The sequence below is a fragment of the Ranitomeya variabilis genome, chromosome 4, assembly GCF_051348905.1.
Source record: "Ranitomeya variabilis isolate aRanVar5 chromosome 4, aRanVar5.hap1, whole genome shotgun sequence".
Lineage (NCBI taxonomy): Eukaryota > Metazoa > Chordata > Amphibia > Anura > Dendrobatidae > Ranitomeya > Ranitomeya variabilis.
In genome coordinates, this window is record NC_135235.1 from 231,736,592 (window position 1) to 231,880,770 (window position 144,179).

Consider the following 144,179-nt stretch of genomic DNA (forward strand, 5'->3'; position numbering starts at 1 on the left):
GTAGGAATCAACCAACACCGTTTACTAGGACATTGGCTTGAGAAGCTGGGGCACAATGTTAATTATGCAGCTGCACCCGGTACCTACAGAAAGTGCATTGACAGAAGCACCCCCTGGCCCATAGAAGACCAATTTTATTAAATGCATGAAAGTTAGAGCCCTGGTTGCAGTCCTCCATTACGTCCACTGCTAAAGATAGATAGTGACTTCTGACCTCACTAGTCCATGTCATAACACGAGACCCCCCCCCCCCATAAAAAAATAAAAACCAAACCTTGAGCTTTACCCTCCCAACCACCACATTAGACAGTTTATGGATGCCTAGCATGTTCTAACCAACATGCGATGTGGTTACTACTCACCTTGGGACACACAGACCCAACACAGTTTACTCCATTCCAGTAGTAACCATCGCCACAGTTGCAGCCTTCTAGACAGTGGTTGGTGCATTTTCCATTTTGACACTGAATACAGGTTTTGGTACAGAGCTCATATGTTGCTGGTGAAGGACATTTAAATGCTAAAGGAAATTAAAAAAAGATAAGTTCAACTTACAACCATATTTCTCCCCCATATAAATCAGTAGCTATCCATGCTAGAAGGACCAAGTTAGTCTTCTTGCCAAGAGATACAGAATACTAGTCAAAAGCATCCATGACCCTTAAGTCCTCTTATTATGTATTCCCAACATAAACCCAATGGCGAGAAAAACCTGAATGTTGGGAAACCAAGAGCTCAATTGGGGCCATTACATTAGCAATATAAAGTTTGATACTTACGACAGAAGCTCTCGTTTCTCCAGGGCTTGATCACCACACGGTGTAGCTGACACAACATAACATACTCGCCAAGATCATGACAGGCAGCAGTGTCACCATTTCCACCCCTTTGAAGTTCTTGGCACATGTGAAACTGGCACAAATCATAGAAGCGGTCAGGGTTCAGGATTCTATGGCATTTACCAAATGGACCATTCTTCTCCAGGAGCAAACTACAGTAGCTGGTGAAGTCATCTTTAGCAATGGCCCATGGCTCCTTGGTTACTCCAATAAGGCATTGGTTATCTGAATAGTTTCTTGATACATCACTTGTGAACTTAACACTGGTCTCATGGGAATCCTTCTCAGCACATTGACCACATATATAATTTTGGTAACCAGATGGGATGTAAATATGGACAAGTCCCTTGTGGCTGTACTTTATAACAAGGCCATTGAGTGCAGTCAAGATTAACTCATGGCCTTCATGACTTATCTGGAGTCTGCCAGGAATGAGACATGTGGAGGGACCAACTGGCATGTTGTTCACCTAAAAACAAAATGGTAACACAAGGTTTGAGCGGTTGTCTGACGATATGCCCGATTCATTGATCTACAAGAAAGTCATCTGACCTTTCCCCATTGAAGGTTCTCCAAATCTTAGAAGATCAGATGGCAATTGGCCAATACCCAATTTATTGGATGTTATGATAGATATGCTTCACTTACCCACACACCGTTTTCCCAGTTCCATGGCAAGACGATGTTTAGTCCATACACCTCAATATGAAGACTGTCTGTTCTTTGGTCCCCCATAATCTCATAGTGGACCGACACAGAAAAGTAGTCCAATTCAGCATCATGGCAAACTTTGGCCACAGACAAGCTACATTTTATGGGAGTGTCAACATCCCCACCAAGCGAAGTCTTGCCTCCAGAAGATTGGAACAAACAGGTGCTTTTACCCAGAGACTGACAGGTTGTTGGGACCATGTTATGAAGACATCTCATCTCTGTTGTAGTCTGGGGCATTGATGGAGCTGATGTACTTGGTTTGTCAACTGGAGGCATCTCAGGTTCTGAATATTGAATACAGATGAGGTTAGAGAGGCAAGCCAAACATTAGCCACAACTCCATCCCATGTAGAGTGAACTTACCGCATATTGTCTCACTCTCCCACTGGTGAACAGTCACGCCAGCCCCCTGGCAAGCCTTGTTGTAATACTCTATACTTTCACAGACCGAGTCAAGATCTCCATTCGCAGTAGACATGCAGTTATTGTAGAAGCCTTGAGGATCGATGACAACATGACACCCTCTGAAAGGTCCCTCAACTTCTGGTATAAGCTCGCAGTACTTTTTAGCATCAAACTCCAATATGTCAGAGGGGGTATTGGAGGTCTCATCACATGCAGAATTGTCAGCATACGAGTGCCAAGAGGACACAAATTTGTCAATGGGCAGGTTGTCATGATCATCATCAGCCAGGGAGTTAGCATTGCCACAAAGACCACGAACCAATCCTGTGTAAGATAGGGGGATTGTTAGGGAAACTGAAGAGGGGTTGAAGGTTAAAGTGAGACCAAAGTCAGTTTCTAACACTATGTTGGTGCCGTTTTCATAACCAAAGATCTGGTTGTTCAAGTCAATGGGAAGGCTTGTCAGGTTACTGTTGACCTGGAGAGAAGAATATAGAAGTCAGTCATAAGTAGTGTCAGGTTATGGGATAGCAGAAACACCACTACTAATAGGCTACTTGGCAGTTCCATTGTATGAGTATTCTCTGGTGGCACAGAACCAAGCAGTCTAGTGGTTTGGGTTTTTTGGTGGAGCAAATATTAGAAAAGGTTCTCCTCAATTTGGAGTGGATCTATGCTCATAATGATCACACATAATGGCAGACTATAGGATGTGCCCTTACCTGAATTCCTTCACTGTGCAGATTTAACACTATTGTGTACCCATACACTTTCAAGATGACCTCTTGTACACTTGCCAGTTCACTCACTTTCCTTCTCAAATGAACTTCAAAGTTGACCCTCTCGGTGCCCATTACAATGGCCATCACATACAGACAGTTTTTGTTTACAGGATAAGTCAAGCCATCGAAGGTGTGATAGGATTGTCCTGACATGGAGCAGGTTGATGATCTAGAATAGCAAGCCAAGACACCCATGATGTTGGCACACTGCTCTTCTGAGGTGCAGTTGTGATCTTTACATTCGATCCCATGCGCCAAACAGGCACACTGCTTTTGACACTGGTCATCATAGAAAATGTCACCACGTTTCCAATACCAGCCATCTGAATAACATCCACAGTCCTCATGAAGAACACATCTGTCCCCATTGAGCATGTAGCCTGGATCACATTGGCAGCCTTCTTGACATTGGAGTGCGCACGTTAAAGGAAGGCCAATCTCACAAGTACTTTGACAGTTGGAAACGCAATGTTGGGACCTTGTATAAGTGGAGTTTTGTGGACATTCATAACCTGGAAATGCAAGAACAGGAAGGAACAGTCAAGACAACATGTGAGGCTGCAAATAAGGCTTGGAGATGGAAGACAACTAAGACTGCAGTCTAACATGATTGGAGGTTGCTGGGAGAGGGACCTCTAGACTAATATTTATAGCTTCTTTCTAAAAGGATAAACTAAAATTAAAGCTCTATATTCCATTTAATACCAGGGTCAACACATCTGTTAAGGTAACTAAATTATGGGGCAGTACAGCATCTGAGCCTTAAACATGGGTCTACACTGAACCTATACACCACTCATGGTCAAGAGGTAGTGGAGGAATCATGTCCCTTGGAACAGTCATAGGGGCCAAACACCCATTGATTGGAAACCATGATGACTGAACATGGCTCCTTATCTACCAAGGATCACCTGAGGCCCACTTAAAATTTAGAAAGCCAGGTTGCTCCTTACCACAGTCCATTGAATATGCCCATGGGTCAACTTCAGCACTGGCTTCCCAACACGCAGCTGCATAGGCATAAAAAGCCGAACAATGAGTGAGACCAGAGCACAAATCATTAATGCATGCCTCAAAATAAGCTTGAGGGTCAACTTTTTGATTGCAGAGTCTGAAGGTTCCTAGAGGATCTGTCATTAATCCACAGGTAGTTGTTGCGTTGAGATAAAGTTCACTGGAACAGTTAGCACAGATGCCTTGACAAGTCTGCTCGCAAGAAGCCTTGTTTGACATAGAGTTAACCTCAGAAGCACAAATTCCACACAGTGACCCCATGTAAGAGTGCGGAACCATGATCAGAAGACGTTTCATCCAGTCAAAGGAAACTGCCAAGCCAAAATCAGTCTGTAGGATGAAGACATCAAGGTTACGCCTGTAGATCTGGAGACTGGTTCCAATTATGTATGGAGTATGAACCAGAGTGCCATCCACCTAGAAGAAGAATTCATGTTTTAGTTTGTTTACAACTACTTCATAAAGTTAGTGATTGAGAAGTGAGACTTACATTTACTTTCCCCTTGTAGTTTGGACTGAATGTTATAATTTTTCCATATACTGTGACTCTAACATCTTCGATGGTTGCTCCAATGGGTTTTTGGACAATGTGGACCTCAAAGGCAGTCAGATTAGTGTCATTTGAACATACACCGACCATTGTTGAGTCACAAAAGCCTTTGAAGTTGTAGGCTTGACCATCAAATGCTATGTAGTGAGAGTCACTGTACAAGGTGCACGTCATGGAGTGCCATGGTTCGCAGGACCACAAGCCACCATTCTGTTCACATTTGTAGCCTGCATTGCAGCCTTCTGTTAGGTAGCATGTCATGTTGCTGCCGAGACAGTGACATTTCCTGCTGCAGTTATTGCCAAAACTTTCTTCTTTTGGATAGTAGCTACCTTGCCAATAGCAGCCACATTCCTCTTTTGGTACACAGCTCCCACCACTGAGCTCATAGCCCTCATCACATAGACAAGCATCATAACACAAGCTGGTATCACAATCGAAGACTTGTGTTTCTGAACAAGAGGCTTGGCAGCTTGAAGGACAACTTTCATAGTGACTATTGATGGGACACTGTAGATCTGCAAGAGTAGGAAGAATTAGTGTCAAAAGCATGTTTGAAAAGACTAAAGTCTACTCATATCTGCAGTAACTTACCACAATTGCTAATATTTCTCCATCCGGTGAGGTGGAACCCATTAATACCACAAGCCAGAGCATACAACTCAATGGATGCACAAGGAGAGCCCCCAGTGCAGACTTCACCTTGGCAGCTCACAATAAATGGTTTTGGATCCAAGGACAAGTGACAAGACTGGAAGATCTCAGACTCCAACATTTGACAATTTGAGCCAGCTGCCATTGTATCGTCACATCCTTGCAGATGCACCTCAGTCAAGGGCTCACAGATCAGTTGTGTGGGAAGTCTGGATCCAGCTGAGGTCAACATTTCCTTGGAGCTTTGAGTGATACAACCTCCAGATACACTTGTATAGTAGCGTCGTGCAATTTGAAGGTGGAGGAAGCCATTGTCGCCAATTATAACACGTAGACCGAAGGAGACATTTACAGTAGTGGCCAAGAGTCCAAAACGTCCAATGGTCAGGTTCCCATTATAGAGGCTTATTGGGGTATACAGCTTTTCATCATTAACCTGCAGAGATATAAGTTATGTGCAAGTCAATGACATATATACAAGATCCTACAAAAGGACTAAGTGTGCAAGGCAGCCATGTTTAGAGAGATCGCTAGATTCATTCAATGGCTACCTCTGGACAAGATTAAAAAGAGTTAAACTAGGTGTTGGTGCAGCAAGTTGTCTGGCTTGCATTTCCAGATCTGCTTTGTAACATCCAAGGCACGACACTGGCATGCCAACTACATCTACCCAAGGTGCCTCCCAGATGGAGAATGTGATGTAGACAAGTCTGACTACACATGAGCCTTTATGAAAGTCTAGAGCTGAATCATGAAGGTCACCACAAGTAGAAGAGGGGAGATTGACCTGAACCAAATCAGCTCATTGGCACATGTAGAAATATGGAGTTACCCAATACCAGTTCCCATTAGGAAGTCGACCCCTTTCACTAAATCTTCATTTAAACTCACATAGACAACTCCAGGTTGTTTAGCGGAAATCTTCAAGAGTTGGCCAAACACCCTTATTAGTACCATCAGGTCAGAACCAGGTTGTCTTTCCATGCTAAATGGCAGTAGACTCAAGTCATCTCCTTCGGAATAAATTAGCATTTGCGGACAGAACCCAGATCCAGTCATGTGGGTGCCAAAGAAGGTCAACAGCTGCATACTGCCCCAGGCCATGCACGTTGGAGGCTCCAGTGAAAGGCAAGCGGCCGTGTCTCCGGGAGCATTGCAGATGTCATTTTTGCACTCGAACCCACAGAGAAGGTATTCTGAAAAGTATACATGTTACAAAAGACAGGCATGAGATCACAAAACTACTGGTTGTGGTGAAATTTATAGCAACGATACATGCGATCTGTAACAACATTTCCCATACTGTTGAAAGGCCACCAACTGGTATAGGACTTAAGGCCCCGTCTCACATAGCGAGATCGCTAGCGAGATCGCTGCTGAGTCACAAGTTGTGACGCAACAGCGACCTCCATAGCGATCTCGCTATGTGTGACACGTACCAGCGATCAGGCCCCTGCTGCGAGATCGCTGGTCGTGTCGGAATGGCCTGGACCTTTTTTTGGTCGTTGAGGCCCCGCTGACATTGCTGAATCGGTGTGTGTGACACCGATCCAGCGATGTCTTCACTGGTAACCAGGGTAAACATCGGGTTACTAAGCGCAGGGCCGCGCTTAGTAACCCGATGTTTACCCTGGTTACCAGCGTAAATGTAAAAAAACAAACACTACATACTCGCCTTCTGATGTCCGTCAGGTCCCTTGCCGTCTGCTTCCTGCTCTCACTGACTGCCGGCCGTACAGTGAGAAGTGAGAGCACAGCAGTGACGTCACCGCTGCGCTCTGCTCTGACTGAGATCCGGCCGTACAGTGAGAGCAGAGCGCAGCGGTGACGTCACTGCTGCGCTCTGCTCTGACTGAGATCCGGCCGTACAGTGAGAGCAGGAAGCAGACGGCCAGGGACCTGACGGACATCAGAATGTGAGTATGTAGTGTTTGTTTTTTTTGGTAACCAGGGTAAACATCGGGTTACTAAGCGCGGCCCTGCGCTTAGTAACCCGATGTTTACCCTGGTTACCCGGGTGCTGCAGGGGGACTTCGGCATCGTTGAAGACAGTTTCAACGATGCCGAAGTCGTTCCCCTGATCGTTGGTCGCTGGAGAGCGGTCTGTGTGACAGCTCCCCAGCGACCACACAGCGACTTACCAACGATCACGGCCAGGTCGTATCGCTGGTCGTGATCGTTGGTAAATCGCTTAGTGAGACGGGGCCTTTACACATGCCATTGCCCTACAACAGAGTGGCTTGGACTGAACCATAGGGTGAGCAGCTGAATCCTACAGTGAGCTGTGTTAGCACAGTAATGAAGCATCTCATTTACAAGCCAACCAGTCTATTTAGAAGCACTGGAACATTTGTACAAGGATCAGATAAAGTTGCATGTAGATAATTAGTTGACCCCTAGACTCAGTCATCGGAAAGCCTTTGGCCCAACAAGCTGAAACTGTCTAGAGAGCTTCTTGTCTTCTTGGAAAGGTTGCATAATTGATGCAGATCCACCATGACATTGACCTCAGGATGTCTACATGAAAGATGAACCACTGGAGATACCAGCTAACATCCCTTTAATCTCAGTGTAACTGCTTGAATTTGGAACCCATATATTAAAAGCCACGTTTGCGAATACAAAAGTTGCCTTGGACAAAGTCATCTTCCAATGATGCTTCAATTGTTAAGTCATGGATAGATGGCCTTGGTCAAGGCCACACTTTCTAGGATGGGTGTTTAAGTCTCAACATGACAAAGGATGATTGGTTCATGGTTTGGAAGATCTCGTTAGTCATGTTGCAAGACGGATGAAAGGCTTGACACCTTGTCCGATATGGGGCACTGGTGTTATATTTTTTATGGAGAGAGTTTGCATACTGAAGTCCACCATGGACAAGTGTGGTGGTCTGGTATGTGAAGTACCCTTCGAATACGAGCCACCAACATTTTGCAGGTGGCCCTGTAGATGAGAAAGCAGAAGGCCAAGTATGGACTAATGCCTGCATTTGTGTTAAGAGTTGGTCAGAGTAGTCAAATAAGGTGCCAAATATGATGGCAGTCAAACTCAACATTTAAGAGACAAATTAAACTTCAGAGTCAGAAGTGTAACTGCAATCCTGAATAAGATGTTCTAGAACTGGGCCATATTGTCTCCTTACCTTTGTTTAAGCAGATTCCAGGCAATACATATGAACCGAGCTTTCCTGTACCGATTGTGACCAAGCCAAAGTCATGTCCAGCATCCAATATGAAGTGATAGCCCTCACCACTTAGAGGAAGATTTGCATATACAAGTCGAGTTGCATTAATATCTTCCCACTGTAATCCAAGGATAGGTTTATGGTCCAGCTCCAGGCCTTCCTGAGCATTGACATGGACAACCAGAAGAACGTCGTTGTTGTAGTCCTTCAGGGAAATTATTGCATATGCGACACAAGCCTTCTCCAATGGAGGAAGCTTAAGAAGAACACCAGACTTATTGGTTTTGCCAAAGTTAACAAAAACCATGATTTTCTCTTGACTTTGGATGACTAGGGGGATAGTTGGGTCAATATCAAAGCTTTGCATCATCCCAGGTGACACTGTCAGTTCTGTAGTGTCATTTCCTTGAAGGAGATTTACCAATGCATTTCTAGCCGACATGATTGTTAGTTTGCCAATACTTTGTGTTGACAGAGGCGGTAGCACAAATGTCGCACCCCAATCATTCGTTGGAGGAATCTGGATATATGCATGATTGCACAATCCAGGGAGTCCAACACAAGCAAGTCCAGCAAACACAGCCACAGGCTCTTGTGACACAAGAAGACTACCAGTCAAGCTTTCATTAGTCTGGAGCTGTACAGATTCCCAAGGGGCTAGAGTAAGATTTAGCTTCTCACCAGGCAAGTAAGTGGCATCATCAAGTTGGACCCAACCCTTCAACAGGACAGAGACAAGGTTTGCTTTTGGTCCATTTACTATTGCCACCTGACTATGGTCAACTTCTAAAGTGGCTTCAGGGGTCATTATGTAGTATTCATTTCCCAAGTCAGATATTGGAGATACTGCTGCTACACCAGTAGAATAAGGCATCATATTGATGGCAACCACAGAAATGGGCTTGTTGGATATGACACGGATGGTCATATTTGATCTGGCAGAACCAAGAAGCTCAGTTTCTCTTGGTAGTTCAAAAGGTGTAGGAATCCCAGTGGTTAGAGAAGCAACCGTACTGTAAGATCTTCTGGGCAGCCGGATGTTTGCTTTTGTGTCAGGGAAGAAAGATGTGAGCAGAAGCTCCAGACGTGGTTTACCACCACCAACATTCTGCATAATAACCAAAGCAAAATCTGTGCCTGGGCTCGGAAATGTGGCAATGCCTGAAATGAGAGGAAAGAAAAATAATGAGGAGCTTACAGAGCAAGTGAGAGCTTAAAAGGCAATAAAAAAAAAAAAAATCCACCTTAATAATTTGAAGGTCCCTAAACCAGAGTCTAGGCTACAGGTCTTGCTTACTTCCAGTGACTACGTTGACCGTCATCTTTATTTGCAGTTTACATAAAGACAGGTTCCACTTCTAACCGAGCACTAGGTCTATTTCAAACCTTGTAGACATTTATTTCCTAATCTCGGACCCAATGCAGTTGAGCCCATCAACATGACCATTTAAAGAGCCTCCATGATGGGTCATGGTAGGAACACTTACCTCCAAGGCACAGGAAGACCCAGGCACATAGTAACAGCTTGAGATCCATTACTGAAAAGCGATAATACAAGTAGTTAGGACTCATCAATGCAAATACTTGAAATCTCAGCCAGACATTTTTATTACCACAACATCTGTACAAAGAATCATGCCGTTAAAAAAAAAAAAAAAATAGTTAGATGTAACATTGATGTTTAAGGGACAATGGGCAATGTTTAGTGATGGCTTGATACCATTCCCAGAACATCTAGGATGCTCCAAGCCATGAAAGGACTTGGGACAGACAAAGATGCCCCAGTAGACCTTGGTGGATGGTGAGGAGCATGAGGGGGTTACTGCCTTTAAGAGGTTATAGTTGTCCATTTTATTGGTACACACATGCTACAGACAGCAAATATGGAGGATGCATGTCCACACCAAGTGGAGAATCCTATTCCAACCACCCATAAACTAATTGCAAGGCCTCCTTCAGCTATACAAATGTATGGAGAAAAAAAAAAAAAAAAAAAAAAAATTTGGATCAGTCACTTATTTCTCTAGACCCTCCAGAGCAAATCAGAGGTAAATGCCACCAAGCATCCAAGTGTCATGAAGGAGGCCAAGAAGTGCTCCCAAAAGGTGACTGCAGGCAGATAACATTACACAATAGCCTGCAGCTTCTGCCATGTTGTGACTATGATGTTCTGGTCAGGGCCACCCACATTATGTAGCACAATCATTTTTTGGGGGGCCACATGTCAGGACTTCTAGTTAAAGAAAATGCAGAGTATTAAGTATCCATTGAATAAAGAGCCAAATATATGGAGCAAGTGAAGCCACCCAAGTCAGAACTTTCCAACTATACATCCCACAGATTTGCAGTTCTCGAGACTCACCCAGTTAGCTCACATAGAAAATCTCAGAGCCACATCCACAAAAGACCATCAGCACATGGAGGCTGAAGGCAGTAGAACTTCTAAAGCCAAAGTATCTCCATGAACAATGCAGGTACCAAGGAGAGACAAGGTCCATGTTGGGCACAAGTCCATAAACCATTCAGAGATATCTAAATAAGCAGAAACTGCAATGTAACCAATCCAACCGCTTACCTTAGCTGGGGCCACAGACCAACACGTCCACAGCCTTCACCAAGCATAGACCCTACTGAGCATGGGCAGCTGATAAAGCTCCTCCAATAAACTGGTAATTGGTTGCTAATTGATAGGTTAACCCTGACAATACCACAGCTGCTAGGTTCCACGAGGAAATGCATTGCAAGTGAGCTTGAACCCACACTGAGTTTTTAAGTCTTTATTCTGCAGAGTTTTCGGAGCAGAAACCACAGAGAACCTTTTACATTTTTGAAGTGTTTTTCAAGAGTTATGGAAAAGTTTACTTTCCCACTTAAAAGACTTTTCCTATCCGCTTCCTTTAAATCAAACACTTTGCTTTTCAGACTTTCAGTCCGTTGAGCGTTTTTTTTTCACTTAAAATTTTGAAAAAGACATCTAAAAAAAAAAAAGCATGGGTCAGATCTTTTAGGCTATGTGCACATGTTGCGGATTTGCAGCGGATTTACCACGGTTTTTGTGCAGTTTTTGTGCGGATTCCACCTGCGGTTTTACATCTGAGGATTCCTATTGAGGAGCAGGTGTAAACCGCTGAGTATTCTGCGCAAATAATTGACATGCTGCAGAAAAAACAACGCTACGTTTCCGATCAAAATATAAAATGTACCCCAAAATGGTATCAATAAAAACGTTAACTCGGCATTAAAAAAAAAAAAAAAACTAAGAAAAATTACTCAGTCCCAGAAACTGGCTACACAAACCAATGTTTTTTTTAAAGTTCAGATTTTTTTCCCCTCTAGAATATATATACCGTATATTTAAAAAAAAAACAAAAAACTACACACATTTAATCCTACAGACCTGGAAAATTATGTTGTTAGGGCTTTTTCTTTTTTTTTTTACCATGAAAGCCCAAATAATGGTGAGATTGTGTTTTTTTTCACAATTCCACTTGGATTTTTTCTTCTCATTTTTCAAAGTGTATGATAAAATGAAAAAAAAAAAGAAGACATCTTGTCTTTCGGGAAAAGGATGAAGATCCACTACTTGTCTTAACTTCGAAAACTGCATCTAAAAAAATTACTGGACACCTCCCCACCCCACGCTGGCCTTTTCCTCTGAGGTTGGTTCTTGTGCATCCAAGATGACCACCAGAGTGGCATGGGGGGTGCAGAGGTAGGGCTGAGCCCCCGATCCATGCCTTTCCTGTGCTGTGAGGTGTATGGACACCATCAGTAAGGGGCCATTACATATTTCCAGACCCATGGGCACGATTGTATCCTGTACCCGGTGTCGAGGGATCACCTGGGTGAATGTCTGCTAGGTGGCAGAGATCAATGCATATTTTTAGTTTTTGGTTATACAGAAATCATAAGGTGAAGGAAATATAAAGAACAAGAGAAAAACCACCCTTCGTCACTTCTTCTTTAGAAAGATTCTTCAGAAAAGGATTTCTTTGTGATAATAATACACCTCGAACTTCTATGAGCTAAGACAAGCCGTATGCAAATCTGACGGGTCCGGTGTCTATGCCCCAGTAGGAAATAGCCCTTTGTGTTATATCGTGAATCACTTTAGAAGGAAAGTTTTGTTCAGGAAACGCAGTGTGTGACCATAATTATATAATTTGGCACAATTCCCAGCAGAAGTACAGTCTCCGGTGAAGAACACCAGCTCCACCAGGAAGTCTACACTTGAATTGGACCAGGAGGTCAACATGGAAGGGCATTGCCTAATGCACAGGCCCAGGTGGTCACTATCTTCCACATGTTAGTACCTAATGAATAGTCCCAAGATGTCACTATCTTCACCATGGTGTTCCCCAATCTACAGGCCAAGGGGGTCACTAACTTTACAACGGTATTCCCTAATCTGCAGTTCCAATAAGTCACCAGCTTCACCAGGGTGTTATTTAATGTACAGACCCAGGGGGTTACTATCTTTACCAGGTGATTCCATAAATGACAGGCCCAAGAGGTCACTATCATTACCAGGGTGTTCCCTAATATACAGGCCAAGGGGGTCACTAACTCTACAAGGGTATTCCCTAATATGCAGTTCCAATAAGTCTCCAGCTTCAACAGGGTGTTATTTAATGTACAGACCCAGGGGTCCCTATCTTCACCAAGTTATTCCATAAATGACAGGCCCAAGAGGTCACTATCGTCACCAGGGTGTTCCCTAGCATGCAGGCCCAGGGAAATTGATGCAATCAGGATCTTGTCTGCAATCATTTACCCAATTCCTCCCAACATTTGCTTCCCTTTTTTGAAAAGTCATGCCCCTGATCTGCCCAAGAATGCCCACAGGAACACCTACTTTCAGGCAAATTTATTTGAGGGGCACAAACGTTGGAATCATATTGGACACATCATCAGTGGATTTGGTTTCCAGCATCATCTCTGTGCTGATGACACCCAGATATACTCATCGTCTCATGACATAACCCCCATATTACTAAAACATACCAGTGATTGTCTTTCCGCTGTCTCTAACATTATGATCTGCATCTAAAACGGAATCTATAATTTCCATGTGTGGTTCTACCATTACTCCCCTGTAACATGTCCGCTGTCACGGGGTTATATTTAACCCATCTCCAGATTCCAACCTTTTCTTACCTTTAACTCTGCAAAAACTCTTACTGTTGACATTGAAGGACTAAAGATCTTCAGGAGAATCTGGTTTAGCGTTGCCTTCTTCAATCTCACAATTCTCATACCCTTTTTCTCGGCGGGGCGTATACAGTTGAAACCAGAAGTTTCCATCCACTATATAAAAACATACATCTACAGGTTTTTCTCAATATCTGACATGAAATCAGAATAAACCTTTCCCGTTTTAGGTCAATTAGGATTATCATAATTATTAATATTTGCCAAATGATGGGATAATTAGCGAGAGAGAATGTTTTAAGGCATTTTTATTACCTACAGCAAAGTCAAAAGTTTGCCCTTACACGGAATGACTTGGGTGAGATGTTTCGGATAATAATAATAATCTTTATTTTTATATAGCGCTAACATATTCCGCAGCCCTTTACAGTTTTGCACATATTATCATCGCTGTCCCTGATGGGGGGCTCACAATCTAAATTCCCTATCAGTATGTCTTTTTGGAATGTGGGAGGAAACCGGAGAACCCAGAGGAAACCCACGCAAACACGGAGAGAACATACATACTCTTTGCAGATGTTGTCCAGGGTGGGGCTTGAACCCAGGACTCCAGCGCTGCAAGGCTGCAGTGCTATCCACTGAGCCACTTTACTGTGTGTGGATCCTTCCTCAAGCTTCTCACAATAGTTGGTGGGAATCTGGGTCCATTCCTCCTGACAAAACTGGTGTAACTGGTCCAGGTTTGTAGGTTGCCTTGCTCGCACCTGCCTTTTCGGCTTTGCCCATACATTTTCAATAGGATTGAGATCAGAGCTTTGTGATGGCCGCTCCCAAACATGGACTTTGTTATTCTAAAGCCACTTTGTTACCATTTTGGCAGCATGCTTTGGGTCATTGACCATTTGGAAGACCCATTTCCACCCAAACTTTAACTTCCCGGCTGATGTCTTGAGATGTTGCTTCAGTATTGCCACATAATCTTCTTTTCTCATGATGCCATCTATTTTGTGAAGTGCACCAGTCCCTCCTGCAGCAAAACAACCCCACAAAATCATGATGCCACCACCGTGTTTCACAGTTGGGATGGTGTTCTTAGGCTTCCAAGCTTCTCCCTTTTTCCTCCAAACATAACGATGGTCATTATGCCCAAAAAGTTCAATTTTAGTTTAATCAGATGACAGGACGTGTTTCCAAAAATTAAGTTCTTTGATCCTGTGTGTATTTGTAAACATTAATCTGGCTTTTTATGTTTCTTTTGGAGTAATGGCTTCTTCCTGGCAGAGTGGCCTTTCGGCCTATGTTGATACAGTACTCATTTCACTGTGGATATTGACACAATCTTACCAGCTTCCACCATCATCTTCACAAGGTCTTTTGCTTTTGTCCTTGGGTTGATCTGCACACGTTGGACCAAACCACGTTCATCTCTGGAACACAGAACCCGTCTCCTTCCTGAGCGGTATGATGGATGGACATTCCCACCTTGTTTGTACTTGTATACAATTGTTTGTCCAGATGAATGAGGCACCTTCATGAATCTGGAAATTGTACCCAAGGATGAGCCAGACTTGTGCAAGTTCACAATTCTCTTCCTGATATATTGGCTGATTCTTGAGACTTTCCCATAATGCTACACAAAGAAGCGGTGTGTTTCAGGTGTGCATTAAAATACATCCACAGGTCTGTCTCTAATATGTTGCCAAAAAAATATCAGAAGCTTCCAAACACATGACATCATCATATGGGCAGTCCAGAACTGTTTAAAGGTGTGACGATTCGTAGATAAAAACGAAAAAGTGAACCCTCTGGACCGCGATGACGAACCCCTCACGAGCGAGCTGACCAGATGGACCGCCCCCTATACAGGGAGAGTTAGGGGCAGGCCCATGAGAGACTATCGCCACAGAAGCTGGAGGATCAGGATGGAAAAAAGGAGAAGATACCAGACTGGCGATGGTGGTGGGAACATGGGATAGGTGGGAACTGCAGAGACACAGAACTGGCGGGTTTGACGGAGACAAAAGCCTGCCGGGAATACTTGCAGCCACACAGTGACCGACGGAAACAAGGCAGAGACACAGGAGCAGGCAAGATAGGAAACAGGAACTGATGGCAACATGGCAGGGACACAGGAAACAGGCAAGGCACTGTAAAGAAAAGAAGAGACCCAAGGTCAGAGGGCAAAGAATATACAGGGACTACGGGCGGCCAAAAGCACTTGATAGCACAAATGAACATCAGGCACAGAGGAGCGGCAGGAAGTGGTTTACATACCAGCGTGGAGACCACTTCCGGGTTACAGCCCTCCAGGATGATGGAGAGGACGGGAAGGAGCACCAGCAGGGGAATTAGAGGTGCGCACGCGCAGAGCTGAACACAGCGCATGCGCGCACCCGATGAGCAGCAGAAACCGGGAGCGAGCACTGGAGTGAAGACGCTGCAGCAGAGGAGCCGCGCCAGGACGCCGAGGACAGGTAAGTATGACATGGCGCGGGGAGCGGCATGACAAAAGGCATAAGTGATCTTAGTGAATATAAACTTTGACTTTGCAGTAAGTAATACAAATTCCTTAAACATTCTCTCTCTCTCTCATTATTCTAGCATTTGGCAAATATTAATAATTATGGTAATCCTAATTGGCCTAAAACGGGAAAGGTTTATTTTGATTTCACGTCAGATACTGAGAAAAAACATGCAGATGTGTCTTTTTATATCGTGTATGGAAACTTCTGGTTTCAACTGTATGAGAGATTCACCTTTATAATTTTTCAAAACACCTTGTATTACATGTCCTAAGTTGCTCTCCTACCATGGTGTCCATTGAGTGAAGCACAGACTGGATTGAGGGTATGTGCACACGTCAGGATTTCTTGCAGAAATTGTCCTGACAAAAACCGGACATTTCTGCCAGAAATCCGCATGCGTTTTTTCATGCGTTTTTGATGCGTTTTTTGTGCGTTTTTTGGACGTTTTTTTCCAAATGCATAGAATTGCGGGAGAAACGCGGAAAATCCTCAAAATTAACCCCTCTGTGACCTTTGACGTACTATCCCGTCGAGGTGACCTGGGCCTATCTGACCCTCGACGGGATAGTACGTCATAGCCGATCGGCCGCGCTCACGGGGGGAGCGCGGCCGATCGCGGCCAGGTGTCAGCTGACTATCGCAGCTGACATCCGGCACTATGTGCCAGGAGCGGTCACGGACCGCCCCCGGCACATTAACCCCCGGCACACCGCGATCAAACATGATCGCGATGTGCCGGCGATGCAGGGAAGCATCGCGCAGGGAGAGGGCTCCCTGCGGGCTTCCCTGAGCCCCCCGCAGCAACGCGATGTGATCGCGTTGCTGCGAGGGTCTTACCTCCCTCCCTGCCTGCTCCAGACCCGGATCCAAGATGGCCGCGGATCCGGGTCCTGCAGGGAGGGAGGTGGCTTCACAGAAGCCTGCTCAGAGCAGGCACTGTGAAGCAGCCTGCACTTCTCTCAGATCGGTGATCTGTCAGAGTGCTATGCAAACTGGCAGATCACCGATCTGTATTGCCCCCCCTGGGGCAAAGTAAAAAAGTTAAAAAAAATTTTTCCAAATGTGTAAAAAAAAAATAAAAAAAAATATTCCAAAATAATGAAAAAAAAAAAATATATTATTCCCATAAATACATTTCTTTACCTAAATAAAAAAAAAAAAAATAATAAAAGTACACATATTTAGTATCGCCGCATCCGTAACGACCCGACCTATAAAACTGGCCCACTAGTTAACCCCTTCAGTAAACACCGTAAGAAAAAAAAAAAAAAACGAGGCAAAAAACAACGCTTTATTATCATACCGCCGAACAAAAAGTGGAATAACACGCGATCAAAAAGACAGATATAAATAACCATGGTACCGCTGAAAGCGTCATCTTGTCCCGCAAATAACGAGCCACCATACAGCATCATCAGCAGAAAAATAAAAAAGTTATAGTCCTGAGAATAAAGCGATGCAAAAATAATTATTTTTTCCATAAAATAGTTTTTATCGTATAAAAGCGCCAAAACATAAAAAAATAATATAAATGAGATATCGCTGTAATCGTACTGACCCGAAGAATAAAACTGCTTTATCAATTTTACCAAACGCGGAACGGTATAAACGCCTCCCCCAAAAGAAATTCATGAATAGCTGGTTTTTGGTCATTCTGCCTCACAAAAATCGGAATAAAAAGCGATCAAAAAATGTGACGTGCCCAAAAATGTTACCAATAAAAACGTCAACTCGTCCAGCAAAAAACAAGACCTCACATGACTCTGTGGACCAAAATATGGAAAATTTATAGCTCTCAAAATGTGGTAACGCAAAAAATATTTTTTGCAATAAAAAGCGTCTTTCAGTGTGTGACGGCTGCCAATCATAAAAATCCGCTAAAAAACCCGCTATAAAAGTAAATCAAACCCCCCTTCATCACCCCCTTAGTTAGGGAAAAATAAAAAAAAAGTATTTATTTCCATTTTCCCATTAGGGCTAGGGTTAGGGCTAAGGTTGGGGCTAGGGTTAAGGCTACAGTTAGGGTTGGGGCTAAAGTTAGGGTTAGGGTTGGGGCTAAAGTTACGGTTAGGGTTTAGATTACATTTACGGTTGGGAATAGGGTTGGGATTAGGGTTAGGGGTGTGTCAGGGTTAGAGGTGTGGTTAGGGTTACTGTTGGGATTAGGGTTAGGGGTGTGTTTGGATTAGGGTTTCAGTTATAATTGGGGGGTTTCCACTGTTTCGGCACATCAGGGGCTCTCCAAACGCGACATGGCGTCCGATCTCAATTCCAGCCAATTCTGCGTTGAAAAAGTAAAACAGTGCTCCTTCCCTTCCGAGCTCTCCCGTGTGCCCAAACAGGGGTTTACCCCAACATATGGGGTATCAGCGTACTCAGGACAAATAGGACAACAACCTTTGGGGTCCAATTTCTCCTATTACCCCTAGGAAAATACAAAACTGGGGGCTAAAAAATAATTTTTGTGGGAAAAAAAAGGATTTTTTATTTTCACGGCTCTGCGTTATAAACTGTAGTGAAACACTTGGGGGTTCAAAGTTCTTACAACACATCTAGATAAGTTCCTTGGGGGGGTCTAGTTTCCAAAATGGGGTCACTTGTGCGGGGCTTCTACTGTTTAGGTACATTAGGGGCTCTGCAAACGCAATGTGACGCCTGCAGACCATTCCATCTAAGTCTGCATTCCAAATGGCGCTCCTTCCCTTCCGAGCCCTCCCATGCATCCAAACGGTGGTTCCCCCCACATATGGGGTATCAGCGCACTCAGGACAAATTGGACAACAACTTTTGGGGTCCAATTTCTCCTGTTACCCTCGGGAAAATACAAAACTGGGGGCTGAAAAATAATTTTTGTGGGAAAAATTTTTGTTTTATTTTTACGGCTCTGCATTATAAACTTCTGTGAAGCCCTTGGTGGGTCAAAGCGCTCACCACACATCTAGATAAGTTCCTTAGGGGGTCTACTTTCCAACATGGTGTCACTTGTGGGGGGTTTCTACTGTTTAAGTACATTAGGGGCTCTGCAAACGCAATGTGACGCCTGCAGACCATTCCATCTAAGTCTGCATTCCAAATGGCGCTCCTTCACTTCTGAGCCCTTCCATGCGTCCAAACGGTGGTTTCCCCCCACATATGGGGAATCAGCGCACTCAGGACAAATTGGACAACAACTTTTGGGGTCCAATTTCTCCTGTTACCCTCGGGAAAATACAAAACTGGGGGCTGAAAAATAATTTTTGTGGGAAAAAATTTTTGTTTTATTTTTACGGCTCTGCATTATAAACTTCTGTGAAGCCCTTGGTGGGTCAAAGCGCTCACCACACATCTAGATAAGCTCCTTAGGGGGTCTACTTTCCAACATGGTGTCACTTGTGGGGGGTTTCTACTGTTTAGGTACATTAGGGGCTCTGCAAACGCAATGTGACGCCTGCAGACCATTCCATCTAAGTCTGCATTCCAAATGGCGCTCCTTCCTTTCCGAGCCCTCCCATGCGCCCAAACAGTGGTTCTCCCCACATATGGTATATCATCGCACTCAGGACAACTTGGACAACAGATTTTGGGGTCCAATTTCTCCTGCTACCCTCGGGAAAATACAAAACTGGGGGCTAAAAAAATAATTTTTGTGGGAAAAAATTTTTGTTTTATTTTTACGGCTCTGCATTATTAACTTCTGTGAAGCCCTTGGTGGGTCAAAGCGCTCAAAACACATCTAGATAAGTTCCTTAGGGGGTCTACTTTCCAAAATGGTGTCACTTGTGGGGGGTTTCAATGTTTAGGCACATCAGGGGCTCCCCAAACGCAACATGGCGTCCCATCTCAATTCCAGTCAATTTTGCATTGAAAAGTCAAACGGTGCTACTTCCCTTCCGAGCTCTCCCATGCGCCCAAACAGTGGTTTATCGCCACATATGGGGTATCAGCGTACTCAGGACAAATTGTACAACAACTTTTGGGGTCCAATTTCTTCTCTTACCCTTGGGAAAATAAAAAATTGGGGGCGAAAAATAATTTTTGTGAAAAATATGATTTTTTATTTTTACGGTTCTGCATTATAAACTTCTGTGAAGTACTTGGTGGGTCAAAGTGCTCACCACACCTCTAGATAAGTTCCTTAGGGGGTCTACTTTCCAAAATGGTATCACTTGTGGGGGGTTTCAATGTTTAGGCACATCAGGGGCTCCCCAAACGCAACATGGCGTCCCATCTCAATTCCAGTCAATTTTGCATTGAAAAGTCAAATGGCGCTCCTTCGCTTCCGAGCTCTGTCATGCGCCCAAACAGTGGTTTACCCCCACATATCGGGTATCGGCGTACTCAGGACAAATTGTACAACAACTTTTGGGGTCCATTTTCTCCTGTTACCCTTGGTAAAATAAAACAAATTGGAGCTGAAGTAAATTTTTTGTGAAAAAAAGTTAAATGTTCATTTTTATTTAAACATTCCAAAAATTCCTGTGAAGCACCAGAAGGGTTAATAAACTTCTTGAATATGGTTTTGAGCACCTTGAGGGGTGCAGTTTTTAGAATGGTGTCACACATGGGTATTTTCTATCATATAGACCCCTCAAAATGACTTCAAATGAGATGTGGTCCCTAAAAAAAAATGGTGTTGTAAAAATGAGAAATTGCTGGTCAACTTTTAACCCTTATAACTCCCTAACAAAAAAAAAATTTTGGTTCCAAAATTGTGCTGATGTAAAGTAGACATGTGGGAAATGTTACTTATTAAGTATTTTGCATGACATATCTCTGTGATTTAAGGGCATAAAAATTCAAAGTTGGAAAATTGCAAAATTTTCAAAATTTTCGCCAAATTTCCATTTTTTCTGCAAATAAACGCAGGTAATATCAAAGAAATTTTACCACTATCATGAAGTACAATATGTCACGAGAAAACAGTGTCAGAATCGCCAAGATCCGTTGAAGCGTTCCAGAGTTATAACCTCATAAAGGGACAGTGGTCAGAATTATAAAAATTGGCCCGGTCATTAACGTGCAAACCACCCTTGGGGGTGAAGGGGTTAAAGAACATGCTGCTTTTTTTTACCGCGATGCGTTTTTTTACGGAAAAAAAACGCACCATGTGCACAAAACATGGAGAATGCATTCTAAATGATAGGATGCATAATGTATGCATTTTTAATAAGTTTTTATAGCATTTTTATCATGAAAAAAACACGAAAAAACCTGAACGTGTGCACATACCCTGAGGGTCCCTTTGGCTCTTTTTGATTTTGCAAAAAGATTTGTTTTCACTGATACAAAGTGTCGCATCACTACTTTTAGCAGGTTTCACTCATTCCAAACAATTATTAGTTTGGGGTGTGGTACAAAGAAACTTGACACTTCTTCACCTCGGTCATCACCTCAACATCTTAGATGACACTTGACTTTGTAAAATTGGTATGATTTTCTCAATTGTGGAAAATAGTCCCCCATTTAGTCACTTCATGTACTTCTGTACCCATTTACTTAAAAGGTTAAAAAGAAGGAATTGAGGAAGAACTGATGAGACTTGATGCGTCGCCTGAGTCATACTTGAGTTCTCTTCTTTTCTTCTGGTCTTTGAATTACTTTCCCTTCAGATAAATTTCTCAAAACAACTTTGCGGAATAATAGCTTCCTCGTCTACGTCATGGGCAGACCGGTGCTACTTGTTTTTCTGAATGTGAATGTTCCCACCACTAGTACTATTCTCAAGAATAGGTTGACACATCTTCACGTTATGAACCAGAGTGTAATTCATGTCAAGTCACCTTGAGTACATAAGCTGTCACCCAACCACCGATGATCCCCATAGAATCCATTCTCTGCTACAATCAATAACCGGAGGGCATCGTTCTTTATTTCCTGGAGGACTGTAGGTTATAATTCTACAAACATTGTACAATTTGGAATATTTGCTGAATTCCATACAAAGATTCAAAATTAAAAACAATATTCAAATCCAAAATTTGATAAAATTCAAAAAGAAAATTTACAAAATTAAAGTAGTTGAATTATTAGATTTTTTTTAGTTAAAGAAGTTGTCCAGGAAAAAAGAAAAGTTTCCAAAGGGCATGAACCAATAAAAAAATGAAGCCTGATCTTCAAATTGTTTTTTTTCTAAAAGGTTGAAGCAATTCAGAGAAAAATCTACAAGGCTTTGGCTTCCAAAGATGTAAAAAAAATTAAAAATTAAAAAAAAATCTGATTTCGAAAATTAAAAAAATTAAAAATGGAAAAGAAAAATTTGAAGTACTGTAGTTAAGTTCTTTGATTTTTAAAGGAGTTGTTCGGACAAAAAAAAGAAAACTTTCCAACTATGTTTTCTCTGATTCAGAAGAAAATATAGAAGTCTTTGGTTTTCGAAAATTAAGAAAAAATGAGAAATGTAAAACTGAAAAAAAAATTCTGATTTCCAAAATTGAAAAAAAAAAAAAAAAAAAAATGGAAATTTTAAAAAAATTGAAGCACCGTAGTTAAGTTCTTAGATTTTTCTTATTTTAAAGAGTTTATCTTAGGTAAGTCCAAAGGTCAAGGCTTCGCTCATGGAATCCTAAAACCTCTTAGAAACCTGAAATTTCAGTAATTTTAGAAAATTGTTTTGTAGAGTTGAGAAAAAAGATTCTCAGGTCTAGTGGCCACGTCTATAGTCCATGACCATTGGATAAGAACCCTACAAATTGCCTACTACCCCTTAGGCATCCCCACCTCCTCCTCCGATTAGTTGGCTGCTGTGATGTCACTATGTCGCAGGGCGATACACTTAGAATGTTGTGGGGTTTATAACTAAGCAGAGGCACCAGAGATGTCTGCAGGGCAGTGGTTCGTCAGCCACTGACTATCGGTAAATCTTATTACTCAACTCTCATAGTTACTTATCGGCAAGTGTTATGGCCGAGGGCATAAAAACAAGGGAGGACGGGTTTGTTTAGGTTGATTGAAGTAAGGTTTACTGGACAGATGTCTCAGAAACTGATGATCATCTGGCCTAAAAGTGGTCCTCACGGAGGTCATCCATTGACAGGGGTAATACACTGCAGGTCCAAGTCCCATAGAGGCAGTTAAGAGGTAGTAAAAATAATTATAAGTTTAACGAAAAGAAAAAAAAATACAAAAGACTCTTTTTCTACAGAAAAAAAAGCTTTATTGTGTAATACTGTAAAAACAAAAAAAAAAATCACATATCTGATCTGTTACATTATCTGTAACAACCCAAACTAATAATCTATATAGTGATAATTAAAGCTAAGCCAAAATTGCTGTTATTGCTTGTCTAGTCCTTGTTCCATAAAAGAAAAGATGCCAGAAACATCTGTCACTTGTTGGAAAAATATAAATTTTATGGGTCAAACAGCAAATTTTTTTTTTATAAATTTGTCCTCATAATCATATAGACCCCGAAACTAAAGTTAATGTCTTGGAACTACCCAACCCTATAGCACAGAAGAGCATGGGTCACTATAAGTGTATAATCACCCGTGACTTATAGCCACTATAAAAGCCCAAGTAGGAGATGCAGCTGAACATGGTTGACTATAAGTGTACAATCCCTCATGACTTTTAGCCACTATAAAAGCCCAAGCAGGAAATGCAGTTGAACATTATTGACTATATAAACATACCAGAACTGATAGTGCGTGATAATCATATTCATAAGGAATACTCTAAACAAGCTATATGATATACATAAGAACAAAAACAAGAGCTTAACATTCCCAATTATAATTAGATCATAGTAGATAAATAATAACTATTGCCAAAAAAGTATTATATAAAAGTATATATCTTTATTAGTGATTTAGTACAAAAAAGACAAACAAGTATACATAGTAAAAGCTAAAAATTACTGGATCGGTCTAGTGACCGATGACGCAAACTAACGCAGCAGGCAATCCATAAAATGAAAGCACTCAAAGTAAACAACAAAATACCCCAATCAAAATATTGAGTTAAATAACCACACAAGTGTGTATATAACAAAGAGTGGCCTCATAAATACCATATATATATGGGTAAGATATATGCAGCCTGTCCAAAAACATAGTCCTCAGTAAACAGATACTGTGGCATGAACACCACACTTCCTAAGAGTCAAAAGTAATGTACCTAAAGTGCATGTAAGTCAAGGACAGGTGTTTCTTACCATTGGGATGCCAAGAGCCGCTGCACAGATACCCCAACGCGCGTTTTGCTGCTGCTTCTTTGGGGGGCATATATATGGTATTTATGAGGCCACTCTTTGTTATATACACACTTGTGTGGTTATTTAACTCAATATTTTGATTGGGGTATATTGTTTACTTTGAGTGCTCTCATTTTATGGATTGCCTGCCCCTGTCAGTTTGCATCATCGCTCACTAGACCGATCCAGTAATTTTTAGCTTTTACTATGTGGACTTGTTTGCCTTTTCTGTACTGAATCACTAATAAAGATATATACTTTTATATAATAATACATTTTTGGCAATAATTATTATTTATCTACTATGATCTAGTTATAAATGGGAATGTTAAGCGCTTGTTTTTGTTCTTATGTATATCATATGGTTGACTATATGTATACACTCATGTCTTATAGCCACTATAAAAGCCCAAGCTGGAGATGCAGTTGAACATGGTTGACTATAAGTATACAATCACTCATAACTTATAGCCACTATAAAAGCCTAAGCAGGAGATGATGCTGAACATGGTTGACTATAAGTGTACAATCACTCATGATTTATAGCCACTATAAAAGCATAAGCAGGAAATGCAGCTGAACATGGTTGACTATAAGTGTACAATCACTAATAACTTATAGCCAGTATAAAAGCCCAAGCAGGAAATGCAGCTAAACATAAGTTGACTATAAGTATACAAGCACTCATGACTTATAGCCACTATAAAAGCCCAAGCAGAAAATGCAGCTGAACATGGTTGACTATAAGTATACAATCACTCATGTCTTATAGCCACTATAAAAGCCCAAGCAGGAAATGCTGCTGCCAGAGATATAAACATGTCTGGTAAAAGAAAGAAAAGATTGGCAATGGAAGGGGGAATGCAAAAGGAAACACCCGCTGCAGCCACCTTCTTTATCCCACCAAGGAGTTTCGATGGGGTTCAAGTCAGCCAACTTTGCTCATCACTCTAAAGTCATACAAGACTTTTTTTAAAACTGAACACAGATGACCACGGCACTACTGTATAATGGTGCACAATTAGGATCTAATCCCCTTCACTAATATGTAAGAAAACTTGGCACTCAGAGTAGATGAAATTAAATAAATGATTGTTGCAATCCAACAATGAAAGTTCACAAACATTTCGGTCTAGTGATGCTCTGAGCGTCTGTTTAAACCAGAGTGACAAGGGCCATGGTGGCTTCCAATGACCCGAGAGTAGCATACTGCACCACAGTATCCTGTAGCCTAGCTGACACCCCCTGAAAGAAATGGCTCCTAAGAGCAGGGTCGTTCCACTGTGTCCACTGTGCCTCCTAAACTCCGAGCAGTACTCCTCAGTCGGCCGTCCCCCCTGCTTGATCTTACAGAGTCTAGACTCAGCCAAGGAGACGCCATCAGATTCCCCATACACCAGCGCCAATGCCATGAAAAACTCGTCCACCGACCGTAAAGATGGTGAACCGGTCGGCAGGGAGAAGGGAGACTATTATCCCCACACCCTGTTCCTCACTCCCTGAAGAACGAGGGTGAAGCCTAAAATATAATTTACAGGCTTCTTTGAAGACCATAAACTTATCTCTCCGTCCAGAGAGATACTTTAAGTTCCAGTTGAGCCAAGACATGAGCCGAGACCAAGAACCCCAACACCTGCTGAAGATGCAGCACCACCTGAGTTCGTAATTCGGACAACCTCATCCTTGAGGGACATTTTCTTTTTAGCCTACAACTTTTTCTGCTTCATATCACACCTGCAGGGCTCAAGAACTTGAGGCATAGGCTACAACATCACGACAAGTTTTTAATCTGAATCATGATTTGGCTATATAGTTGAAGGTTGAACTTCAAAAATGTCTACAAAGTAATGTCCTTCATACAACATTATACATTGCAGCTGGATTTCCTTGAAAATAACTTAAAGAAAAAAGTGGAGTATTGGTGTTAAAGGGGATTTGTTCAAAACAAGCACAGGTGCTCAGTGCGCTGTTTGTTATGATCCCAATGGCAGGGGACCTCAAAGATTACAGCAAAGTCTGCAAAACATAAATACCAGCTCATAGGGAAGTGGTAACTAGGCTGACCATATACCTGATCCTAGCGCAAACACTAACAGCAGCCGGGGAACGTGCCTACGTTGATTCCTATCAGGGAAAATAAGACCTCTCTTGCCTCCAGAGAAAAGACCCCAAAGTAATACAAGCCCCCAACAAATAATAACGGTGAGGTAAGAAGAAAAGACAAACGTAAGAATGATCTAGATTTAGCAAAGAGAGGCCCACTGACTAATAGCAGAATATAGTAAAAAGACTTATATAGTCAGCAAAAAACCCTGCAAAATATCCACGCTGAATATCCAAGAACCCCCAAACCGACTGACGGTGTGGGGGGAGAATATCAGCCCCCCTAGAGCTTCCAGCGATAACAGGAATCACATTTTGTACAAGCTGGACAAAAAAATATGAAAAATGCAAATGATCAAGAGTACGAAAGCAGGACTTAGCTTATCTTGCAAAGAACCAGGACCTGAAGACAGGAGCAAACAGAAGTGAACTGATTACAACGATGCCAGGCACTGGACTGAGAATCCAGGAAGTTTAAATAGCAACACCCCAGGCCTAACGAAGCAGGTGAGCACCAACCTGGTAAAAGACAATCCAAGTGCCAAATCACTAGTGACCACAAGAGGGAGCCAAAAAGTATAGTCCACAACAGCTGTTATCATGGGCAAAGAGTTCAGCGCGCCGAGCTCCTACTTATTGCCCATCTGTTTCAACCCTCCTCTAACCCCTGTAAATCCAGAGCTGTCAATCACAGAAAAGGGGGCAGAAATAGATGAAAAATATGAAGGTGGGACAGTGCACCGAATGGCTTGCCCATGACAAGGATAGACCGAGCACCTGTGCTTATAAGAAAGTCTTTACTGAGAGCTGGAAGAGCCGGGAAAAATATGTAGACAATCCTTTTATCAAGCTGAGACTGAAGTTTATTTGGAGATTTCACAGCAGAACAGCACATGGAAAGTCAGTGAGACAAAGCATGCAGGCACAATTATTTTTCACGGCTCTTCAAGCTCTCGGTAAAGACTTTCTTACAGTGCTTGGTTTGAACAGTCATTTAGAGAAAAGACTCTCTTTCAATGGCAGCTAGATTGAATATTGTAAAAATGTCTTCCATTACTTCCATCATACTTAAGACTTGTTTTTAGACACTTTTTATATTACTTTTATTTTTACGTGTCCAACTTAGGAGCGTGACCTCGTTGGAAATGGTCGGGTAGTGTAACGTGTCGAACAGTGCAGCAAAAAATGTGCCAAAATCGTGCCACACATTGCTGCCGTAAAGTCAATGAGCTAATAAATGATGTAAATTTAGACGGATTTATCAAACAGAATGAACTGCAAAAATTCAACATGATTCTGAGTTACTCGTCCGTGCTCCACACTCACTGACATGGAGCTGTCACAGATATTGCATCTGGAGAGATGTGGTGCTGATTCTGGGTGGAAGCCGCCATGTTTCGCTAGTCCTTGACAACCCGTCTGTTACTGTTTTGCGTAAAGTCAGTACAATAATAAAATGGAAAAAAAAGCCGTTCTTTCATTTTTTTTCTCTGTAGTAATGATTGATCTGTTTCCGTATTCAGAGACATTCACCTGAAGAAAAGCCTGGATTACAGAGGAATGCCGCTCGTCAACATTAGAACGATTTTCTAATATTTCCTAAGAATAGCCTCCAGGGAGAGAACACTACGAATAGCTATGGGGTGAGGAGAGACATGGTGCAAATATCAGGGGAGATCAATGAGAAGGAAAGAGGGGCAGAGTATGTGTCTGATAGTATCTAATAGTATGTGTCTGATAGTATCTAATAGTATGTGTCTGATAGTATCTAATAGTATGTGTCTGATAGTATCTAATAGTAAGTGTCTGATAGTATCTAATAGTATGTGTGTGATAGTATCTAATAGTAAGTGTCTGATAGTATCTAATAGTATGTGTGTGATAGTATCTAATAGTATGTGTGTGATAGTATCTAATAGTATGTGTCTGATAGTATCTAATAGTAAGTGTCTGATAGTATCTAATAGTATGTGTCTGATAGTATCTAATAGTATGTGTGTGATAGTATCTAATAGTATGTGTGTCTGATAGTATCTAATAGTGTGTGTCTGATAGTATCTAATAGTATGTGTCTGATAGTATCTAATAGTATGTGTCTGATAGTATCTAATAGTATGTGTCTGATAGTATCTAATAGTAAGTGTCTGATAGTATCTAATAGTATGTGTGTGATAGTATCTAATAGTAAGTGTCTGATAGTATCTAATAGTATGTGTGTGATAGTATCTAATAGTATGTGTGTGATAGTATCTAATAGTATGTGTCTGATAGTATCTAATAGTATGTGTGTGATAGTATCTAATAGTATGTGTCTGATAGTATCTAATAGTATGTGTGTGATAGTATCTAATAGTATGTGTCTGATAGTATCTAATAGTATGTGTCTGATAGTATCTAATAATATGTGTCTGATAGTATCTAATAGTATGTGTCTGATAGTATCTAATAGTATGTGTATGATAGTATCTAATAGTATGTGTCTGATAGTATCTAATAGTATGTGTCTGATAGTATCTAATAGTGTGTGTGTGCAGGGCCGCCATCAGGGCATTACAGGCATTACTGCAGTATGGGGCCCGGTGATGAGGAGCAAAAAGGGGGGCCCGAGCATGCTGGCAGCCCGGTCCACGCTCCGCTCGGGCCCCCCTGACATTTTATTCAGGCTGCCAGTGGGGCCCGTGAGCTGGAGGGGCCCGGGGTCAGAGCTTACATAAACCGGAGCGGTGTGTGGAGGATGCATAAGGAGGAGTGTCATTATCACAGACTGACTGGGAGAGGCAGCCAGTGCTGAGCCACAGGAGGGCGGGACTTTCCACCATGATCCAATCCCTGCTGAGCGCGGGCTCAGAGTCAGTTCACTGTTCCACCAGGCAGTTGCAGTCAGGGAGCAGCAGGAGCATCGCAGCCGTCATCGGGTGATAGTCTGAGCCTGACTGCCTGTGCTGGGGAAGTGTATGGACGGTGTCTTGACAGGCTCCAGTCCACACATGCAGCAGAGGCGTCCTCTGACACGATCAGCCTTAGGCTACTTTCACACTAGCGTCGTGCACTACATGTCGCAATGCGACGTGCCGACGCAACGACGCTAGCGTTGAAAGCGCCGCACAACGGGGGCAGCGGATGCTGTTTTTCAACGCATCCGCTGCCCCATTGTGAGGTGCGGGGAGGAGGGGGCGGAGTTCCGGCCGAGCATGCGCGGTCAGAAAAGACGGTCACGACGCACCAAAAAACATTACATGCAACGTTTTTTGGTGGCGACGGACCGACGCAACACGACGCAACCGTCGCACGACGGTTGCGACGTGTGGCAATGCGTCGCACTGCGTCGCTAATGCAAGTAAATGGAGAAAAAACGCATCCTGCAAGCACTTTTATTATTATTATTATTATTTATTTATATAGCACCATTGATTCCATGGTGCTGTACATGAGAAGGGGTTACATACAAGTTACAGATATGACTTACAGTAAGCAAACTAACAATGACAGACTGATACAGAGGGGCGAGGACCCTGCCCTTGCGGGCTTACATTCTGCAGGATTATGGGGAAGGAGCAGTGGCGTAACTACAAAGTTATGGGCCCTGGTGCGAACTTCCAAATGATGGCCAGCCCGGCCCTGCTCAGACCTGCCGGCCCGGGGCCCCTGACCTGCGGGGCCCGGTCGCAATGGCGACCGCTGCGACCGCGGTAGTTACGCCCCTGGGAAGGAGACAGTAGGTTGGGGGTAAGGGACAGTAGGTTTGCATTATGCGTTTTTTCTGCAAAACGACGCATAGCGACGTGCAGTGCACGACGCTAGTGTGAAAGTAGCCTATCGTCACAGCAGCTGGCCCACTGAGGAGGCTGCCATACTCTGACCCGTCTGTATCAGCTATACTGTAGATCCTGATAAGAGCACAGCGCGGTCTGTGCTGGTCACCCCTCCCCCCTCACCTCCTGCAGAGAAGCATAATAAGGCTGCTGAGCTAAATCGGCCTCCTCACAGGACACAGCAGCCCCCTTCTCAAGCTTCCCACATTTGACATTTACACCTCCAAACTGCTCTGATAAACTTCAGTCTTCTGAATTGAGCTCCTGTGTCCTGTCAGGGGGCAGATGGGGCACAGCAGCCTCATCCTTCTCTGCAGGGGGTCAGCAGGACACTGCTCATCAAGACTTATAGCTGACGAATAGGCTCACCTTCCATGTCATGGAAAAATAAACACCCACTATGTACTGTATATATACACATACATAGACACACACGTGCACTCTAAAGGTACCTTCACACTGAACAACTTAACGATAACAATAGCGATCCGTGACGTTGCAGCGTCCTGGATAGCGACATCGTTGTGTTTGACACGCAGCAGCGATCTGGATCCCACTGTGATATCGTTGGTCGGAGCTAGAAGTCCAGAACTTTATTTGGTCGTCAGATCAGCGTGTATCGTTGTGTTTGACAGCAAAAGCAACGATGCCAGCAATGTTTTACAATGGTAAACAGGGTAAATATCGGGTTACTAAGCGCAGGGCCGCACTTAGTAACCCGATATTTACCCTGGTTACCATTGTAAAAGTTAAAAAAAAACACTACATACTCACCTTCTGATGTGTGTCACGTCCCCCGGCGTCCGCGCTGCTGCTCAGAGCTTCCTGCACTGAGTGTGTCAGTGCCGGCCGTAAAGCAAAGCACAGCGGTGACGTCACCGCTCTGCTTTAGGGCCGGCGCTTACACAGTGCAGGGAAGCGGACGCCGGGGGACGCGACAGACACCGGAATGTAAGTATGTAGTGTTTGTTTTTTTTTTACAATTACACTAGTAACCAGGGTAAACATCGGGTTACTAAGCGCGGCCCTGCGCTTAGTAACCCGATGTTTACCCTGGTTACCCGTGGACTTCGGCATCGTTGGTCGCTGGAGAGCTGTCTGTGTGACAGCTCTCTAGCGACCACACAACGACGAAACAGCGACGCTGCAGCGATCGGCATCGTTGTCTATATCGCTGCAGCGTCGCTTAATGTGACGGTACCTTAAGGCTGCCGGGATCACACTTGGGAGAAACTCGCACGAGTCTCGCATCTCAATACCCGGCACTGCCGCCGGCACTCGGAGCGTTGAGCTGCGTAGAAATACATGCAGCTGCACACTCCGGTCCTGAGTGCCGGCGGCAGTGCCGGGTATTGAGATGCGAGACTCGTGCGAGTTTCTCCCAAGTGTGATCCCGGATTTATATATATATATATATATATATATATATATATATATATATATATATATGTACAGTATATGTAGAAATATGCAAAACTTCCACAGTATTACAGAAAAAAAGTAAATGAGGTCGGACTCCAGCCTGAGAGGCTAGTGGGTGAAGATATGCAGAGGGAATAAAGGCTCTTAGCGCTCGCTCACACGAGAGTATAACACGGCCGAGTGCTATGTGATGTTTATCGGATAACGCTCGGCATAGTGTTATACTATAGGGCAGCGCAGACCTGTGATTTTTTTCTACAGACCAAATTGGTCTGTGGAAAAATAATCTGCAGTTTGTGAAACTTCAGGCTGCACTCAGCTGTCATCTTAGTGCAGTCCAACATCCACGGCCTCAGACAATGGAGAAATTAAGTTCACTTTCTTCTCAATGTGCACCAATTATCTCATGTAAGAGAATCAGATGACACTCGGATGAGAGTTTGAGCCAAGTGTCAGTAGCATGATTGAGCCGATTCTCTCACATGAGAGAATCATCACTCATGTGACCCCAGCCTTTTATATACAGTACCTTAATTATTCCAAATATTCCTGAAGACTTTATAATATAAGTATCCTTCTTCCCAAACCCACTGAACTAAGCAGGGCCGCCATCAGGGCATAACTGCCCTTACTGGATGGGGCCCGATGAGCAGAGGGGGCCCTCAGCGGGCCCCAGCTGCAGGATTCTGCCGGCTCAGTAACTGCCTGTGCATCCTCAGACGCACAGGCAGTTAAAATTTGTTTCCATGCGGCAGATTACTCCCAAACGGCAACAGTTAAGTCACCAGCGAATCTGCCGGCAGCTGACATCACTGTCATACGCCGGAACGAAGATCCATGCCTCAGATGCATTATTTTTTTTGTAAAGCCACGGTATGGGGCATATAATAATAATAATAATAATAATTATATTTCTATAGCGCCAACATATTCCGCAGCACTTTACATTTTAGAGGGGACTTGTACAGACATTGTAAAGACATTGCAGCATAACAGTAACCACATAGTTTAACAGATACTAAGAGGAATGAGGGCCCTGCTCACAAGCTTACAATCTATTATTCACTATGGGGCTGCATTATGCCCCTATGGGGGTCAATTATACTACTATGGGGCTGCATTATACCACTATGGGGCTGCATTATATACCACTATGGGGCTGCATTATATACCACTATGGGGCTGCATTGTACTACTATGGGGCTGAATTACATGACTATATATGATTATAGGATGCATTATACTATTATGGATGACTATGGGGGCAATATGGAGAGACATGAGGCAAAATTGGTGGACACGGGGGGTCCAGAATGGGAGGACACATGGGGTCCAGAATGTGGGATTTTATTACTGTAGGGGGTAATTAAAGGATGTTATTTATTAGGATACTGTCTTCAGTGTGGGTGAGGAGAGGTCCTGTTACTGTGCAGGGCAACACCGTCGCTTATTTCTTCATCTGGCGTAGTATAGAGGTTGGCTACAAAATTGGGGAATGTGCACTAGATAACCGTGTTATTTTCTGCAGAGAGAAGTCCTGGCTGGAAGAAGTGATGGCAGTCTGCACTGGATGAAGAAGAAAAGCGAAGATGAAGGACTTCAACTACAGACATCACCGATGAGTCAGTGTGTTACCTGTACACTTAAACTGTATACAGAGCTCATGTGTTTAATGTCACCGGTGATCACTGTATTACCTGTACACTAACACTATATACAGAGCTCCTGTGTATAATGTCACTAGTGATCACTGTATTACATGTACACTGTTGTGAATCCGCTTTTTGGGCTCCCCTGGTGGTTGCTGGTGGTACTGGTGACTTGTGTGTGCTTTGCTGTCTCAGGTCACCTGTTCCCATCAGTGTTTGGGAGTTTCCTATTTAGCCTTGCTCTCCAGTCATTTCCTTGCCGGTCATCATTGTAACCAGAGCCTTCGGTTGCATGTTCCTGCTACTAGTCTGCTGATCAGCTAAGTGGACTTGTCCTTTTGTTTTGTATCTTTTGTCCAGTTTGCAGTTTTGTTATTTTCTGTAGCTGGAAGCTCTTGCGGGCTGAAATTGCCACTCCTGTGTCATGAGTTGACACAGGAGTCTTAAAGTAATTTCAGGATGGTTTTTTGAAAGGGTTTTCAGTTGACCGTGAAGTCCTCTTTTGTATCCTTCTGCTATCTAGTAAGTGGACCTCATTTTGCTAAATCTACTTTCATACTGTGTATGTCTTTTCCTCTTACCTCACCGTCATTACATGTGGGGGGCTGCTATCATCTTTTGGGGTATTTCCCTAGAGGTAAGCCAGGTCTGTTCCTTCCTCTACCAGGTGTAGTTAGTCCTCCGGCTGGCGCGTGACATCTAGGAAGTCGTAGGTATGCTCCCTGGCCACTATTAGTTGTGTGGTAGATTTAGCTCACGGTCAGCTCGAGATTCCATCACCCAGAGCTCGTCCGTTATTTTTGTGTTCTGATGTTTCCCTGCCATTGGGAATCATGACAGTACACTTACACTATATACAGAGCTCCTGTGTATAATGTCACTGGTGATCCCAGTATTACCTGTGCACTGATACTATACACTATATGCTATATACAGAGCTTCTGTGTTTAATGTCACTGGTGATCTCTGTATTACCTGTACACTGACACTGTATGCTGTATATAGAGCTCCTGTGTATAATGTCACTGGTGATCACTGTATTACCTGTACAAGGACATTGTATACTAAGTACAGATCTCCTCTGTATAATTGCATTAGTATTGTTTGCTTTTTTATTAATGATCAGTATTGTAGTATTCGGTCACTATGTGGTGGTAATATGTGATCTGTTCATGGTGTGGCGGTATTTGTTCCTTGTATTTGCTATTATTCGGTCACTGTGGTGGTAATATGTGGTCTGGTCATGGTGTGGCATTATTTGTTCCATGTATGTTGGCATTGTTCGGTCACTATGTGGTGGGAAAATGTGGTCTGGTCATGGCGTGGTGGTATTTGTTCCTTGTATGTGGTATTATTGGTCACCATGTAGTGGTAATATGTGATTCGGTCATGGTGCAGTGGTATTTGTCCCTTGTATGTGGCATTATTGGTCATTTTAAAAATTGAAAAATAAATAAAAATATACCTAAAATTGTATTGGATATTTAAAATAAAAAAAAAAAGTTTAACAAGTTACAGTGGAGTAGAGCCGGCCAAAAGAGTCTACCTTGTCATGGTGGCGGATTAAAATATCTTTTGGCCAAAACAAAAGCTGCTGGCTATATATGTGACCTGGTGATGGGAACTGTTAATGTGTGATTGGTGAGGACGTGGTGCAGAAGTGGAGTTTTTCCAAGAGAGGGTGGTGGGACTGTGGAAGGTTCGAGGGGTAGAGGTGGGGCTAGGGTGGAGCCAGGGTGGAGTTTCCAGGGGCCCCAAAAAGTTTGCCAGTATGGGGCCCCGAAATTCCTAGTGGCTGCCCTGTGTGTGTGATAGAATCTAATAGTGTGTGTCTGATAGTATCTAATAGTATGTGTCTGATAGTATCTAATAGTATGTGTCTGATAGTATCTAATAGTATGTGTGTGATAGTATCTAATAGTGTGTGATAGTATCTAATAGTGTGTGTCTGATAGTATCTAATAGTGTGTGTCTGATAGTATCTAATAGTATGGGTCTGATAGTATCTAATAGTATGTGTGTCTGATAGTATCTAATAGTGTGTGATAGTATCTAATAGTGTGTGTCTGATAGTATCTAAGGGTATGTGCACACGTCCGGATTTCTTGCAGAAATTTCCTGAAGAAAACCGGAAATTTTCTGCAAGAAATCCGCATTTTTTTTTTTGCATTTTTTTTCCATTTTTTTTCACGGTTTTTTTTAGCATTCTGCAAGCGTAATTAGCTTGCAGAATGCTAAAGTTTTCCAAGCGATCTGTAGCATCGCTTGGAAAACTGACTGACAGGTTGGTCACACTTGTCAAACATACTGTTTGACAAGTGTGACCAACTTTTTACTATAGAAGCAGCTTATGCAGCACCTATAGTAAAAGATAGAATGTTTAAAAATAATAAAAAAAATAAAAAAAATGCTTATACTCACCTGCAGACCTCACCGGCGTCCGTTCCGTATAGATGGTGTGTGCGCGCAGGACCTTCCATGACGTCGCCGTCACGTGAGCGGTCACATGACCGGTCTCGACCAATCACAGGACCGTGACGTCATCGCAGGTCCGTCACCGCACACCAGCTACAGGAACCGAAGCGGCAGCATGCACCTGAGAGGCGGGAAGACATCGAAGGTGAGTATATCACTATTTTTTATTTTAATTCTTTTTTTTTTACCACTTATATGGTGCCCAGTCCGTGGAGGAGAGTCTCCTCTCCTCCACCCTGGGTACCAACCGCACATAATCTGCTTACTTCCCGCATGGTGTGCACAGCCCCGTGCGGGAAGTAAGCAGATCAATGCACTCCTAGGTGTGCGGAATCCCCGCAATTCCGCATTTTTAATGAACATGTTGCTTTTTTTTCCGCGATGCGATTTTTTTGCGGAAAAAATCGCAACATTTGCACAAAAAATGCGGAATACACTGTAAATAATAGGAGGCATATGTTAGCGTTTTTTTCGCGTTTTTATCATGTTTTTATAGCGAAAAAACGCGAAAAATCCTGAACGTGTGCACATGGCCAAATAGTATGTGTGTCTGATAGTATCTAATAGTGTCTGATAGTATCTAATAGTATGTGTCTGATAGAATCTAATAGTATGTGTCTGATAGTATCTAATAGTATGGGTGTCTGATAGTATCTAATAGTATGTGTGTGATAGTATCTAATAGTGTGTGTCTGATAGTATCTAATAGTATGGGTGTCTGATAGTATCTAATAGTATGTGTCTGATAGTATCTAATAGTATGTGTGTGATAGTATCTAATAGTATGTGTCTGATAGTATCTAATAGTATGTGTGTCTGATAGTATCTAATAGTATGTGTGTGATAGTATCTAATAGTATGTGTCTGATAGTATCTAATAGTATGTGTATGATAGTATCTAATAGTATGTGTCTGATAGTATCTAATAGTATGTGTGTGATAGTATCTAATAGTATGTGTCTGATAGTATCTAATAGTATGTGTATGATAGTATCTAATAGTATGTGTGTGATAGTATCTAATAGTATGTGTCTGATAGTATCTAATAGTATGTGTATGATAGTATCTAATAGTATGTGTCTGATAGTATCTAATAGTATGTGTGTCTGATAGTATCTAATAGTATGTGTGTCTGATAGTATCTAATAGTATGTGTCTGATAGTATCTAATAGTATGTGTATGATAGTATCTAATAGTATGTGTGTCTGATAGTATCTAATAGTATGTGTGTGATAGTATCTAATAGTATGTGTCTGATAGTATCTAATAGTATGTGTGTCTGATAGTATCTAATAGTATGTGTGTGATAGTATCTAATAGTATGTGTGTCTGATAGTATCTAATAGTATGTGTGTGATAGTATCTAATAGTATGTGTCTGATAGTATCTAATAGTATGTGTGTCTGATAGTATCTAATAGTATGTGTGTGATAGTATCTAATAGTATGTGTCTGATAGTATCTAATAGTATGTGTGTCTGATAGTATCTAATAGTATGTGTGTGATAGTATCTAATAGTATGTGTCTGATAGTATCTAATAGTATGTGTGTGATAGTATCTAATAGTATGTGTGTGATAGTATCTAATAGTATGTGTGTCTGATAGTATCTAATAGTATGTGTATGATAGTATCTAATAGTGTGTGTATGATAGTATCTAATAGTATGTGTCTGATAGTATCTAATAGTATGTGTATGATAGTATCTAATAGTATGTGTGTGATAGTATCTAATAGTATGTGTGTCTGATAGTATCTAATAGTATGTGTGTGATAGTATCTAATAGTATGTGTATGATAGTATCTAATAGTGTGTGTATGATAGTATCTAATAGTATGTGTGTGATAGTATCTAATAGTATGTGTGTGATAGTATCTAATAGTATGTGTCTGATAGTATCTAATAGTATGTGTCTGATAGTATCTAATAGTAAGTGTCTGATAGTATCTAATAGTATGTGTCTGATAGTATCTAATAGTATGTGTATGATAGTATCTAATAGTATGTGTCTGATAGTATCTAATAGTAAGTGTCTGATAGTATCTAATAGTATGTGTGTGATAGTATCTAATAGTATGTGTGTGATAGTATCTAATAGTATGTGTCTGATAGTATCTAATAGTATGTGTGTCTGATAGTATCTAATAGTGTGTGTGTGATAGTATCTAATAGTATGTGTATGATAGTATCTAATAGTATGTGTGTGATAGTATCTAATAGTGTGTGTATGATAGTATCTAATAGTATGTGTGTGATAGTATCTAATAGTAAGTGTGTGATAGTATCTAATAGTATGTGTGTGATAGTATCTAATAGTATGTGTATGATAGTATGTTTCTGAGCTATTGCTAATAAATTCATGATAATCACCATCCGCAGATTATTCCTTGGTCATATCAGCAGCAATAACATATAATAGCATAACACAATGTAACAAAATGTAATAACGTGACAATAAACAATATGACATACAAACTGCAGGGCTATAAATGATGTGATAAATATAATACAGGGCATAACTCAGGATCAGTAATGTAATGTGTGTACACAGTGACTGCACCAGCAGAATAGTGAATGCAGCTCTGGGGTATAATACAGGCGGTAACTCAGGATCAGTAATGTAATGTATGTACACAGTGACTGCACCAGCAGAATAGTGAGTGCAGCTCTGGTGTATAATACAGGATGTAACTCAGGATCAGTAATGTAATGTATGTACACAGTGACTGCACCAGCAGAATAGTGAGTACAGCTCTGGAGTATAATACAGGATGTAACTCAGGATCAGTAATGTATGTACACAGTGACTACACCAGCAGAATAGTGAGTGCAGCTCTGGGATATAATACAGGAGGTAACTCAGGATCAGTAATGTAATGTATGTACACAGTGACTGCACCAGCAGAATAGTGAGTACAGCTCTGGAGTATAATACAGGATGTAACTCAGGATCAGTAATGTATGTACACAGTGACTGCACCAGCAAAATAGTGAGTGCAGCTCTGGGATATAATACAGGAGGTAACTCAGGATCAGTAATGTAATGTATGTACACAGTGATTGCACCAGCAGAATAGTGAGTGCAGCTCTGGAGTATAATACAGGATGTAACTCAGGATCAGTAATGTGATGTATGTACACAGTGACTGCACCAGCAGAATAGTGAGTGCAGCTCTCGGGTATAATAGAGGAGGTAACTCAGGATCAGTAATGTAATGTATGTACACAGTGATTGCACCAGCAGAATAGTGAGTGCAGCTCTGGAGTATAATACAGGATGTAACTCAGGATCAGTAATATGATGTATGTACACAGTGACTGCACCAGCAGAATAGTGAGTGCAGCTCTGGGGTATAATACAGGATGTAACTCAGGATCAGTAATGTAATGTATGTACACAGTGACTGCACCAGCAGAATAGTGAGTGCAGCTCTGGGGTATAATACAGGAGGTAACTCAGGATCAGTAATGTAATGTATGTGCACAGTGACTGCACCAGCAGAATAGTGAGTGCAGCTCGGGGTATAATTCAGGAGGTAACTCAGGATCAATAATGTAATGTATGTACACAGTGACTGCACCAGCAGAATAGTGAATGCAGCTCTGGAGTATAATTCAGGATATAACTCAGGATCAGTAATGTATGTACACAGTAACTGCACCAGCAGAATAGTGAGTGCAGCTCTGGGGTATAATACAGGATGTAACTCAGGATCAGTAATGTAATGTATGTACACAGTGACTGCACCAGCAGAATAGTGAGTGCAGCTCTGGAGTATAATACAGGATGTAACTCAGGATCAGTAATGTAATGTATGTACACAGTGACTGCAACAGCAGAATAGTGAGGGCAGCTCTGGAGTATAATACAGGACATAACTCAAGATCAGTAATGTAAAGTATGTACACAGTGACTGCACCAGCAGAATAGTGAGTGCAGCTCTGGGGTATAATACAGGATGTACCTCAGGATCAGTAATGTAATTTATGTACACAGTGACTGCACCAACAGAATAGTGAGTGCAGCTCTGGAGTATAATACAGGATGTAACTCAGGATCAGTAATGTATGTATACAGTGACTGCACCAGCAGAATAGTGAGTGCAGCTCTGGGGTATAATACAGGAGGTAACTCAGGATCAGTAATGTAATGTATGTGCACAGTGACTGCTCCAGCAGAATAGTGAGTGCAGCTCTGGAGTATAATACAGGATGTAACTCAGGATCAGTAATGTAATGTATGTACACAGTGACTGCACCAGCAGAATAGTGAGGGCAGCTCTGGAGTATATTACGGGATGTAACTGAGGATCAGTAATGTAATGTATGTACACAGTGACTGCACCAGCAGAATAGTGAGTGCAGCTCTGGAGTATAATACAGGATATAACTCAGGATCAGTAATGTAATGTATGTACACAGTGACTGCACCAGCAGAATAGTGAGGGCAGCTCTGGAGTATATTACGGGATGTAACTGAGGATCAGTAATGTAATGTATGTACACAGTGACTGCACCTGCTGAATAGTGAGTGCAGCTCTGGAGTATAATACAGAATATAACTCAGGATCAGTAATATAATGTATGTGTGGTGCGGCTGCAGTGCAGTTTAGTGCAACCTCCACCAGGGGGTGCTGGTGATGGAAGAGAGGTTGCACATTAACAGCGTAGCAACACTGAGCAGTCGCACTGGTGTCACATGTAACAAAAGAGTGGTCAGACAAGCAGAGTCAGAAACTGTCAGGAGCAGAGGTACCAGAGGTCTGGCACAAAGTCAGAGACAAGTCAGAAGTCAGAGTCAAACAGGAGTGCAGTATCCAAAATGTGAGACGAAAGATGAAGTCGGGGTACAAGCCAGAAGTCAAAGCCGGTTGGGGAACGAGGTATAAGAGATGGAAAGCAAGAGGCGGGGTACAGAGATCAGGCCGAATCAAACACTGTAAGGAAAACCTCCAAACGAACATTACGTCAGGGATGGGGAATGGGTCTCACACAAATACGGGAAGTCAGAGGCAGGAGGATCACCAGGATATATGGGTCAGCTGCTCTAGCCTGGAAACATGAACTATCACTGACGCTGGCCAGCAGACTTCAGAGGACTGAAATGGCCAAGCCAGCTCCAAAACGAGGCAGAGGGTGTTAACCTCCGCATGACCAGTCCAGAGAGGGAATAACAGAAAACAAACTCCGGACTGGATCATGACAGTATGACGGGTGAACCCAAACAGTAAAATTCAGGGTGTGTACCGAACACCTACTGTTCGGGCACTGACCCCAAACACGGACTTCTGCAGGAAGTCTGTGTTACTGCTCAGGTCCCTCACCCAGAACCCAAACATCAGTTGTTTCCCATGCTGTGATCTGCATAACAACACAAGAAACACCTGCTAATCTGATCGGCAGTAAGATCATTACCGCTGGTCAGAGTGCCAGCAGCTTTTACCGGCGATAAAAACGTTACCTCTGGTCACAGGTGCGTCGGTTGATGAGAGAGTACTACTCCAATCAGCATACGCCTGCTGCCACAAATAACAGTCAGAGCAGGCAGCAGCTGATGGAAGTATTCCCAGCCGGGCCGATAAACTGCAGAGACCTCAGTGAGATCACCACTAGCACCGTGAGAAAAATCCTCATGGTGCAACACTGAGCTCAGCGAGTTCACCATTAGAAATTTTTCACTGTGATCTGCAGTGAACTCACTGAGCTCAGCTCTGCACCATGAGACTTTTTCTCACGGTGCTAGTGGTGATCTCACTGAGGTCACCGCAGTTCATCGGCCAAGCTGGGAATGCAGCCTCAGTGACCTGCAGTAACCTCGATGATGTCACCACTAATCACTGACTCATTCTCCCCTGGTTTTTAGCTTGGATGGTCGCATCTTGGCACCGTTCAGTTTGAAGACCAATTATTGCAGACATGGATAATTGCGTGGGACAGGATGAGGGATATTGTTGATTTTTATTTTTGCTTTTCCTACAGGAGACCATCGCTTCAATGGAATGGTTATTAGGTGAGTATTTTTGTTATTTATTATTTTCTGATTTTTTTCAACAGGGGACCAGGGCTTCAATGCAGTGGGTGTAAGATGAGTATAACATGTTTATTATTTTTAAATACATTTTTAAAACAAGTTGTTTATTTTCTTAAGTAAATGACTGTACTATGGGTGATTTATACTGACTTTGACCCTATCACTTTGGGGTTAGTAATGGATAGGCATCTTATAGACGCTTTTATATTACTAACTGCTGTGCTTGACGTGACCTGAAAATACAAAGGTGACATCAACTCCACAAATATTATCCCATTTGCCACCGCTACAGGACAAGTGGAAAGAGCCTGGCAAAGCGCCAGAATTGATGCAACTGATAAATGTGTCTTTTCTAGGTCGCTGTAGGTTGTTATTTTTAGGCTGTGGAGGGGCAAAATCCATGGCCCCGTACCAGCCTGAGAATACCAGCCCCCAACTGTCTGATTTTGCTTGGTTGGTTGTCAAAAATGGGGGGACCTCACGCCATTTTTTCAAAATTATTTATTTAAATAATTTTTTTTAAATTGGTGTGGGTACCATTCTATTCTTGAAAACCAGCCATGATAAAGCTGACAGGTGAAGGTTGCAGCTGTCAGTTTTGCCTGTCTGGTTATCAAAAATACAAGTAAACCCACACCTTTTTTTGTTAATTATTTACTTATTTATAGCTCAGGCGGCGGCTGAAAAATACTCCCATCAGTCACGCCTGCTCTCAGTGTTATTAGCGTCAGCAGGCGTAGGCTGATGAGAGTAGTACTCTCCCATCAGCCAACACCTCTGTGACCGGAAATAAAGTTTTTACTGCTGGTTACAGCTGCGGGCTCATGCTGTCATCCGATAGCATGGGAGCTGCAGCTCTCTGACCGCCGGTAATAATGGTACCGCCGTTCAGAGGCAGTATTTGCTGCTCTATCATGCAGATGACAGAGTGGCAAACAATGGTTGTTTGGGCTCCCCATTCATCTGAATGGGGTCCATGTTCTGACCTGAATATCCCGGTGTTCTTCCATCATTAGTCGGGATCAGTATAAGATATGTAAGTTGTACGGCGGGGCTCAGAGGTGGATAAACAACGCCGGTCACCTACGTAACCAGATGACTCCTGAAAATCACTATGTGGTGACTCCCCTGTCTATAATAACTGTTATATTGATTGTAGTGTTATCTGATATTTACATTCTTCGCTATTATTACAAGTTTGTCATATTTTCTTTTGACAGCTTATTGAATATGAAAAAAAATGAACTATTCCAAAGTGCAGCCATTTCTTCCTGGTCAGGCAGTGGCCAGACCAGAGATACCGGTTTATCCCGTCAGGCACCGGTCCTTGCAGATTATAAGATAAATTCTAGGAGTGGGGCAGACGGGTCTGGAGATGGAGATGGCAGCAGGTGAGTGCACTCAGACCTTTCTCTAATAGTTGTTTCCTATGTATCTAGCTGTGTGGTCAGTGGATGCCACGGATTTACAGTTTGCTCCGCTGCGGATCTTCAGAAAATTGAGATAGTTACTTATTGGGGCGAAACATGGCAGACTTTTTTTATGGATTTCCAATGGATGCGTGAAGAGTTAACCCCCGCAAAAAAAGCAATAACACGAGAATCAAGCCGTGGTTGAACTGCACACAGATCCCATAAATTCTGATGACGCTCTCTTACTTGTATAATGCACCATTTAATTTTCTGTTTGTTCTTCGCTTCAATATTGAGCAAAAAAATGCTGAAAATCGAAAATAAGAATACCTGCAGTCCTATGTAAAATGACTCCAACAATTCCTTATATCACCACTCTGCAAATCCATCTCTGCTACATCTGTAGGTGTAAAGATAGAGGTGTCTATTGATTAATGTAGCAAATCATTATTTATGAATTTTGTTAATATTTAATGTTTATTATTTGGTGTTTGTTTTTCTAAAAAATTCCCCAAAATATTCCATCTTGTCCTATTTATTTTACCCCCTTATGGAGCACTTGGAAGGTAGACATCTTTTAGGGGGAAACCCCACAATTAGCCGAGGATGACATCATTACAATTAATCTTTGACTTCAATGTTTCTATCTCAGGAAACAATGTAACAATGGAATCAATCATTCAACTGTCAAGAAACAAGAGACATTTCATTGTACATTGTAACAAAATACCTTCCTCATTCTCCCCATAATCCATATTTATTTATTTGTGTATTGGTAGGTTGACAAATTAGTATATTATTATTATACGGCATTTCATGATCCATTAATATTCATAGGCAAAAATGAAAACTAAATTTCTAAAAAAATAGAGCAGAAATAAAGCAAAATACTAGAAACACTGTAACTAAGTCCAATCTTTTCTTGCTATTTCCTATGTTGTCGGCATATATTGGACTTTAGATGCTGTTTGCTGCACATGATGATTTAATTTTATTAATAAATAGAAAATCTGCAAAAATGTAAATGAAAGCTATTATAGGAATCTTACAAATCTCAATTTATGTTTAATAAAATGAATAATAACATTGGTAAATTACACATTCATATAGTACAGGGTGGGCCATTTATATGGATACACCTAAATAAAATGGGAATGGTTGTGATATCAACTTCCTGTTTGTGGCACATTAGTATATGGGAGAGGGAAAACTTTTCAAGATTGGTGGTGACCGTGGCGGCTTTTGAACTCGGCCATTTTGGATCCAACTTTATTTTTTTCAATGGGAAGAGGGTCATGTGACACATCAAACTTATTGAGAATTTCACAAGAAAAAAAATGGTGTGCTTGGTTTTAACGTAACCTTATTCTTTCATGGAAACTGTTCATGTAGGAATGCTCAGACCTGACACCCATAATGTGGTGGTGCACCATCTTGGGTGTCAGGTCCGAGCATTCCTTCTAACATGAACAGTTTCATGGAAAGTGGATTGGTCATCATGGGCCAGTTGAATGACCACCAAAGTCTCCCGATCTGACCCCCTTAGACTTTTATCTTTGGAGTCATCTGAAGGCAACTGTCTATGCTGTGAAGATACCAGATGTAGCATCAGAAACAACGGATGCTGGAAGCCTGTACTAGCATTTCTTCTGCGGTGTTGCTATCAGTGTGTCAAGAGTGGAAGCAGAGGGTTGCATTAACAATCCAACACAGTGGGCAGCACTTTGAACACATTTTATAAGTGGTCATAAACTTGTAAATAACTTATGAAAGAATAAAGTTATGCTAAAACCAAGTGCACCATTGTTTTTCTTGTGAAATTCTCAATAAGTTTGATGTGTCACATGACCCTCTTCCCATTGAAAAAAATAAAGTTGGATCCAAAATGGCCGAGTTCAAAATGGCCGCCATGGTCACCACCCATCTTGAAAAGTGTACATGAATTATCAGGAGCTGGTTCTTTACAGTAAGAACCAGCTCCTGAAAATTCATGTACACTTTTCAAGATGGGTGGGACCATGGCGGCCATTTTGAACTCGGCCATTTTGGATCCAACTTTATTTTTTTCAATGAACAGCTGATCTCAGGAGCTGGTCACAGCAGGAACCATTGATAGATTAGAAAGTCGCTGATTTTTTTTAGAATAAAATAATGTAAATACTTATGTTGATGTGTAAAATTCTTGTTCTAAATGTTGAAGCAGTCGATCGACTCATGATCAAGAGGAAAGAGCTTGGTCTTTTAGTGCGTTCTGGATGCAGCCTTTTTCCATTTATCGTTCCCTTGGTTGTACTTGATGGACATGTGTCTTTTTAAAGCTGTATTATGTAAATATGTATGGTATCCATCTCATGTGTCATTTACTATATATGGGGGCTGGAATAACAGTTGTCAGCCAGGTGCACATATATAGGGGAATGTGGAGAAATATTGGGGGACTGAGTCTGGAGTAGTATCCGAGCATGCACGTATACTGGGGGATTCTGCGGGAAGAACTGTGAGATGAGAATGTATGTAATAGCTGACAGCTAGCTAAGCTTAGTCTGATCAAAGGGAATAGCTATGAGACAAGCATGTGATAGGCATCAGTGATAGCTCTCAGCTAAGATTAACATGCCTGTCTGTGGGTTAAAAACGAATAGCTGAGACGAGCACGCATGTATATAGGGGAGGGAGGAGGAGAAGTGAGACGAGTATGCATGTATATAGGGAAGTGAGGAGGAATAGATGAGATGAGCATGCATGTATATAGGGAAGTAAGGAGGAATAGATGAGACGAGCATGCATGTACATAGGGGAGTGAGGAGGAATAGATGAGATGAGCATGTATGTATATAGGGGGGTGAGGAGGAATAGATGAGATGAGCATGCATGTATATAGGGGGGTGAGGAGGAATAGATGAGACGAGCATGCATGTATATTGGGAAGTGAGGAGGAATAGCTGAGACGAGCATGCATGTATATAGAGGAGTGAGGAGGAATAGATGAGACGAGCATGCATGTATATAGGGGAGTGAGGAGGAATAGATAAGACGAGCATGCATGTACATAGGGGAGTGAGGAGGAATAGCTGAGACGAGCATGCATGTATATAGAGGAGTGAGGAGGAATAGATGAGACGAGCATGCATGTAAATAGGGGAGTGAGGAGGAATAGATAAGACGAGCATGCATGTACATAGGGGAGTGAGGAGGAATAGCTGAGACGAGCATGCATGTATATAGGGGAGTGAAGAGGAATAGCTGAGACAAGCATGCATGTATATAGGGAAGTGAGGAGGAATAGATGAGACGAGCATTCATGTATATAGAGGAGTGAGGAGGAATAGCTGAGATAAGCATGCATGTATATAAGGGGGTGAGGAGGAATAGATGAGACGAGCATTGCTGTATATAGAGGAGTGAGGAGGAATATCTGAGACGAGCATGCATATATATAGGGGAGTGAGGAGGAATAACTGAGACAAGCATGCATGTAAATAGGGGAGTGAGGAGGAATAGCTGAGACGAGCATGCATGTATATAGGGGAGTGAGGAGGAATAGCTGAGACGAGCATGCATGTATATAGGGGAGTGAGGAGGAATAGCTGAGACGAGCATGCATGTATATAGAGGAGTGAGGAGGAATAGATGAGATGAGCATGCATGTATATAGGTGAGTGAGGAGGAATAGATGAGACGAGCATGCATGTATATAGGGGAGTGAGGAGGAATAGATGAGACGAGCATGCATGTATATAGGGGAGTGAGGAGGAATAGATGAGACGAGCATGCATGTATATAGGGGAGTGAGGAGGAATTGATGAGACGAGCATGCATGTATATAGGGGAGTGAGGAGAAATAGCTGAGACGAGCATGCATGTATATAGGGGAGTGAGGTGGAATAGATGAGATGAGCATGCATATATATAGGGGAGTGGGGAGGAATAGCTGAAACGAGCATGCATGTATATGGGAAGTGAGGAGGAATAGCTGAGACGAGCATGCATGTATATAGAGGAGTGAGGAGGAATAGATGAGATGAGCATGCATGTATATAGGTGAGTGAGGAGGAATAGATGACACGAGCATGCATGTATATAGGGGAGTGAGGAGGAATAGATGAGACGAGCATGCATGTATATAGGGGAGTGAGGAGGAATAGATGAGACGAGCATGCATGTATATAGGGGAGTGAGGAGGAATAGATGAGACGAGCATGCATGTATATAGGGGAGTGAGGAGAAATAGCTGAGACGAGCATGCATGTATATAGGGGAGTGAGGTGGAATAGATGAGATGAGCATGCATATATATAGGGGAGTGAGGAGGAATAGCTGAAACGAGCATGCATGTATATGGGAAGTGAGGAGGAATAGCTGAGACGAGCATGCATGTATATAGGGGAGTGAGGAGGAATAGATGAGACAAGCATGCATGTATATAGGGGAGTGAGGTGGAATAGATGAGATGAGCATGCATGTATATAGGGGAGTGAGGAGGAATAGATGAGACGAGCATGCATGTATATAGAGGAGTGAGGAGGAATAGCTGAGACGAGCATGCATGTATATAGGTGAGTGAGGAGGAATAGCTGAGATGAACATGCATGTATATAGGGGAGTGAGGAGGAGTAGATGAGACGAGCATGCATGTATATAGGGGAGTGAGGAGGAATAGATGAGACGAGCATGCATGTATATAGGGGAGTGAGAAGGAATAGATGAGACGAGCATGCATGTATATAGGGGAGTGAGGAGGAATAGCTGAGAGTAGCATGCATGTATATAGAGGAGTGAGTAGGAATGGATGAGACGAGCATGCATGTATATAGGGTAGTGAAGAGGAATAGCTGAGATGAGCATGCATGTATATAGGGGAGTGAGGAGGAATAGCTGAGATGAGCATGCATGTATATAGGGGAGTGAAGTGGAATAGCTGAGAAGAACTTGCATGTATATAGGGGAGTGAGGAGGAGTAGATGAGACGAGCATGCATGTATATAGGGGAGTGAGGTGGAATAGCTAAGATGAGCATGCATGTATATAGGGGAGTGAGGAGGAATAGCTGAGACGAGCATGCATGTATATAGGGGAGTGAGGAGGAATAGCTGAGATGAGCATGCATGTATATAGGGGGGTGAGGAGGAATAGATGAGACGAGCATGAATGTATAAAGGGTAGTGAGGAGGAATAGCTGAGACGAGCATTGCTGTATATAGAGGAGTGAGGAAGAATAGCTGAGACGAGCATGCATGTATATAGGGGAGTGAGGTGGAATAGCTGAGATGAGCATGCATGTATATAGGGGGGTGAGGAGGAATAGATGAGACGAGCATGAATGTATATAGGGGAGTGAGGAGGAATAGCTGAGACGAGCATTGCTGTATATAGAGGAGTGAGGAAGAATAGCTGAGACGAGCATGCATGTATATAGGGGAGTGAAGAGGAATAGCTGAGACAAGCATGCATATATATAGGGAAGTGAGGAGGAATAGATGAGACAAGCATGCATGTATATAGAGGAGCGAGGAGGTATAGCTGAGATGAGCATGCATGTATATGGGGGGTGAGGAGGAATAGATGAGACGAGCATACATGTATATAGGGGAGTGAGGACGAATAGCTGAGACGAGCATTGCTGTATATAGAGGAGTGAGGAGGAATAGCTGAGACGAGCATGCATGTATATAGGGGAGTGAGGAGGAATAGCTGAGACAAGCATGCATGTATATAGAAGAGTGAGGAGGAATAGCTGAGACGAGCATGCATGTATATAGGGGAGTGAGGAGGAGTAGATGAGACGAGCATGCATGTATATAGGGGAGTGAGGAGGAATAGCTGAGACGAGCATGCATGTATATAGGGGAGTGAGGAGTAATAGCTGAGACGAGCATGCGTGTATATAGGTGAGTGAGGAGGAATAGCTGAGACGAGCATGCATGTATATAGGTGAGTGAGGAGGAATAGTTGAGACGAGCATGCATGTATATAGGGGAGTGAGGAGGAATAGATGAGACGAGCATGCATGTATATAGGGGAGTGAGAAGGAATAGATGAGATGAGCATGCATGTATATAGGGGAGTGAGGAGGAATAGATGAGAAGAGCATGCATGTATATAGGGGAGTGAGAAGGAATAGATGAGATGAGCATGCATGTATATAGGGGAGTGAGGAGGAATAGATGAGACGAGCATGCATGTATATAGGGGAGTGAGGAGAAATAGCTGAGACGATCATGCATGTATATAGGGGAGTGAGGTGGAATAGATGAGATAAGCATGCATGTATATAGGGGAGTGAGGAGGAATAGCTGAGACGAGCATGCATGTATATGGAGAGTGAGGAGGAATAGCTGAGACGAGCATGCATGTATATAGGGGAGTGAGGAGGAATAGATGAGACGAGCATGCATGTATATAGGGGAGTGAGGTGGAATAGATGAGATGAGCATGCATGTATATAGGAGAGTGAGGAGGAATAGATGAGACGAGCATGCATGTATATAGGGGAGTGAGGAGGAATAGATGAGACGAGCATGCATGTATATAGGGGAGTGAGGAGGAATAGCTGAGACGAACATGCATGTATATAGGGGAGTGAGGAGGAGTAGATGAGACGAGCATGCATGTATATAGGGGAGTGAGGAGAAATAGCTGAGACGAGCATTCATATATAGGGGAGTGAGGAGGAGTAGATGAGACGAGCATGCATGTATATAGGGGAGTGAGGAGGAATAGATGAGACGAGCATGCATGTATATAGGGGAGTGAGGAGGAATAGCTGAGACGAACATGCATGTATATAGGGGAGTGAGGAGGAGTAGATGAGACGAGCATGCATGTATATAGGGGAGTGAAGAGAAATAGCTGAGACGAGCATTCATATATAGGGGAGTGAGGAGGAGTAGATGAGACGAGCATGCATGTATATAGGGGAGTGAGGAGAAATAGCTGAGATGAGCATTCATATATAGGGGAGTGAGGAGGAATAGATGAGACGAGCATGCATGTATATAGGGGAGTGAGGAGGAATAGCTAAGATGAGCATGCATGTATATAGGGGAGTGAGGAGGAATAGCTGAGATGAGCATGCATGTATATAGGGGAGTGAAGTGAAATAGCTGAGAAGAACTTGCATGTATATAGGGGAGTGAGGAGGAGTAGATGAGACGAGCATGCATGTATATAGGGGAGTGAGGTGGAATAGCTGGGATGAGCATGCATGTATATAGGGGAATGAGGAGGAATAGCTGAGACGAGCATGCATGTATATAGGGGAGTGAGGAAGAATAACTGAGACGAGCATGCATGTATTTAGGGGAGTGAGGAGGAATAGCTGAGATGACCATGCATGTATATAGGGGAGTGAGGAGGAATAGCTGAGACTAGCATGCATGTATATAGGGGAGTGAGGAGGAATAGCTGAGACGAGCATGCATGTATATAGGGGAGTGAGGAGGAATAGCTGAGACGAGCATGCATGTATATAGGGGAGTGAGGAGAAATAGTTGAGATGAGCATGCATGTATATAGGGGAGTGAGGAGGAGTAGATGAGACGAGCATGCATGTATATAGGGGAGTGAGGAGGAATAGCTGAGAAGAGCATGCATGTATATAGGGGAGTGAGGAGGAATAGCTGAGACGAGCATGCGTGTATATAGGTGAGTGAGGAGGAATAGCTGAGACGAGCATGCATGTATATAGGGGAGTGAGGAGGAATAGATGAGACGAGCATGCACGTATATAGGGGAGTGAGAAGGAATAGTTGAGATGAGCATGCATGTATATAGGGGAGTGAGGAGGAATAGATGAGACGAGCATGCATGTATATAGGGGAGTGAGAAGGAATAGATGAGATGAGCATGCATGTATATAGGGGAGTGAGGAGGAATAGATGAGACGAGCATGCATGTATATAGGGGAGTGAGGAGAAATAGCTGAGACGAGCATGCATGTATATAGGGGAGTGAGGAGGAATAGCTGAAACTAGCATGCATGTATATAGAGGAGAGAGGGGGAATAGCTGAGACGAGCATTCATGTATATAGGGGAGTGAGGAGGAATAGCTGAGACGAGCATGCATGTATATAGGGGAGTGAGGAGGAATAGCTGAAACGAGCATGCATGTATATAGAGGAGAGAGGGGGAATAGCTGAGACGAGCATTCATGTATATAGGGGAGTGAGGAGGAATAGCTGAGACGAGCATGCATGTATATAGGGGAGTGAGGAGGAATAGCTGAGACGAGCATGCATGTATTTAGGGGAGTGAGGAGGAATAGCTGACATGACCATGCATGTATATAGGGGAGTGAGGAGGAATAGCTGAGACTAGCATGCATGTATTTAGGGGAGTGAGGAGGAATAGCTGAGACGAGCATGCATGTATATAGGGGAGTGAGGAGGAATAGCTGAGACGAGCATGCATGTATGTAGAGGAGTGAGGAAAAATAGATGAGACGAGCATTCATGTATATAGGGGAGTGAGGAGGAATAGCTGAGACGAGCATGCATGTATTTAGGGGAGTGAGGAGGAATAGCTGACATGACCATGCATGTATATAGGGGAGTGAGGAGGAATAGCTGAGACTAGCATGCATGTATATAGGGGAGTGAGGAGGAATAGCTGAGACGAGCATGCATGTATATAGGTGAGTGAGGAGGAATAGCTGAGAGGAGCATGCATGTATATAGGGGAGTGAGGAGGACTAGCTGAGATGAGCATGCATGTATATAGGGGAGTGAGGAGGAATAGATGAGACGAACTTGCATGTTTATAGGGGAGTGAGGAGGAATAGCTGAGACGAGCATGCATGTATTTAGGGGAGTGAGGAGGAATAGCTGACACGACCATGCATGTATATAGGGGAGTGAGGAGGAATAGCTGAAACTAGCATGCATGTATATAGAGGAGAGAGGGGGAATAGCTGAGACGAGCATTCATGTATATAGGGGAGTGAGGAGGAATAGCTGAGACGAGCATGCATGTATATAGGGGAGTGAGGAGGAATAGCTGAAACGAGCATGCATGTATATAGAGGAGAGAGGGGGAATAGCTGAGACGAGCATTCATGTATATAGGGGAGTGAGGAGGAATAGCTGAGACGAGCATGCATGTATATAGGGGAGTGAGGAGGAATAGCTGAAACGAGTATGCATGTATGTAGAGGAGTGAGGAAAAATAGCTGAGACGAGCATTCATGTATATAGGGGAGTGAGGAGGAATAGCTGAGACGAGCATGCATGTATTTAGGGGAGTGAGGAGGAATAGCTGACATGACCATGCATGTATATAGGGGAGTGAGGAGGAATAGCTGAGACTAGCATGCATGTATATAGGGGAGTGAGGAGGAATAGCTGAGACGAGCATGCATGTATATAGGTGAGTGAGGAGGAATAGCTGAGAGGAGCATGCATGTATATAGGGGAGTGAGGAGGACTAGCTGAGATGAGCATGCATGTATATAGGGGAGTGAGGAGGAATAGATGAGACGAACTTGCATGTTTATAGGGGAGTGAGGAGGAATAGCTGAGACGAGCATGCATGTATTTAGGGGAGTGAGGAGGAATAGCTGACACGACCATGCATGTATATAGTGGAGTTTGGAGGAATAGCTGAGACGAGCATGCTTGTATATAGGGGAGTGAGGAGGAATAGCTGAGAGGAGCATGCATGTATATAGGGGAGTGAAGAGGACTAGCTGAGATGAGCATGCATGTATATAGGGGAGTGAGGAGGAATATCTGAGTTGAGCATGCATGTATATAGGGGAGTGAGGAGGAATAGATGAGAAGAGCATGCATGTATATAGGGGAGTGAGGAGGAATATCTGAGACGAGCATGCATGTATATAGGGGAGTGAGGAGGAATAGCTGAGACGAGCTTGCATGTATATAGGGGAGTGAGGAGGAGTAGATGAGACGAGCATGGATGTATACAGGGGAGTGAGGAGGAATAGCTGAGAAGAGCATGCATGTATATAGGGGAGTGAGGAGGAGTAGATGAGACGAGCATGCATGTATATAGGGGAGTGAGGAGGAATAGCTGAGACGAGCTTGCATGTATATAGGGGAGTGAGGAGGAGTAGATGAGACGAGCATGCATGTATATAGGGGAGTGAGGAGGAATAGCTGAGATGAGCATGCATGTATATAGTGGAGTGAGATGGAATAGCTGAGACTAGCATGCATGTATATAGGGGAGTGAGGAGGAATAGCTGAGATGAGCATGCATGTATATAGTGGAGTGAGATGGAATAGCTGAGACTAGCATGCATGTATATAGGGGAGTGAGGAGGAATAGCTGAGACGAGCATGCATGTATATAGGGGAGTGAGGAGGAATAGCTGAGAGGAGCATGCATGTATATAGGGGAGTGAGGAGGACTAGCTAAGATAAGCATGCATGTATAAAGGAGAGTGAGGAGGAATATCTGAGACGAGCATGCATGTATATAGGGGAGTGAGGAGGAATAGCTGAGACGAGCTTCCATGTATATAGGGGAGTGAGGAGGAGTAGATGAGACGAGCATGCATGTATATAGGGGAGTGAGGAGGAATAGCTGAGACGAGCATGCATGTATATAGGGGAGTGAGGAGGAGTAGATGAGACGAGCATGCATGTATACAGGGGAGTGAGGAGGAATAGCTGAGACGAGCTTGCATGTATATAGGGGAGTGAGGAGGAGTAGATGAGACGAGCATGCATGTATATAGGGGAGTGAGGAGGAATAGCTGAGATGAGCATGCATGTATATAGGGGAGTGAGGAGGAGTAGATGAGACGAGCATGCATGTATATTGGGGAGTGAGGAGGAGTAGCTGAGACGAGCATGCATGTATATAGGGGAGTGAGGAGGAATAGCTGAGACGAGCATGCATGTATATAGAGGAGTGAGGAGGAATAGCTGAGACGAGCATTCATATATAGGGGAGTGAGGAGGAGTAGATGAGACGAGCATGCATGTATATAGGGGAGTGAGGAGGAATAGCTGAGACAAACATGCATGTATATAGGAAAGTGAGGAGGAATACCTGAGATGAGCATGCATGTATATAGGGGAGTGAGGAGGAATAGCTAAGACGAGCTTGCATGTATATAGGGGAGTGAGAAGGAATAGCTGAGATGAGCATGCATGTATATAGGGGAGTGAGGAGGAATAGCTGAGACGAGCATGCATGTATATAGGGGAGTGAGGAGGAATAGATGAGAAGAGCATGCATGTATATAGGGGAGTGAGGAGGAATATCTGAGACGAGCATGCATGTATATAGGGGAGTGAGGAGGAATAGCTGAGACGAGCTTGCATGAATATAGGGGAGTGAGAAGGAGTAGATGAGACGAGCATGCATGTATATAGGGGAGTGAGGAGGAATAGCTGAGACGAGCATGCATGTATATAGGGGAGTGAGGAGGAATAGCAAAGACGAACATGCATGTATATAGGGGAGTGAGGAGGAATACATGAGATGAGCATGCATGTATATAGGGGAGTGAGGAGGAATAGCTGAGACGAGCATGCATGTATATAGGGGAGTTAGGAGGAATAGATGAGAAGAGCATGCATGTATATAGGGGAGTGAGGAGGAATAGCTGAGACGAGCATGCATGTATATAGGGGAGTTAGGAGGAATAGATGAGAAGAGCATGCATGTATATAGGGGAGTGAGGAGGAGTAGATGAGACGAGCATGCATGTATATAGGGGAGTGAGGAGGAATAGCTGAAACGAGCATGCATGTATATAGGGGAGTGAGGAGGAATAGCTGAGACGAGCATTCATATATATAGGGGAGTGAGGAGGAATAGCTGAGACGAGCATGCGTGTATATAGGGGAGTGAGGAGGAATAGCTGAATCGAGCATGCATTTATATAGAGGAGTGAGGAAAAATAGCTGAGACGAGCATTCATGTATATAGGGGAGTGAGGAGGAATAGCTGAGACGAGCATGCATGTATATAGGGGAGTGAGGAAGAATAGCTGAGACGAGCATGCGTGTATACAGGGGAGTGAGGAGGAATAGATGAGACGAACTTGCATGTTTATAGGGGAGTGAGGAGGAATAGCTGAGACGAGCATGCATGTATTTAGGGGAGTGAGGAGGAATAGCTGACATGACCATGCATGTATATAGGGGAGTGAGGAGGAATAGCTGAGACTAGCATGCATGTATATAGGGGAGTGAGGAGGAATAGCTGAGACGAGCATGTATGTATATAGGGGAGAGAGGAGGAATAGCTGAGAGGAGCATGCATGTATATAGGGGAGTGAGGAGGACTAGCTGAGATGAGCATGCATGTATATATTGGAGTGAGGAGGAATATCTGAGACGAGCATGCATGTATATAGGGGAGTGAGGAGGAATAGATGAGAAGAGCATGCATGTATATAGGGGAGTGAGGAGGAATATCTGAGACGAGCATGCATGTATATAGGGGAGTGAGGAGGAATAGCTGAGACGAGCTTGCATGTATATAGGGGAGTGAGGAGGAGTAGATGAGACGAGCATGGATGTATACAGGGGAGTGAGGAGGAATAGCTGAGAAGAGCATGCATGTATATAGGGGAGTGAGGAGGAGTAGATGAGACGAGCATGCATGTATATAGGGGAGTGAGGAGGAATAGCTGAGACGAGCTTGCATGTATATAGGGGAGTGAGGAGGAGTAGATGAGACGAGCATGCATGTATATAGGGGAGTGAGGAGGAATAGCTGAGATGAGCATGCATGTATATAGTGGAGTGAGATGGAATAGCTGAGACTAGCATGCATGTATATAGGGGAGTGAGGAGGAATAGCTGAGATGAGCATGCATGTATATAGTGGAGTGAGATGGAATAGCTGAGACTAGCATGCATGTATATAGGGGAGTGAGGAGGAATAGCTGAGACGAGCATGCATGTATATAGGGGAGTGAGGAGGAATAGCTGAGAGGAGCATGCATGTATATAGGGGAGTGAGGAGGACTAGCTAAGATAAGCATGCATGTATAAAGGAGAGTGAGGAGGAATATCTGAGACGAGCATGCATGTATATAGGGGAGTGAGGAGGAATAGCTGAGACGAGCTTCCATGTATATAGGGGAGTGAGGAGGAGTAGATGAGACGAGCATGCATGTATATAGGGGAGTGAGGAGGAATAGCTGAGACGAGCTTCCATGTATATAGGGGAGTGAGGAGGAGTAGATGAGACGAGCATGCATGTATATAGGGGAGTGAGGAGGAATAGCTGAGACGAGCATGCATGTATATAGGGGAGTGAGGAGGAGTAGATGAGACGAGCATGCATGTATACAGGGGAGTGAGGAGGAATAGCTGAGACGAGCTTGCATGTATATAGGGGAGTGAGGAGGAGTAGATGAGACGAGCATGCATGTATATAGGGGAGTGAGGAGGAATAGCTGAGATGAGCATGCATGTATATAGGGGAGTGAGGAGGAGTAGATGAGACGAGCATGCATGTATATTGGGGAGTGAGGAGGAGTAGCTGAGACGAGCATGCATGTATATAGGGGAGTGAGGAGGAATAGCTGAGACGAGCATGCATGTATATAGAGGAGTGAGGAGGAATAGCTGAGACGAGCATTCATATATAGGGGAGTGAGGAGGAGTAGATGAGACGAGCATGCATGTATATAGGGGAGTGAGGAGGAATAGCTGAGACAAACATGCATGTATATAGGAAAGTGAGGAGGAATACCTGAGATGAGCATGCATGTATATAGGGGAGTGAGGAGGAATAGCTGAGACGAGCTTGCATGTATATAGGGGAGTGAGAAGGAATAGCTGAGATGAGCATGCATGTATATAGGGGAGTGAGGAGGAATAGCTGAGACGAGCATGCATGTATATAGGGGAGTGAGGAGGAATAGATGAGAAGAGCATGCATGTATATAGGGGAGTGAGGAGGAATATCTGAGACGAGCATGCATGTATATAGGGGAGTGAGGAGGAATAGCTGAGACGAGCTTGCATGAATATAGGGGAGTGAGAAGGAGTAGATGAGACGAGCATGCATGTATATAGGGGAGTGAGGAGGAATAGCTGAGACGAGCATGCATGTATATAGGGGAGTGAGGAGGAATAGCAAAGACGAACATGCATGTATATAGGGGAGTGAGGAGGAATACATGAGATGAGCATGCATGTATATAGGGGAGTGAGGAGGAATAGCTGAGACGAGCATGCATGTATATAGGGGAGTTAGGAGGAATAGATGAGAAGAGCATGCATGTATATAGGGGAGTGAGGAGGAATAGCTGAGACGAGCATGCATGTATATAGGGGAGTTAGGAGGAATAGATGAGAAGAGCATGCATGTATATAGGGGAGTGAGGAGGAGTAGATGAGACGAGCATGCATGTATATAGGGGAGTGAGGAGGAATAGCTGAAACGAGCATGCATGTATATAGGGGAGTGAGGAGGAATAGCTGAGACGAGCATTCATATATATAGGGGAGTGAGGAGGAATAGCTGAGACGAGCATGCGTGTATATAGGGGAGTGAGGAGGAATAGCTGAATCGAGCATGCATTTATATAGAGGAGTGAGGAAAAATAGCTGAGACGAGCATTCATGTATATAGGGGAGTGAGGAGGAATAGCTGAGACGAGCATGCATGTATATAGGGGAGTGAGGAAGAATAGCTGAGACGAGCATGCGTGTATACAGGGGAGTGAGGAGGAATAGATGAGACGAACTTGCATGTTTATAGGGGAGTGAGGAGGAATAGCTGAGACGAGCATGCATGTATTTAGGGGAGTGAGGAGGAATAGCTGACATGACCATGCATGTATATAGGGGAGTGAGGAGGAATAGCTGAGACTAGCATGCATGTATATAGGGGAGTGAGGAGGAATAGCTGAGACGAGCATGTATGTATATAGGGGAGAGAGGAGGAATAGCTGAGAGGAGCATGCATGTATATAGGGGAGTGAGGAGGACTAGCTGAGATGAGCATGCATGTATATATTGGAGTGAGGAGGAATATCTGAGACGAGCATGCATGTATATAGGGGAGTGAGGAGGAATAGATGAGAAGAGCATGCATGTATATAGGGGAGTGAGGAGGAATATCTGAGACGAGCATGCATGAATATAGGGGAGTGAGGAGGAATAGCTGAGACGAGCTTGCATGTATATAGGGGAGTGAGGAGGAGTAGATGAGATGAGCATGCATGTATATAGGGGAGTGAGGAGGAATAGCTGAGACGAGCATGCATGTATATAGGGGAGTGAGGAGGAGTAGATGAGACGAGCATGCATGTATATAGGGGAGTGAGGAGGAATAGCTGAGACGAGCTTGCATGTATATAGGGGAGTGAGGAGGAGTAGATGAGACGAGCATGCATGTATATAGGGGAGTGAGGAAGAATAGCTGAGATGAGCATGCATGTATATAGGGGAGTGAGGAGGAGTAGATGAGACGAGCATGCATGTATATAGGGGAGTGAGGAGGAGGAGCTGAGACGAGCATGCATGTATATAGGGGAGTGAGGAGGAATAGCTGAGACGAGCATGCATGTATATAGAGGAGTGAGGAGGAATAGCTGAGACGAGCATTCATATATATAGGGGAGTGAGGAGGAGTAGATGAGACGAGCATGCATGTATATAGGGGAGTGAGGAGGAATAGCTGAGACGAACATGCATGTATATAGGGGAGTGAGGAGGAATACCTGAGATGAGCATGCATGTATATAGGGGAGTGAGGAGAAATAGCTGAGACGAGCATGCATGTATATAGGGGAGTGAGGTGGAATGGATGAGATGAGCATGCATGTATATAGGGGAGTGAGGAGGAATAGCTGAGACGAACATGCATGTATATGGAGAGTGAGGAGGAATAGCTGAGACGAGCATGCATGTATATAGGGGAGTGAGGAGGAATAGATGAGACGAGCATGCATGTATATAGGGGAATGAGGTGGAATAGATGAGATGAGCATGCATGAATATAGGGGAGTGAGGAGGAATAGATGAGACGAGCATGCATGTATATAGGGGAGTGAGGAGGAATAGATGAGACGAGCTTGCATGTATATAGGGGAGTGAGGAGGAATAGCTGAGACGAACATGCATGTATATAGGGGAGTGAGGAGGAGTAGATGAGACGAGCATGCATGTATATAGGGGAGTGAGGAGGAATAGCTGAGATGAGCATGCATGTATATAGGGGAGGAGGAATAGCTGAGATGAGCATGCATGTATATAGGGGAGTGAAGTGGAATAGCTGAGAAGAACTTGCATGTATATAGGGGAGTGAGGAGGGGTAGATGAGACGAGCTTGCATGTATATAGGGGAGTGAGGTGGAATAGCTGGGATGAGCATGCATGTATATAGGGGAGTGAGGAGGAATAGCTGAGACGAGCATGCATGTATATAGGGGAGTGAGGAAGAATAGCTGAGACGACCATGCATGTATATAGTGGAGTGAGGAGGAATAGCTGAGACTAGCATGCATGTATATAGGGGAGTGAGGAGGAATAGCTGAGACGAGCATGCATGTATATAGGGGAGTGAGGAGGAATAGCTGAGACTAGCATGCATGTATATAGGGGAGTGAGGATGAATAGCTGAGACGAGCATGCATGTATATAGGGGAGTGAGGAGGAATAGCTGAGACGAGCATGCATGTATATAGGGGAGTGAGGAGGAATAGCTGAGATGAGCATGCATGTATATAGGGGAGTGAGGAGGAATAGCTGAGACGAGCATGCATGTATATAGGGGAGTGAGGAGGAATAGATGAGAAGAGCATGCATGTATATAGGGAAGTGAGGAGGAATATCTGAGACGAGCATGCATGTATATAGGGGAGTGAGAAGGAATAGCTGAGATGAGCTTGCATGTATATTGGGGAGTGAGGAGGAGTAGATGAGACGAGCATGCATGTATATAGGGGAGTGAGGAGGAGTAGATGAGACGAGCATGCATGTATATAGGGGAGTGAGGAGGAATAGCTGAAACGAGCATGCATATACATAGAGGAGTGAGGGGGAATAGCTGAGACGAGCATTCATGTATATAGGGGAGTGAGGAGGAATAGCTGAGACGAGCATGCATGTATATAGGGGAGTGAGGAGGAATAGCTGAAACGAGCATGCATGTATATAGAGGAGTGAGGAAAAATAGCTGAGACGAGCATTCATGTTTAGAGGGGAGTGAGGAGGAATAGCTGAGACGAGCATGCATGTATATAGGGGAGTGAGGAAGAATAGCTGAGACGAGCATGCATGTATACAGGGGAGTGAGGAGGAATAGATGAGACGAACTTGCATGTTTATAGGGGAGTGAGGAGGAATAGCTGAGACGAGCATGCATGTATTTAGGGGAGTGAGGAGGAATAGCTGACACGACCATGCATGTATATAGGGGAGTGAGGAGGAATAGCTGAGACTAGCATGCATGTATATAGGGGAGTGAGGAGGAATAGCTGAGACGAGCATGCATGTATATAGGGGAGTGAGGAGGAATAGCTGAGAGGAGCATGCATGTATATAGGGGAGTGAGGAGGACTAGCTGAGATGAGCATGCATGTATATAGGGGAGTGAGGAGGAATATCTGAGACGAGCATGCATGTATATAGGGGAGTGAGGAGGAATAGATTTGAAGAGCATGCATGTATATAGGGGAGTGAGGAGGAATAGCTGAGACGAGCTTGCATGTATATAGGGGAGTGAGGAGGAGTAGATGAGACGAGCATGCATGTATATAGGGGAGTGAGGAGGAATAGCTGAGACGAGCATGCATGTGTATAGGGGAGTGAGGAGGAGTAGACGAGACGAGCATGCATGTATATAGGGGAGTGAGGAGGAATAGCTGAGACGAGCTTGCATGTATATAGGGGAGTGAGGAGGAGTAGATGAGACGAGCATGCATGTATATAGGGGAGTGAGGTGGAATAGCTGGGATGAGCAAGCATGTATATAGGGGAGTTAGGAAAAATACCTGAGACGAGCATGCATGTATATAGGGGAGTGAGGAAGAATAGCTGAGACGACCATGCATGTATATAGGGGAGTGAGGAGGAATAGCTGAGACTAGCATGCATGTATATAGGGGAGTGAGGAGGAATAGCTGAGACGAGCATGCATGTATATAGGGGAGTGAGGAGGAATAGCTGAGACTAGCATGCATGTATATAGGGGAGTGAGGAGGAATAGCTGAGACGAGCATGCATGTATATAGGGGAGTGAGGAGGAATAGCTGAGACGAGCATGCATGTATATAGGGGAGTGAGGAGGAATAGCTGAGATGAGCATGCATGTATATAGGGGAGTGAGGAGGAATAGCTGAGACGAGAATGCATGTATATAGGGGAGTGAGGAGGAATAGATGAGAAGAGCATGCATGTATATAGGGAAGTGAGGAGAAATATTTGAGACGAGCATGCATGTATATAGGGGAGTGAGGAGGAATAGCTGAGATGAGCTGGCATGTATATTGGGGAGTGAGGAGGAGTAGATGAGATGAGCATGCATGTATATAGGGGAGTGAGGAGGAATAGCTGAGACGAGCATGCATGTATATAGGGGAGTGAGGAGGAATAGCTGAAACGAGCATGCATGTATATAGAGGAGTGAGGGGGAATAGCTGAGACGAGCATTCATGTATATAGGGGAGTGAGGAGGAATAGCTGAGACGAGCATGCGTGTATATAGGGGAGTGAGGAGGAATAGCTGAAACGAGCATGCATTTATATAGAGGAGTGAGGAAAAATAGCTGAGACGAGCATTCATGTATATAGGGGAGTGAGGAGGAATAGCTGAGACGAGCATGCATGTATATAGGGGAGTGAGGAAGAATAGCTGAGACGAGCATGCGTGTATACAGGGGAGTGAGGAGGAATAGATGAGACGAACTTGCATGTTTATAGGGGAGTGAGGAGGAATAGCTGAGACGAGCATGCATGTATTTAGGGGAGTGAGGAGGAATAGCTGACACGACCATGCATGTATATAGGGGAGTGAGGAGGAATAGTTGAGACTAGCATGCATGTATATAGGGGAGTGAGGAGGAATAGCTGAGATGAGCATGCATGTATATAGGGGAGTGAGGAGGAGTAGATGAGACGAGCATGCATGTATATAGGGGAGTGAGGAGGAATAGCTGAGACGAGCTTGCATGTATATAGGGGAGTGAGGAGGAGTAGATGAGACGAGCATGCATGTATATAGGGGAGTGAGGAAGAATAGCTGAGATGAGCATGCATGTATATAGGGGAGTGAGGAGGAGTAGATGAGACGAGCATGCATGTATATAGGGGAGTGAGGAGGAGGAGCTGAGACGAGCATGCATGTATATAGGGGAGTGAGGAGGAATAGCTGAGACGAGCATGCATGTATATAGAGGAGTGAGGAGGAATAGCTGAGACGAGCATTCATATATATAGGGGAGTGAGGAGGAGTAGATGAGACGAGCATGCATGTATATAGGGGAGTGAGGAGGAATAGCTGAGACGAACATGCATGTATATAGGGGAGTGAGGAGGAATACCTGAGATGAGCATGCATGTATATAGGGGAGTGAGGAGAAATAGCTGAGACGAGCATGCATGTATATAGGGGAGTGAGGTGGAATGGATGAGATGAGCATGCATGTATATAGGGGAGTGAGGAGGAATAGCTGAGACGAACATGCATGTATATGGAGAGTGAGGAGGAATAGCTGAGACGAGCATGCATGTATATAGGGGAGTGAGGAGGAATAGATGAGACGAGCATGCATGTATATAGGGGAATGAGGTGGAATAGATGAGACGAGCATGCATGTATATAGGGGAGTGAGGAGGAATAGATGAGACGAGCGTGCATGTATATAGGGGAGTGAGGAGGAATAGCTGAGACGAACATGCATGTATATAGGGGAGTGAGGAGGAGTAGATGAGACGAGCATGCATGTGTATAGGGGAGTGAGGAGGAATAGATGAGACGAGCATGCATGTATATAGGGGAGTGAGGAGGAATAGCTGAGATGAGCATGCATGTATATAGGGGAGGAGGAATAGCTGAGATGAGCATGCATGTATATAGGGGAGTGAAGTGGAATAGCTGAGAAGAACTTGCATGTATATAGGGCAGTGAGGAGGGGTAGATGAGACGAGCATGCATGTATATAGGGGAGTGAGGTGGAATAGCTGGGATGAGAATGCATGTATATAGGGGAGTGAGGAGGAATAGCTGAGACGAGCATGCATGTATATAGGGGAGTGAGGAAGAATAGCTGAGACGACCATGCATGTATATAGTGGAGTGAGGAGGAATAGCTGAGACTAGCATGCATGTATATAGGGGAGTGAGGAGGAATAGCTGAGACGAGCATGCATGTATATAGGGGAGTGAGGAGGAATAGCTGAGACTAGCATGCATGTATATAGGGGAGTGAGGATGAATAGCTGAGACGAGCATGCATGTATATAGGGGAGTGAGGAGGAATAGCTGAGACGAGCATGCATGTATATAGGGGAGTGAGGAGGAATAGCTGAGATGAGCATGCATGTATATAGGGGAGTGAGGAGGAATAGCTGAGACGAGCATGCATGTATATAGGGTAGTGAGGAGGAATAGATGAGAAGAGCATGCATGTATATAGGGAAGTGAGGAGGAATATCTGAGACGAGCATGCATGTATATAGGGGAGTGAGAAGGAATAGCTGAGATGAGCTTGCATGTATATTGGGGAGTGAGGAGGAGTAGATGAGACGAGCATGCATGTATATAGGGGAGTGAGGAGGAGTAGATGAGACGAGCATGCATGTATATAGGGGAGTGAGGAGGAATAGCTGAAACGAGCATGCATGTACATAGAGGAGTGAGGGGGAATAGCTGAGACGAGCATTCATGTTTAGAGGGGAGTGAGGAGGAATAGCTGAGACGAGCATGCATGTATATAGGGGAGTGAGGAAGAATAGCTGAGACGAGCATGCATGTATACAGGGGAGTGAGGAGGAATAGATGAGACGAACTTGCATGTTTATAGGGGAGTGAGGAGGAATAGCTGAGACGAGCATGCATGTATTTAGGGGAGTGAGGAGGAATAGCTGACAAGACCATGCATGTATATAGGGGAGTGAGGAGGAATAGCTGAGACTAGCATGCATGTATATAGGGGAGTGAGGAGGAATAGCTGAGACGAGCATGCATGTATATAGGGGAGTGAGGAGGAATAGCTGAGAGGAGCATGCATGTATATAGGGGAGTGAGGAGGACTAGCTGAGATGAGCATGCATGTATATAGGGGAGTGAGGAGGAATATCTGAGACGAGCATGCATGTATATAGGGGAGTGAGGAGGAATAGATTTGAAGAGCATGCATGTATATAGGGGAGTGAGGAGGAATAGCTGAGACGAGCTTGCATGTATATAGGGGAGTGAGGAGGAGTAGATGAGACGAGCATGCATGTATATAGGGGAGTGAGGAGGAATAGCTGAGACGAGCATGCATGTGTATAGGGGAGTGAGGAGTAGTAGACGAGACGAGCATGCATGTATATAGGGGAGTGAGGAGGAATAGCTGAGACGAGCTTGCATGTATATAGGGGAGTGAGGAGGAGTAGATGAGACGAGCATGCATGTATATAGGGGAGTGAGGTGGAATAGCTGGGATGAGCAAGCATGTATATAGGGGAGTTAGGAAAAATACCTGAGACGAGCATGCATGTATATAGGGGAGTGAGGAAGAATAGCTGAGACGACCATGCATGTATATAGGGGAGTGAGGAGGAATAGCTGAGACTAGCATGCATGTATATAGGGGAGTGAGGAGGAATAGCTGAGACGAGCATGCATGTATATAGGGGAGTGAGGAGGAATAGCTGAGACTAGCATGCATGTATATAGGGGAGTGAGGAGGAATAGCTGAGACGAGCATGCATGTATATAGGGGAGTGAGGAGGAATAGCTGAGACGAGCATGCATGTATATAGGGGAGTGAGGAGGAATAGCTGAGATGAGCATGCATGTATATAGGGGAGTGAGGAGGAATAGCTGAGACGAGAATGCATGTATATAGGGGAGTGAGGAGGAATAGATGAGAAGAGCATGCATGTATATAGGGAAGTGAGGAGAAATATTTGAGACGAGCATGCATGTATATAGGGGAGTGAGGAGGAATAGCTGAGATGAGCTGGCATGTATATTGGGGAGTGAGGAGGAGTAGATGAGATGAGCTTGCATGTATATAGGGGAGTGAGGAGGAATAGCTGAGACGAGCATGCATGTATATAGGGGAGTGAGGAGGAATAGCTGAAACGAGCATGCATGTATATAGAGGAGTGAGGGGGAATAGCTGAGACGAGCATTCATGTATATAGGGGAGTGAGGAGGAATAGCTGAGACGAGCATGCGTGTATATAGGGGAGTGAGGAGGAATAGCTGAAACGAGCATGCATTTATATAGAGGAGTGAGGAAAAATAGCTGAGACGAGCATTCATGTATATAGGGGAGTGAGGAGGAATAGCTGAGACGAGCATGCATGTATATAGGGGAGTGAGGAAGAATAGCTGAGACGAGCATGCGTGTATACAGGGGAGTGAGGAGGAATAGATGAGACGAACTTGCATGTTTATAGGGGAGTGAGGAGGAATAGCTGAGACGAGCATGCATGTATTTAGGGGAGTGAGGAGGAATAGCTGACACGACCATGCATGTATATAGGGGAGTGAGGAGGAATAGCTGAGACTAGCATGCATGTATATAGGGGAGTGAGGAGGAATAGCTGAGACGAGCATGTATGTATATAGGGGAGTGAGGAGGAATAGCTGAGAGGAGCATGCATGTATATAGGGGAGTGAGGAGGACTAGCTGAGATGAGCATGCATGTATATATTGGAGTGAGGAGGAATATCTGAGACGAGCATGCATGTATATAGGGGAGTGAGGAGGAATAGATGAGAAGAGCATGCATGTATATAGGGGAGTGAGGAGGAATATCTGAGACGAGCATGCATGAATATAGGGGAGTGAGGAGGAATAGCTGAGACGAGCTAGCATGTATATAGGGGAGTGAGGAGGAGTAGATGAGATGAGCATGCATGTATATAGGGGAGTGAGGAGGAATAGCTGAGATGAGCATGCATGTATATAGGGGAGTGAGGAGGAGTAGATGAGACGAGCATGCATGTATATAGGGGAGTGAGGAGGAATAGCTGAGACGAGCTTGCATGTATATAGGGGAGTGAGGAGGAGTAGATGAGACGAGCATGCATGTATATAGGGGAGTGAGGAAGAATAGCTGAGATGAGCATGCATGTATATAGGGGAGTGAGGAGGAGGAGATGAGACGAGCATGCATGTATATAGGGGAGTGAGGAGGAGTAGCTGAGACGAGCATGCATGTATATAGGGGAGTGAGGAGGAATAGCTGAGACGAGCATGCATGTATATAGAGGAGTGAGGAGGAATAGCTGAGACGAGCATTCATATATATAGGGGAGTGAGGAGGAATAGCTGAGACGAACATGCATGTATATAGGGGAGTGAGGAGGAATACCTGAGATGAGCATGCATGTATATAGGGGAGTGAGGAGAAATAGCTGAGACGAGCATGCATGTATATAGGGGAGTGAGGTGGAATAGATGAGATGAGCATGCATGTATATAGGGGAGTGAGGAGGAATAGCTGAGACGAGCATGCATGTATATGGAGAGTGAGGAGGAATAGCTGAGACGAGCATGCATGTATATAGGGGAGTGAGGAGGAATAGATGAGACGAGCATGCATGTATATACGGGAATGAGGTGGAATAGATGAGATGAGCATGCATGAATATAGGGGAGTGAGGAGGAATAGATGAGACGAGCATGCATGTATATAGGGGAGTGAGGAGGAATAGATGAGACGAGCGTGCATGTATATAGGGGAGTGAGGAGGAATAGCTGAGACGAACATGCATGTATATAGGGGAGTGAGGAGGAGTAGATGAGACGAGCATGCATGTGTATAGGGGAGTGAGGAGGAATAGATGAGACGAGCATGCATGTATATAGGGGAGTGAGGAGGAATAGCTGAGATGAGCATGCATGTATATAGGGGAGTGAGGAGGAATAGCTGAGATGAGCATGCATGTATATAGGGGAGTGAAGTGGAATAGCTGAGAAGAACTTGCATGTATATAGGGGAGTGAGGAGGGGTAGATGAGACGAGCATGCATGTATATAGGGGAGTGAAGAGGAATAGCTGAGACGAGCATGCATGTATATAGGGGAGTGAGGAGGAATAGCTGAGACTAGCATGCATGTATATAGGGGAGTGAGGATGAATAGCTGAGACGAGCATGCATGTATATAGGGGAGTGAGGAGGAATAGCTGAGACGAGCATGCATGTATATAGGGGAGTGAGGAGGAATAGCTGAGATGAGCATGCATGTATATAGGGGAGTGAGGAGGAATAGCTGAGACGAGCATGCATGTATATAGGGGAGTGAGGAGGAATAGATGAGAAGAGCATGCATGTATATAGGGAAGTGAGGAGGAATATCTGAGATGAGCATGCATGTATATAGGGGAGTGAGAAGGAATAGCTGAGATGAGCTTGCATGTATATTGGGGAGTGAGGAGGAGTAGATGAGATGAGCATGCATGTATATAGGGGAGTGAGAAGGAATAGCTGAGATGAGCTTGCATGTATATAGGGGAGTGAGGAGGAGTAGATGAGACGAGCATGCATGTATATAGGGGAGTGAGGAGGAGTAGATGAGACGAGAATGCATGTATATAGGGGAGTGAGGAGGAATAGCTGAAACGAGCATGCATGTACATAGAGGAGTGAGGGGGAATAGCTGAGACGAGCATTCATGTATATAGGGGAGTGAGGAGGAATAGCTGAGACGAGCATGCATGTATATAGGGGAGTGAGGAGGAATAGCTGAAACGAGCATGCATGTATATAGAGGAGTGAGGAAAAATAGCTGAGACGAGCATTCATGTTTAGAGGGGAGTGAGGAGGAATAGCTGAGACGAGCATGCATGTATATAGGGGAGTGAGGAAGAATAGCTGAGACGAGCATGCATGTATACAGGGGAGTGAGGAGGAATAGATGAGACGAACTTGCATGTTTATAGGGGAGTGAGGAGGAATAGCTGAGACGAGCATGCATGTATTTAGGGGAGTGAGGAGGAATAGCTGACACAACCATGCATGTATATAGGGGAGTGAGGAGGAATAGCTGAGACTAGCATGCATGCATATAGGGGAGTGAGGAGGAATAGCTGAGACGAGCATGCATGTATATAGGGGAGTGAGGAGGAATAGCTGAGAGGAGCATGCATGTATATAGGGGAGTGAGGAGGACTAGCTGAGATGAGCATGCATGTATATAGGGGAGTGAGGAGGAATATCTGAGACGAGCATGCATGTATATAGGGGAGTGAGGAGGAATAGATTTGAAGAGCATGCATGTATATAGGGGAGTGAGGAGGAATAGCTGAGACGAGCTTGCATGTATATAGGGGAGTGAGGAGGAGTAGATGAGACGAGCATACATGTATATAGGGGAGTGAGGAGGAATAGCTGAGACGAGCATGCATGTGTATAGGGGAGTGAGGAGGAGTAGATGAGACGAGCATGCACGTATATAGGGGAGTGAGGAGGAATAGCTGAGACGAGCTTGCATGTATATAGGGGAGTGAGGAGGAGTAGATGAGACGAGCATGCATGTATATAGGGGAGTGAGGAGGAATAGCTGAGATGAGCATGCATGTATATAGGGGCGTGAGGAGTAGATGAGACGAGCATGCATGTATATAGGGGAGTGAGGAGGAGTCGCTGAGACGAGCATGCATGTATATAGGGGAGTGAGGAGGAATAGCTGAGACGAGCATGCATGTATATAGAGGAGTGAGGAGGAATAGCTGAGACGAGCATTCATATATATAGGGGAGTGAGGAGGAGTAGATGAGACGAGCATGCATGTATATAGGGGAGTGAGGAGAAATAGCTGAGACGAACATGCATGTATATAGGGGAGTGAGGAGGAATACCTGAGATGAGCATGCATGTATATAGGGGAGTGAGGAGGAATAGCTGAGACGAGCATGCATGTATATAGGGGAGTGAGGAGGAATAGCTGAGATGAGCATGCATGTATATAGGGGAGTGAGGATGAATAGCTGAGACGAGCATGCATGTATATAGGGGAGTGAGGAGGAATAGATGAGAAGAGCATGCATGTATATAGGGGAGTGAGGAGGAATATCTGAGACGAGCATGCATGTATATAGGGGAGTGAGGAGGAATAGCTGAGATGAGCTTGCATGTATATAGGGGAGTGAGGAGGAGTAGATGAGACGAGCATGCATGTATATAGGGGAGTGAGGGGGAATAGCTGAGACGAGCATGCATGTATATAGGGGAGTGAGGAGGAATAGCTGAGATGAGCATGTATGTATATAGGGGAGTGAGGAGGAATAGCTGAGACGAGCATGCATGTATATAGGGGAGTGAGGAGGAATAGCTGAGACGAGCTTGCATGTATATAGGGGATTGAGGAGGAGTAGATGAGACGAACATGCATGTATATAGGGGAGTGAGGAGGAATAGCTGAGACGAGCATGCATGTATATAGGGGAGTGAGGAGGAGTAGATGAGTCGAGCATGCATGTATATAGGGGAGTGAGGAGGAATAGCTGAGACGAGCTTGCATGTATATTGGGGAGTGAGGAGGAGTAGATGAGATGAGCATGTGTAGCGCCCCCACTGCCGCAGGGCCGAGGGGTACCCGGTACCGGGCCTCTGAGTCTCTGCTCTGGGGTTGTCACGGTGGTTAAGCCCGATCCGTGACCCTGCCGAGGGGCGCACAGTGAAAGATGGGACGGGTGTAGATGGTGGTGGTGAGGTTGTAGTGGTGCGGTGCAGTAAATAACGAGGACACCAGGTTGCAGTCTCTTTACCTCTTTACTGAAGATCTCTGGGTCCTCAGTCCAGAACACGGTTCACCGGGCTGCGCAAGTCCGGCCGGTCCAATGGCACCTCCAGAGTTCTCTTCACAGGTGGAAATCTGTGCCTTCCTTCTAGCGCTATGTGTTGCGGTCCTTCCCTGCTGTGCTTACGGAAAGTCCCCACAACTGTTGTGTCTGTTTCTTAAGTTCCCTCACAACTCGATTAGATGATGTTCTGCTAATCCTCCGTCCCTCCCTGTTGTTCTGGTTGGGACGGCACCCGTTTGACGGGTAGGCTCGGAGCTCTTCCGGGACCCTAGAGTCGCCCCTCTCCACAAGTTGCCCCCCAAGACTGCATAGGTGATTAAAGTTAGACAGCCCGCCTTAGACTGACTGTCCTGCCGCTTTTTGAAGTATTGCTTGAAGCTGAATGTTATGATACTCCCTCGGCGTTCCGGCCACCGGTAGTGCGCCTCAGTAGGATATTGCTTCGGTCTTACAGCACGACTCCTACTGGTATTTCTCCTTTTGCGTGATCTCGTTTCTCACTCAGAACAATCTATCTCGCTTCTAGTCCTTCCTTGGGCACCGCCGCTACCCGGAGCAGGCACGGTCCCGTTACGTTCGTTCAAGTTGCCAAGCCTCTGTCAGGATCCCACCCCTGACAGAGACCCTACTGTATCTTCCCCTACAACACCCTCTGCCACAAGGTGTTGCCTGGTTCCAACCCAGTCAGCTTTCTGATCTAACTTCCTGCCTGACCCCCAGTTTACCCACTATGGTGGGGAGTGGCCTAGTGAATAGAACCCTTAGCTCCCCCCGGAGGCCCGACTGTGAAATGTATTGGTGTCTGTGATACCTGATCAGATGAACTCCTTCAGTGCCATCAGACGCACCATAGCTCCCCATAGTGGCGGAGCCACAGTACTGCAACGACCAGGACTCTGGGGCGCTGCACTCCCCCCTGGTTAAACACAGTACTCCGGGACTGGGAAGAAAACAACAATACAAGTTAGCAAAAAGACATACAGTTTTGTTGAGTGCAATAACAATAAGTATACTTGAACAGGCTTCCCTTTATGGGAGGTAAGGACACTTGAACGTTACAAACGTGGTTAAATATCATAGCAACATGCTATAAATAACTTTTCTTACCCAACCGGGTATTCTAGTAAGTGCAAAATTGTTGAACAATAATTTAGCATTGCCTTTAAGGACATACACTCTAAATCCACTAAAGACCTTCCTATAATCACATTATAAGGTAATTTAACTTTTCCATTCTCCTTCTTTAAATCTGCAGGACCGCCTGTCCTAACGGCACCAGACCTACTGCCTCTCCTTTCTATGCAGGACCGCCCCGTTCAGCCCGGGCCTACTGCCTTTTCCACTACTATACACAGTATAGATCATAACATTACTTTCAGTTTAAGAGCACTGAGCCATCTCTACATGACTCCTATGAGGACTCAGGGTTTACCTTCTATCCTAATTATCTATCAACGTTATCAACCATTTTCTTTGTATAACATCAAACCTTCTCATTATCTTTCTCACTAACATGCATGCTGGACACCACGTCTATCCCTATGGGCCCACTGCATCCTTCTGCTATCTTTCACTTTTTCTTTTCAGAGAACATCATCAGCATTTCTTCACAATTAACTAGTTGAATACATATAACTTACTCATGTAAACATTATCATCACTTTCTTTCGTCAAAACATTATTGCTACCTGTCTTAAAGCAATATCATCGTTTAAGTGCGACAAATGAACATCCCCTTTAAGAGAGGACCAAGTCTCTATGAGGTAGCGCTTCTTCTCAAGCTACCAGTCCATACTCAGCAAAGGTTCCAGTGTGGTATCTTCACAAAGAGTCCTTCTTTAAGTAAAACCAGTAGGGAGCACCTTTAATAAGGTGCAAACTATGTACAAAAAGTTCGCATCATGCACTGTTCATGATTTCAGCAGTTCTTTTCAACTAAAAACTTGTGCAAAAACTTTGGAAAAACAAACAAAAACAAAACAATAGGGATCCCGGGTCAACAGAAGGATCCCCTTAAGAGTTAACCCTGGACGGGTCTAGCAGCAAAACAGGAAACGAACAAACAGTCAAAGAACTATTTACATATTTAAAGCAGTCATGCTTACTCGTTCTTCGGGGAAGAAGGTGGTCTCCTCCCGGGCCTCACCAGACCAACGGGTCATCCTGCTGGTTCAAGGATCGGGTCCCGCCCCAACAACGACAGGATCCCTCGCCGGGATGTTCTTTTCACCGAGGATCCTGCACGCCCCCAAGGTACATGGTAGGTCCGCGTTCCCCGCTGCTCCGCAGGGTCAGGTTCCGTTGCCTTTTCGGCGGGAGGCCCATCTGCAGACGTTGCAGCGGTGGCCTGAAGCGCGACGCACCGCTGGACACCCCGCGCCATCCAGCCAGCTTCGCCTGTTGCTCTCCTCCACCTGATGTAGGTCACAGCATCACCTGGCTCCAGGTCGCGAGGGAATTTTCCTCCGCAGGGCTCCACCTCCTCCCGGTCCACGTGGACTTGTAGCGGCTCCCCGATCTCCTGTATAACCCCGCGTCCATGTCGGGGGTTGAAGGAGACCACTACACCCCAGTGGGACGAGGGGACCTCTGTAACGGTGGTCAGATCCACCTGGGTTGCCGGTTGTGGTCGGTCACGCCATGCAGCCACCAAGCGCCGCAGGTGTTCGGCCTCTGGCATGATGTTCAGGCCCTGCGTCTGTAGCGCACTTTCAGCCGCGGCCGGGTTGGGAGGAGCAGGGGACACTGGAGACAAGTGGACCTCCGTGGGCTGGCCCAGCCGAACGAGCACGCGGGCATCAGCCTCCAAGCGGCGTGCTATCCGGCGGGCCTCGGCTGCAGCTACACACTCCTCAGACGGTGGCAAGGGGGGTCGGCCCATCGGTGGCCCCGTGAGGGTCAATCCCCGCAACGTTGGCGCGTCTGGGGCTATGTCGAGTGGCGCAGCCTCAGGCTGGATCGGGTCAGTCCCACGCGGGGTTCTCGGTGTCGCCATCTTTTCTCCTTCTCCAATGTCCTCTTCCCGCGGTCTCTTTCGTGGGCGGCCCCGTCTCCATGGTCTCCACCCTCCAAACAAGATCAGGAGGCGGACCTCAGCTGTTGATGGACACGTCCTCAGGACACAGAAATATTTAGACTGGGCGGCCATTGTTGTTCGCGCTCTTCAGCTTGCCTACGCCCACTCCACGCCCCTTTTCTTCTCCCGCACTCTCCTCAGCGCTATAATGGCGGCGGATTTTGGCGGTAAATGGCACAGCACAGTCTTTGTAATAAAGTACAGTTCCAAGGCACACATGACCTGATTCCTCAGGCTTAAGTAGATCCTGTTCGTGACGCCAAGTTGTAGCGCCCCCACTGCCGCAGGGCCGAGGGGTACCCAGTACCGGGCCTCTGAGTCTCTGCTCTGGGGTTGTCACGGTGGTTAGGCCCAATCCGTGACCTTGCCGAGGGGCGCACAGTGAAAGATGGGACGGGTGTAGATGGTGGTGGTGAGGTTGTAGTGGTGCGGTGCAGTAAATAACGAGGACACCAGGTTGCAGTCTCTTTACCTCTTTACTGAAGATCTCTGGGTCCTCAGTCCAGAACACGGTTCACCAGGCTGCGCAAGTCCGGCCGGTCCAATGGCACCTCCAGAGTTCTCTTCACAGGTGGAAATCTGTGCTTTCCTTCTAGCGCTATGTGTTGCGGTCCTTCCCTGCTGTGCTTACGGAAAGTCCCCACAACTGTTGCGTCTGTTTCTTAAGTTCCCTCACAACTCGATTAGATGATGTTCTGCTAATCCTCCGTCCCTCCCTGTTGTTCTGGTTGGGACGGCACCCGTTTGACGGGTAGGCTCGGAGCTCTTCCCGGACCCTAGAGTCGCCCCTCTCCACAAGTTGCCCCCCAAGACTGCATAGGTGATTAAAGTTAGACAGCCCGCCTTAGACTGACTGTCCTGCCGCTGTTTGGAGTATTGCTTGAAGCTGAATGTTATGATACTCCCTCGGCGTTCCGGCCACCGGTAGTGCGCCTCAGTAGGATGTTGCTTCGGTCTTACAGCACGACTCCTACTGGTATTTCTCCTTTTGCGTGATCTCGTTTCTCACTCAGCACAATCTATCTCGCTTCTAGTCCTTCCTTGGGCACCGCCGCTACCCGGAGCAGGCACGGTCCCGTTACGTTCGTTCAAGTTGCCAAGCCTCTGTCAGGATCCCACCCCTGACAGAGACCCTACTGTATCTTCCCCTACAACACCCTCTGCCACAAGGTGTTGCCTGGTTCCAACCCAGTCAGCTTTCTGATCTAACTTCCTGCCTGACCCCCAGTTTACCCACTATGGTGGGGAGTGGCCTAGTGAATAGAACCCTTAGCTCCCCCCGGAGGCCCGACTGTGAAATGTATTGGTGTCTGTGATACCTGATCAGATGAACTCCTTCAGTGCCATCAGACGCACCATAGCTCCCCATAGTGGCGGAGCCACAGTACTGCAACGACCAGGACTCTGGGGCGCTGCACTTGCATGTATATAGGGGAGTGAGGAGGAACAGCTGAGATGAGCATGCATGTATATAGGGGAGTGAGGAGGAGTAGATGAGACGAGCATGCATGTATATAGGGGAGTGAGGAGGAGTAGCTGAGACGAGCATGCATGTATATAGGGGAGTGAGGAGGAATAGCTGAGACGAGCATGCATGTATATAGAGGAGTGAGGAGGAATAGCTGAGACGAGCATTCATATATATAGGGGAGTGAGGAGGAGTAGATGAGACGAGCATGCATGTATATAGGGGAGTGAGGATGAATAGCTGAGACGAACATGCATGTATATAGGGGAGTGAGGAGGAATACCTGAGATGAGCATGCATGTATATAGGGGAGTGAAGTGGAATAGCTGAGAAGAACTTGCATGTATATAGGGGAGTGAGGAGGAATAGATGAGAAGAGCATGCATGTATATAGGGGAGTGAGGAGGAATATCTGAGACGAGCATGCATGTATATAGGGGAGTGAGGAGGAATAGCTGAGACGAGCTTGCATGTATATAGGGGAGTGAGGAGGAGTAGATGAGACGAGCATGCATGTATATAGGGGAGTGAGGAGGAATAGCTGAGACGAGCATGCATGTATATAGGGGAGTGAGGAGGAATAGCAAAGACGAACATGCATGTATATAGGGGAGTGAGGATGAATACATGAGATGAACATGCATGTATATAGGGGAGTGAGGAGGAATAGCTGAGACGAGCATGCATGTATATAGGGGAGTGAGGAGGAATAGCTGAGATGAGCATGCATGTATATAGGGGAGTGAGGAGGAATAGCTGAGACGAGCATGCATGTATATAGGGGAGTGAGGAGGAATAGCTGTGAGTAGCATGCATGTATATAGGGGAGTGAGGAGGAATAGCTGAGACGAGCATGCATGTATATAGGGGAGTGAGGAGGAATAGCTGACACGACCATGCATGTATATAGGGGAGTGAGGAGGAATAGCTGAGAGTAGCATGCATGTATATAGGGGAGTGAGGAGGAATAGCTGAGACGAGCATGCATGTGTATAGGGGAGTGAGGAGGAATAGCTGAGACGAGCATGCATGTATATAGGGGAGTGAGGAGGAATAGCTGAGATGAGCATGCATGTATATAGGGGAGTGAGGAGGAGTAGATGAGACGAGCATGCATGTATATAGGGGAGTGAGGAGGAATAGATGAGAACAGCTTGCATGTATATAGGGGAGTGAGGAGGAATATCTGAGACGAGCATGCATGTGTATAGGGGAGTGAGGAGGAATAGCTGAGACGAGCTTGCATGTATATAGGGGAGTGAGGAGGAGTAGATGAGACGAGCATGCATGTATATAGGGGAGTGAGGAGGAATAGCTGAGACGAGCATGCATGTATATAGGGGAGTGAGGAGGAATAGCTGAGACGAGCTTGCATGTATATAGGGGAGTGAGGAGGAGTAGATGAGACGAGCATGCATGTATATAGGGGAGTGAGGTGGAATAGCTGAGATGAGCATGCATGTATATAGGGGAGTGAGGAGGAATAGCTGAGACGAGCATGCATGTATATAGGGGAGTGAGGAAGAATAGCTAAGACGAGCATGCATGTATATAGGGCAGTGAGGAGGAATAGATGAGACGAACTTGCATGTTTATAGGGGAGTAAGGAGGAATAGCTGAGACGAGCATGCATGTATTTAGGGGAGTGAGGAGGAATGGCTGACACGACCATGCATGTATATAGGGGAGTGAGGAGGAATAGCTGAGACTTGCATGCATGTATATAGGGGAGTGAGGAGGAATAGCTGAGACGAGCATGCATGTAAATAGGGGAGTGAGGAGGAATAGCTGAGACGAGCATGCATGTATATAGGGGAGTGAGGATGAATAGCTGAGATGAGCATGCATGTATATAGGGGAGTGAGGAGGAATAGCTGAGACGAGCATGCATGTATATAGGGGAGTGAGGAGGAATAGATGAGAAGAGCATGCATGTATATAGGGGAGTGAGGAGGAATAGCTGAGACGAGCATGCATGTTTATAGAGGAGTGAGGAGGAGTAGATGAGACGAGCATGCATGTATATAGGGGAGTGAGGAGGAATAGCTGAGACGAGCATGCATGTTTATAGGGGAGTGAGGAGGAGTAGATGAGACGAGCATGCATGTATATAGGGGAGTGAGGAGGAATATCTGAGACGAGCATGCATGTGTATAGGGGAGTGAGGAGGAATAGCTGAGACGAGCATTCATGTATATAGGGGAGTGAGGAGTAGTAGATGAGACGAGCATGCACGTATATAGGGGAGTGAGGAGGAATAGCTGAGACGAACATGCTTGTATATAGGGGAGTGAGGAGGAATACCTGAGGTGAGCATGCATGTATATAGGGGAGTGAGGTGGAATAGATGAGACGAGCATGCATGTATATAGGGGAGTGAGGAGGAATAGATGAGACGAGCATGCATGTATATAGAGGAGTGAGGAGGAATAGATGAGACGAGCATGCATGTATACAGGGGAGTGAGGAGGAATAGCTGAGATGAGCATGCAAGTATATAGGGGAGTGAGGAGGAGTACATTAGACGAGCATGCAAGTATATAGGGGAGTGAGGAGGAGTACATTAGACGAGCATGCATATATATAGGGGAGTGAGGAGGAATAGATGAGACGAGCATGCATGTATATAGTGGAGTGAGGAGGAATAGATGAGACGAGCATGCATGTATATAGAGGAGTGAGGAGGAATAGATGAGACGAGCGTGCACGTATATAGTGGAGTGAGGAGGAATAGATGAGACGAGTGTAACGGGATCTACCGTGCTGGGGTACCTCTTTCAGTACCACACTGTGGTTCAGGAGGTCCACTCTGCTTTGGCTGGAGTTTGAATGAAGGACGCTGGCTGGAATTCCTTGTTTACATGGGTGCATATAAAAGCCGACTGCTTCTCCACGTATTTCCAGTGTAACACCACTTAAAGGTACCTTCACACTGAACGATATCGCTAGCGATCTGTGACGTTGCAGCGTCCTGGATAGCGATATCGTTGAGTTTGACACGCAGCAGCGATCAGGATCCTGCTGTGCCATTGATGGTCGGAGCTAGGAGGCCAGCACCTTATTTCGTCGCTGGATCTCCCGCAGACATCGTTGAATCGGCGTGTGTGACGCGGATTCAGCGATGTCTTCACTGGTAACCAGGGTAAACATCGGGTTACTAAGCGCAGGGCCGCGCTTAGTAACCCGATGTTTACCCTGTTTACCAGTGCTAATGTAAAAAAAAACAAACACTACATACTTACATTCCGGTGTCTGTCCCCCGGCGCTGTGCTTTCCTGCACTGTCAGCGCCGGCCAGCTGTAAAGCAGATTACTGCGGCGACGTCACCGCTGTGCTTTCCAGCCGGCGCTCACAGTCAGTGCAGGAAAGCACAGCGCTGGGGGAGAGACACCGGAATGTAAGTATGTAGTGTTTGTTTTTTTTAACATTAGCACTGGTAACCAGGGTAAACATCGGGTTACTAAGCGCGGCCCTGCGCTTAGTAACCCGATGTTTACCCTGGTTACTCACAGGACACAGAATATATATCACACAGATACAGAGGGCAGGCCAATTGAAAAGCGGCAGGCCAGACATACATTACAATAGCCGCAGGTGGCCAGAGCCTGCCAATATTTACTGTGGGAATTACAAAGGTGGGGGAGGTCAGAAGGACAATATCTTGTCCCCTCTGTCCAGGGGCGCAGCCTGTGGACTGATGCATTTCACATGGAACCTATTATACAAACATATGACTGCACAACATATTCTGGGTGCTGGGGGGATTTCATAACACGGCTCCCCTTTTCAGCGACGCGATCGGCATACACAGTCTGATCCCTAAAGGATCGGTTTGGGGATGACCGAAGTTTATGAGGTTGGTACAAGTTCCGTTTGTCGACTTAGTCCATCGGCGTTACCGTTTTGTTTGCCGGGTCCGTAGTGGATGGTGAAGTCCAGAGGTTGTAGGGCTAAACTCCACCGCAGTAATCTGGCGTTGTCTCCGGAGACCCGATGAAGCAAGACTAGGGGATTATGGTCCGTTAGGAGATAAAACTGTTGTCCATACAGATATGGTTGCAACTTTTTGAGTGCCCATACTACCGCCAGGCACTCCTTGATGGCCGCATAGCTTACTTCACGGGGCAGCAGTTTCCGACTCAGGTAAGCTACCGGGTGTTCTTGGCCGTCCGGCCCGACTTGGCTCAACTTGGGCTGCCCCCAATCCAAACATAGAAGCATCCGTGTGAACAAGGAAACGTTTAGTTGGATCGGGTGCGGCCAATACAGGGGTATTGGTGAGGGCGTTCTTTAGCTGGCGGAAGACTTCTTCACACTCTGGGGTCCAGGTTACCTGGAGGGGTTGGTTCTTACGGGTCAGATCAGTGAGGGGCTTGGCTACGTTTCTGTAATTGGGTAATTTCCTGTAATACCCCGCTGTCCCTAGAAACGCCATGACCTGGGTTTTAGTGCGTGGGGTGGGCTATTTAGCTATGGCCTCAATCTTGGCTGGTTCTGGTCGCTGTTTCCCACTTCCCACCCAATGCCCTAAATACTGAACCTCTGCTTTGCCCACGTGACACTTGTTTGGGTTCAGGGTGATTCCGGCCTTGTGGATTCTGTCCAACACTGTCTCTAGGTGATTTAGATGCTCTTCCCATGTCGCGCTGTAGATGGCGATGTCATCCAGGTAGGCACAAGGATAGTCCTGGAGACCATCCAGAAGCCGGTCAGCCAGCCTCTGGAAGGTCGCCGGGGCATTCTTCATCCCGAATGGCATAACTCGAAACTGGAATAAGCCGAACGGGGTGACAAATGCCGACTTGGGAATAGCGTCAGGACTAAGGGGAATCTGCCAGTAGCCTTTGCATAGATCGATGGTGGTCAAATACTTTGCTCCCGCCAGCCGGTCTAACAACTCATCCACACGCGGCATGGGATACGCATCCGTCACCCTTTTCTCATTGAGCTTACGATAGTTTACACAAAACCATGTAGTCCCATCCTTCTTGGGCACTAACACTACGGGGGATGCCCAGGGACTATCTGACTCTTCAATGACCCCTAAACGCAACATCTCTTGTATCTCTTGTCGCATCCCTTCTCGTACAGACTCCGGGATGCAGAAGGGGGGCTGTCGCAGGGGGGTCTGATCCTGGGTCTCAACCTTGTGTTGTGCCAGGTGAGTGTACCCTGGTCTCCCCAAAAACATCCTCTGTCGCTGCCTCAACAACGCCTCCACCTGCTGTCTCTCCCGGGGACCTAGGTCTTCACCCAAGTGTACCTGGTCCCATGTTTTGGACTGAGTCCTTTCCCCTAAGACATCAGGCAAGGGAAGTCCGGCTAAATCCTCTGCTTCAGGTGCACAGATGGTCACTACCTCTTCAGGGCGCTCCCGGTAGGGCTTCAGCATATTCAACATGCGGATAACCCTGGGGTCGTCACAATCGGCGACATTATAGGTGGTGTCGGCTATTTTCCCCACTACCTGGTAGGGCCCCTGCCATGCAGCTTGGAACTTGTTCTGCCTAGTGGGCTCTAACACCAGGACCTTCTGTCCTATTTCCAAGGTGCGTTCTCTGGCCCTGCGATCGTACCATACGTGCTGGTGCCACTGGGCCACCTGCATGTTCCCACGTACAGCCTGGGTCAGCTCCTGTAGGCGGTCCCGGAATTCCAGCACATAGGGAACAATAGGCACCCCTTTTATGATGCCCTCCCCTTCCCAGTGTTCTAGCACTAAGTCTCGGGGTCCCCTTACCCGCCTCCCGTATACCAGTTCGAACGGGGAGAGCCCCATGGATTCTTGGGGCACCTCCCGATAGGCAAACAGGAGGTGTGGCAAGAATTTCTCCCAGTCCCTGTAGGTCCTGGTGAAGGTCCCAATGAGTTGTTGTAACGTCCCATTAAAGCGTTCACACAACCCATTGGTTTGCGGGTGGTACGGGGCGCTTCTAATGGACTTTACGCTGCACAACTTCCACAGTTGGTTGGTCACCTCTGCTGTAAACTGGGTACCCTGGTCCGAGATAATCTCCCGGGGAAATCCAACCCGTGAGAAAACCTGGAACAGGGCAGCCGCCACCGTCTTTGCCAGTATGTTAGGTAACGCAACCGCCTCTGGATACCGTGTGGCATAATCTACCACTGTCAATATATACCTTTTCCCTGATGGACTGGGTTTGGCTAACGGCCCTATCAGATCGACCGCTACTCGGCTAAAGGGTTCCTCCACAATGGGGAGAGGGCGTAATTTGGCCTTGCATTGATCTCCCCTCTTGCCAATGCGCTGGCAACTGTCACAGGTCTGGCAGTACTGACGAACATCATAGGTTACCCCCGGCCAAAAGAAGTTTTGGGTCAGATGATGCCTGGTGCAACTGACGCCGAAGTGCCTGGCCAAGGGTATGTCATGAGAGATTCGCATTAAGTCCTGCCTATACTTTTTGGGAACTACCAGCTGTCGTTTTATAGTGGGGCTCGTCCCTGTGTGGTGCTGCTCCGTGATCCGGTAGAGGAGTCCCTGCTTCCATACAAACTGTTCCCCTTCCAGTACACCTCTCCCCTCCTGTGCCTTCCCACGATATCCCTCCAATGAAGGATCCTCAAGTAACTCCCTCTTAAATTCAGCTGGGGTGGCCAAGAAATGTGTCTGGCTATGGGAATACGTGTAGGGCTGGGATGTCTTACCTGGGCCTCCTCTGAGTGTGATTCCGCCTCCGCAGCTCGAGCTTGTCTCCAGGTGGTCACAGGATATGTCTCAGCCAGAGGGGCAACCGAGAAGGCAGACAACATGGGCCCCAAGTCATTTCCCAGCAAGACGTCTGCAGGCAAATCCTCCATCAAGCCGACATCAACAAGGCCATCCCCGACTCCCCAGTTCAGGTGAATCCTGGCAGTGGGCAGTCGATGTATGGCTCCCCCTGCGACACAGACTGCCACTGTCCGGTCCGTCTTCTCTTGGTCCCGGACGAGATGAGGCTTCACAAGGGTCAAAGTTGCTCCGGAATCTCTTAGTCCCTGCATACGTTTCCCATTAGCCCACACGACCTGTCGATGCTGTTGTCGATTATCTGCCCAGGCTGCCTGCACGGGGTCTACTTCATGCCGCACTTCCTCCATCTCTTCCACCCCCTGGTTAGTCGTAGCCCCCAATGCCGGGTCAGCTTCGCCTTGATAGCAGTGTACAGCGGCCCGGCTGAAGGTAGCTGTTCCCGCCTTTGGCCACTGGGTATGCTGAGTCCGGTTGGGACATTGTCTTTGCATGTGGCCCAGCTGATGGCAGGTGTGGCATCGCGCCCCAGGGTGACTGTGGTAGGCCGGGTTTTTAGCTGGTCCCCCTACAATCTTCTGTGGTTTGGGGCCCTCCAGGTCTATGGGCGGACCCCTATTGACCATCTTTGATCCGGACAACTGAGGCCTCCTGGCATTGTGATGTTCATAGGCCAGACGAGCGGCCTCCTCAAGAGTCGTTGGTTGCCTGTCCCGAAGCCATTCCTGTGTCTCGGGGGTTAGTCCATTAAAGAATCGTTCTAACAAGAAGAGCTGGAGGACGTCCTCCTTAGTGGTTGCTTGGCTCCCTTGTACCCACTGTAGCAGTGACCGCCGTAATTTACAGGCCCATTCAGTGTGGGTATCAGTTACGCGTTTTATAAGTCCGCAGAACTTTTGGCGGTATGCCTCTGGTGTCAGCGCATACCGGGCCAAGATCACTTCTTTGATCCGCTCATAGTCCATACAGTCCTCATCAGGTACCGTGCGATAGGCGTCCGCTGCCCGGCCTGTCAGCTTGCTGGCCAGAATCTGAACCTGTTCCTCCGGCTTCACTTGATAAAGGGCACACTGCCACTCAAAGTCCTGCAGAAAGCCATCAATGTCTTCCTCTGCCTCCCCCAACTGTCGGAAGGCATTAGACTGGATCTTTTTGTGGCTTACTGTTGAAGGTACCTGGGTGGAGGCCAGAGCTCCCCCTGCTCGCTGACTCTCCTCTCTCTGCTCTGTCATCTCCATCTTGGCCAGCTCTACTTTGGTCCACTGAGAGCATGCATGAGAGCATGCATGTATATAGGGGAGTGAGGAGGAATAGATGAGATGAGCATGCATGTATATAGGGGAGTGAGGAAGAATAACAGAGATGAGCATGCATGTATATAGGGGAGTGAGGAGGAATAGATGAGACGAGCATGCATGTATATAGGGGAGTGAGGAGGAATAGCTGAGATGAGCATGCATGTATATAGAGGAGTGAGGAGGAATAGATGAGACGAGCATGCATGTATATAGGGGAGTGAGGAGGAGTACATGAGACGAGCATGCATGTATATAGGGGAGTGAGGAGGAGTAGATGAGACCAGCATGCATGTATATAGGAGAGTGAGGAGGAATAGATGAGACGAGCATGCATGTATATAGGGGAGTGAGGAGGAGTAGATGAGACGAGCATGCATGTATATAGGGGAGTGAGGAGGAATAGCTGAGACGAGCATGCATGTATATAGGGGAGTGAGGAGTAGATGAGACCAGCATGCATGTATATAGGGCAGTGAGGTGGAATAGATGAGACAAGCATGCATGTATATAGGGGAGTGAGGAGGAATAGATGAGACGAGTATGCATGTATATAGGGGAGTGAGGAGGAATAGCTGAGAAGAGCATGCATGTATATAGGGGAGTGAGGAGGAGTAGATTAGATGAGCATGCATGCATATAGGGGAGTGAGGAGGAATAGCTGAGACGAGCATGCATAGGGGAGTGAGGAGGAGCGCAGGAATAAGAATAAATAATACCGCCATGAATCAGATTACATGTAGAGATATTTCCATTGTCAGAAGGTGAGCCCAGAGCACAATGCCGGGAATCCCGTCCTTCTGGTAAATCACTGATGGATGGACGTCTTGGCCAAGTTATGTGTAAACTCAACACAGCCCAGGGGCGTAATTATCACAATGGAAGCGGATTAATGACCGCGCACCTATCAACTCAAAGTCATATATCCATCAATGCCACGACTTACATTAAGCAGAGATCCTCTATATGTTTTGCACTAAGGGACATAGAAACAGTGTAGATGTAAAGCAGGAGGAGGCGTAGAGGTGGACATGGCACATGCCACGGGCTCAGCCACACAGGGGCCCATGGGGCCACACCGTCTGCAATGCTCCTCGCTCAGGACACTGATGTGACCCTTCTGTTTTCGCCCAGCGCAGATTTTCCTGTGTTCAGTAGAAACCGCAGTTAATTCATTATTTCCATTTCCCCAGGATCTAAACCCACAGCTTGTATCATGGCAGGCAGAAACTTTACCAGTGAGCCCCAGGCTGCGCTGCTAAGTAAAGGAGGATTTTCTCTGCCTTTATTATGTTAAAATTAATAAAATTATGTTTTTTTTTTAACTTACAGCCATATACAGATACATTTCTATTTACCAAATACTTACAGTATCTATGTACTTTTATATTTATATAATTAGATATTGGGGGTAAAATAATAATAAAAAAAAAATCTTATGAATTAAAGAAAAATGAAAAAAAAAAATTAATGAAAAAAAATAAAATAATCACCTTTTCCTGTGCATTTCTTAAGTCACGAAAAGTTATAGTATGAGCATATGTGTTACCACTTTGTATGTCCTTGTTTTATGTGTATGTGAGTCTTATTATATGCGTGTGTCCACTGTGTATGTGCGCGAGAAATGAGCTTTTATTGTGGCCTCACTACTGAGTTTTATAGAAAGTTCTATGACCATCTAATGAAGCGGAATATCTGATAGGTACTGGATTATCAGTCCCCATGACTGCAGGATATTTGCTGTACACAGATTGTACTTGCATCTTCATTCTGTGAATTTTATCTTGATATATCGATGATATAATGATATTTTCTTTCAGCAATGGGTCGAACTCAGGGTCTGCCGTGTCTCCTGCTGCTCTGCCTGGCATTCAGTGAGTATAGAGAATATCTGGGGAAATAATGGTGTATAAAGATACATACATGGCCACAGTGACATCTATAGATATACTGATATAGATAGATACATAGATAGTAGATAGATAATAGATAGATGGATAGATAATAGATAGATAGATAGATAGATAGATAGATAGATAGATAATAGATATATAATACATAGATAGATAATAGATAGATAATATATATATAATACATAGATAGATAATAGATAGATACTAGATAGATAATAGATAGATAGATAATAGATAGATAATAGATATATAATACATAGATAGATAATAGATAGATAATAGATAATAGAGAGATAGATAATAGATAGATAATAGATAGATACTAGATAGATAATAGATAATAGAGAGATAGATAGATAGATAGATAGATAGATGATAGATAATAGATAATTGAGATATAGATAGATAATAGATAGGTAATAGATAGATAATAGATAGATAATAGACAGATAGATAATAGATAGATAATAGATAATAGAGAGATAATAGATAGATGATATATAGGTAGATGATAGATACATAGAAAAGGGATATGCAGCCTTCCCGATGAGCGACTCCGCTGCCCATGTAGGTCTCCAACCTGTAATCTAATAGTAGCAATAAACTTGACACTCAGAACTGTATAAATGTGTGACAGATTTATTGGAACATATGAACGTTTCGGTCTGTTGAGCCTGTCATCAGCACTGATTGCCGGATGGGCTTATCGGCAGAGAAGGCAGCGCTATCTAGGGGTGCGAGTGAAATCGGTGCGGAATGGCGCAATAGATACTAGATAGACGGATCCCGCCACACCTTACATTCCGCCTGCCGCACACTTCCCTATGCGGGTGGCTGAGATCGCTGACGCCTCTTACACACATAGCGGAGGCGTGCACGGCTGAGCGATCAGACAGTATCGATACATTCCATACGATAGATACACGGATTCTTCATACAAGAAGTAAATGTTGTTTCAGATTAGATGTTCTTATAGCATCTAACAGCTGAATGTTTGCTGTGGATTATCAGTTTTTTGCTATTTTTGTCCCTTTTTCCCCTTATTGACACATAGGGAGTTCCCGGCGCTGCTCCGCAGGTCGCTGCTATTATTCTGGTCTTTTCAGGTTTTTTTATGCGTTCCATGCTTTGTTTGCCGACACCTTTATGCAGTTTAAGGGTCATTAAACATTTAGTGACATCTTTTACCCAACCCTTACCAGTGTTGGAATGTGCTGATAACACTTCAAAGCTTTCCTGACATGTCATATAACAAGAGAAAATATGGAGCCGTTTCCATAGTGATTTCTTATAAAATGACGCAACAAGACTCATAAAAATGGAGAACCCCACGAAGAAAAAAGTATTAAAAAAATGACATATCATCATTTATTTCCTATTATTTTACACTTTTTTTTCATTCTCTTTTTCTTCTCCAACAGCTCTCAGCACGGCCGGCGTGCCAGGAACGGAGTTCATTACGGCTTTCATGCAGAACAAAGGTTCTGGTGATTCCAGCCTTAGTCTTTCCATCACGGCCTTACAAGACTCTACCGCGGTCAGCGTCACAATTAATTCATTCAGTCGATCTACATTCAATCCGAAGCTCACCTTAGATAAACTGGAGGAAACCATCATTCAGCTTCCAGCTCGGATCCAACTGGTGGATTCCGGGACTTCCAACTACGTTGTGTATGTCAACTCCAATAACCCAGTGTCGGTGATCTCCATAAATTCCAAGGGTCAGAGTGCAGACACTGCATCTTTACTACCTCTATCGGTATGAAATTTCTCATCAAATCTGTTTAAAAAATATGATGAAAATTTTTTCACTAAAATTATTTTTTTCCATGACCATTCTTGCATTACCTCAGGTCTAATTTCTCAAGGTCCTTCTCCTCCTCACACTCCTAATGTTGGCAGTTCCTTCTTTGACCACCTCTATTCCATCTTCCTTTTCTCCATCTAGTAGAAGATATTTTATCAGACCTTTCAAAAACATCTTAGGTTCATCTCCAGAACTTCCATGCTCTATGTGTAGTCATCTTGCTCTTCCACACTTGATCATTTCTCCTTGACTTTTTGAGCATGGCCAAACTATGCTAAAAAAGTTTTTGACTAAATTTCCTCTTTCCACAATAAATGGGACATTGTTCACATTGCCTTGGGTCCATTTCTAAAGGTTCTTCTTCTTCTCTATCTCCTAATATTGGCTGTTTCTTCTTTGACCACATCTACTCTGGCTTCCTTTTCTGCACCTTGTAGAACATAGTTTCGCTAGACTTTTCAAAAGCATCCTAGATTCATCTTTTGACGTTTTGTGCTGTAGTCATCTTGCTCTTACATGCTGGATCATTTTTCCTTCACTTTTTTGAGCCCAAAAAGTTTTTTACTACATTTTTTCTTTCCATAATGAATGGGACATTCTTGGAGTTGCCGCAAGTCTATTTCTGAAGGTCCTTATTCCACCTTAACTTCTACTGTTGACCATTTCTTCTTTGGACACCTCTATTCTGTCTTTGTTTCCTTCATCTCATAGTACAAATTTTCACTAAACCTTTCAACAAACATCCGAGATCCAAGTCTCTAGACCTCCTGTGTGGTCTATCTTTAGTCATCTTGCTCTTACACACTTGGTCATTTAATCTCCACTTCTCGAGCATGGCCCAACTATGTCAAGATTTAATAAAGTTGAAGAAGTTTATTTCTTCAAGTCTTTTCTCCAAGCTCTCACTCTGTGAATCATTCAATACATGAATGGACCATATAAAGGAGCTGCAAAAGGGCAATCTTATCAGAGTCCTGATGCCTAAATGGTTGTAATGGCTTCCTCAGCACTTAATGGAGGGGTAGGACATGTACTCTAGATCCCTCCACTGAAATACAAGGTGCCTGCATTAGATTCCCAACATTGGGGACCTGCATGTATACTCAGTCAAGCATATATGTGTATAACATCATCTGATGACACCAACCTTCAACATACAGTATGTCCGCCTTTAGTCAATGGAGCTCCACATTTGTCCAAATTAAGTATTTCCTGGAGTGTCTACCACCGTGCATGATTGCTGTTTGGTTAGCTTTGAAATAATTTTTTTTTTTTTCATTGTTTCTCCCTAGGAGTTGGGGACTGAATATTACATTGCTACTCCACCCGAGGGATCTTCTAAAGAGTTTGCTATCATTACAAAAGAACCTGCAACAATAGCCATATATCCTACGGGTACATTGACCTATTTGGGAAAAATCTACACCAAAGGGAAGTCATTCGTAGTTAAACTTCAAGGCTCTGAAGTTATCCAGTTCCAAAGTGAAGATGATCTGAGTGGTACCAGAGTTGTGTCAGACAATGAAGTTGCAGTCCTAAGTGGTCACACCTGCGCCCAGAAGTTCACCAAGTGCAACCATGTCTACGAACAGCTGCAGCCCACCTTTATTTGGGGGTTAACGTTCTTCATACCAACTGTATCATTCCAGACCAAGTATGATCTGGTGTATGTTACAGCTGCTACGGAGAACACGCTAGTGACCTATCAAGCTGGATCCCTGAAGAAAAGTGAAGAACTAGATGCTGGAAAAGTCTTGGAACTTGAACTCAAGCCGGATACTCCACTTTTCATCACTGCAACAGAAGGCATCCAAGTCATGTATTACTGTACCGGTGGCAGCAAAGGATCGGCAAATTATAACACCATTCTAATGACCGTCCCAGATGTGACCTCATTTTGTACTTCATTCCAAACTCTGAAAGATTTTAGTAACGACGCTATTCTTGTGGCTAAGACTTCTGATCTTAAAGGCATAACCGTGAACAAAGCTTCATTGGAGGGCGTCAACTGGAAGACAATCCAAGGAAGTGAATATTCCTGGGGAGAATACCAAGTGACTTCAAAATCTAAGCAAAATGTATTCGAAAGCAGCAAAAGTCAATTTTTTCTAAGTGTTTATGGGATGCCGAACTTAAGTTCATTTGGAGAGATGGCGACTTGTACTGCTGGTAAGTTGATGGAGGAGGCTTCTCATCTACCAGTAGATCTTTCCTTTTTGCAGATGTACAGAGTTGCATTTTGAAGGTTAAATGATTTTGTTACATTGTAATAAACAAACTTGGAATTAAAATTTTCTTTTTGAATGTAACAGAGAACATTTAATTTCATTATTTAGGTTCCACCAGACCATCGTGCAGCCAAGTCCAATGCAGGACAAAAGAAGTTTGTAAAATCGAACGCGGTAAAGCCAAATGCCAATCAATCAAAGAAGACATATGCTGGGCATGGGGAGACCCCCATTACCGCACATTTGATGCAAAATATTATGATTTCCAAGGGACCTGCTCGTACACGATGGCCAAAACCTGTAATGCCGACCTTCCGTTCTTTAATGTTGAGACTCAAAATGAAAATCGAGGTTCATCTAAAGTATCGTACCTTAAATCGGCTACTATCCAGGTCTACAATTATACTATCGTTGGTGTCAGGTCGGAATTTGGAGTAGTGAGGGTAAGTGATTGTTATTTCACCGAACAGTGGGGCAATCACCTATGTCCCCACCATCCAGGTCTACAATTATACTATCGTTGGTGTCAGGTCGGAATTTGGAGTAGTGAGGGTAAGTGCCTGATATTTCACTGAACAGTGCGGCAATCACTTATGTCCCATCGGAAAGAAGATGATACGTTTTCTAAATATAAAATTTATCTTCAGCACTTTCTGAAAACTTTTGATTCAGTAATATACAGTATGTCCCCTTAAACTAAAAACATCACCTCCAGGGCTGGATTAAGGTTGATGGTAGCCCCAAAGCAAATATATAGTGGAAGTCTGTGTTTCGCCAGAAAGTAACCCCTGTCACATATAAGAGGTAGTGCTACCTATCCACTGCTCTATCCACCACCCTCACCGCAAGTGACTCCTTTAAAATGTTCGTATTTAATATCTGTCAGTCGAATGCTTTTATGGCCAACAGCTATTCTTTCTCACCCCTTGAACATGCATGCTCGGTTTGGCCAAGTATGCAGGTACTCTCGATATGGAGAAGAGAGAAAGCCACAAGCCACAGCCGGTTACACCTGATGTTCACTTATGTCCCTTGAGATCAAAAGAGATTCAATGGTGTATGGGAACCTTAAGACTTAAAGGGGTTGCCCTAGATTAGGAAAACATGGCTGCTTTCTTCCTGTATGGTTTGCAGCTCAGACCTATTCATTTCACCTAGCCTATGAAAAGGTTAGGTGCTATTTTTTAAGAAAAGCAACTATGATTTTTTTTAATTTTGGAAAACCACTTTAAAAATAGAGTCACATTGATGGCCAACTCTTCTTGGCCATCAAGAAGCATGGAATGGTTCCCTAAATAATTCAGCCTTGGTTTCCCTCATCATAGATTTCCTATGTTTTCTATATTTCATAGGTAAATAATCAAAAAGTTCAGCTTCCGATTAAACTAAATGGCGACAAGTTGATTTTATCCCAAAGTGGAACTTCCTTAATTCTTGAGACGGATTTTAAGCTCAAGGTCAACTACGACTGGAACATCCTCCTGAAGATCAGCGTCCCAAGCAGTTTCTATAAAGCTGTTTGTGGTCTATGCGGAAATTACAACGATAACCCAAACGACGACCTCTCCAAAGAAGGAGCGACTTTAACCCCAATCAATTATGGAAAACTTTGGAAAGTTGAGGAAACCAGCGATCCAAGCTGTCATGATGACTGCAATGGAGACTGCGTGACCTGCACTACAGACAAAAAGAAGCTCTACGGAAACAATCAGTTTTGTGGCATCCTCACCCAGAATCCAGGACCTTTTAAAATTTGCCATAATACTATTAATCCCAGCATGTACCGGGAGAACTGTATCTTTGATATGTGCCTCAATGATGGTTACCTTCAGATTTTGTGCCAGACATTGAAGACCTACAGTGATGCCTGTGCCAGGGAAGGCATACAAGTCGGTGAATGGAGGACTATAAGCAACTGTCGTAAGTAGAACCCCAACATCTTCTTATTGTAGGTAACTAGAGATGAGAAGATCGATCTGGTGCAAATTAAATTTGTTTCAAAATTAAGTAAATTTGCTAGGCAAGTCAAGTTCAAAACACTTGCGTAAATTGGTAAAAAAACCTCTGCAAGTCGCCATTTTACACAACGCACAAGCCATAAAGGGCTCACATGAAATCAGGTGCAGCCGCATTGGCTTCCAGCAATTAAATTATATGCTATCGTAATAAAGGCAGTGAATGAAGAAGAACTACGTAAGCCTGTATAAAAGCCAAGGCAGGGAAGACAGTGGTGGGTACTCTGGAAAGTTGGAAAGTGAGAGGACATCACAGCTCTCAGCTCAGTCATAGAAATAGGTAGATAAAGCCATAATATACCAAATAAAAAATATAGTCAGTGTGTGACAACACAAAAAATAGTTACCATCTATTTACCCATAGCCATATATGTTAAGGTCATTATGGACAATATTGTATTTGTCTTTCTTTAACTATTCCTCAAATTGATATTATTAACAATAATGTTTTTTATTTTTTTTATCCCCAGCTATGGATTGTCCTGGAAACAGTACATATAACTCGTGTGGAAGTGCTTGCCCAGCAACGTGCCAGGATCAGAAAGCTCCATCCAACTGCAGCCAGCCTTGCATCGAAACCTGTGAGTGTAACAAAGGATTCGTGCTGATCGAAGGAACGTGTCAACCAAAGGAAAACTGTGGCTGCTCTTACCAAGGCCGTCTCATCAATCCAGGTGACTCATTTTGGAATGATACCACCTGTCAAAAAAAATGTGTCTGCAATCCATCCACTCGCAAAGTCGAGTGTATCAGTACCAAGTGCCCCAAAGGAGAGAGTTGTTCGGTCAAGGATGGAATCCAAGATTGCTATCCACTCAGTTACGCCACTTGCTCAGCTTCAGGAGACCCTCACTATGTCACATTTGATGGCCTCCATTATGACTTCCAGGGAGCTTGCGAGTACTTGCTGTCCGGGCTCTGTAATAACAATAAAGGTCTAACTGATTTTCAAATCATCGTACGCAACGAAAACCAAGGAAGTCTTGTCGTCTCTTATACCACCGCCGTCATCTTCAAGATATTTGGAATAGAAATCCAAGTCCGTAGAGACAATCCAGCAGCAGTTTTGGTGAGTACAAGCTCATAGTTACGGTCATATCACTAGATTTTAGACCCCCAACTTCCTAGAATTAAATAATTCCAAAAACTAGAATGTCTGTCGATTACGCGTCTTTGGGTATCAGTAATATAACTAGAAACAATAGACACAAAGAATGAACACGACTAAAGAAAAAAATCCCAAATTTTTGCTCCCTAATTTTCGACCATTATTCACAAAAATGTACTCAATTTATTGGAAAAATTGGAATGAGCTCATTTTTCACGTGTTTACACATCGGCTAATGCTAGGAGCTAAAATGATTGTTTTTCATTTTAGATGGATAAATTAAAGTCCAATCTTCCACTGGCAATGAGACCAAAACTTGGTAATATCGACATCTTCCAGTCAGGTAGACAATGCATTATTCAGACCAACATTGGAATCCGTGTGACATTCGACTGGGAGGCACGAGTCGGAGTGACTCTTCCCTCGATATACTTTGGATCCGTATGCGGCCTTTGCGGAAACTTCAATAACGTTTCTACAGATGAGCTAATTGATCGCGATGGAAAAGTTCAGCCTGATATTCCTTTGTTTGGTCATAGCTGGAGAGAAGGAGAAAATGCTGACCAATGCAAAATCGTCAGCGGAGGTAATTGCACCAATCTTCTAAAGCTAGAAGGCGAGCAAAAGAAGAACCTGAAGGAGTGCGGCATGGTGCTCGACCCGAAGGGTCCTTTCAGAAATTGCCATTCCAAAATTGATCCCGTATCTTATTTTAAGGACTGTGTTTATGACATGTGTGCATACGGTGAAAGGCAGGATCTCATCTGTAGGCTATTGACCGGCTATGCTGCCTCATGTCAGGACGTTGGCGCTGTCATCTATGAATGGAGATCGGACATCTGTCGTAAGTATATTCATGACCAATGGCTGTAGTTCTCAGAGTCAAGATGTTATTTCCAAAAACCAACCAAGTAACCTAGTAATGGGGTCAGCACTAACATACTCTACCTGAGCATACACATCTCATACAGCATCTACAGGGATGTCCATTATTGCTTTGACCCATTGAGCTTAGGAGGCCGCTAAGTAAACATGATTGTCATGTCAAGGTGGGATAACGAGGGTCTTATCATGAGTGTAGAGTTGGCCATGGTTTCAGCATCAGAAAATCAGAAACATCACGAATTACACAGCCGTAATATGATATCCACATTAGACCGTAATGTATCCTTCGTTTGCTTCTGCTTTGATATAAGGACACCTAGATGTTCCAATAGAGAGAGAGAAGAATGCCTCCAAAATATAGTGCCACCATGGGACAACTAATGGCAACACGCAAACATATCATGATACCATGGTATGAGGCCACAGAGCAACCATAAAGACCTGATGCTCATGACTCTCCCATGTGCCATCAGTTCAGACACTAGATCTTGCAGCTATTTATTGGCGTAGACACTTGACCGATTCCAGGTAAAGATACATAAAGAAAAAGGCCCCTGTGCACGAATAATGTATAAGTACATTGAAGCTCCTCATAATGTACAATCCCACCTGCTTTGGAGGTAGTGGTTGCTCTCTTTCCTCTTGGGCTCCATTGTGGTTGCACAGGTTGTACCAATGGTATGTCCACCCTTGACCGATTCTACATAGAATAAAAATGAAAAATGTAATAGAAAACAAATGCAACAACAATTTGCTACAATTCTCAAACTTGTTTCCTTTGCAGCGATGACCTGCCCCCTGAACAGCGGATACAACATTTGCGTCAGTGGCTGTCCTTCCACCTGTCTCTCTTTATCGATGTCCTCGAAATGTGACTCCACCTGCAGAGAAGGCTGTGAATGTGAGAAGGGCTATGTCCTCAGCGGTACAGAGTGTGTGCCCCTGTCCCAGTGTGGATGTCTCTACAACACCCTTTATTACAAGCCCGGGGAAATCTTCTATCCAGAAAACACATGTGAGAATAAATGCACCTGCAACGGTGGAGGGATTGTCACCTGCGTGCCAACCTCCTGTGGCCCATATGAAGAATGTAGCATTGTCAATGGGATACAAAGCTGCAATCCCGTGGGAAGTGCCACGTGCTCGGCCATTGGCAGAACGACCTTTAACACATTTGATAATTTTGGATATGATTTCAATGGAAACTGCTCTTATATATTATCAAAGACCTGCTTGACTGAGGGGTCAAACTTGACTCCTTACGTGATCCGAATCAGGAACATAGATGGCTCCTTTTCCATCAGCAAAAAACTCGTACTCGAAGTCTACAACTATACTGTCACCATCTTCCAAGGAGCTGAAAACAAAATTTTGGTAAGACCTTTAATTTTTACTATTTATAAAGCAAAAATTTCCTTACGGTTATAAATTCATCTTAAGCATTTCTGTTTTTTTTGGAGCCTCAACTGTGAGAAGAACAGTAGAGATAAGTGAATATCTAGAAGGCAAATCGAATATGCCTTGAATTACAGATTGTGATTATTTAGAGTCTGAATTTTCTAAAATTAAATTCGCACAAAAACATCAAAACTGTGACTGACCGCCATTTTGCTGGATTGAAAAAGTCCCCAAATTTGGTAAAAAATACAACTTCTTCAGTCCGGCCACTGCGGTGATCTTCATTGGGCCATCTTCGGTGTCATGCAATGTCATAACGTTGATGCATAGGAGAAGCAAAAATGGTGGCCACTGGAAGAACCTGAAGATGCCCAATGAAAATGAGACCAGTGATGGTGGACTGGCGAAAGGCTACTTGGTAGTAGAGGCGAGAGTGGGGTGAGTATAATTTTTGTGCAATTTTTGCTTCCTTCCCAAATTTGAATGAACTGCCGATTCCACATTTTGGCATATTTGCTCATCAATAAAGAACAATATCTGGTGATACTCTATCGGCAAATTCCTGTCATTGCTTCTCTTGGCTCAATGAAGAGAGAAGCAAGCGAGTGCTTCCACCTTTCCATTGAGTTTAATGGACTCTATCAACAGGGAATCAGCCAACAAGGGTCACCGCATCTCCATCATCTTGATAAGTGGAGGTCCCACCACAATTTATATAAATCATGGGTTTGAACTGATGGATTCCCAATATAGTTGAATGAGTTGGGGCATTTCCAAAAGGAAAGAAGCTTTCCCTGATATAGACTAGACTTTGGACCTCTTCATTAAGAATAATTCTTCTCTAGAGGACCATCATTTCCTTCTGTTTTTCTAGGATGTCTCAATGTGTTTGTTCAATGTTTTAGAATGAGCAGAACCTCTTCATATGTCCAAGAACAGATAGGGTTGTCTCACTTCTGCTTTTAATGGAAGAACTGCGAGTTGAACAAGCCTTCTGGCATTAATAATCTGGTGATTCATTTCCTTGTTTCTTTTGCTCAGGTAAACAATATTCTTCGAAATGTCCCATTTGTGGTGGAGGCCAATCAATTCAGGGCTGATTATCAGGGTGGAGGACTTGTCCTTAAAACTGACTTTGGCTTGGTCATTACTTCAGACAATGCCATTCATGTAACAGTGCCAGGAAACTATCACACACAGACTTGTGGTCTGTGCGGAAACTACAACGATGACCCTAAGGATGAGTTCAGTCCTAGTAATAGCGATGCTGTGTCATTTGCCGAATCTTGGAAGGAAGAAGAAGACTTCTGCACTACAAATGAAGTCTGCTCTGGAGACGACCAGCTTTGTGCTGACTGTCCCAGGTTAGCACGGAAGGAGTTCGCTGGGGAAAACTTCTGCGGTATTCTCACTTCTCCAAGTGGTCCATTCTCACCATGTCACCAAACAATTGACCCAACAGCCTACCTGATGAGCTGTATCAATGCTCTTTGCTCAAAAACTGGAGAACTTTGTACCATGCTTCAAGGCTATGCCAAAGTTTGTCACGATGCGGGCGTTGCTATAAAGCCATGGAGAACACAAAGTTTTTGCTGTAAGTACATGTTACAATTTTTACATATTCTGTAAAGATCATGGTGCAAGAAGAATACATGAGAATGAAGGTCCACCCTTGTAATTCACCATCCATATCGTTTCTGGTAAGCAGGAGCTCTCCAATGAATAATTATAGCAGGAAATTCCTGTTTTTTTCCCAAGAAAAAAAAGCAGTATGACTATACTGCTCCAATATAAAGATATATAGACCATTTGGTAATAAAAATTGTCCTGTCCCAAAACCAAAAAGTTTACGTGATATTGATTGATTAAACAAAATCACCAACATTAGGTAGAAATCAACCAAAATTATTCGGCCAGGTATCCTTTACAGTTATTGACACTACTGTAGGTTTGGATTGAGGTCAGCAAAAAAGTAGGGTTCACCGCTCATATCTATGGTGAAGGCTGTCTGCAGCTCCGCACAGGAGGGCCCTAAGATGTCATAGGGCCATCTTTTGCAGAAAGAGGACAATTCATGTGACACAGGTAGACATGAAACTACTACTACTACTGGGCAATCATCTCAACTGAGCATTAGACTTTGTCTTGATAGGGTTGACGTCTCCTACTCTTCCAATGACGTAGAGAGTCATGTGCCTTTCTAATAATTCCGTCCTGTATATTGCGCTCATATTATGAACTGGAATATGTGTGATGTCCTTTGTCTAACATGTATTTGTTTCGATGTTTCCAGCATACACCTGCTCCCAGGAGAACAGCCATTATGAGCTTTGTGCCGACGTTTGTTCCACCAGTTGCTCTTCCCTATATGATATTACCAGCTGCCCGAAAAGCTGCGCAGAGGGCTGCCAATGTGACACCGGATATTTATTCCAAAATGGTCTCTGTGTGACTCCAGATCTGTGTGACCGATGCATCTTAAACTCCACCTTCTACAGGGTGAAGTGCTACATCTTTACTCACATGATAATAAAATAATATGTTCTGATAGGATCATGGGAAGGACTACACACCACCCAGTGCTCTTATAACCCGCTCATTCTCCTCATCCTTATTACTTCAATTTTCTTCCTCTCCATCTTCATTTATTTTTTCTTCTCCAAATCTTTAATTCCTTTTCTTTTTCTCTTTCTTTCTTTCTTTTTCTCTTTCTTTCTTTCTTTCTTTCTTTCTTTCTTTCTTTCTTTCTTTCTTTCTTTCTTTCTTTCTTTCTTTCCTTCTTTCTTTTTTTCCCTTTTCTCTCCCTTCTTGTTAACTTCTTCTCCTTCCAATCCGTTTCTTCACCATTTGCTCCTTCAGTTTCCCTATCACATTATGCTTTTCTTATCCATTGTCTTTTAGTTGTCCACCAATCTTTCATCCTCCTCTTCGTTGACTATTCTTTCCTTTTCTTCTTTACATTTACTGTATTCTTTTTCTTTTCCTTTTCCTTCTTATTCTTCTGCCATTCTCCTTATTCGTCTGCCTCTCTCTTCTTCCCCTCCCACTTTCCATTAGCCTCCATTTTTCTTCCTCCTCTAACTTGTTTTCCTCCTATTCTCCTTCTTCTTTTGTTCCATTCTCCCGCTCCCTTCCTTTTACTTTTCTTTTTCTTCTCCCCATTCTCCATCTTCTTCTCTCCATTTTTCTTTTTCTTCCCCATTTTTTTCTCCATTCTAATTTTCCCAACTGTTTCTTTCCCTCGTTCATTTTCCTTTCCTCTCTTTGTTTCTACTCCCTCTCATTTTTTCATCTATCATCTTATTATTTTCATTCATCCCCAATTCTCCTTTATCTTCTCCATCATATTCCATCTTCATTTTCTTTTCCACATTTTGTTCCTTCCCCCTCTCATTTTTTTATCTACAACCTTATTATTTTTCTTCTTCCCCATTCTTCTTACCCCCATTTTCCTTTTTCTTTTTCCTTCTTCTCTCCCAATTCTCTTTATCTTCTCCATCATATTCCATCTTCATTTTCATGCCCCCCATTTCCCTTTCTTTCTTCTTCTTCCCCTTCTTTGCTTTATTCTTCCCATTCTCTTTCTTGTACTCATCCTTTTTCCTTATCTTTTCCTCCCTCTTTCCTTATCCCTCCTTTGTTTTCTATATTCCACATTTCCCTTTCTTTCTTCTTCCCCTTCTTTGCTTTCTTCTTCCCTTTCTTTTTTTTGTACTCACCCTTTTTCCTTATCTTTTCACGTATTCTCATTTTTTAACCCATTTCTTTTTTTGTTTATTTATTTCCCTTCTTCTCTCCCCATTTTCCTTCTTTCTCAATTCTTTATTTCTCCCTATTTTCCATCTTCCTTACACTCCTTCTTCCTCTCGTCCCCTCATATTCTCTTTACCTCCCATTCTCCTTTTTCCTCCTCCTCCTGAGACTCCTCCTATGTCTTCCTCCCTCTTCGTCTTTCGAAACATTGTTACTTGTACTTGTATTGTTTTTGAGATTGTAACACTGTCTTTGCTCTTCGTCAGGTCAATGAAACCATAATTTCGGAGGACTGCAGCCAGTCTTGTACTTGTACTTCTCGACATTTGATGGACTGCCAGCCATACGGGTGTTCTTCTGATGAAATCTGTACTGTCGTAGAGGGAAAAGTCCAGTGTATTAATAAAGGTTGGGCATCTTTTGGTTACATAATGTGCGAATTCTCATTACATCTTTCATTTTGAATTCCAGGATCCACATATTGAAGATCTTAGTTGTCATCTTCGTAAACTACGGGGAGACCTACACCATCCTACCATAGAACGGAGCATTGCCCGATCAATCATTTTTTTCTCTTTTTCTAGATCCTTGTAAATCAGTTGCGTGCAGAAACCAAGAACATTGTGAGGTCCCCGAGGGAAATCTTGGCGTTTGTGTTCCTGACTATTCAAGCTCTTGCACGGCCTGGGGAGACCCTCATTTCACAACCTTTGATGGCTACAACTATGACTTCCATGGCACCTGCACATATATCCTGGCTGAATACGTCGGCTCTGATATAACCCTGGACTATTTCCGGGTTGAGGAGAAGAATGACAACAGAGGAAGTCCAATGTCCTCTTCTGTCAGACTGATCAATATCTTTGTATACAACCACAACATTTCCATTGTCAAAGACGAACCTGGACAAGTGCGAGTAAGTGTCCTTCACTTGTACTCATGTCTGGGTGACTATTACTAGTACCATACAATAGACTGCCTCTAAAAGCTGCACAGACTGGTTTTAGGTCCTTCTGATTGGACATGTGCAGAAAGTGATTAAGTAGATGCAAATTATGGAAGGAAAACTCCAAAATATTAATGTGTGGTCTATAGAAATTACAGCTATACAATATACGGCCTATATAGGCTGCACAGTTTTGTTGTAGGTCTTCTTTTATTGAAGGGTGAGGGAGGCCAGAAGTGCAGGATGGCGTTAAGAAGATGCAAGTTATAGAGGAAAATGTCCAATATATTAATGTGTGGTCTATAGAAACTACAGCTATACAACATACTGCCTATATAGACTACACAGTCTTGTTTTAGGTCCTCTTTTATTGAAGGGTGAGGCAGGCCAGAAGTGCTTGAAGGCATTAAGAAGATGCAAGTTATAGAGGAAAATGTCCAATATATTAATGTGTGGTCTATAGAAACTACAGCTATACAATATACTGCCCATATAGACTGCACAGTCTTGTTTTAGGTCCTCTTTTTTAAAGGGTGAGGGAGTCCGGAAGTGAAAGAAGGTATTAAGAAGATGCAAGTTATGGAGAAATGGAGAAAAAAGTACAATATATTAATGTGTGGACTATAGAAATTACAGCTATACAATACAGTATACTGCCTTTATAGGCTGCACAGATTTATTTTAGGTCTTTCTTTCTTTAGGTCTTTTATTGGGTGGTATGAGAAGCAAGATGTGAAAGATGCGAATAAGTAAATGCAAGTTAGAGAAGAAAAAAATGCAATGTAGACTAAGGAAGTTACAGGAAGTTCTATATACTATAGAATATTCTGCCTCTGTGTGCTGCATAGACTTGCTTCAGGTCCTTTTTTCTATGAGATAATCAGGATAGGAGTAAGTAATTGCAAGTTACAGAAGGAAATGCTCAATGTATTAATGTTTAGGCTGCAAAGGCTACAGGAAGTTCTATCTGCTATACAATTGACTGCAACTATATGCTGCACAGACTTGCTTTAGGTTTATTTCACTTAAAGATAAATGAGGGCACATGTGTAGCATGGGAGTAAGAAAATGCAAGTTATAGAAGGAAAATTCCAATAATTCCAATGTTTTAACAAATAGGCTAAATAGCCTACAGGAAGTTTTATCTGCTGTACAACAGACTGCCTCTATAAGCTGCACGGACTTGTTTTCTGTCCTTATTAGGAGGTGTTAGATATATGTTGAGATCTGAATCTTCTGTTCTTTGATCCATAAATTTCTACAATTTATTTTTTGTAAATTTTCAGATAAATGGCGAAATTAGAAATCTCCCCATCATTAGCGAATCCTTCACCATCACTCACGTCGGAGAATACGCAGTCCTGAAAACGGCTGGTGGCATCCAGTTGGAATACGATTACAACTGGCACGTAGAAATCACAATTCCCAGCAGCTATTTCGCCACCATTGGAGGTCTGTGCGGAAACTTCAACGGCAACTTTCGAGATGACAAAGTAACTCCTGAACACGTACAGATGACCGTGATAACTAAGTGGGCGAAGTCATGGAAAGTCGATGAAAACGAGCAGTTCTGCTGGGACAGTTGTCAAGGAAGCTGTGCCGAATGCAATGAGACTCAGAAGAGCCTCTACGAAGGAGAAGACTTCTGCGGTCGTCTTGAAGCCGACGATGGACCCTTCAGAGAATGCCACGCCAATGTCAGCACCACCGTGTTCTTCAACAACTGCGTCAAAGATGTTTGCAGTCATGATGGTCTCGACTTGTGTCAAGCTTTCGAAGCCTACATTTCAGCATGTAGAAAGCAGGGAATACTCATCCCGGACTGGAGAAAAATTACAGGATGTGGTAAGCTCAATTTTTCACTTTTTTGTGGTCATTTTGCCTAACAAAATTGTTTTATTTTTAAGTCATTGTGCGTTTAAATCGAAATGTATTTCATTCTTTGCTAGATATGAGTTGTCAAGAAAATAGTCACTATGAATTCTGTGGCAATGCTTGCCCGGCCACCTGCTTGGACAAAAGCTCTCCAGATCGATGCACCGAGCCGTGCAGGGAAATATGCCAGTGCGACGAGGGATACGTTTCTAGCGCCGGCCAATGTATTGATGTCGCCAGCTGTGGTTGTATCTACAAGGACCACTATTACAAGCCCAACCAAGTGTTCTGGTCTGATGATAAGTGCAACGTTCGCTGTAATTGTGACCCCATCCTTGGCCTGGTAGTGTGCAACGAAGACAAATGCAAAGACACGGAAAGATGTATGCTGAAAAATGGAGTCCGGGATTGTTATCCCTTTAGCTTCTCTACATGCATCAGCAGTGGAGATCCTCACTATACCACCTTCGACGGGAAGAGGTATGACTTCATGGGGACATGTACCTATCAGTTGACTGGATTGTGTCCTTCGATGGATCCAAACCTTACCCCTTTTCAAGTCAAAGTCCAAAATGAAAGGCGAGGAAGCAAAACTGCTTCTTACACAAAGTCTTTGACTTTGGAAGTTTACAATCAAACCATCACATTGACCAGGGACTATCCACAAAGAGTTTTGGTGAGTATTTTATGATCTATACTTGTAGTATAATGGAGAAGCATGATGCCAGATGTTCTCCACTGTGATCTCCAACTCTCAGCATGCGGTGACAACCTGAGACAATCAGGACAAAATTGAGGTCTTCGTCAACCACATTTTGGGGACCACAACTTTTCTCTACTGAAGCTTGAATGTCCCGTGTTTTATTCTAGACCTTCTAACTTTGCCATCTATCTGCTTTTCTTCTCTTTCTCTCCCTTCACATGGAAACAATTAAAAAACTCCAAAAATGTATTTTTCAGGTGAACGGAGTCGCTAAATTCATACCCTTTACCCTGGATTCCAACAGAATCAAAGCATTTATGAAAGGAGAACATGCATTTGTCAGGACTGATTTTGAGGTAACCATCAATTACAACTGGGACAATTATGGCCGAGTGATGGTGCCCAGCACTTACGCAGAAGCCCTCTGTGGCATGTGCGGAAACTTTAACCAAGATCCTAGTGATGACTTGGCCCCAAATGGCAACAATGAAGATTATATTAAGTTTGAAGAAAAGTATAGGGTTGAAGAAACCAATGATTGTAAAGTTGGGTGTGAAGGAGATTGCTCAAACTGCAGTAAGGAAGACAAAGATAAATACTCGGATGAGAAGTACTGTGGCATTATCAAGAAGCCGGATGGACCTTTGAGTCTGTGCTTTGATGTTGTTGACCCTACGCCATATTTTGGTGACTGCGTGTATGACACCTGCTTATATGGAGGTCAATATTCAGCCGTATGTGGAGCGATTGCTAGATATGTCTCTGATTGTCAAGAGAAGGGAATCACCATTACTGAATGGAGAAAGTATACAATATGTGGTAAGTTATGTCATCATCTCTTAATCTTAGATGACCAAGTAACTGTGACTTCTTCAGCCACAGATGACAATGACGTCTTCAGCCACAGATGACCATGATGTCTTCAGCCACAGATGACCATGACTTCTTCAGCCACAAATGACAATGACTTCTTCAGTTACAGATGACCATGACTTCTTCAGCCACAAATGACCATGACTTCTTCAACCACAGATGGCCCTGACTTCTTCACTTACAGATAACTATGAATTCATCAGTCACAGATGACCATGACTTCTTCAGCCACAGATGACCATGACTTCTTTAGCCACAGATGACCATGACTTCTTTAGTCACAGATGACCATGACTTCTTTAGTCACAGATGACCATGACTTCTTTAGTCACAGATGACCATGACTTCATCAGTCACAGATGACCATGACTTCTTCAGCCACAGATGACCATGACTTCTTCAGCCACAGATGACCATGACTTATTCAGCAACAGATCACAATGACTTCTTCAGTCACGGATGACTATGACTTTTTCAGTAACAGATGAATTGACCATGCCTTCTCCAGTCACGGATGACCATGATTTCTTCAGTCACATTTGACCATGAGTTCTTCAGTCACACTTGATCACAAATTGTTCAGTGAAGGATAACCATGACTTCTTCAGTCATAGATTAGCATGACATTCAGCCAAAGATGACCATGACATATTCAGTCACAGATGACCATGATTTCTTCTGTCACAGATGACCCTGACTTTTTCACTCACAGATGACCATGACTTCTTCAGTTACAAGTGACCATGACTTCTTCTCTCATGGATGAACATGTGCTCTTAATGTTTTTAAGTTAACTTGAAATTGCAACTGGTAGAAGTAGAAGTGTCCTGACAGCTTTATGGTTGCCACTGACCATTTAAAAACAGGAATTCATTAGAAACATTGGCCACTTTTGGCTTGTGTCAAGTACCCAACCCAAAGAAAATCCCCCAAACCATAAACCTACAATTTTGTGCACCACAGGCTGATAATTTATAGGTTATGTTAATTCTGACAGTTCTAGAGTTAATGAACTTCAATAATGTGACTGTTGACGGTGGATGGACATCCTATGGTGGTCACTGACTGTTCTTAGTCAGGTTTCTTTACAAACTCTGATGATTTGAGGCATATACTGTAGATAATTTATTGGAGCCCACAGTTCGCAACCCTAAGAAACTGCATCAAGGTGCACCCAAGAATTTCATCAGACATGGTAAGGCACGTCGTACCCTATTAAAAGAAAAGGAACCGTGGATTTCAGATGCCCTGCTGATTCCAAGATCTGAAGACAAGACGTTTCAAAGTCAGTAACGACTTCTTCCTAAGGACAACCACATGGCTGTTCCTGTTTTTCTAATATATGAATTGATTCCTGTGGATATTGCAGCAGCTAATAGTGGTTGTGTCACACAAACAATCTCTCAAGGTGAGCATATCACCTTCTATCCCTCAAGCTTTGGTAAGACCCTATTGCGCTTTCCATATTTCTTTCACCGTATTAAAAGTGACATTCTAGAGGCATGGCATGAACGTCCCCGGTGTACAAGCACCATCTGTTGAGAAAGTAGATGAACCAGTTAGAGATATAACTGGGAGGATATCATTATAACATTCTCCTTCCTCTTTTAGAGCCCATCTGCCAAGCAAACAGCCATTATGAGCTCTGTGGACCAGGTTGTCACACCACATGTTCAAGTCTCAACTCCGTATCCGACTGCCAGAAGACCTGCACAGAAGGATGCTATTGCGACAGCGGCTTAGTGCGCAGTGGAGATGAATGTGTTTCCATTTCAGAATGTGGCTGTGACTACAATAACACTTACTATCAAAGCGGTCAGACATTTTATGCGAATGAGCAATGCAACGAGCAGTGCCAGTGTACGGCCAATGGAGTGGTTGAATGCCATGCAGTATCGTGTGGCCCCAATGAAGAGTGTAAGGTGGTCAATGGGGAAATCGTTTGCCATTCTAAGAAAACAGGCAAATGTCTGATGGCCGGGAACCATCACTTCATTACATTTGATGGCCTTACGTACAACCTCCAAGGCTCATGTTCCTTCACCTTGGTTGAGGTCTGCAGTGAAAACTTGGAACTTGGGAACTTTTCGATTGTGGCAGAAAGTGGAAGTTTTGGAACAGATCATGTAGTTGGAACTAGTTCATTGAGCGTAAACGTGTATGAGTATGAAATTCTCATGTACCGGGACGCACAATGGATGGTGGAGGTAAGTCAATGGGTAGACGAAACAATCCAAAACAATTAACCATCTGCTCCATATAGATATGCATTATTTGTTGGCCCAATCTTAGGGCTACCTGATAAATGAGGGATAGGTGGAAAATAGCTAAGGTGCCATTTAAAGGGAGTCGTAAGTTAATTGATAGTTAAGTTTTGACTCAGAGACAAAGGATAATTGGGCACAATCTGGAAAACACTGCCTTGGGCACCAAGATAGCTACTTTTGGAGGGATCTGAGCTTAAAAAGTAAGGAACTGTATTTGGGGAACTCAGTCCTTGCATTTATTTTGGAGATGCTTCATTAAGACTTTACGCAGTGCCCAAATTGAACAAGGGTCTATGAGGCTTTACACTGCTCTTATGATTAGCACCAGTTCCTTGACTAATTATGTCCATAAAATAGTAACATATTTGGTCCTTATGATTACAGGTTAATGAGGAGATCCACATTCTGCCTCTGGTTTTGGACCACGGTAAAGTTGAAATCCACCAAGAGGGTTCTAGCATAGTCCTTCAGACTGACTTTGAGGTGGTCGTCCGCTACGACACCATTAATTCCGTTCACATCACAGTCCCTTCTGTATATGAGAGTGCCATGTGTGGCATGTGTGGGAACTTCAATGATAACTATGAAGATGACTTACTTCTATCATCTGGCAAGCTTTCTGCAACCCTGGAAGAGTTTGGGGCAGCATGGAGTACAAGCGGAGATGAAAAGGACTGCAGCTGTAAAGAGAATTGCGTGGGTTGTGATGAGATGAGGTCAGCTATATTCAGCCAAGACAAGTCTTGTGGCTTATTGTTGAGAGATGATGGACCATTTGCTGACTGCCATGGGCTAGTCAACGTGACTAACTATTTTAGCCAATGTATGCTTGATATGTGTGCAAGTGATGGCCAAAAAGATATCCTGTGTCAAAGCCTTCAAACTTATGCCTCAGCGTGCCAAGCTGCCGGGGCCAACATTCAATCTTGGAGATCATCCAGTTTCTGCGGTAACTACCTTCTTCACTAACAACTACTCTAATTTATTCATGAAGTACTCGGTCTTATAAGACCGCCATGTATGTACGGTATAGTCATATCACATCACACTTTGTCTTATAGGATTGGAGTGTCCATCGAACAGTCATTATGAGTTGTGCACTTACACTTGTGATGTTTCATGTTCTGGTATCTCCGCTTCTACTTCTTGCTCCAATCAATGCTCAGAGGGTTGTGAGTGTGATGACGGATATCTTTTCAATGGAAATCATTGCGTCACTATGGAATACTGTGGATGTTTTTACAATGGAAGATACTACAATGTAAGTACAAAGAGTGGTGGCTTTTGGTTTTTGCATCTATTGATGACTCCTTAGAGTGTTTTCCAATACATAGCAACCATTGCTCTCCTGAGAACCATGCTTAAGGTCTCCCAGAAAACATTAAGTTTGTATTTATTGTAGAATAGCTATAAGATGCCCTCAGGAGTGGAAAAACAAGAAGAAGTAGTTCTCTCATGGTCAAAAGGTTGATGGTGTACCACATAGTTCCTAAATAATGATGACCAGTCAATAAATTATGGAATTTATCTTGTGCCGTAATTTTTTCTATTGATTGAGGTATAGATGGGGTCTAACTTGATAAAATTGACCTGACTTTGAAGGAAATTTTGTAAGCACACTTGATTAGTGTCCTCTTTGAAGACCATCCCGAGAATTAGACCTATTCTGCTGATTTGTAGAAAGCTCCAGATGCTTTTGCTGACTTTTCTCTCTCTCCCTCTCCAGCTTGGAGATTCGGTCGTGTCCTCTGATTGTCACCAACGATGCACATGTCAAAAAGGTGGCTTTGTTGAGTGCAACCAGTTTAGCTGCTCGGATGATGAATACTGTGGTCTTGAAGAAGGAAAGCAAGGTTGTTTTGAAAAACGTGGCACTTGCACCGTGAGCGCTAAGGGCGGCCTCGTCTCATTTGATAGTTTGTCTGGCTCTATCTCCCCCGATAACACATTTGACCTCACCACCGTTTGCAATCTCGATGCTGAGAATTGGTTCCGAATTGTTGTGATTACACGGAGTTGCAAGAGTCCAGATGAGTTTGACGTCTCTGCCGTCCATGTCTATTTCCCAGAATTCTCAGTCTCTCTAAATCCTCGTGGACGGGCATGGGTAAGTACCATTGACCTCCCGTGATATAAATATCATAAATAACTATGGTCTCCACCTTGTCAGGAGCCTGTCATCCAAACCGTTAGAAATATATTGGATTGAAGGACGCCCAAATTACAGAGGTAAGAGGGATCACTAATATTTACCCTACTAATTTGTTATCACAGTTGAACGGGAGGACACTGAGTCTTCCCCATACGTCTGGAGGAGTGACTGTAGAGTCCACTGATGAGGGACTACGTGTAAGACGGGATGAAGACCTGGAGTTCTGGTTGGGTGAAAAAGGAGACCTAAAACTGAACGTGCACCAGAAATTCTCTGGAGCCCTTTGCGGGGCTTGTGGGAACTTCAACAAGAAGAAATCTGATGATCTTCAGATACAGGGAGGAACGACTGTAACCAAATTCTCTGAGTTCATTGCTTCTTGGAGAGCTCGAGATTTTCTCAAATGGTAAGAACCTGCCGATATTGGTCAGTTATAATCTCCAGCTAATACATATTGCCTAAATCAATCTATTCTGTATCATCTTCTCCAAAACTGTATAGAAACATCCATCATCCACTTTTTTTTTGCAAATCTGTATTTTGTTCACTCCTTTGCATCCATTTTAGGACAGTCATTCATTTCAGTCATTTGTTACAATTGTATTTGGTGTTTTCTTAACTTTATTTGCATGTGGCTCTAAAAAGATTTTCATTCATTCCTTTCATTCATGGAAGTGGTCATAGTTAAGCAGCAGAAATATGTCACCGCCTATCTAGACTGGTCTTCCGTTTAGGACTGTAGCTCACTGATGGCCGTACTGTCACTCAACGTTTCCAGAAACGCGACACTACATTCTTCCCATATTTTATACTATTTTATCCCATTTTGTCTCCTGCAGTAACCCTTCATGTAAGAACAACAACTCCAAAAACCTTGACGTTTGCTTCTGAGTCTACATCTACGTTAATCTTCGCCAGTTTTAACGAAATTTGTAAAATTTAGTGATGAAACATTAAGATGATGTAAAGATTGCTACTTTTTTATAATAAAGTTTTGATTTTTTTTTCAGCATTGATAAAGGATCGGTAAATGTGTGATCGCATTGTTCTTTATGATGCTGCCAGTAAACAGTTTTTATCTACTGTGTATGATGACTTTTTAAAATCAGTTTTTACTTATTTTATCTTTTAAAAATGTTAAAGCTGTAAAGTGCTCAAGATAGATAGTCGTGGGCGAGCTGCTGCTCCCTCTCGCTCTGGCACTCTGCAAATAACACTTGTCCACGTCCCGGAGTGCTGATGTGTGTGGGGTGCATCACACTTACTTCTGGCCAACAGGCCTCCATTGGCTCCAAGTTTTCTTCTTCTGGAACCTTGGCAGCAATAAATCCAGTGGACATAGGATTCCTAAACACAATCAAACTTTTACTTAACAACTGGCAGTCTTTGCAAAGAGGCATAAAGGATAATGCCCAATGGGTTGTCGTGTTTCCCACAGGTACCAGACACAACTTCAGCTATGGCTTTCAGGATGGGTGTAGTATCCATCTTGCTATTTTCTCCACTAGCAGTGAACCCAGTTTGCATCACCTCCTACATTTTAAAGTTTGAGTCCACCTTTCCTTGCAGCATCACAGGATGAGTGTACCAAGGGCCCTGATGTCAATCTTGAGGATCTGAGGCCGGCAGACGGATTCACATGGAAGGGTTCTATCACGATTCTTTTGTCGGGTATTCCGGGACCAGGGTCTCCTTTCCATTCCTACCGCTTTGGGCTAGCTTGCCTTGTTCCCTGGATTACTTCTGATGGTGAAGATGCCGGAGCCATGTACCTTGCCTTAGTTCCTGAATCCACCCTCAGTCTGTACCCTTCTCCCACCCAGGGAAGAGTGGAGCAGAAGTGTACTGTAATACACCAACCAGACTAACAAGGTAAAACAAACAGGGATAAAGGAAAATGCCAATTATACAAATATAATCACACAAACAACAGAGGTAAACACCAGGGAGTGGAGGATGGGGAAAAACCAAAGAAGAAGGAGATTAGCACACAATCAAAGCCTTGTAACAGTCTTACACAAGTCCACCAAACGCCTTTTGAAACAAAAACAACAAACCACCATCTCCTGCAGCATGAAGATAGCTTTGGCAATGAGTGTTTTCCAAGGCCCAGAATATATAGGAGAGGGGAGCGTGTTATGATCCCAATGGCTGAGGATCTCTGATATTCCGGCAAGAAAGCAAAAATATAAATACTGCTCTAGGGAGGTGGAAACTGGGCTAACCGCATACCTGATCCTAACACAAACAACTAGAAGTAGCCGGTGAACGTGCCTACGTTGGTTCTAGACGTCTCGAGCCAGCCGGAGAACTGACTACCCCTAGAGAGGAAAAATAAGACCTCACTTGCCTCTAGAGAAATTGAACCCCAAAGATATAGAAAGCCCCCAACAAATAATAATGGTGAGGCAAGAGGAAAGCACAAACGCAGAGATGAACTAGATTCAGCAAAGTGAGGCCCAATAGTCTAAACAGTAGAAAATAGATAGTGGACTATGCGGTTAGCAGAAAACCCTACAAAAACATCCACGCTGAACATTCAAGAACCCCCACACCGACTGACAGTGTGGAGGGAGAATATCAGCCCCCTAGAGCTTCCAGCGAGTCAGAAAATCAAATGTAAGCATCCTGGACAAAAACACTGAATAATGCAAACGATCCAAATTGTACAAAACAGACTTAGCTTTTCTTGCATGAGGCAGACTGAAAGGAATCCGGAGGAGACCATATAGGTCTGGATACAACGATGCCAGGCAAGAGACTGAGTCCAGAGGAGACTTAAATAGGGAACACCCGCTGCTTAATGACACAGCTGGAGCTCAGGCCTGCAACAAGACATGCCTAACACAATACCGTTAGTGACCACCAGAGGGAGCCCAGAAACACAGTTCACAACAGTACCCCCCCCTTGAGGAGGGGTCACCGAACCCTCACCAAGACCCCCAGGGCGATCAGGATGAGCAGCGTGAAAGGCATGAACCAAATCAGCCGCATGAACATCAGAGGCGACAACCCAGGAGTTATCCTCCTGACCATAGCCTTTCCATTTAACTAAATACTGGAGTTTCCGTCTAGAGATACGAGAATCCAGAATCTTCTCCACCACGTACTCCAACTCGCCCTCAACCAAAACCGGGGCAGGAGGCTCAACAGCAGGAACCATAGGCACCAAGTACCGCCGCAACAAGGACCTATGGAACACATTGTGAATAGCAAATGACGCTGGAAGGTCCAAGCGAAAAGACACCGGGTTAAGGATTTCCAAAATCTTATAAGGACCGATAAAGCGAGGCTTGAACTTAGGAGAGGAGACTTTCAAAGGAACATGCCGAGAAGACAACCAAACCAAATCCCCAACACGAAGTCGGGGACCCACACCGCGGCGGCGGTTGGCAAAACGCTGGGCCTTGTCTTGTGACAATTTCAAATTGTCCACCACATGGTTCCAAATCCGCTGCAACCTATCCACCACAGAATCAACCCCAGGACAGTCAGAAGGCTCAACCTGACCCGAGGAGAAACGAGGATGAAAACCAGAGTTGCAGAAAAAGGGTGAAACCAAGGTGGCAGAACTGGCCCGATTATTAAGGGCAAACTCGGCCAGTGGCAAAAAGGTAACCCAGTCGTCCTGATCAGCAGAAACAAAACATCTCAAATAAGTCTCCAACGTCTGATTAGTTCGCTCGGTCTGGCCATTAGTCTGAGGATGAAAAGCCGACGAAAAAGACAAATCAATACCCATCTTAGCACAAAAAGGATCGCCAGAATCTGGACACAAACTGGGATCCTCTGTCAGATACAATATTCTCAGGGATGCCATGCAAATGAACCACATTCTGAAAGAACAAAGGGACCAAATCAGAGGAGGAAGGCAACTTAGGCAAGGGCACCAAATGGACCATTTTAGAAAAAGGATCGCACACCACCCAGATGACAGACATCTTCCGAGATACCGGAAGATCCGAAATGAAATCCACGGAAATGTGCGTCCAAGGCCTCTTTGGGATAGGCAAGGGTAAAAGCAACCCGCTGGCACGAGAACAACGAGGCTTAGCCCGAGCACAAATCCCACAAGACTGCACAAAAGAACGCACATCCCGCGACAAGGAAGGCCACCAAAAGGACCTAGCCACCAAATCTCTGGTACCGAAAATCCCAGGATGTCCCGCCAACACCGAAGAATGAACCTCAGAAATAACTCTGCTGGTCCATCCATCAGGGACAAACAATCTCTCCGGTGGACAACGATCAGGCCTATCAGCCTGAAATTTTTGCAGCCCTCGTCGCAAATCTGGGGAAATGGCAGACAAAATCACTCCCTCTCCGAGAATACCAGCCGGCTCAGAGACTCCCGGAGAGTCAGGCACAAAACTCCTAGAAAGTGCATCAGCCTTCACGTTCTTCGAACCAGGCAGGTACGAGACCACAAAGTCAAAACGGGAAAAAAACAACGACCAACGAGCCTGTCTAGGATTCAGGCGCTTGGCAGACTCGAGGTAAATCAGATTTTTATGATCAGTCAAGACCACCACACGATGTTTAGCTCCCTCGAGCCAATGTCGCCACTCCTCAAATACCCACTTCATAGCCAACAACTCCCGATTACCAACATCGTAGTTCCGCTCAGCAGGTGAAAATTTCCTTGAAAAGAAGGCGCACGGCTTCATCACGGAGCCATCAGAACTTTTTTGCGACAAAACAGCCCCTGCATCAATCTCAGAAGCATCAACTTCAACCTGGAAGGGAAGAGAGACATCCGGCTGGCACAAGACTGGCGCTGAAGTAAACCGACGCTTCAGCTCCCGAAAGGCCTCCACGGCCGCAGGAGACCAGTTCGCAACATCAGAACCCTTCTTAGTCATATCCGTCAAAGGTTTAACCACGCTGGAGAAATTAGCGATAAAACGATGGTAAAAATTAGCAAAGCCCAAGAACTTCTGCAGGCTCTTAACAGACGTGGGCTGAGTCCAGTCATGAATGGCACGGACCTTGACTGGGTCCATCTCCACAGTAGAAGGGGAAAAAATAAAACCCAAAAAAGAAACCTTCTGTACCCCAAAGATACATTTTGAGCCCTTCACAAATAGAGCATTCTCCCGCAGAACCTGAAACACCATCCTGACCTGGTTCACATGGGACTCCCAATCATCAGAAAAAAACAAAATATCATCCAGATAAATAATCATAAATTTATCCAGATATTTCCGGAAGATGTCATGCATGAAGGACTGAAACACAGAAGGAGCATTAGATAATCCGAAAGGCATCACCAGGTACTCAAAATGACCCTCGGGCGTATTAAATGCCGTTTTCCATTCATCTCCCTGCTTTATGCGCACAAGGTTATACACACCACGAAGATCTATCTTGGTGAACCAACTGGATCCGTTAATCCGAGCAAACAAATCAGACAACAATGGCAAAGGATACTGAAATTTAACCGTGATCTTATTCAGAAGACGATAATCAATACAAGGTCTCAGAGACCCGTCTTTCTTGCCCACAAAAAAGAATCCTGCACCAAGAGGGGACGAGGATGGGCGAATATGTCCCTTCTCCAAAGACTCCTTTATATAACTCCGCATCGCGGCATGCTCTGGCACAGATAAATTAAAGAGTCGTCCCTTAGGAAACTTACTACCAGGAATCAAATCTATAGCACAATCACAGTCCCTATGAGGAGGAAGGGCACTGGACCTGGCCTCACTAAATACATCCTGAAAGTCTGACAAAAACTCAGGGATCTCAGAAGGAGTAGAAGAAGCAATAGACACCAATGGAGAATCGCCATGAATCCCCTGACACCCCCAACTAGACACAGTCATAGCTTTCCAATCTAAAACTGGATTATGGGCCTGTAACCATGGCAGACCCAAAACGACAACATCATGCATTTTATGCAGTACCAAAAAACGAATCATCTCCTGATGTACAGGAGTCATGCACATGGTCACCTGCGTCCAATACTGAGGTTTATTCTCTGCCAATGGCGTAGAATCAATTCCTCTAAGAGGAATAGGATTTTCCAAAGGCTCCAGGACAAAACCGCAGCGCTTGGCAAACGACAAATCCATCAGACTTAAAGCAGCACCAGAATCCACAAAAGCCATAACTGAGTAAGAAGATAATGAACAAATTAGAGTCACCGACAAAATAAACTTAGGCTGAAAAGTACCAATGGCGACAGGATTAACTTCTTTTTTTAAATGTTTAGAGCATGCTGAGATAACATGTGTTCACCACAGTAGAAACACAACCCATTTTGACGTCTATGATTTTGTCGCTCGGCTCTGGTCAAAATTCTGTCACATTGCATAGAATCAGGTGACCGTTCAGACAGCACCGCCAAAAGATTAACAGATTTGCGCTCCCGCAAACGTCGATCAATTTGAATGGCCAGAGCCATTGAATCATTCAGACCTGTAGGGATAGGAAACCCCCCCATCACATCTTTAATGGCTTCAGAAAGACCATTTCTGAAATTTGCGGCCAGTGCACACTCATTCCATTGAGTAAGCACGGACCATTTCCGAAATTTTTGGCAATATACCTCAGCTTCATCCTGACCCTGAGAGATAGCCAGCAACATTTTTTCAGCCTGATTTTCAAGATTAGGCTCCTCATAAAGCAAACCAAGCGCCAGGAAAAACGCATCAACATTCACCAATGCAGGATCTCCTGGCGCCAGAGAGAAGGCCCAATCCTGAGGGTCGCCGCGCAAGAAGGAAATAACAATCTTAACTTGCTGAGCGGAATCACCAGAGGAACGAGGTTTCAGAGACAGAAACAATTTACAATTATTCCTGAAATTCAGGAATTTAGATCTATCTCCAAAAAACGGCTCAGGAATAGGTATTTTTGGTTCAGACATAGGACTATGGATAACAAAATCCTGAATGCTTTGCACCCTAGCAGCAAGCTGATCCACACTAGAAGTCAGAGTCTGGACATTCATATCTGCAGCAGAGTTTCAGCCACTCAGAGAAAAAAGGGGATGGAAGAAGCTAGGCAAACTGTAGCAAAAAAAAAAACAAAAAAAAAACAAAAAACCTCAGAACTTCTTTTTAATCCCGCTTCTGCGATGCATTAAACATTTTCTTTAGGCCTGGCATTCTGTTATGATCCCAATGGCTGAGGATCTCTGATATTCCGGCAAGAAAGCAAAAATATAAATACTGCTCTAGGGAGGTGGAAACTGGGCTAACCGCATACCTGATCCTAACACAAACAACTAGAAGTAGCTGGTGAACGTGCCTACGTTGGTTCTAGACGTCTCGAGCCAGCCGGAGAACTGACTACCCCTAGAGAGGAAAAATAAGACCTCACTTGCCTCTAGAGAAATTGAACCCCAAAGATATAGAAAGCCCCCAACAAATAATAACGGTGAGGCAAGAGGAAAGCACAAACGCAGAGATGAACTAGATTCAGCAAAGTGAGGCCCAATAGTCTAAATAGTAGAAAATAGATAGTGGACTATGCGGTTAGCAGAAAACCCTACAAAAACATCCACGCTGAACATTCAAGAACCCCCACACCGACTGACAGTGTGGAGGGAGAATATCAGCCCCCTAGAGCTTCCAGCGAGTCAGACAATCAAATGTAAGCAAGCTGGACAAAAACACTGAATAATGCAAACGATCCAAATTGTACAAAACAGACTTAGCTTTTCTTGCATGAGGCAGACTGAAAGGAATCCGGAGGAGACCATATAGGTCTGGATACAACGATGCCAGGCAAGAGACTGAGTCCAGAGGAGACTTAAATAGGGAACACCCGCTGCTTAACGACACAGCTGGAGCTCAGGCCTGCAACAAGACATGCCTAACACAATACCGTTAGTGACCACCAGAGGGAGCTCAGAAACACAGTTCACAACAGGAGCGGCTAACAGTGAACAGCTGAGAGTCTTAATGCAGGAAAGCTTTTAAGGGCTCTCAACTGAGCAGATTAACCCCTGCACTGCTAAAAAACCCTGCACTGTTTAATATGAAGGTGAAGTGCTGCTAATCAGTGCAGAAGTAGGAGGATGATGGGGAGGAAGTTCTTGGCATCCCAGTTCTGAAAACACATCCCCAAAGTCAGACAGGTATTTAGTAACAGACTGGGAATCCACCCTAGCTCGCCGACTGCCCAATACTCACTCCACTTCACAACCTCCCGAGTCTGCCAATCTACCACAGGGTTGTGCAGCGTGAGCCAAGGAAGTCCAAGAACCACAGGTGAGGGTAGACCATCTAGCACATAACAGTCAATACCTTCTGAGTGCATGGCTCCTACCTACCTGTAAATGTAACCTGTGTATGGCTGGAGTAAAATATCTCTATCTTAAGGGTGCGGAGTTGATAGAGATTATGGGTATAGGTCTGGACAGTGTATGTGGTTGGAGGCTCTGGACCTGGATGACGCTAGCGTAGATCAAATTAAGCATCGCCCTACTGTCCAGAAAGGCAGAAATAGCAACTTTATTTTGCCCACATGGATTTCAGCCGGAAGAAAAAAGTGTGTCCTACCCACGGAGGACATATGTACACCAGAGTTGCTAACCTCCCCTCAACCAGGGCTTTTTAGTATTTTGGCGGCTCTTTACAGTGAGGTAGGGTAGGACAAGCATCCATGAAATAACCCTTTTTCCCCACAGTAAAAACACACTCTGCCTTTACGCCGAACTACAGTTTGATTCCCATAACAAGTCGCCCAACCCAACTGCATAGGTTCCTCAGATGACTCAGAACAGGTTTCCAGGTTTCCCTTGGCCCCGGACCTCCTGCACATTGGGGTGTTTCTTTATGTCTCTGGCAAAGACAGTGATCCATCTGGATAGCTAGAGACATGGCCACCTCAAGGAAAACTGGAGTCTCATACAGGGATAAGGCATCCTTCACCCTTACTGATAGCCCTTGATAAAACTGGCTGCAGAGTGCAGGGTCATTTCACTTAGTGTCAGTGGCTCACCTCCGAAATGCGGATCAATACTTCTCCGACGGCCGGTCTCCCTGCTGAACCTGACGTAGTGTGGACTCAGCCAGTACAGTTTACAGGCCTCCCTGAAAACAACAAACTTGTCGCGCTCCCCAGAGAACATGTCAAACAAAACGATCTTGGGCTCCACTAAGGGTTACCTGGGAGTCACGGTCCCCTAACCTGATGTGTTAAAAAACAACAGTGCAGATCTGCCACGTCCAGGTTGAGTTGCTGCAGTTGTTCTGTCAAAGGAGAGATAGGATCCATAATGGATTAAAAAATGGTTTCAGTCAGAGCTAATGTGACAACTCTGTTGTCGGGTATTCCAGGACCAGAGGCTCTTTGCCGCTAGGGTTCTTTGCCAATCCACTGCCCCGAGTATTAGGCCCATGTTGTCCCTAGCAGCCTATTGTCTGCAACTACTGGTGTTACTACTTCTCTCAACTGCCCTTGACACTTCCTGCACTTGGCACTAACTCTACCTCCCCCTCTCTAATCTGGGCTGGCCGTTACAGTTAACCCTATCTAGGGGGGTTAACTCTCAGATAACATAAATCAATCTAAAATACATTTAACCACATATAACCATTTGGGGTGTCAAGGAGTAGAACATCACCCCCAACACTCCTACATTCCCACACACTTTAATTATGATCATCATCGATCATACTGGATCCTAAAAAAAGAATTAGTGCTTATATCAAATAACATTGTAAAAACATTTGGCTGAAAACTTGTCCCAACATTTTCGCTTTCTTAGTAGACACCTGGCCATTCTCAGTTAAGGGCCCGGAACAGTAAGTAACAGTGTCCATAGCTTTTCAAACTTTTATCAGCACCGGTCCTTCTCAGTAAGGACCCTGGAAGCAGAGTGTCCATGTCCATGTTATGAACAAGCCCCCGCAGGCCAACTCAACCACAGTTCTCCTTTTCCCCAAGGGAATAGTCTAGACTGAAATGCATAGTCTCTGTTATTGAGGATATCGGAGTCTCATAGTTGTATCAGTGCCTACAATTCCAGCAGAAAAAGTTACAAGAAGCGCAAAAAAAAAAAACTAGTAGCAAAATGAACTCAGCTACTCAATAGCTTACTGGCCCTGAAGGTAGAGGGACAGTCCCTCAGATCTCTTTTGAAGTGTCTCACAAGCTTTAACATCATAAAACAGTTATTTACTTGCAATGGAGCAAATTTCCAAACGTCCAACTGACAATGGGGAACCTCAGATGGGCCATTCTGAAGAGCTGTTAACCTATTGTATTCCATGGGCATCAGAGGTCTGCTCTGAAGGATCACAGAATCCGGAGGAGTAAAGCATGTGCATTAATGAACAAAATCTTTTCATGTTGTATCCAGGCAGGGTTAAGTAGGGTCCGAACAGAATCCAGATCCTCGTCATCAGACGTTAACCACCAAGGTGGAAGTCATCCTGATGAGACTCAGATACCAGAAGTGCATGTGGACTGTGCTGTTGTGTCAAGGCAGGAAGAGGAGGAGGGTGACTCTCAGGGCGAGGATTGGGAGAACAGAGAAGATGATGATGAGGTTGTAGATCAAATTTGGTGTGAACCCAGAGGTACCCAACTGAGTAGCTCAGCAGAGGAGACCACACGGCTTCCCACACGGACACAAAGTAAAGCAACCATTGTAAGCAATTCAACCTCAGCCCCAACTCTGGCTGTGGTCAGCACCGGTTGCAAGTTTGCAGGGGCGGCAAGGGTTGCCTAACCTGGGTCTTTTTTGAGACCACAAAGGATGACCCAACTCATGCTATCAGCTAAATTTGCAAAAAACTCAGTAGTTGCAAAAATTGCAATAATTTGACAACTACATTCATGCGTGATCAACATGCCATAGTGTGCTAAAATGCGGACTAGCAGGCCTCGCCAACCACAAGCCATCCCATCAACCTCATTTGTTGCTTCTTCCTCATGTCAAATGTTTACACACAGCTCTCCAGTCGAAGAAAATCCACTTGTTTACCAGCTACAGTCGGGGTGAGCGAGAGCCTTTCAGCTGTTATGGAAGTAGACATGACTGCTGTTTTTGTGTCACCTATCACAACACTTCTTTCTCAATCCACTATAACCTCTCCACTTGCACCTCTCTCATGGTCCAGCAGTTTGTCCGGTTCACCGTTCTCCACCCTCTCTCAGCACAGCAACCAACCCTTTGTCCCGCAGTTGTAGTCACTTAAAAGAATATTTCCTCCTACACATGGCATAGCTAAGAGGTTGAGCTCCACGATCTCCAATCTGCTGGGCATGGAAATGTTGACTTTCCGCCTGGTAGTTACAGATGGTTTCCAAAAGCTGATGGTAATCCCAGCACCCCAGTACCAGTTGCCCAGTCACCATTACTTTTCAAAAAAAGCTGCACCTTCGCTACACCAGCATGTCGCAGACAACATCACCCATTCCTTGACTAAACCTATGTCTGCCAGGGTGCATTTCACCACAGACACATGAATGAGTAATCATGGCCAAGGGTGCTACATCTCGCTGACTGAGCACTGAATGACTCTGGTGGCTGTGGGGGCAGGGGCTGCTTCACAAGTCTTGGAATCCCCAAGGCTTGCGCGACAAACCTCTGTTTGTAACATTTCCTCCATTGCTTCTGCTTCCTCCACCTCCTCTAGGGCCTCCACTAGCGCCCTCTCCCTTAATGAGGCATGCGTTCCAACAGTGCAGAGCGAATCCCCACCACCTCCGTATTGCACAGCCACGGCTCAACGCAATCACCTCCTTAGAGATCTCAGTTACACAGCTCTCCAGGTCAATTTAGAGTAATGGTTGCCTCCACTAAATAAGGGCCCCAGATTGAAAGTTGTTGGTTCTCTGAGCTCTGGAGCACACAACAGGATCAGTAGTAACCACACCCCCAATCACCACCGTGAGCAATAGCTGAGCAGAGCTGCACTCACTATTCTGCTGGTGTGGTCACTGTGTACATACATTACATTACTGATCCTGAGTTACATCCTGTATTATACTCCAGAGCTGCACTCACTATTCTGCTGGTGCAGTCACTGTGTACATACATTACATTACTGATCCTGAGTTACCTCCTGTATTATACCCCAAAGCTGCGCTCACTATTCTGCTGGTGCAGTCACTGTGTACATACATTACATTACTGATCCTGAGTTACATCCTGTATTATACCCCAGAGCTGCACTCACTAGTCTGCTGGTACAGTCACTGTGTACATACATCACATTACTGATCCTGAGTTACATCCTGTATTATACCCCAGAGCTGCACTCACTATTCTGCTGATGCAGTCACTGTGTACATACATTACATTAATGATCCTGAGTTACATCCTGTATTATACTCCAGAGCTGCACTCGCTATTCTGCTGGTGCAGTCACTGTGTACATACATTACATTACTGATCCTGAGTTACATCATGTATTATACTCCAGAGCTGCACTCACTATTCTGCTGGTGCAGTCACTCTGTACATACATTACATTACTGATCCTGAGTTACATCTTTTATTATACTCCAGAGCTGCACTCATTATTCTGCTGGTACAGTCACTGTGTACATACATTACACTACTGATCCTGAGTTACATCCTGTATTATACCCCAGAGCTGCACTCACTATTCTGCTGGTGCAGTCACTGTGTACATACATTACATTACTGATCCTGAGTTACATCCTGTTTTATACTCCAGAAATGCACTCACTATTCTGCTGGTGCAGTCACTATGTACATACATTACATTACTGATCCTGAGTTACATCCTGTATTATACTCCAGAACTGCACTCACTATTCTGCTGGTGCAGTCACTGTGTACATACATTACTGATCCTGAGTTACATCCTGCATTATACTCCAGAGCTGCATTCACTATTCTGCTGGTACAGTCACTGTGTACATACATCACATTACTGATCCTGAGTTACATCCTATATTATACCCCAGAGCTGCACTCACTATTCTGCTGGTGCAGTCACTGTGTACATATGTTACGTTACTGATCCTGAGTTACATCCTGTATTATACTCCAGAGCTGCACTCAATATTCTGCTGGTGCAGTCACTGTGTACATACATTACATTACTGATCCTGAGTTACATCCTGTATTATACTCCAGAGCTGCACTCACTATTCTGCTGGTGCAGTCACTGTGTACATACATTACATTACTGATCCTGAGTTACATCCTGTATTATACTCCAGAGCTGCACTCACTATTCTGCTGGTACAGTCACTGTGTACATACATCACATTACTGATCCTGAGTTACATCCTGTATTATACCCCAGAGCTGCACTCACTATTCTGCTGGTGCAGTCACTATGTACATACATTACATTACTGATCCTGAGTTACATCCTGTATTATACTCCAGAGCTGCACTCACTATTCTGCTGGTGCAGTCACTGTGTACATACATTAAACAACTGCAACCAATCAGCGACCCAGGATTTCCATTACAGACAGACGGAAGTTAGAAACAGACGGAAGTACCTTTTAGGTAATTATATACAGTATATAGATTCTAATTTACTGAGATAATGACTTTTGGGTCTTCATTGGCTGTAAGCCATAATCATCAACATTAACAGAAATAAACACGTGAAATACATCACTCTGTGTGTAATGACTCTATATATCATATGAGTTTCACTTTTTGTATTGAAGAACTGAAATAAATTAACTTTTTGCTGATATTCTCATTTTGTGAGAAGCACCTGTATCAATGTTTACATGTAATTATACACTGTAAACACAAGGTGGCAGTGATGTTTAGGCAAAAATGAAAATTTACAGCTGATCGCTTTGTCCTTATGAGGCCCCAGTGTAATAAGTGAAGGTTAGGGCCCCACTGGTGTTATTGTGACCTTAGTGGGTGTCACTTAACTTTTCACAGATTACGGGGGGCGTTAATCTTTTATATTCCTACATATAAACAGTTTAAAGTTAACACAAAAAATCGGCGACTGTGCTAAACGGCTAAAATCCAGCTCTGCTACATCTGCATTCGATCAATAGGTTATAGGGATTTTTTGGAGGAGTTTCATTAGGAGACTCATCAGGAAAAAACCAAACTATATGTGCTGCGCAGGATATCAGGCTCCCATATCTAACGTTAGTGAAAGCACTGCAGCTAGTTTGGTGCACATACCAGCCTAATATGTTCAGGAACTGTCACCATCCTCAGGTTGGGAAACTTGGACAATTCATTCTCATCAGCAGTCTGCCAGCACTATGAGAGACAGAACTTCCTCCCAATCACTTCCCAGCATGCATTGCTCCGGCCGTGAAATGACAGCCTGTCTCTCTGATATTCCTGTGAGCAGTGAGACAAATATGAGTAAGTACACCTGTCTTCTCTTCCTGTCCTCTTGCCTGGATGTCTCTGAGATTGATTAATATCAATTTAGACACAAGGGAGACACCTAGTGGTGAGAAGTGGAGAAGCATGATAAATGGAAATAACAGGTATTTGTAAATAATGTGATCTGTAGATTGTTCATCACTTTATTTACATTATCTGCACTCAGGGAGTTATCACTGTGTTATATATAGTGTTACATAGGACTGCAGGTGACATCTACTACATTACCTGTACTCAGAGAGTTATCACTGTGTTATCTGTGGTGTTACATAGGACTGCAGGTGACATCTACTACATTATCTCTACTCAGAGAGTTATCATTGTGTTATCTGTGGTGTTACATAGGACTGCAGGTGACACCTACTACATTATCTGTACTCAGAAAGTTATCACTGTGTTATCTATAGTGTTACATAGGACTGCAGGTGACATCTACTACATTATCTGTACTCAGAGATGTATCATTGTGTTATCTGTGGTGTTACATAGGACTGCAGGTGACATCTACTACATTATCTGTACTCAGAGAGTTATCACTGTGTTATCTGTGGTGTTACATAGGACTGCAGGTGCCATCTACTACATTATCTGTACCCATAGAGTTATCACTGTGTTATCTGTGGTGTTACATGGGACTGCAGGTGACATCTACTACATTATCTGTACTCAGAGAGATATCACTGTATTATCTGTGATGTTACATAGGACTGCAGGTGACATTACTACATTATCTGTACTCAGAGAGATATCACTGTATTATCTGTGATGTTACATAGGACTGCAGGTAACATCTACTACATTGAAAACCTATAAAGGATCGCGCTGGGTGGTAAAACAGTGACCAATGTCATAGAAAAAAATTATACATTAATGAATGATTAAGTAATCAGTCAAAATTCCACGCCAGAGCATTAGAGGTATCAATAAAGTTCAAATTTATTAACATATTAAATATACATATACAAGATATATTAAGGGACAAACGGCAATGAGTAAGAAATAACAACCAAAGAAATCAGTATCACAAGATGGAAAAAAGGGTACTGATAAGAAACACATAAAAATCCAAAAACCTCCCTGTTGCAGTCTCAAGCCAGCATATGCTACTAGATCATAATGGGTAAGTATCACGAAATAGATTAGAGTGCATCTTTACATATAGGTATGACAAACTCATGAAAAGATTTAACCCGATGGTTACAGAACTTCCAAAAGGAAAGTTCTAATGTATGTGAAGATCAGGAGCGTAGTAAAACTACATAGGCAGCCCAAATGTCTATTCAATATATATAGATTAAAGTGCCTGGTGTTGCTATGTAATTACCTTGGGACATGCTGAAGGTAGATGATAAGATGCCGCGATGCTGCAGACAGGGGGGAAAAAGAGCCTCGACGCGCGTTTCGCCGTCGGTGGCTTCGTCAGGAGGCGTGGTTTGTGCAGGAAAACAAATGGGGTATAAATAGGGGCCTGGGGGGGCTCATGGGCCAACCGGCGCACACCCCCGCATGATGCGAACGCTCGCGGCCAGCAGGCGCGGCCGCGTCCCAGGTTGCATGGGCGGGAGGACTGACGTCATCTCCGCCCATCACCACGGTGACGCGGCCAGCGGCCGACATGACCGAGAACATCACAGCGCATGCGCAGGGTGCGCACAGACATGAGCAGATACGGGAAACAGATGACAAACTGCAATAGGTACGGAGGCGGTGCATATGGAATTGCATACACATAGACTCTGTCTATACTAAGGGGAGAACAGGATATCTGAATAATACCGATATAAGAGAAATTGGTGGATACCCTCCCGAAATTTGTACTATAATCACTAATATTATATGATATTTACAGAGACATATCCAGATGTGTAGATTATATAAACGAATAAGGGAACCATATTAGTCCCACAGTGATAGTCACATGTATACACGCAACTATATGATTTGACATCTAGATGAATAACCCATAGCCTCAGAAAATAATGTTGCATCTGTATGGTTAGATATATAAATATGGACATATTATAAATGCTCAGGCTAGATAATTATTTGGATAAGACATCATATATCAAAAGTCAATGCATAGATACATTACAATAGAAAATATACAGTAGTAATAAATGGTACATATAACCACAGGGCAGTACAAAAAAGACCACGAATGCATTGTTGTCCCGATTGATGTCTTCTGGTGTTAGTAGGCCTCCACGGGTCCCCCTCAGTAGAAAAAGAGTTAGATGACAACTAGATAAAGAAGTAAGAGAACAAATCAAATAAGAAGATGATAATAAAAAACTAAATCCGACTAAAATTAACCCCTTTGTGCCAGTTTAAAATAAATGGATTTTATAAGAAAGACTTGAAGCTAATGGCCTCATTGAGGCCTAAAGGTGAAAGTGTGTCCAATGTGACCATCCAGCGTGTTTCTTTTTGAAGGAGCTTTTGTTTAATATTTCCGCCTCGGATGCCCTTATAGACGTGGTCGATTCCACAAAATTGCAGTACCCTTTTTTCCATCTTGTGATACTGATTTCTTCGGTTGTTATTTCTTACTCATTGCCGTTTGTCCCTTAAGATATCTTGTATATGTATATTTAATATGTTAATAAATTTGAACTTTATTGATACCTCTAATGCTCTGGCGTGGAATTTTGACTGATTACTTAATCATTCATTAATGTATAATTTTTTTCTATGACATTGGTCACTGTTTTACCACCCAGCGCAATCCTTTATAGGTTTTCTGTGCTCTGACCTAGAGGTATGCCCTCTGTTGGTCAAGAGGGCGTCTTTGTTTAGGTGTTTGCTGTTAACTTTATATATATCTATAGATCCTCCAACAGGTTATATGGACTTTAAGAAGCGGGACAAAGCCTGGGTAACACAACTCGGGACGGTGTTTGGTGAGAAGCAGCCAAATGATAAAGATACACACAATATTAAAGACTTGAAACTAAAAATCAGGGATCTTTTGAAAAAATGGTGGAATAAAGCGGCCCTAGAAAATTATTTGCAAAAGGATATTATTCCAAGGGGCTTGCGGGTCCAACTATTTCCCACACTGGACGTGGAGGATCCTTCCTTCACGTCTAAGTGGGAGGAAACTCTCACAAAGTGCTCAAGGACTCTGTTGGAGTTGCTAGTGGGAGTGGATAAAAGATCCCTTGAGACCCTCGAAAAAGAAATTGAGACCATACGAGAACAGATTCAAGCTATAATTCCCCAGTGACGAATGTAAACAATTTGATCTGTCCTTGGAAGAGGAACTTTTCAAATGTGAACAAGAGATACAAAATAACAAAACTAAAAAATATTTACGTGATATGGAGGATTACAAACATAATCAAATCTATCGGTGGCATCAGAAACAGCCCAGAAAACAACTCAGATCACAATCAATCTCCAGTCTCTCCACTACTTCAGAAGGAGCATGTGGAGATCATTTTTTAGACAAAGCAACCACTTCTACCAACGGCGGATTGGGGTCAGGCCCACATCTCCAATACCCCCCCACACCAGGAATCAAAAAGAAAAAACACTCGTACAACATGAGAGACAAGCGGGCCAGGAGATTCTGAAGGTAATCAATCTATCACAACACTCAATGAGTAAATCACAACTGGAGGTTCTCTCAAAAGGCCTCTCCTTCTCACCGGTGGAGGGTTCTGATAGATTCACCTTGATTAAGGATCTGGAACTTTTTGCCAGAAAACTAATTTTTTAAAAATACTTTGTCTCAAAATCTGACCCTTCCCTGTCTCCAATAGATTTGCAGGTCCTCCACGACCTGGAATCCTTGGAGGCAGAGAATACCCGTGCGGAATCTCCTTCTGTCCCTACACATCTTTACCGTCGATCATGCGCCTTCCCACCCTTGTCTGCCTGCCCTTCAGTGGAAATTTTCGTTAAATTAGTTAGGAAAGAGATTAACAAACTAAATCCTATCATTGACCATGACAACTTGACTCCTCCACTGAGGAGGGCTATTAAAGAATTAAAAAATATGAAAGATATAGTCATTAAACGGGCAGACAAGGGTGGCAACGTGGTGATCTGGCCTATATCACTCTATGAAGCTGAGGCTTTCAGACAGCTTCATAGACCTGAGCACTACAAAAAACTTGATGCGATACCATTATCTGCCTTCCAACAAGAACTCAAATCTCTCCTGGATGAAGGAGTAGAATATTCAGCTATTACCAACAAAATGAGAGAGGCCCTCTTGCCGGAGTTTCCTATTGTCCCAACCTTCTACCTACTACCTAAGGTTCACAAGGACCCCTCATGCCCCCCGGGCAGGCCCATTGTCTCGGGCATGGGGGGTTTTTGTGAGCCTTCGTGCCGATTCATAGATTTTTATCTGCAAAAATGTGTGGAGACCCTTCCATCATTTGTGAAAGATACCACTGACGTGCTCAGAAGACTTGATGGCCTGGTTCTTGAGGAGGACATGTGGTTCGTCACATGCGACGGGGAGTCCCTGTATACGTCGATAGGCCATAGCCACGGGATGCGGGCTGCAAAATTCTTTTTAAACATGACTAATCTAGGACCGGAATTAATTACTTTTATTTTACAGCTTTTGCAATTCATTTTAACCCATAATTTTTTCGTGTTCAAGGACCACCCCTTCCTACAGCTCCAGGGCACTGCAATGGGGGCGTCTTGTGCGCCCTCATATGCTAATTTGTTCCTGGGGCTGTGGGAGAGGGATGTGGTCCTTGACACACCCGGTCACAGCTCCGTCATCTCGTGGCTACGCTATATCGACGACATTCTGTTTATCTGGCAGGGCTCCACGTCGCAACTTGACACATTCCTGAACCACCTCAACATTAATATGTTGAACATCAAGTTGACTTGGAGATACAGCCGGGATTCCATTGATTTTTTGGACCTGGCCATCTCCAGGTCACCTGATGGCACAATTGCAACCGATGTCTTCCGCAAGAGCACGGCCACTAATGCATTATTACATTTCACTTCGTCCCACCCACCAAAGCTCAAAAGCTCGATACCGGTGGGACAGTTCTTACGAGCACGACAAATTTGTTCTGATGATGGCACTTTTCATAGACAGGCAAGAGATCTGACACGCCGGTTTAGAGATAGGGGCTATAAATATACGGACATTCATAGGGGCTACTCACGGGCATTATACTCAGACAAACCCTCTCTCCTGGCCGGACCGACCAGGAGCTCTACCGCCAATACTAATTTAACACCACGATTCATCACAGAATTCAATTCGAATTGGTCGGAGATTAATCATATATTTAGAAAGCACTGGCCGGTAGGGTTGAGCGACTTTTATTTTTATAGGATCGGGTCGAGTTATAGGATCAAAAGTCGGGTCGAGTGAAATCGGCCGATCCTATAAAAAAGTCGGGGTCGGGGTCGGCCGAAACAGGAAACCCAATGCAGTGCAATGGGATACTATGGTTCCCAGGGTCTGAAGGAGAGGAAACTCTCCTTCAGGCCCTGGGATCCATATTTAAGTGTAAAATAAAGAATCAAAATAAAAAATATTGATATACTCACCCTCGGACGCGCAGCCTTCCTTCTTAAGAATGAGCGCGTGAAGGGCCTTAGATGACGTCACGGCTTGTGATTGGTCGCGGCCGCCCATGTGACCGCTCACGCGACCAATCACAAGCCGTGACGTCATCTAAGGCCCTTCACGTGCTCATTCTTTTTCTACTGAGGGGGACCCGTGGAAGCCTACTAACACCAGAAGACATCAATCGGGACAACAATGCATTCGTGGTCTTTTTTGTACTGCCCTGTGGTTATATGTACCATTTATTACTACTGTATATTTTCTATTGTAATGTATCTATGCATTGACTTTTGATATATGATGTCTTATCCAAATAATTATCTAGCCTGAGCATTTATAATATGTCCATATTTATATATCTAACCATACAGATGCAACATTATTTTCTGAGGCTATGGGTTATTCATCTAGATGTCAAATCATATAGTTGCGTGTATACATGTGACTATCACTGTGGGACTAATATGGTTCCCTTATTCGTTTATATAATCTACACATCTGGATATGTCTCTGTAAATATCATATAATATTAGTGATTATAGTACAAATTTCGGGAGGGTATCCACCAATTTCTCTTATATCGGTATTATTCAGATATCCTGTTCTCCCCTTAGTATAGACAGAGTCTATGTGTATGCAATTCCATATGCACCGCCTCCGTACCTATTGCAGTTTGTCATCTGTTTCCCGTATCTGCTCAGGTCTGTGCGCACCCTGCGCATGCGCTGTGATGTTCTCGGTCATGTCGGACGCTGGCCGCGTCACCGTGGTGATGGGCGGAGATGACGTCAGTCCTCCCGCCCATGCAACCTGGGACGCGGCCGCGCCTGCTGGCCGCGAGCGTTCGCATCATGCGGGGGTGTGCGCCGGTTGGCCCATGAGCCCCCCCAGGCCCCTATTTATACCCCATTTGTTTTCCTGCACAAACCACGCCTCCTGACGAAGCCACCGACGGCGAAACGCGCGTCGAGGCTCTTTTTCCCCCCTGTCTGCAGCATCGCGGCATCTTATCATCTACCTTCAGCATGTCCCAAGGTAATTACATAGCAACACCAGGCACTTTAATCTATATATATTGAATAGACATTTGGGCTGCCTATGTAGTTTTACTACGCTCCTGATCTTCACATACATTAGAACTTTCCTTTTGGAAGTTCTGTAACCATCGGGTTAAATCTTTTCATGAGTTTGTCCTACCTATATGTAAAGATGCACTCTAATCTATTTCGTGATACTTACCCATTATGATCTAGTAGCATATGCTGGCTTGAGACTGCAACAGGGAGGTTTTTGGATTTTTATGTGTTTCTTATCAGTACCCTTTTTTCCATCTTGTGATACTGATTTCTTTGGTTGTTATTTCTTACTCATTGCCGTTTGTCCCTTAATATATCTTGTATATGTATATTTAATATGTTAATAAATTTGAACTTTATTGATACCTCTAATGCTCTGGCGTGGAATTTTGACTGATTACTTAATCATTCATTAATGTATAATTTTTTTCTATGACATTGGTCACTGTTTTACCACCCAGCGCGATCCTTTATAGGTTTTCTATGCTCTGACCTAGAGGTATGCCCTCTGTTGGGCATCTTTGTTTAGGGGTTTAACATCTACTACATTATCTGTACTCAGAGAGTTATCAGTGTTATCTGTGGTGTTACATAGGCCTGCAGGTGACATCTCCTACATTATCTGTACTCAGAGAAATATCACTGTGTTATCTATGGTGTTACATGGGACTGCAGGTGACATTTGCTACATTATCTGTACTCAGGGAGTTATCACTGTGTTATCTGTGGTGTTACATAGGACTGCAGGTGATATCTACTGCATTACCTGTACTCAGAGAGATATCACTGTGTTATTTGTGATGTTACATAGGACTGCAGGTGACATCTACTACATTATCTGTACTTAGACAGTTATCACTGTGTTATTTGTGGTGTTACATAGGACTGCAGGTGACATCTTACATAGTTATTGAGGTTGAAGGAAGACTTTAAGTCCATCTAGTTCAACCCATAGCCTAACCTAACATGCCCTAACATGTTGATCCAGAGGAAGGCAAAAAAAACCCATGTGGCAAAGAGTAACTCCACCATGGGGAAAAAAATTCCTTCCCGACTCCACATACGGCAATCAGACTAGTTCCCTGGATCAACGCCTTATCAAGGAATCTAGTGTATATACCCTGTAATATTATACTTTTCCAGAAAGGTATCCAGTCCCCTCTTAAATTTAATTAATGAATCACTCATTACAACATCATACGGCAGAGAGTTCCATAGTCTCACTGCTCTTACAGTAAAGAATCCGCGTCTGTTATTATGCTTAAACCTTCTTTCCTCCAGACGTAGAGGATGCCCCCTTGTCCCTGTCTCAGGTCTATGATTAAAAAGATCATCAGAAAGGTCTTTGAACTGTCCCCTCATATATTTATACATTAAAATAAGATCACCCCTTAGTCTTCATTTTTCCAAACTAAATAGCCCCAAGTGTAATAACCTATCTTGGTATTGCAGACCCCCCAGTCCTCTAATAACCTTGGTCGCTCTTCTCTGCACCCGCTCCAGTTCAGCTATGTCTTTCTTATACACCGGAGACCAGAACTGTGCACAGTATTCTAAGTGTGGTCGAACTAGTGACTTGTATAGAGGTAAAATTATGTTCTCCTCATGAGCATCTATGCCTCTTTTTATACATCCCATTATTTTATTTGCCTTTGTAGCAGCTGCCTGACACTGGCCACTGAATATGAGTCTGTCATCCACCCATACACCCAGGTCTTTTTCATTGATGGTTTTGCCCAGAGTTTTAGAATTAAGCACATAGTTATACATCTTATTACTTCTACCCAAGTGCATGACCTTACATTTATCCCCATTAAAGCTCATTTGCCATTTATCAGCCCAAGCTTCTAGTTTACATAAATCATCCTGTAATATAAAATTGTCCTCCCCTGTATTGATTACCCTACAGAGTTTAGTGTCATCTGCAAATATTGAAATTCTACTCTGAATGCCCCCTACAAGGTCATTAATAAATATGTTAAAAAGAAGAGGGCCCAATACTGACCCCTGTGGTACCCCACTGCTAACCGCGACCCAGTCCGAGTGTGCTCCATTAATAACCACCCTTTGTTTCCTATCCCTGAGCCAGCTCTCAACCCACTTACACATATTTTCCCCTATCCCCATTACTCTCATTTTATGTATCAACCTTTTGTGTGGCACCGTATCAAAAGCTTTGGAAAAGTCCATATACACTACGTCCACTGGGTTCCCTTGGTCCAGTCCGGAACTTACCTCTTCATAGAAGCTGATCAAATTAGTCTGACATGAGCGGTCCCTAGTAAACCCGTGCTGATACTGAGTCATGAGGTTATTCCTCTTCAGATACTCCAGTATAGCATCCCTTAGAATGCCCTCCAGGATTTTACCCACAGTAGAGGTTAAACTTACTGGCCTATAATTACCGAGTTCAGTTTTTGCCCCTTTTTTGAATATTGGCACCACATTTGCTATACGCCAGTCCTGTGGTACAGACCCTGTTATTATGGACTCTTTAAAGATTAAAAATAATGGTCTATCAATGACTGTACCTAGTTCCTGCAGTACTCGGGGGTGTATCCCATCCGGGCCCGGAGATTTGTCAATTTTAGTGATTTTTAGACGCCGCTGTACTTCCTGCTGGGTTAAGCAGGTGACATTTAATGGGGAATTTTTATCACTAGTCATATTGGCTGCCATGGGATTTTCTTTTGTAAATACTGATGAAAAAAAGTCATTTAGCAGATTGGCTTTTTCCTCATCCTCATCCACCATTTCACCCAGACTATTTTTAAGGGGGCCAACACTGTCATTTTTTAGTTTCTTACTATTTATATAGTTAAAGAATATTTTGGGATTATTTTTACTCTCTCTGGCAATGAGTCTCTCTGTCTCAATCTTTGCTGCCTTGATTTGCTTTTTACAGAATTTATTTAATTTTCTGTATTTATTTAATGCCTCATCACTACCTTCTTCCTTTAATTCTCTAAATGCTTTCTTTTTGTTCCTTATTGCGCCCCTAACAGCTCTATTTAGCCATATTGGTTTCCTCCTATTTCTAGTATGTTTATTCCCATACGGTATATACTGTGCACAGGTCCTATCCAGGATGCTAATAAACGTCTCCCATTTACTTTGTGTATTTTTGTGTCTCAGGATATCGTCCCAGTTAATTGCACCAAGATCCTCTCTCATCCGTTGGAAATTTGCCCTCCTGAAGTTTAGTGTCCTTGTCACCCCCCTACTACCCATCTTATTAAAGGTTACATGAAAACTTATTATTTTATGATCACTATTCCCCAAGTGACCCCCAACCCTTATATTTGATATGCGGTCTGGCCTGTTGGTTAATATTAGGTCTAGCAGTGCCTCCCTTCTTGTTGGGTCCTGAACCAGTTGTGAAAGGTAATTGTCTCTCATAGTTGTCAAAAACCGATTACCTTTGCTGGAACTGCAGGTTTCTGTTCCCCAATCTATTTCAGGGTAGTTGAAGTCCCCCATAATAATGACTTCTCCTTGAGTCGCAGCTTCATCTATTTGCTTTACGAGGATATTCTCCATTGCTTCCATTATTTTTGGAGATTTATAACAAACCCCTATCAGTAATTTATTATTTTTTCCCCCTCCCCTTATCTCCACCCACAGGGACTCCACATTTTCATTAAATTCACCTATATTATCACGCAGGATGGGTTTTAAGGAAGATTTTACATATAGACACACCCCTCCCCCTCGCTTATCTGTACGGTCATTTCTGAACAGGCTATAGCCCTGCAAGTTAACAGCCCAGTCATGGCTCTCATCCAGCCACGTCTCAGATATCCCCACCATGTCATAATTATGCTCCAACAACATTAGTTCTAATTCGTCCATTTTGTCTGCTACATTATCTGTACTCAGGGAGTTATCACTGTGTTATCTGTGGTGTTACATGGGACTGCAGGTGACATCTACTACATTATCTGTACTCAGAGAGATATCACTGTATTATCTGTGATGTTACATAGGACTGCATGTGACATCTACATTATCTGTACTCAGAGAGTTATCACTGTGTTATCTGTGGTGTTACATAGGACTGCAGGTGACATCTACTACATTATCTGTACTCAGAGAGATATCACTGTATTATCTGTGATGCTACATAGGACTGCAGGTGACATGTACTACATTATCTGTACTCAGAGAGTTATGACTGTGTTATCTGCGGTGTTACATAGGACTGCAGGTAACATCTGCTACATTAGCTGTACTCAGAGAGTTATCACTGTGTTATCTGTGGTGTTGCATAGGACTGCAGGTGACATCTACTAAATAATCTGTACTCAGAGAGTTATCACTGTGTTATCTGCGGTGTTACATAGGACTGCAGGTAACATCTGCTACATTAGCTGTACTCAGAGAGTTATCACTGTGTTATCTGTGGTGTTACACAGGACTGAGTGTGGAGGACAGGTGCGCACAATCAGTCACACCCTGCTGGGAGCAGCACCTGTCTTGTGAGCTCCAGGACTTCCAGCAGGAGGCCCAGAGTCTGCCTCTCTTCTCCCCAGGGAGAGGCAGGCTTCCTGGGAGGCCGACATGGCTTCCCAGGCTTCTGTTCCCCGGTCTGTGCCGGCGGGGGACAGAGAGCAGCAGCAACAGCAACTGGCCCAAGAGGGACTGAGGAGGTCAGGACGGGTGAAGAAAACCTTACCCACCTACTCCAACCCTGAGACGGCTCATCGTCCGCCCAGAGAGGGAGACAGGGGCACCCCAGGCCCCAGGAAGGAGAGCCCAGGAACATCCTGGGGGGAGAGGAGCTCCGGCGAGTCCACGAGTACCTTCTCCTCCCGAGTGGTCGCCATGCTACGTGAGTATGAGGACGCCGGCAAAGCACTGACCGGGCTGAAGGAGGAGCTGCGGGAGGCTCGGATCCTGAATACCCGAGCCTCTAGCAAAGAGAAACCTGTGACCTCCCAGAGGTTAAGAGCCCTCAGAGATGAGGTGGCCCGGTTAGTGCTCCTCCGGGAGGGGATTGAGAAAAGCGCAGGTCCCTTCCTGGAGAGGTTTAAGAACCAGCGGCGGTTCTCAGAAATGAAGGGGTTAAATACCTCAGGAGAACCGCCAGCCGGCGTCCTAAGCGACGAGGAGGACGCCGATGTGGTCGTGACTGGAGTCCTACAAGCTGGAACCAGCCGGGAGAGTGAGCCGCAGAGCCGACAACAGGGAAGCGGCCTCCCGGCACGGCAGAGGACTCCGACAGCACAGGCTGGAGTGTCAGCGGAGGAAGAGGAGGAGGGCGGTCTGCTACAGGAGATCAGACAGCTGGAGTCTCCAGTGAACCTGGACCGCTTCTCCTTCGGTGAGGACGAGCCAGCAGAGGAAACCAAGAAGAGGAAGAAGAAGACGACGGAGACCGCACGGGAGGTGGTGAGTTACAAATATGTACCGATGGATGATGTTACACCTACCACCTCCTGTGTAAACCCCACCAAACCTAAACGCACGGGCTCTGCAGTGGGTCCGGGGCATAGGCAAGGTGGGGAGAGGAGGAGGACGTCCGGCGGTGCTGCCGTCTGTGCGGGGAACAGTGCAGGGGGCGAGGCTGTGGAGGTACTCACGGCGCCGGACATAGGGGACCCCGAGGAGTTTCCCTCCCTGCCCTCTGCGGCTAAGCCGGTTATCACCGGGGCTGAGGGGGGTGAGGTGGGTGTCCACGCCGTTGCGAAAGGGGGACGGTGTGGGCAGACTCCATCCCTGCTCACTACGGCTGAGCCGGCCGACGCCGGGGCTGTGGGGGGCAGGTCCGAGGAACATGGTGCGGCGAAAGGAGGGCGCACTGTTGTGACAGGGGCGCAGTGCGCCTTAAAGGAGAACAGGCACGCAGCTGTGACAGGAGAGCAGCGTGTCCAAAAAGGACAGAAAAAGGATAAATCATCTGCAGGGAACAAGAGGCGCCCTGCTGTGACAGGGGGACAGAGTGCTCCAGCACCCCAGCATGACACCAGGACTGCGAAGTCTGTGGGTGCGGGGCAGGCGGCGCCCCCCAACGAGCAGCGGGCCCAAAATAATAAAGTGCAAACTGCTGCGGTGGGGGGGCAAGGCGCTCCAAGGACACAACAGAGAGTCAGCACCAATCAAGGGAAATCGAGTGTGGTGCTGCACCCCTCCCCCGGTCCGGCAGGTGTGAGTGCAGAGAAGCTAGCAGACACAAGTGAGGAAGGAATGGATGTGACTGTGGCAGGTGCAGAGAACACTGGGACAAATGGTGGTGAGAATACTGGAAAAAAAGTGACGGGAAGTGGTGGCAGTGGTAAGAAGAATGAAAGCAGCTGTGCAGGAAATGATGGGAGTAGTAGTGGAGTGAATGATGGGAGTAGTGGTGGAGTGAATGGTGGGAATAGTGGTGGAATGAATGATGGGAGCAGTGGTGGAGTAAATGATGGGAGTAGTGATGTTGCAAATGATGGGAGTAGTGGAGGAGTGAATGAGGAGAGCATTACTGATGTTGGTGGAGGGGAAGCAGGTAGTGGTCCCGCTGCCCCCCCAGCGGTGGCGGGGGCTTCAGCCCCAAGCTATTCAGCAGCTGTCACTGCTGGGGGTAGTAGTGCGCCCTTGTCTGGTGACCCTGAGGATGGTGACTTGCAACAGCGCTTCCTGGACGCCCTGAGGAGAGGGGAGAGTTCCATCAATGTAGAGGGGAGGGAGGTTGATCTGTCTTTCTGGATAGAGAGACACGGTCTTTCCGCCTTCCGAGATAGAGGGGCAGAGACTGTCTGGTCTCTGCCAACACCAGGGCAGAGGAGCAACCGTAGGAACGTGGCCCGTCTCCAGTGGGTAAGCAAGGATGCCTGTCCTGATCGGTCAAAGGTTGCTGAGCTCCTGCTGGGGATGGGCTTCGTGGCATATGACATCTTCGCCTTGATCCATCCCTATGGGACCTCCTACTTCGATGTCAGCTTCGTGAGACCGGAGGGCCTTGAGCTTTTCTGGTCTCGCCATGAGCTGGCTCGGGGTCGCCCCGAATGGCAGGGTTTCCTCGCTGTGGCAATATCTCGCCAGAACTCAGTCAGGAAGGTGACCGTTTTGACCAGTAACGAGTCACTTTCCTGTGTCGACATCTCCACCTGGGTTGGACGATACGGCGACATCGTCGGTATTCCCGAGAAGACCCTCGATGAGCATGGTATCTGGTCAGGAGCCTGGACCTTCATGGTGAAATTGAAGGTTTCAGGAAACACCGTTACCCATATCCCTTCCTCAACATTTTTGGGGAGGGACAGGATCTTGATTTTCTACCGGGGGCAGCCTAAGGTCTGTCACAGGTGCGGCAGCCCCACACACTTCAGTGCGCAGTGTACCACCCAGAAATGCGCACTGTGTGGGGACCTCGGCCATCTTGCTGCTACCTGTGGCAGGATTAGGTGTAACCTGTGTGGTGACCTCGGTCACCCGTTCAGTCGCTGTCCGCGTTCCTTTGCCAATGCGGTCCTGAAAGCGGCGAGTGCGGGACAGGCGAAAGCCGGGACTAATCTCGCCGGTGAAGGGACCAGCAGAGGCAGAGGAGGCAGGGAACCGGTGAGGAGCAGGCTGCCGCCATCCAATATCAGGCGGCAGGAGCAGCGCCATGGGAAAAGGGGGCAGGGAGTAATGACCCTAAACTCTGACCCGGGTGCTCCACTTGCAGCTGAGGATCCTAAAGACAGCGAATTGAGCGAGGAAGTCAAGAGACTTGAAAGAGAGGAGCAAAAGGACGCCATGTCTGCCCAGGAACCTTCATCCGGTGACAGTCTGGATGAGGGAGAGGGGGAGTGGTCACAGCAAAAGAAAAAGGGTAACAGGAAAACAACTAAGGATAAGAGGGGGTCCGGGCCTCGAGCCTCCTCCTCGGAGTGCGACCCCTCTGACTCCGTAGCCCTGATCCAGGTGCCATTGGAAGGTCCAGCCGCCCCCCCTCTGGTGGATCTCTCTAACCGGTTCCGGGCCCTCCAGGACTCCCCTCCAGAGGGGGGCGATGGGGACCCGGGGCCGGAGGTTGCGGACGGGGTTGTTGGGGCTCAGGAGGTCGCTGGGTCTTCTTCTCAGGGGGCAAATACAAAGCCTTCTGGGGGGGGGACTACCTCGGGACCACCAGACAAGGGCCAGAGTGTATGTAAGGAGAGAATGGATGAGTCAGTTTGTCTTAAGCGCACTAAAAACTCATCATTGTCAGAGGAAGAGGGTGAAACTGTTGGGGGTGGGAAGAAAAAGGCTATCTAATTCAATCAATCATGATGGCGGCACCCACCCCGTTGACGCTGGCAACCATTAATGTTGCCAGCATAAAGTCAGAAGCGGCAAGGTACACGGCCTTTCATTTTCTCGGCCAACTTGACGCCGACATTTTGTTTTTGCAGGAGACCAGGTTGACCGACCTATCAACCATGCATAAAGCAAGGCGGGAGTGGAGGCACGGGCCCTCCTACTGGTCTCTCGCGGCCGAGCCGTATAGCGGGGTGGCGGTCCTTTTTAAGACCGCAGCGGTTGAATGCAGACGATTGATCGAGTTAGAAATGGGGAGATGCTTGATCCTAGATGTCTCCATGGGGGGACAGGAGCTTCGGCTCATTAACATCTACAGTCCCCAGTCCAAGTGGGACCGCAAGTGTCTCTTCATGAAGATCAAACCTTACTTATTTTCGAGTCGGCAGGTGGTCTTTGGAGGGGATTTCAACAATGTCACGAGACCCTGTGATAGAGGAGGTTCCGTAGACCGGCTGGCTTACGATTGCGTCGCGCTAAATAGGATAGTAAGTGAGGCACGCCTGGTGGATGTCCACATCCGGCACAACACAGGCCACGCGGGGTTCACCTATTTTAGAGGTAGTCAGTGCAGGTCTAGGATAGACAGGTTTTATTTGAAGGAGGAGGCCGTTTCCTCGCCGTTGTCGGTTGTGGAGGTGGAATTCTCCGATCACTGTTTGATTATGTTTTCTCTGAGCGTTACAGAGACTCCTCGGATGGGAAGAGGTTATTGGAAGCTGAATTCGTCACTCCTTGAGGAAGAAGCTGTAAGACGGTCCTTTGAGGAATTTCTTCAGAACCAGGTACCGCTGCTGGGCCTAAGTAACACTAAGTCGGAGTGGTGGGAGATGTTCAAACATCGGGTGGCGAGATTCTTCCGGCAACTCTCGAACCTCAGAAGCCTGAACAGGGATCGCCTGTATCAGAGCCTGAGGAGGAAACTCGAGCAACTTGTCTCGACTGGGGGTAGCCGCGAGGCGATCTCCAGTGTGAAATCCTTGCTAAAGAGGTGTCAGTACGATAGGCACGCATCTTTGGTTTTTGAGAGGGACTACGGGAAGTACTACTCGCCCGACCCCTACAGAAGCTGCAAGATGTCAGTGAATAGTAAGATAGTGACGGGGCTGATGGACAGTACGGGATCCCTGAGAAGGTCCAGATCAGGGATCTTGGAGGTCGTCAGTTCATACTACTCGCACCTCTTGGGAAGGAAGGAACTGGATCGTGACAGGATGTCGGCTTTCCTGGCTGAAGCTGTTCCTGAGCCAGGGGCTGACCTCTCGCTGGGCGGTTTGGCAGAAGCGATCAAAGAAGAGGAAGTGAGACTGGCGATCGATGGGCTCCGGCCCAAAAAATCGCCAGGTCCGGATGGCTTAACATCCGAGTTCTTTAAGACCTTTAGGGACTCCTTGGTCCCCCTCTTGACTCAGGTGTTTAATGAGTGTCTCTCCTCGGGCACTCTGCCGAGATCATTAAGGAGGTCGGCTCTGATCATTTTGTCAAAGGGTAAGGATCCATCACGCATTGAGAATTGGCGTCCCATATCACTTCTCAATGTGGACAGGAAGGTTTTGGCTAAGATACTCTTCAACAGGCTGGTGAAATTTGCGCCGCGGCTCCTTTCGGAGGCCCAGCACTGTTGCGTTCCTGGCCGTAGCACTTTCAGTGCTGTTCTGGGTGTCCGAGAGGCCGTGGAGCAAGGCAGGGCGGGCCTTTGGAAGGGGTTCTTGCTGACCCTGGATCAGGCAAAAGCCTTTGATCGGGTTGACCACGAGTACCTCTGGTCCACTCTTTTGAGGTATGGTCTGCCTGGAGGGTTTGTGGACTGGCTTAAGACCTTGTACGCAGGGGCTGAGACTTTCCCTCTGGTAAACGGGTGGATTGGACAACCTTTCGGGGTAGAGTCCGGTGTCCGCCAGGGCTGCCCTCTTAGCCCTTTGCTTTACGCGTTTGCGATCGATCCCTTCCTCAGAAGGGTCGATTGTGGGCCGTTGGCGGGGGTGGGGATGGGCGGGGTGGCGCCGGAGGCTATCCTGAGGGTAGTGGCCTACGCGGATGACGTCACGGTCTTTGTTTCTTCGCAAGAGGAGGCGATGGTGGTGATGTCAGAAGTGGAGAGCTACTCGGAGGCATCCGGGTCCAAGGTCAACCAGGACAAGTGTGAGAGTCTCTGGCTGGGAGGCGGGGATCCCGCGTTTGATCTTCCGGACACCCTCCCCGAACCCCAAGAACATGCCAAAGTCCTAGGCATCGAATTTGGCCAGGGTGATTACCCCACGAAAAACTGGGAAGGCAGAATCAAAGGTGTCGCCCAAAGAGTGGACCAATGGAAGGGTTGGTCTTTGACCCTGAGGGAAAGGGTTGACCTGTGCAAAGCTTTCCTGCTCCCCTTGCTAATCTACCTGGGCAGCGTCTGTGTCTTACCAGAGCCTCTCTGGACACGGGTCTACAGTCTGTTCTTCCAGATGTTATGGGGGAATAGACTGAATCTAGTCAAACGGGAGGTCACTTACCGCACGAGGAGACTAGGGGGGTTGAATATGGTAAACCCCGTGGTGTTCCTAGTGAACACCTTTTTGAAAGTTAACGTGGCAAACCTCTGGAAAGAGAGGGCTCCTCCGTGGGTATTCTCCTGCAAGGGATGGTTTCAGCCTTTCTTCCAGGAATGGGAGACAGGGGGAAGATTGAAGGATCTCCGCACACCGCACGGGCATCTCCCGGCTTATGTTACCCCGGTTCTGAAAATGATGCGCCGGTGGGGTCTGGGAATGTGGGAAGTGAGGTCCCTCCCGAGGAAACTCCTCGACATGCGGGTCTTGCTTTCGCATTTTCAGAAACCATTGGTCCTCAAGGACTGCCCAAGTCGGGATCTAGAGGTTGGGTTAAGTTTGCTAAATTCTAGCAGGATCCCCAAGAAGTATTGGGACTTGACTTGGCGCTGCTTCCAAGGTAAGTTGTATGTGAAGGACAATTTGAAGTACAGGAGCTCCGTGGACAGGAATTGTCCCCGTGAGGCTTGCGCTACCATGCTGGAAAGCATGGAGCACTTCCTGCTTCATTGTCCTTTTAATACAGAGGTGTACAACAGGCTGGGCGCTTCCATTGGTTGGCCGCGGCTGGCCACTCTGTCCTATGCCGAGTGGGCCTATGGAGCGTTCAGAGACCTCGGGAGAAGGGACCGAGCCACTTTATTCTTAGTCAGCGCAGTGGTCAGGTACTTCACGTGGAACGCACGAGTTTTAGTTTCGACGCAGCATAAAATCCTCCGTGTAGATGAAGTTTGTAGCAGCATCCTAGGTGCCCTGGTGAAGGTGCGTTCTCTGGAGTGCGAAAGACTGGGTGCCCGGAGGGCGGCCCATCTCTGGAGGGGTTTCTCCTTCGGGGTGCCTTAGTCCGTTAGCGCTCCTATATCCTGGTGGTGGGCTGATATCTTTACACCCTAGATTTTTGTTTTGTATCTCTGTTCCCTGAATAGAAGGTTTGCAGGCATCGAACTTGAGCCTTGGGTGGTGAGTATGTAGGTTGTGAAGTTGGTTTATGTATATATTGTATATAGTGTATTGTATATATTGTATATAGTGTGTATAATAGAGGGTCTTAGTTAGGTTGGGTGGGGGATTGGGGGGTTTCAACAGCGGTGATATGAGACTGATCTGGCCTGGCCCAGGTCCCGCCTGGGGAAAAACTTTGGGGCCTGATCCTAGCTCGGATAATTCCTGAACTTTGTGGCCAGAGCTGGATCAGGGGTGGCGGGATAGTTAGTGTAGGTGTGTGTATGTATATATATATATAAAAAAAAAATAAATAAAAAAAAAAATAAATAAATAAAAAAAAAAAAAAAAATTTAATAATAATAATTTTGTATAGTGTATTGTATTTAGGTTTGTTGTAGGGTGTATGTGGCGGTGCAAGCGGGTGGCTGTAAGGTAAGGCAGTGGGACCAGTAGGGTTTTGCTGTGTTTGCGGTGTTGTATAAATCTGTATATAATGTGTTTATAGTGTATATATTGTTTATATTGTATATAGGACGGTGTGAATGTAGTTGGGGTTGTATATAGTAGTATGAATGAAGCTGGGCCGGGGGTCTTGTATGATTTTATTACTATTTATAATTTTTACAGGGGTATTAATGTAAGTTATGAGTATTTTGTTTGTTGTCTTTTCTTTTTGCTTTCTTTATTTAATTGGAATTTTCTTTCTTGTCCCTGATTAGTAGGTTTCTTTTTTGTCTTTTGTGGCCGTCTGATTGGAGCTTTGTTCTTATGTTTTGTTTTGTTGTGTTCTATTTGTAGTGTATCATAGTTAGTGTCATGTGAAAGTATTTTATTTAATAAAAGACTCACTGTGTTATCTATGGTGTTACATAGGACTGCAGGTGACATATACTACATTATCTGTACTCAGAGAATTATCACTGTGTTATCTGTGGTGTTACATAGAACTGCAGGTGACATTACTACATTATCTGTACTCAGAGAGAGTTATCACTGTGTTATCTGTGGTGTTACATAGGACTGCAGGTGACATCTACTACATTATCTGTACTCATATAGTTATCACTGTGTTATCTGTGGTGTTACATAGGACTGCAGGTGACATCTACTACATTGTCTGTACTCAGAATTATCACTGTGTTATCTGTGATGTTACATAGGACTGCACACACTACGTACTCTACAGTTACTGATACATCGCTGACATGTAACTGTCTCTTTGGTAGATAATTGCCGCTTACTCCGGGGCCGGGCGATCCTGTTCCTTTCCCTGCAGCTGATTGACACCAGATGAGTCAGATGCAGGTCAGCGTCAATCATCTGTAGGTTCAGACATCGAACAATATCGATTTTGTATCATTTTATGCATCAGAGTAAATGTAAATTATTAGGTGTGAAGTCATCTTCTGCCATCTATGAAGATACTGGGGAGAACAGTTTTGCGCAGTTACTGATGTTACACTTTAGAGATCTCTCTTGACTTTGAGATTAATGGGTTAAACGTCCGAGTTGTTATAGGTGAGAAAAGTTTATTTAGTACCTGAAGATATTTTATTCTCCAGCTATAAATTGTGCGGCGAGTTCTTGTTCTGCAGGTTTTCTTCTGGAAGAATGTGGCGAGAATGCGGTTACTGGCGGTTTATGGCTCTGCCGTTTTACCCCGTACATCAGTAATGACACCTAATGATCGGGGCGGTGGGTCGATGTCAGACAAAATCGAAAACAATTTTCATATAAATCCATCAAGCTAACTCATTTAACCCCCTCATCTGGGAGATTTCTCATTTTTGCACTTTTTTTTTTACATTTTTGATGCTCAGGCTGAATGAGGGTTTTTTGTTTTGCTGGAAAAGTTGTAATTTTTGAATGAATTTATTTTACCATCTAGTATCCTGGGAAAAATAAAGCAAAAAATCCAAGTGGGGTTATACTGCACCAAAAATATATATATTGAAATTTTGCAAAGGATATTTAGGATTTGCTTTATGGTGTTTATTGTACTGTAAAAATATTATGAAAGACTGATATTACGTACCTGGTAATGTGTTTTTTCATGACCCATGACGGCACCACAAAAGAGGGGATCTGCCCTTCAAGGCCAGGAAACACCATGAGAGAGGGGATCCACCCTTCAGGGACAGGAAACACCACGAGAGAGGGGAACCGCCCTTCAAGGACAGGAAACACCATGAGAGAGGGGATCCGCCCCTTCAAGGACAGGAAACACCACGAGAGAGAAGGGATCCGCCTTTCAGGGACAGGAAACACCATGAGAGAGGGGACCGCCCTTCAAGGACAGGAAACACCACGAGAGAGGGGATCCGCCCTTCAAAGACAGGAAACACCACGAGAGAGGGGATCCGCCCTTCAAGGCCAGGAAACACCACGAGAGGGGAACCGCCCTTCAAGTACAGGAAACACTACGAGAGAGGGGATCCACCCTTCAAGGACAGGAAACACCACGAGAGAGGGGATCCGCCCTTCAAGGACAGGAAACACCATGAGAGAGTGGATCCGCCCTTCAAGGCCAGGAAACACCACGAGAGGGGAACCGCCCTTCAAGGACAGGAAACACTACGAGAGAGGGAATCCGCCCTTCAAGGACAGGAACCACCACGAGAGAGGGGATTCGCCCTTCAAGGACAGGAAACACCACGAGAGAGGGGATTCACCCTTCAAGGACAGGAAACACCATGAGAGCGGGGATCCACCCTTCAAGGACAGGAAACCTTTAAGACAAAAAGGGTGGCTCCTCTCTCTGCATCAGTTTTTTTTCCAGAGCATGAGAGGAACTCCGCAGATTAGTGTACATTCAAAGTAACACATCCATTTAATCTTTAAATTTCTAGACTACCAACACCTAAGTGAGTGTCCAAATATCAAATAACTTGATTAATAGGGAGGGAATATAAGGGTGCCATCATGGGTCATGAAAAAATACATTACCAGGTATGTAATACCCGTGTTTTTCCATCACCCATGACGGCACCACGAGAGATTTACAGAGATTTTGTATACTCTTAGGGAGGGATCACCGCCTGTAACACCCTTCTCCCAAAAGTGAGGTCAGAGGAAGCAGACTGTTATGATCTGGTGGCCTAAGAGCAGCATGAGACATACTCTGGAGAAGGTGGTACCTGTACTGACCGCAGACTCTGAACTTAACACCGCAACTAGAAGTAGCCGTGGAATGTACCTAGCGCTCCCTGGACATCTCGACACAGCCGGAGGACTAATTACCCCTAGAGATAGAAAAGGGAAAACTATCTTGCCTCAGAGAAAATTCCCAAAGGATAGGCAGCCCCCCCCCCCCACAAATATTGACTGTGAGAGGAGAGGGAAAAAACATACACAGACTGAAATCAGAATTTAGCAAAGGAGGCCACTTCTAGCTAAATAGAAAGGATAGGACAGAGTACTATGCGGTCAGTATTAAAACACTAGAAAATATCCACCACAGAAAATACAAAAACTCCACAGCTAACTAAAGATATGGAGGGTATATCTGCATCTCCAGAGATACCAGCTTGGCTAAAAAAATCCTTATACAGACCAAGCTGGAACAGACAAAAACATGAAAAAGAACTGAACAATAAGGCCCACAGCATGTGGACAGCAAGAAATCAAGGCCAGAACTTATCTTTGTTGAAAAGAACTGCAAAGCAGGAGAGACCAGGCAGAGATGTGAATCCTCCAGGAACAATGGACAACTGGCACTGGCTAAAGGGTGAAGCAAGACTAAATAGCCCAGTCAGATTTGCAGAACGTGAACACACCTGATAAATGCTGCGATTCAGAGACAGCAGCGCTACCACTTACAACCACCGGAGGGAGCCCAAGAGCAGAATTCACAACAGTACCCCCCCTTGAGGAGGGGTCACCGAACCCTCACCAGAGCCCCCAGGCCGATCCGGACGAGCCAAATGAAAGGCACAAACCAAATCATCAGCATGAACATCGGAGGCAACAACCCAAGAATTATCCTCCTGGCCATAACCCTTCCATTTGACAAGATACTGAAGCTTCCGCCTCGAAAAACGAGAATCCAAAATCTTCTCAACCACATACTCCAACTCCCCATCAATCAACACCGGGGCAGGAGGATCAACAGAGGGAACAACGGGCACCACATATTTCCGCAACAAAGATCTATGAAAAACATTATGGATGGAAAAAGAGGCTGGAAGGGCCAAACGAAAAGACACTGGATTGATAATTTCAGAAATCCTATAAGGGCCAATAAACCGAGGCTTAAACTTAGGGGAAGAAACCTTCATAGGGACATGACGGGAAGACAACCAGACCAAATCCCCAACCCGAAGCCGGGAACCAACACACCGACGACGGTTAGCAAAACGCTGAGCCCCCTCCTGAGACAACACCAAATTGTCAACAACATGAGCCCAAATTTGCTGCAACCTGTCAACCACAGAGTCCACCCCAGGACAATCAGAAGGCTCAACCTGCCCCGAAGAAAAACGAGGATGAAAACCAGAGTTACAAAAGAAGGGTGAAACCAAGGTAGCAGAACTAGCCCGATTATTAAGGGCAAACTCGGCCAATGGCAAGAAAGCCACCCAATCATCCTGATCAGCAGACACAAAGCATCTCAAATAGTCTGATTAGTTCGCTCGGTTTGGCCATTTGTCTGAGGATGAAATGCGGAAGAAAAAGACAAATCAATGCCCAGCCTAGCACAAAAGGCCCGCCAAAACCTAGAAACAAACTGGGAACCTCTATCGGACACAATATTCTCCGGAATGCCATGCAAACGAACCACATGCTGAAAAAACAACGGAACCAAATCAGAAGAGGAAGGCAACTTAGGCAAAGGTACCAAATGAACCATCTTAGAAAACCGGTCACAAACCACCCAGATAACTGACATCCTCTGGGAAACCGGAAGATCCGAAATAAAATCCATAGAAATATGCGTCCAAGGCCTCTCAGGGACCGGCAAAGGCAAAAGCAACCCACTAGCGCGGGAACAGCAAGGCTTGGCCCGTGCACAAGTCCCACAGGACTGCACAAAAGAACGCACATCCCGTGACAAAGAAGGCCACCATAAGTACCTACCAACCAAATCTCTGGTACCAAAAATCCCCGGATAACCAGCTAACACAGAACAATGAACCTCCAAAATCACTTTACTAGTCCATCTGTGAGGAACAAACAATT

The 144,179-nt window shown here is 44.6% G+C and overlaps 2 protein-coding genes across 3 annotated transcripts in view; one reads left to right on the forward strand and one right to left on the reverse strand.

The window, feature by feature from the left end:
* The window catches only part of LOC143770524 (IgGFc-binding protein-like), an 11,963-nt gene extending 1,152 nt beyond the window's left edge, over window positions 1-10,811 (reverse strand). For both annotated transcript variants that reach the window (XM_077260206.1, XM_077260205.1), the window contains exons 1-12: window positions 10,718-10,811; window positions 9,630-9,680; window positions 8,101-9,303; window positions 5,850-6,154; window positions 4,899-5,394; window positions 4,245-4,822; window positions 3,694-4,171; window positions 2,681-3,252; window positions 1,917-2,436; window positions 1,488-1,837; window positions 780-1,308; window positions 363-520 (exon numbers count right to left, since the gene is read on the reverse strand). In XM_077260206.1, coding sequence (XP_077116321.1) covers window positions 363-520; window positions 780-1,308; window positions 1,488-1,837; window positions 1,917-2,436; window positions 2,681-3,252; window positions 3,694-4,171; window positions 4,245-4,822; window positions 4,899-5,394; window positions 5,850-6,154; window positions 8,101-9,303; window positions 9,630-9,678 — 5,238 coding nt within the window. In that variant the 5' untranslated portion in view covers window positions 9,679-9,680; window positions 10,718-10,811. The remainder of the gene's footprint in view (window positions 1-362; window positions 521-779; window positions 1,309-1,487; window positions 1,838-1,916; window positions 2,437-2,680; window positions 3,253-3,693; window positions 4,172-4,244; window positions 4,823-4,898; window positions 5,395-5,849; window positions 6,155-8,100; window positions 9,304-9,629; window positions 9,681-10,717) is intronic.
* A 32,030-nt stretch (window positions 10,812-42,841) lies between these two features.
* On the forward strand, window positions 42,842-107,400 carry LOC143770525 (IgGFc-binding protein-like). The gene is made up of 22 exons (XM_077260208.1): window positions 42,842-42,872; window positions 84,211-84,264; window positions 85,725-86,062; window positions 87,403-88,279; window positions 88,447-88,781; window positions 89,691-90,258; window positions 90,824-91,422; window positions 91,732-92,305; window positions 93,131-93,720; window positions 94,786-95,338; window positions 96,038-96,243; window positions 97,764-97,905; window positions 98,082-98,413; window positions 99,730-100,288; window positions 100,393-100,994; window positions 101,279-101,840; window positions 103,506-104,101; window positions 104,546-105,110; window positions 105,223-105,422; window positions 105,888-106,268; window positions 106,436-106,719; window positions 107,153-107,400. Exons 1-22 carry the CDS (start codon window positions 42,857-42,859, stop codon window positions 107,202-107,204), a joined length of 8,985 nt encoding a protein of 2,994 aa, XP_077116323.1. The 5' UTR covers window positions 42,842-42,856; the 3' UTR covers window positions 107,205-107,400.
* The last annotated feature ends 36,779 nt before the right edge of the window (window positions 107,401-144,179 follow it).

Excerpts from the sequence above, each read along its gene's own strand:
- LOC143770525 (XM_077260208.1), top strand. Across the intron at positions 90,259-90,823 it reads GAGGACTATAAGCAACTGTC|CTATGGATTGTCCTGGAAAC; the intron begins GTAAGTAGAACC and ends TTTTATCCCCAG. Across the intron at positions 104,102-104,545 it reads ACGCACAATGGATGGTGGAG|GTTAATGAGGAGATCCACAT; the intron begins GTAAGTCAATGG and ends TTATGATTACAG.